Source organism: Girardinichthys multiradiatus, chromosome 23 (assembly GCF_021462225.1).
Source record: "Girardinichthys multiradiatus isolate DD_20200921_A chromosome 23, DD_fGirMul_XY1, whole genome shotgun sequence".
NCBI classification, from domain to species: Eukaryota; Metazoa; Chordata; class Actinopteri; order Cyprinodontiformes; family Goodeidae; genus Girardinichthys; species Girardinichthys multiradiatus.
The window spans coordinates 41,990,292-42,096,022 of record NC_061815.1 but is presented as its reverse complement, the minus strand read 5'-3'; the positions used below and the strand labels follow the sequence as shown (position 1 = coordinate 42,096,022).

At 40.1% G+C, this 105,731-nt stretch overlaps 2 protein-coding genes across 3 annotated transcripts; one reads left to right on the top strand and one right to left on the bottom strand.

Annotated features, from left to right (window-relative positions):
* Window positions 1–35,783: 35,783 nt before the first annotated feature.
* Window positions 35,784–96,590, bottom strand: slc36a1 (solute carrier family 36 member 1). The gene is made up of 12 exons (XM_047353907.1): window positions 96,367–96,590; window positions 93,243–93,380; window positions 84,944–85,058; window positions 84,758–84,848; window positions 83,610–83,698; window positions 78,165–78,254; window positions 76,691–76,775; window positions 74,487–74,714; window positions 71,989–72,087; window positions 66,893–67,059; window positions 64,697–64,866; window positions 35,784–37,925 (listed from the first exon to the last, which is right to left on the bottom strand). The coding sequence occupies exons 2-12, from the start codon at window positions 93,277–93,279 to the stop codon at window positions 37,651–37,653; spliced, it is 1,446 nt and encodes a 481-aa protein (XP_047209863.1). The 5' UTR covers window positions 93,280–93,380; window positions 96,367–96,590; the 3' UTR covers window positions 35,784–37,650.
* A 597-nt stretch (window positions 96,591–97,187) lies between these two features.
* On the top strand, window positions 97,188–103,832 carry atox1 (antioxidant 1 copper chaperone). Of its 2 annotated transcripts, none has more exons than XM_047352767.1 (4): window positions 97,188–97,349; window positions 99,458–99,533; window positions 102,682–102,840; window positions 103,063–103,832. In XM_047352767.1, exons 1-3 carry the CDS (start codon window positions 97,344–97,346, stop codon window positions 102,804–102,806), a joined length of 207 nt encoding a protein of 68 aa, XP_047208723.1. In that variant the 5' UTR covers window positions 97,188–97,343; the 3' UTR covers window positions 102,807–102,840; window positions 103,063–103,832. The 2 variants fall into 2 exon arrangements, with proteins under 2 accessions (XP_047208723.1, XP_047208722.1); XM_047352766.1 differs by having other exon boundaries at window positions 97,191–97,349; window positions 102,682–102,832.
* The last annotated feature ends 1,899 nt before the right edge of the window (window positions 103,833–105,731 follow it).

The window sequence follows — 105,731 nt, the reverse complement described above, 5'->3', positions numbered from 1 at the left end:
AGTAAACACACAGGTGCCTGTTTTAATATTGGGTTATAAACACAGAAACCCAGTCTTACTGTGATCATGCTAAAAGTAGACTTCAACCTAAAACCTAACTCAACAAATTGTCCTATCTTCTGCCTGTTATTTAGGTGCAGGTTGCAGGAGCTTTTAAGGGAAATCTCTGGGAGTTCTGGGTTTTACCCAGCACATAGGCTCGAAGGGACAAAAGAACCTCCAATCAAGGTGGGTTGGGTGTCAAACAACCTACCTGTATGACACCCAAACCAGTTGGCTCCTTTCAATGCAGAGCAGCAACTCTTCAAACACAACCAACTAGTTCTTGGGTAAAGAGTTTGTTTGGGGTCACATGTTAACAATGCAAAAACATTTATTGAACAAAATGACACTTACATTCAATGGACTATGCATCATATGGACTAAGCCTTTAACCTCTAAACAATTTGCCGGATTAACCTTACATAGACATAACTTCCCATCTCTCAGCAACAGCCAAACTGCATGCAAACATCCATGTTTTTCTAACTTACGTTTACAAGAAAAATTGGTTGTAGCTCTTGCCTCTCTTCTCATAAGTAGTTTAGGTGCAGTTCTTCAGAAATCTGCACAATTTTGATTGTGATTTTACTAGTTTTATGGTGACACAGCAAGAAAAATAATATTAACCTGCAGCTGACCAACCAATTTGCCTTTTGATTGACTTTGAATGTTAAATCTTACCAGTTTTCTTAAATATAAGCGAAAGATTAGAATAGTGTCTGACCTCTCTTGGCTTTGAAAATTAGACCTATTCAAAATGTTGAACATCTCATTCTGTTGTACAAAAATAGTTAGCAACAAGGCCACCTTTAAAGGACCAGAACAGAATGTTGTTGAACACTTTTAACAAACATTTGACACACAGTACTTCCCTAATAAGACTTTGGTTCACTTACCTTGCACGTATGCAATGCTATAGAGTGGTTACAGTTTAATCTAGATATTCTTATCATGTGAATGTTAGTCTTTGCTTTACCCAACTGTGTAGTAGTCAATGCAATGAGATAAAAAATAATTGATAAGGCAATGAAGATACAACTATTGGATGTGTCACTGCAGGATGTTCTAACAGTCTTAGAACTATGGAAATAACTGTTCTTGTTACCTTTTTTGGATGGTTTAGTTAGGTCCTTGGATCAGTCCCACCAGGGTTGGTCAGGGACCTGGTAAAGAGTAGAGAAGACCATTAAACTTGACATTAAGCTGGCCTGGAGCTGCAGCTGTGATTTTGTGCTGAAACCGTTAGGTCATAAACCTCTTTGGTCAAGGGATGTCTCCATTTCTGCCTGTTGCCTTCAATCCTCCTGTCATTGGCGGATTCTGACTTTGGTTTTTTGAGATAGCTGGGTCTCTCATCAGCTTACAACATACTGGTCCTTCTCAAAATATTAGCATATTGTGATAAAGTTCATTATTTTCCATAATGTAATGATGAAAATTTAACATTCATATATTTTAGATTCATTGCACACTAACTGAAATATTTCAGGTCTTTTATTGTCTTAATACGGATGATTGTGGCGTACAGCTCATGAAAACCCAAAATTCCTATCTCACAAAATTAGCATATTTCATCCGACCAATAAAATAAAAGTGTTTTTAATACAAAAAACGTCAACCTTCAAATAATCATGTACAGTTATGCACTCAATACTTGATCGGGAATCCTTTTGCAGAAATGACTGCTTCAATGCGGCGTGGCATGGAGGCAATCAGCCTGTGGCACTGCTGAGGTCTTATGGAGGCCCAGGATGCTTCGATAGTGGCCTTTAGCTCATCCAGAGTGTTGGGTCTTGAGTCTCTCAACGTTCTCTTCACAATATCCCACAGATTATCTATGGGGTTCAGGTCAGGAGAGTTGGCAGGCCAATTGAGCACAGTGATACCATGGTCAGTAAACCATTTACCAGTGGTTTTGGCACTGTGAGCAGGTGCCAGGTCGTGCTGAAAAATGAAATCTTCATCTCCATAAAGCTTTTCAGCAGATGGAAGCATGAAGTGCTCCAAAATCTCCTGATAGCTAGCTGCATTGACCCTGCCCTTGATAAAACACAGTGGACCAACACCAGCAGCTGACACGGCACCCCAGACCATCACTGACTGTGGGTACTTGACACTGGACTTCTGGCATTTTGGCATTTCCTTCTCCCCAGTCTTCCTCCAGACTCTGGCATCTTGATTTCCGAATGACATGCAGAATTTGCTTTCATCCGAAAAAAGTACTTTGGACCACTGAGCAACAGTCCAGTGCTGCTTCTCTGTAGCCCAGGTCAGGTGCTTCTGCTGCTGTTTCTGGTTCAAAAGTGGCTTGATCTGGGGAATGCGGCACCTGTAGCCCATTTCCTGCACACGCCTGTGCACGGTGGCTCTGGATGTTTCTACTCCAGACTCAGTCCACTGCTTCCGCAGGTCCTTCAAGGTCTGGAATCGGCCCTTCTCCACAATCTTCCTCAGGGTCCGGTCACCTCTTCTCGTTGTGCAGCGTTTTCTGCCACACTTTTTCCTTCCCACAGACTTGACCACTGAGGTGCCTTGATACAGCACTCTGGGAACAGCCTATTCGTTCAGAAATTTCTTTCTGTGTCTTACCCTCTTGCTTGAGGGTGTCAATAGTGGCCTTCTGGACAGCAGTCAGGTCGGCAGTCTTACCCATGATTGGGGTTTTGAGTGATGAACCAGGCTGGGAGTTTTAAAGGCCTCAGGAATCTTTTGCAGGTGTTTAGAGTTAACTCGTTGATTCAGATGATTAGGTTCATAGCTCGTTTAGAGACCCTTTTAATGATATGCTAATTTTGTGAGATAGGAATTTTGGGTTTTCATGGGCTGTATGCCAAAATCATCCGTATTAAGACAATATTTCAGTTAGTGTGCAATGAATCTAAAATATATTAATGTTACATTTTCATCATTACATTATGGAAAATAATGAACTTCATCACAATATGCTAATATTTTGAGAAGGACCTGTATTACCCTCAAAACATGGCTGATGCTGTCCAAGCAACAAATCAGTCAGTGCTGAGTAACCCTTCAAACATGCTTTGTGTGTTCCCCAATGCCTCCACCAAAAAGGGTGCTATCCCATATAGCCTAGCGATAGTGAAATTATACAGGTAAAAGCTTTTCTAGTTGACAGATTCCGTTTTGTCATAAATTGTTAGAAACCTGAATCAATGTTCAGAGCAGTAAAAGGCTAAGAGCTTGTCAGATGACACACCAATTTTGCAGGTTTAAGCAGCTTAAAATAGTTCAACCTGCAGGTTTCCATATCTATGTTATACAATGTTTAACTAGCAGATATTAACCATCTACACTTTTATAACACTTTTGGAAAGTCAGCAAAACAACTAAATTTAGGCTGCCAGCTGTGTCAATCCAACTGATGAGCTGAACGTGAGTCTGTCTGTGTAATTTCCAAAGAGCTATGAGATACTGAAAAGCACAGTAATTTACCATCAATAAGAGCCTGTTGCAAAATTCAAAGGTTTAATCCAGTCTTGATGGTCTTACAGTGAACTGACGAACTGACGTTTTCCATCATAGCAAAGCCTAGTATAACTATCCAGCTCTTGGTAGTGATTAGACCTTAACGTTTTACACTGATAAAATATTTCTTGCACAGCAAGGTATGCCCTTTATGCAGATTTACATTAGCAATCTACATGAGGAAAATGCAAAAATAGATTTGCCATTAAAATCAGCTCCAGTCCAGCTTAGAAATATTGTATTCACTTACATTCTCCTGCTATTGTTTGACTTTGGCACCACGACTTTATTTAAGTCTGAAAGTGGGATGAATGACAGTTACTATAGCTTGACCATCTCTTTTCTACTCATTTCATAAATAGATATAAAATTTCTACATATTTAATCATTCACTTAAAGTGTGCTGAACCTGGAGTTGACTTACTAAAACGTGGACTCTTTAACAAACTATGGTGCTTGCATGTCTGACTCCTTCTTCTACTTGGAGCAGTTATGGTGGAAAGGAGTCTCCACCGCTGCCACTTAAATAATCTAAGATATAAAAAATGGACCAGAAAGGTTTCTGTGTCTGCCATTCTGAAGCAATACTGTGTGAGAAATGTCAATGATTCCTCACTCATTTAAGTTCATGTTACATATAAACACTCCCGTAATCAGGCTCCACATCAAAAGAAACATGACAAATAAAATAAAAACAAAGATGAAAATGAGGAATTAAGGCGTGATTGTTCTGAATGGTATTCTGACCACATCACTGTGTTTCTCACACCACTAGAAAGTATGCATGTAATGTGCATGCAAGGTGCTGTGATAATCTGACTGCTTCATCCCCATTTTAATGAGCTCACTAGTTGTGTGTGGATCCGTCTGTTCTAGGACCGGTACATCCCTGATTTAAAGGTTCACTGAGGACACTTAAATTGGTAATGGGCACAGCAGTTGGTAGGAGAGTTTGTTTTATCTGTGCCAAAATGTTGCTGGCTCCCATCCTAGTGTAAGTTGTCACGTGAATTCTCAGAGTGAAAGCACTAACTCTGCAATTTAAATCTTTAATATAATCCAAATGAAAAAACATAGCACACAACAGCTACATAAATGGTGACTAACCTGACATCCAATTGGATGTATGACATTTGCAGTTTACAAGGTTTATAAAGGACAAAATCCTTCTAACTTTCATTTATTTCAGCAAACATGCCAAATTGTTCTTTGATTTCAATAAGTTACTATCATGGAAGGGGAACTGGGTCGGCGGGTTTGTCATTTATTAAGCCTAAACTATCACTTTAAAATTGACTTATTTCCACTGCTTTAAGATCTCTTTAGAGTAAAAGCTTAGATGCATTCAGCGTTTGGCAACATATCCAGACATTTTATCTTTTAACATGTCTTTAAATTGGCTTATGTCTTTATTTCTGTGTATTTAACTTTAACTATTTGTTATAAAGGGATAATACTCTAGGCGGGCAGCAACCTACCCACACTGGTAGCATTTTAGGCTGTCGTTTTATCAGGGTCTTGTTTGTTCCTAATGCATTATATGGTAGATTTACACCTGGAATTTGTGAAGCTGTGTAATTTAATCCCACTGTACAAGAATGTATTTTTTGGGTTTAAAGGATGACTAAAAGAGATCTTTTTAAAGATTGTTTCCTCCAAAATCTGGGTAAAAGTTGGTTTTCAGTTGAAGGTTTGCAGATGTAGACCTGGTCATAAGTTAAACATTTGCACTTTAGAGATTTTCCAGAGAAATGCACGATTTAATTTGATCTCTGAATTCAGGGCTCCATTTCTAAATTTCTAGTCAGCTAAAACAAGAACTTTACTGAATTTCTTCTAGACGAAAGCTTGACGTTTTGATGTTCTACAACTAATAATATGGGAAAACAATGGACTGGATGGAATTTTAAAATATATAAATGCAAACAATTAAACCAGATTAACCAACATTTCCCTGTTTCTACATTCAATAAATGAAAGTTTCTTAGCAATACCCATGTAATTGTGTTTTTCAGACCACTATAGACCAAAAATATTCTTTACACGGATTTTTATCAATATAGTCATGGGAAAGACTAGTACAACATAGGAAATAAAAGGTTGGAGGGCCACCTTTAGTATAAAAAATTATTTGTGTAAAGGTAAGGATTTACATGAAGTCCTGGAAATTCAGCCACAACTCAGGATCAAATGAGAGAGAATAGGTTTGTTGATATGAAATCAGGTTTAAAGTTCAGGACACCTTTTTCTTGAGTCTGTGAGATGTTACGCCAGAGTCATCACAGACACACAACTTTACGGACAAATCCTCAATCCAAAATCCTAAGATGTTGTCCATAAAAAGTCAATGGTTATTCACAAGGAGGCAGATGTAGGGTTCAGGTGGAAATGGTTGTCAGATTTAAGATGGGCAGTAGAGATCCGTCATGGGCAGGTCAAGGAGGGAGTAATCTAAGGGCATGAACAAGGTCGATCATGGGAACAGAGAAGAGCAGGAAAAGACAGTTTCTACGGGCACAGGGCGGTCCATAATCTGGCAAAGTAAGCAGAGACCTATGCCCTTTTTCCACTGGCTCCATTTAGTCCCCACGGCTCCATTCCACTCCGTCTCGCACCACTCAGTCTCTTTCGGCACAATATCTGTTGTGTTGCCATTGACCCACTGATGGCTAGAGATATGGCTTGAAGCTTCGTCTCCAGCCCTCAGTGAGGTGCGCTGTGCCATTATTAACATTACAATGTGACATTGTCACATTAATCTGCATGTAATGATAAGAAATAATACATAAGTAAATAGAAAATAAAAACACAAACGAAATACAAATAATGTTCGCATTATTGTATATGCAAGAATGTGTTATATATGTTTTTTTCATGTATAAAATCTCCTGATCTCCAGGGATAATTATCTGGAGCACAGCCCAAGGCTCAGGGGTTCTGATGAGAGGGGGGTGGCAGGAGAAGTGGAGAGGAGAAACGCTGCTGTTTGAACTGGTGAAGCTTTGGACTGGTGAAGTTTGCATGAAGAACTTACAAATTTGGGCTTTATGAGGAAGTTTTTGTCTCAGGCTTGGCAATAACAAGGATAAGGATTTTAAAACATAAAACTGTGGACTTGGAACTGTGGTGAAGTTAGTCTGGATATTGGATATTCGTGCTCTGCGGATTCAGCAGGGTCTTCCTCCCGTTTGACCCGATGTAGGCAGTCTGCATCGGGTCAAATGGCAGTCTTATGGGCAGCTGCTCTCTGCCTGCTCCCTCCTCCTGCAGACGGTGGTTCGCCTAAGGATCCTAAAGAAATATCTGAACCAAACCCGGTGTTTCATGCTGGTGTTGTTTTGTGTGATTTGGAGGAAATGTATGTGTGTCTGAACAGCTAATTGTATGTGTGATCAGCTGGTTTAGGATGCTATTTAATACAGCGCCCCACCTGCGTGTAATTCAGAAAGCTATGGTGTCCTATTTCTTTTCTTTCAATGTTTAGGTGTGGTTTATGATTTGTAAACAGTAAAATTATATCTCGGTTTGATCCGCTCCGGCCATTATGGTCCTTAATAACAATGTAGTCACTCTTGAGTTTTATTAACTTTTCTCTTCACGACCTCTTTAACAACCTTCTCCTTTCTCCTTGTCTCATGGCCAGTCTGTGAACAACAGTCTGTTCACGTCACATGTAGTCCGTACTCAGTCTAGTAGGTACTGGTCTATTATGGACCAGTAATGAAAAAGCGTGCCGAGTGGAGAGGTGCCGGGCTAAGTGGAGCCAGTCGTAACAAGGCATTAGGCAGAGTTTATATTGTGCTTCACACAGGTGAGTCAGGGAACCAATCAGGAAATGGCACAGGTGAGTTGAATAAGACTGATTGGAACAGAGAGGCATGGGAGGGAAAAACATGGAGACAGAAAACATAATTAACAAATGAAAGCCATCGCTTGACAGAAACATGAATCATTACAGTCTGTCCCTGTTCCTTGTTGTGGAGAACCTTTCTCTTTCCAAAATGCTTTAGTTCATTGAGGTTTGTACACATTTATTTATCTACGTTGAGATCTTGATTCTGACTGGGCAACAATGATACCTTAGTTCTTTTTCAGCCATTTTGTTGTAGATTTTCTGCTGTGTTTCAGACAATTGTCATGTTGATGTTGATGAGTCTGGGCCAAGCTTCAGCTGTCAGACAGATGGTCTCATATTTGACTCTAGAATACTTTGTTATACAGAGGAGTTTATGGTCGATCAATAATTGCAAGGAACCCAGGTTTTGTGGATGCAAAGGAAGTCCAAATTACCAAACTGTTTAATCTGTCAACCCAAACAAGCCATACAGTCTTTTTTCTAACTGACATCTGATAAACTTTAACATTCAATGTGCTAACTGAGGTCTGCAGCATCTGAAATGGAGCTCTTAATGGAGTGCTTTAATAAAGCAGTAAAGGGGTTCTCAGTTTTTCTTATGACTAAATGACAGTTTTAGATATCTCTACACTGAAATCACAGTAGAACCAGTAGAAACTAAACAGGTTGTTTTACCTAAACACTACCAAAAAATAATATAAAACAGTTTCTTAATTTTATTAGTGAGATAATACAAATTAGGCACTTTAATCGACTCTTTAACACTCCAAAATGACTTTATTAGGCATCAGGTATCACAAGGTCAGAGCATTACAACATCAAACTCTTTCCAAAATCTGCAAATCTGAGAGATACAATAGACTTTGACAAAACTATACCCTGGAAATTCCCTTATTCCAAGTTGATCCTTTAGCTTGATCATGTATCTTTGATTTTGGTTGATTTATTTTGCCTTTCCAAAGAAACAAGATAGTGTTGTTTGGGTGGATTGCTAATATCCTGCTATGCACCTTCATTCTGCTACAGTCTGTCATGACTACCACACTTTATTACTCAAATCATATTTCCCTATTCTGTCATGTGTTTGCTCACCATGATCACTCTTTCCACTGACTTTATCGGTTCCAAAAACTGTCTTTCCTTAGCCTGTTGTTGCCTTCACTTGCTCTGTGTTAGTCTAATTGTGTTACATTTCTGAGCTTGTATTGTAGGCTATTTATATCTGTTGGTCAATGACTTTAATGGTTTAACAAAATCTCAGACACAGTCAAAAAAATTCCCCCACACACAGAAAATCCAACATTGTGCCATACATGGAAGAGGATAAGATGTTATTTCTAGTATTCATACTTCATGCTTTAAATATTTTTTCACATTACAACCACAAAGTTAAATGCATTTTATTAGGATTCCATATTATACACCAACTAAAAGATGTTTGTGTGGTGGTCTATCACAATGTATTATGCTCCTTCAACTTACAATAATGTGCTACTTTGTGTTGGTCTTTTGCATAAAATCACAATAAAATACACTGGAGTTTGTGGCTATAATGTGACAAAATGTGAAGGTGTTTAGGTGAGATAGTTTTAATACGTTTGTAAGGCACATGGGTGACCAATGTCAGTCATCAAGGGCCAGTGTCCTGCATGTTTCATAAATGTACTTGGTTCAACACACATGAATGGAGAGGAGGTTGTATTGTCAGGTCTGTGCAGACTTTGATGGCATGTTGAGGTTTTAATCCAACCCTTTGAATCAGCTGTGTTAAAGCAAGAACATGTCTAAAACATGCAGGGCACTGGTCATCGAAAAGACCAAAATAGAAAAACCCACTGGTCTAGAAAAGCAACTTGTTCAGTCCATGATTAGCTATTTTGTCCCCTTTGGTGTACAATAAGATGATTTACAGTAACTCGCCAAAAGCTTCAACTTGAAATTTACCTCAAAAAATTGTATACTGTCAAGAAAGTAAAAAGTTTTTCGCAATTTTTTTGTTTTCTGCTGAAGATATGTTGCTTGGTAAGATTTGCTCTGACTCAACATAAACCAATAAACAGAATGAAATTAACTCAGCTACAATCTGAATTCTTACAGCTTTAAAGTACTATCAAAGTGAAAGTACTTTGATAACGACCTTAAGTTTATATTTCTAAGAACATCCCCAGATTCTGCAGAAAGTAAATGAAGCATCGGCATTTGCTTTTCAGAGCAGCCTGATAAAGGTAGTTGCAAACTTAATTGGCCCACTGGGGATGCAAAAATACAGAATCAGCCTTTTACCTGTAGTTATGTGCATTAACTGATTAGATATTTTTCTTGTTAGTGCTGAAGATCAATGCAATGAGCCAAGCGTTTTGATGTATGTGTGTTTGGAGCGGCAGCAAAAAAAGAGAAAATTTAATAGTTTGTCCGTATGTGTGGCCGAAGGCCAGCCAGCGGCAATGGGAGCTATCAGTATTCAGTCTAAGAATGTAACTGTTTTCCTTTCATATGCTGTTTTTGCACATCACCATGAAGAATGTTTTCTCTGAATGTTTGTAATGTTGATGAGACAAAGGAAACTCTCTGAGTCCTAAAAAAACATGTCTTAATAAATGAACGTTCACTGTGACATGGCTCCCTTGATGCATTTTTTTTTTTTTGCCAATTAGCACTTAGCACTTACTAAGAAAAATATCTGTATCTAACTTGACAAATACTGTCTGACTAAGTTCAGTTTCTGCAAAGAAAATATTTGTCTGAAACTATGCTTGTTTTCACAACACAACTGCATGGAGAGAGAAAGAAATATTGAGTCAGAGCCAATATTAGCCATTGGGTTTCCCTGCGACTCAAAATACTAACTGATAAGGACAAAAAAATCACTAATGTTATGTTTCTCTGTGATTTTTGTTGACAGGACCGTGACAGCTGTCTGTTTTCTCTGCGGTTACACACACATACCTGTACAAACTCTATCCTAACACCGTCCTCTGTAGTCTGAAGATGATGGTTGCGGTAACAGCAGGATCTGACAGGCAAGCTGTCGCCAAAAGCAACACTGCAAGTCAAGCCCCATCTCCACCAGTGGGTGAGGAGAGGGAATAAATTCAGAGGGCACATGAGGAGAAAGATAAATGGAGGAATGGAGAGAAAACAGATTGAGAAGTTATAGCACTGAGGAACGACACGACAATTGGACAGTAAAACAAAGATCATGGTAACTTTAGAAAAGAAAGTCAAATAATACTCTCTGTCAACCTGTGCAGGTGAATCATATTAGGTCAAAAACAGGAAGTGTCAATTATATTTCTTCCTTTAACATTTCGTTAAATGTTCAGCTGGATAGACCTGCATGAAGTGTTTGTGGCGAGAATCAGTGTTTGCTTTAATTTTTTATAATAAGAAAACATCCTACAGACTTGTTGACACAAAATTTGGAAAAAGATAATGAAATGTTGATTCTGACCTATTGTGGACACATTCTTGTCTTATTAGTACCTGGACAATGTTAGTTGGCCACCTGCTTTTTGAGAACTGACCACAGATCTGAAATGTCAATGTCATGAACAGAGATTGTGACATGGTAATGCATCATGCTGGAAAATTCACAAATCACCCTCATAATGTTCATAAATTCAGTGGTGCCACCAAAAGTGACTTGTGGACTTATGAGAGCAATGGATCTCAACTCTCCTCTATTCTGTTTTCCTTCAGTAACGGTTACTTTGTGCCAGCTCATTTTTCACTACCTGTATGGCCAGGGTTCCAAGCAAGCTGAGTTGAGTTGAAACTGTTTTCAGTTGAATTTTGTTAAAAGCTTGAAGTGCTGTAATACAATTACTGGACCATCAAGGACCACAACTACCGGGATGGCTAGGACTAAAAAAATTGAAAGTGGTTTAACCAAATGGAAGCCATTTAGGCACCGACCGGTGCAATGGGAGGAAGAGTTGATTTGACATGGCCACTGCCTTACTAGATTCCGTGATGGATTATAATGAGTGTTTTGTGACTTTAAGCAACTTTTATGTATCTCATCCCATTGGTGGTAAGCTTACTTTGAACAAACAAAGAATCTTGAAAGTAACACCATTTTCTCCTGCATGAAGACAATAAGATACCTAGTTAGCATCAATAACTAGGTATCCTATTGTGCTCTCTGAGCTCTGTTTGGATTTTTCACTCACTGTCTATTATGTATGTTGCAAATACATGTTGTGCGCATACTTATGTGTTTTTTTAATCCAGAATCTATCTGTACCTGCCAGGGGTATTCTTCCACCTCTCTTCATTTGGACCCTCCAAGCACCCCAGCTTCTGCCCCCTCACTATCCCCAGTTTCAACACCGGAACCAGCTCCGACACAGTCAATGTCCAGCACAATGCAGCAACATGCCCCCTTTTATGTATATACTTTGTATACCTTGTATATACCTTGAGCTGTGATAAATTTTCAACAGGACAGCCATCTAAACACACAAAGCATACATATTACAATAAGTAATATCTTTAATCATTAATTCGTTGTACGCTGGGCCTATTGTGTATATGACAACTATAGCAAGCTAGCATTTGGTATTATTTGCTCACACGTCATCTAGCTCATACTCTTCAGTTTAATACTGCTCTACAGCTTCCTACTCCCTCCTCTACTTTCTAAGGTGTTTCTTCTTGCCACTTGCAGCCTTCTATGGTTTTCTTCTTTTACTTTGAGTCTAACTAGAAACAATAGACTGAGCAGCAGATTTACCATTGCTTCCATGTCCTCCATTCTTGCATCGTATTTGTGTCGCATACAAATCATGTTGTAACTTTTCAGGCCGTCTTGCTATGGCGACCCACATTGAGGTGGTACTTAATTGTGGAGTCGAGCTGAGCAGGAACTAATGGAAAAGAGCCACATGTTTACCCTTTCACAAAAATGCTATTCAATGATGGCTGTGGTCTCTTTCAAGTGTTTTTCCTTGTCCTATATTTTGGGTCATCATTTTGCTCTTTCATTCATTTTGCATTTTGAGTTAGGATAATTTTGGTTTGGTTTATTACACTTGTTCAATAGATTTCTTTTGTAGTAGTCAGTCAGTCATTACGCCTCTCCTGTATTATACTACCTTGGTGTATTTATGCATCAGTTGTTCAACTGGACATGTCAGTATTTTTCCCTCCCTGTTTTGCTTTCAGCTTTATGTTCCCCTACTTTGGATCTTGTTGTCTGATTTCCTGCTTTTAAAAAGGTTTGATTTATTTTTATTTTAAAAAAGTCTTGATCACACCTAGCATACACAGGAGCCCTCCAACCATCCTAAATCCTTTGAAAAAAACATCTTCATATAAAGTTTTTACACTCCTATCTACAGGAGCCTAAAGCATCATGCTGCAGAGCAGGACAACTCCCTGCAGGCTTCCCAGAAACATTTGATGCAACACTGCACAGATCAGTGCTGCAGCCAGAGGAGTGAGATGAAACACATGGCAGTCATTAAAATAAAGAACAGGGAGAGTAAAGTGCAGAAACGTTTGGTCCAATGAAACCAATGCTAATATGGGCAATAAGGTTGCAGTAAGGATAAAATATGTGACTGTGTGGGCAAAATTAAAGATCAGACAAAGTACAAAGAATTGTAAAAACAAGGAAGCAAAGGGAAGAATTTTAAATGTCTTAAAATCAAACATGTAACTGAAAAGCTTCTACAAATCAAGTGGTAAACTCTTTCAGCAACTTTAATCAAACCATTCTTAATATGTTATGCATTTTATCTGGGTTGCTGATAAAGTTTAAACTAACAAAATATCTATGTTAATGATATATTATGGAACTATGTCATATCCATGGTGGTTGTGTGCAGGCTGGGTGCGGTCTGTGTGTTTGTGCAGTGTTTTTCCTCCTACTCAGGGTGTGACCAGCAGGTGCTGCTGCGCAGCTGTTGCTCATCAACGAGCAATCAACCTGGGCTCAAAAGGAGTGGAAAAGCGGAGGGAGGCGTCAGCTTGTTGTCTCACAAGGCGTGGTAAACAGCGTGACTGCTGTGTTCTACTATTTTTCTGATCATCTTGTTTTTCTCCTGTGCCTCAGGAAGTGATTCTGCTGGAGTTTCTGTGGACTTTATGTCTCCTGCTGTGTTCAGATGAACATGGGAATTCAAGCCTCAATGCCTTGGCTGTGAGTCTCCTACCTGCCTCTTTCCTGGACCCAGGTTTCTGGAAATAACTTTCTATCAGCTTCTGAGAACCATCCCTCCTGCCAATCGTGGTAAAGACTTATTCCTCCCTAACCTGGCTAAGAGCTCATTTTTCGTAAGTCTAACCCTGACAGACTTTAGTATTATTAATCCACCTTTACTCAAACGCTCTCTAAGCCTCTCTTCTCCAGTGAGATCCCAATCCTGCCCACTGACCCAGTCCAGATTCCATGAATCAAATAAACTGTTAAAACGCTGCCTTGGTTCCCTCGTGATTGTGATAGTCACAGTCTTAAAACAACCCATTATGACAATCTAGGAATATATCTATATTTTATTCATAAATGAGATTTAAGGTCATTTCTACCTAAGATAAATATATAAATTATTTATTTAGCACTTGCTCACAGCAAAGGAAGAAACCTTCCCTACCAACAAGGTGATTGCTAAAGAAATGGTCTTTATCCAGCCTTTATTTTGTTCATGTTTTGGTTCCAGCAGGCAGACTTTGTAACTTAATGTATCTTAGGAAATGTTCTTACTAATTTATTTATACATTTGTCATGAGTAGTTGTTGTGGTGAACCAAAATGTGGGTAGAAAGTAGGGAAAATCATGACATGAAGAATTTTTCTAAAAACAAAACAGTCCACTAAGAACGTCACATCGGCAGTACAACTGGGCCAGAAGAAACTCATACAGAGGAAAACAGTGAGTCTAAATACTGGAATGATGGTTACTAGAGTGGGAACAGATGAGACTGATTATCTGAATGTGAAATAGCTATGGGTTAACAGACACTGTGGTAGCTGAGTGGACAAATGGCTATACAAAAGTAAAATACAAACAATAAGGCCAAATCAGAGTAAATAAGGAACAGGTGCTACAGGAAAAAGTGAACATAGCTTAAATAAAACCAATTTACAAAAGCAACCACATTACTACAACTTAAAGTAGAACCCAAAAGCACAAAGTCCTTCAGCTCATAATGATCCTGATTGTGGTGATCTCTGGTACCCTTTTCAGTTCTCAAAAAGGCTATTCAGGGGCAACATTTTTAAAGCAATAGAATGTCCAGTTATTATTCTGCGAAAGTACTGCAGTGTTTTGAGCTGCTGACTAGTTTTTTGGGTTGTGTAAAAAATGTTTTATTTTGCTTAGTTTCTTTCAAGGCACAACTGGACGCCCGCAGACGGGACAGACTAAAGAAAAAGCTTCCTGCAGACCCCACAGCGTGGGAAGAGTTGGATTTCTACTTGCACAGGGCTAGCATTCATGCATTCTAGTCAACACCCCACTACACCAGCATATCTGTTATGCATTGTGACAGTTTGCAGTTTCCATAGTAACAGCAGCGACATTACGGGTAATTTATAAAATAATAAGATGGCGGCTAAGAACTAAAAGGGCCGTAGGCTATTCATAACATTGGTGTCAATAAAGGAATTTAAAGATGCAACGGTTCCATATATTGGAGGGGAGTTCCTGCCTCAAGTGGAGGTGTTCAAGTATCTTGGGGTCTTGTTTACAAGTGAGGGGAGAATGGAGCGGGAGATTGACAGATGGATCAGTGTGGCTACCACAGTAATGGGGACGCTGTGCCAGTCCGTTGTGTTGAAGAGAGAGCTGAACCAAAAAGCGAAGCTATCGATTTACCGTTCGTAGGAACGTAGACAGACCCGGTCATGACAGAAAAAATGAGATCCTGGATACAAGATGCTGAAATTAGCTTCCTCCCTGGAGTGGTTGGGCACTCCCTTGGAGATAGGGTGAGGAGCTCGGCCATCCGGGAGGAGCTCGGAGTAGAGCCGCTGCTCCTCCACATTGAGAGGAGCCAGTTGAGGTGGCTCGGGCATCTATACGGGATGCCTCATGGACAACTTCCTCGGGAGGTGTTCCAGGCACGTCCCACCGGGAGGAGGCCCAGGACACGCTGGAGGGACTATGTCTCGGCTGGCCTGGGAATGCCTTGGGCTCCCCCCGGAGGAGCTGGAGGAGGTGTCTGGGCTGAGGGAAGTCTGGGTCTCTCTACTGAGTCTGCTGCCCCCACAACCCGGTCCCGGATGAAGCGGAAGACGAGTTTGAGTACAAGTACGATAATATTGCACTGCAAGAATTGGAGAAAAAAAGTTTTGAAATTGCCTACACAAAAGAAAAAGGTTTCATAAATTTAAAGAAGCCAATAACCCCAAAACCAAAAATATTTGAGAACAATAAGTACTGTCAAAATCCACCGCCACCCAGCACAGTAAGGGCAGTCAATCCTTAAGGGTGAAGATATTTCATAAGAACTCTCTGCACTCTCTTACCCTTAGCCTCACTGTAGTCAGTGACAAAATTAAAAGACCGTGTAGGGGGGTTGTGAGTCCTTTTCAGCTTGCATGCTTTCCATAACTAAATATTCCTCCACAGCCTCCTTTACTGGCCTCACAGTAATTGTGAGGCCAGTAAAGTAATTGTGAGGCCTCTACTTACCTAATGTGGCCTCTTTTCTCATCTAGCAAGGGCAGCGCCTGTGAGTGGGCAGCAAAGCCTCGGTGACCCATCCCCCCATTGTCTTGTGTCATGATGTATGTCTGGATGGGTTGTACTGGAATTCTAATTTCCCCTCGGGGATCAATAAAGTATCTTTGAATTGAATTTGAATTGAATTGTTGAGGACAAAGCAGGAGTAAACAATATTATTGTGTCCATAGGCCTGAGAGCCAGCAATCTGGCTTTGAGGCAACAAAAAGCACATTCAGTAACCAGGCATGTTCTGCTCAAACAAAGTCCAAAGTACTGGTATTAAGGTGTGGAGCCACCTCAAGAACCAACTGTTCTCCTTCATGACGTAAGGTAGAAAAGGGTTGACAATATTGGCTCATCATCCACGATTAGCTTCTTCCCGGCCTCGAGCTCCATGAATGGCAGCCAGATTTACATCTGGCCAAGGTGAAGAGTGATGGCTCTAAATGTCTGCCTAACACTGTCTGTAGCAACCGCCCCCGAAAACATTTACCGTCTTCCTTCCCCGTCCTTTGTCACTTAAATAGTACAGTATTGTGGCGGTCTTCTTAAGCGGAGAAATTGCTGCCCCCACAAATTTCTTTACTCAGGCCTACGAGAGAGGACCTGGATATTTGGAAATCTGCCCTCCACTGGCTGTCCACAACAAAGCTGCTCACAGACTTGTCCCACCAACTGCAGGTCCGGCCGGGTCTTACCCAGTACCTTCTCCTGGTGGCCCTCCTGGTTGTTCCCCGCCAAGGAACTAAGCACCTGTAACGAACGTAGTTTTCCGCCAGCAGTTCATGCTCACGGTCACCATAGAGGAGCAAAAGATGTTGGTGTAAAATCCACAATAAAGTCAATAGCTTATGAAACACAACCGCAACTCTGAAGTTTGCCAGTGCTGTTGTTGGTGGGTTCGGGCATGCATGTAAAGTAAGATTTTCCACTCTGGGTCTCAGGTTTCAAATGTAGTCTGTTTCGCTACCAATTAGTGTGGATGGGACCCCCTATCCGATTAAGAAGCTTGGAAGATACTCCTAAACCCAGCTTCGTGTGGATAATTATTCCCTCCTCCCCGTTAACCTGTTAAGCCCTGAGGGGTTTTAGAGCAATTTCTGCATGAAATTACATACCTGAAATAAATCAAGTATAGCTCCACAGTTATTAAGTCCACATGCAAACATTTGGTACCTTGTTAAAGTAAGACATAAAATAATATTTTTCAAGTGGAACCACTATTTAACTGTTACTCTGATTAATTTAGGATTAAATAAAACAAAAACAAAAAATGGGCATCCTCCGCTCAACCCACCGGCAGGTTTGTGGGGCTTAAGCCAAAAAGTGTCATACCTGCATGTGTTTTGAGTTCTTGAGTTTGTGTTTTTGTAATATTACCTGTTCTGGTCCTTTGTTTTCTGTCTCCCTGCACCCCAAGCCTACACCTGTTCTGTGTTTTCCCCTGATTGTCTTGTCACGTTTGTCGTTGGTTCCCCCTGCTGTTCAGTTTTGTATTTAAGCCCATTTATTTCCGTTGTTCCCCGCTGGTTCCTTATGTTATGTGTATATGCGATCTCGTATGTTTGCTACCCTGTCAGTGTCCTGTCATGGAAAATAAAGACTCATCTTACCTGAAAACCTCGAGCGTCAGGAGTTCTTCCCTGCATTTTGGTCCAACAAAAACCCACATTATGACAAAAAGTAGATCTCTATTCCAAATGGTGTGAAACACAAATTGTTCTTTAGTTGTTGCTTCACCAAGCAGGAATTCCTTCTAAGCCTCTTTAATCCTGCGGTAGCTCCAATGAAACATTTTGTGGCTTTGACCCAGCAGAGAAATCTGGCACTATGAGGCAGGGACAGCATATTCTCCTTTAATACCAGGTACCACACAAACAAATGAGTTTATAATTACTGGTTGTTTGTACTTGGGGTGTTGAACTGAGGCAATTAGCACAGCTGCTAATGGGTGTGTTGTGTGATCTTTTCTGGGTTAATATGAATTTTCTCTCATTAAGACCCACAGAGGCAACTATTCCCATTTGCTGCTTGTGTAAAAAGGCTTGCTTCTTGTTAACAGCTTATGTAACAGTAAACAAACTAACAAACACCATTTTATATTTCACATGGCCAGATTCCTGAAATTTCCTCCTATTGGTGAAGCTTTTCAATTAAAGGAAACCCCCCTCTGCTCATGGTGAGCCACACACCATCTCTGCAGGAAATTATCATCCTCTTAAACAGAAAACACACATGCTCTGCTCATCCAGGCTCTTGGAGTTTTGAAATGGAAAACGGCTTTCAAAAGATGAGGGAAAAAGAGCTGAGCTGATCTTTTAAGCTAAACGTCCGCAGGGAAGATCTCCTTATCTCCCTGTTCTCAGTGAAAGCTGCATGCTCCAGACAGCACCAACAGAGCTGCCTATTCGCCCGACTTCAAAATTTTTCAGCTCCTTCCAAAACAACATCCTCAGAGAAGTCCAGGATAACAGCGGGAAACAGATTCATGCCTGGACATTTAACTAAAAGCTTGTGGAATACAGGACAAAAACCACTGTTGAATACTGTAGATGTTTTGGGGCCTATTAAGTTTATTCAAAGCAGGATATGGATAAGAATTTATGAACATAGTTTAAAAAAATCGCATTATAAAAAAGAATTCACACGTTTAAAGTTATTGCCAGTTGTCCTTATGATGCAAAAGATTCTTGAGTTTTTTATGTTCACTGTGTTGTGCTGTAGATAGAGCAAATGTTTATCAATGTTTTGCTGCCAAAATAAACAATTATAGGTATTTAGAGGTAATTATCAGTTTTTTTGGTGCAGAAAAAAACAGCTCTGGGTCAGATTCAATTGCAAGCCCGTCTTCACCCTTGAAATTATGCAAATACTCAATTCTGTCATTTATATTCATGGAAAAGCATGTTGCCAAGAGGTTTTATAATCTTGGCTTTACAGTAATGTTACAATAAATAAAATTGTGGAGACTGTCTATATTGTTTTTTTTCTTAGTAACTCCAGTTAGAATATATTTAGGTTGAAGTAGGGCCCACAGCATCTTTTTCAATCTGAACTGCAAAGTCCAAGGAAATAGAAAGTCCAAGGACTTTGCAGTTCAAGAAGTTCGGTTTGCAGTTCAAGAGAAATCAGGTACTCACTGTTGGAATTATGAATCTGAGAATATTATTTAATATTAATATTTTAATATTTTATCAAATAATATTTCAGTCTGTTAAGGGTTTTCCTGTGACTACCAGCCCAGCAGCGCGATGGTAATAGGACAAAATAGAAAGGTGTGAGACGAGCTCTGACATTATTGAACAGCATAAACTCTGCACATAGATGGAATAAATTCACACAATTTCTTAAAATACAATAATTTATTAACAAAAATAAGTCAACTCAAAGTCAAACATATTTCAATCAACAAACGTTTTACTATGCTAAAACAATCCAACTAAACTACCAAGCAGAATTAAAGAATAGGGAAGGTTAATGGGCTATGTACAATATAAACAAATTGATTAAAGATGATTGGAAATTATGACCAAAAGAGTGATGCAACATTACCATGCAATGTTTATGTTTGAGAACCAAGGATTATCTTGAAGAATCTGGAGATGAAGTTAAGTTAGTCTTGGAACCAATTTAGGCAATAATCAGCAAACGTTTAGACAACCCTTCACAATGCAAGATCAGATAAAATATCTTAATAAAATAATGTTTTAAATAATGATCTGCTGAATAAAACCAACCTTCTGGATGATCATTTCTCAACGGTGTCTAATTAGCTGCTTTTATTTATGGAAATAATATTTGAAGAAATATTATTAAGAGAGTATTTTGGAAAAGAGTCAAATCTTTCTGGAGAAATGGGGCTTAATGGTGTTTACTTAGTTATCAAATCTAGTAAATGTTTAGGGACTATTATTCACTAGCTTGAAAACTAACAACCTTTCTTTTAAATACTCTTTAGTAGCAAGCACGTGTTCTTACCGGTTAGCAGTTGAGCTAACAAAAGGAGCCAATAGCTTAGCACCAGAATCAAACACATACCTTTAAAATACCATTAATAAAAGGGTTAAAATGCAAGAGCGCGGACGGCGCGTTATGATCAATATTCTGTTTAAAATCACCCTTTAAATAAAGTTTGCCTTAACTTTAACCAACCAACCAACCAACCAACCAACTGCATGTACAACATGTCAGAGACATGTCCTTGGGGATCACAGCTTAAGCCGTGGAGCAGTTTTGGTTGTAGTAGGGCCTGCCAAGTCAAAATGGATTCATGGTTAGAAGCCAGACAAAGTACTCTTCAGTCACATTTTTAATGACTTTAAGATCATGGGATCAAGTTACTGGAGTTTTACCTTGTTGGTGAGTGTTGGGACCCATAGCCATTGGGTTGGTGGGTTGGTGGGTTGGTTGGTTAGTTGGTTGGTTGGTTCTCCTTTGGTGTATAATGTTAATTAAAGAGAACTACTATCAAACCACTGGAGTTGCTTTACAAACACACACATAGGATCCTGGATAATAAAAACCCAAACGTTTAACCAAAGACTTTTCAAATAATAGTCTATGTTAGACTTTGATGATAACATTAAATATGCTAATATACATTTAGTCTTCAAAACAAAAAAAATAATAGGCACAGCATGTAGCATAGAGGTAGAGCCTGTGCAGTGTATACAGAAGCTATGAGTCCTCGACGCAGCCATCTGGAGTTCGTCTTGTCTCTCTGCCCATTTCCTGTCTAAACACTGTGAAATAGAGGCCACTAGTACCTCGTCTCGTCTCTCGTCTCGTCGTCTTCCGCTTATCCGGGACCGGGTCGTGGGGGCAGCAGACTCAGCAGAGACGCCCAGACGTCCCTCTCCCCAGACATTTCTTCCAGTTCCTCCAGGGGGAGCCCAAGGCGTTCCCAGGCCAGCCGAGAGACATCGTCCCTCCAGCGTGTCCTGGGCCGTCCCCTGGGCCTCCTCCCGGTAGGACGTGCCTGGAACACCTGCCGAGGAAGGCGTCCAGGAGGCATCCGGTATAGATGCCCGAGCCACCTCAACTGGCTCCTCTCGATGTGGAGGAGCAGCGGCTCTACTCCGAGCCCCTCCCGGATGGCCGAGCTCCTCACCCTATCTCTAAGGGAGTGCCCAGCCACCCTACGGAGGAAGCTCATTTCAGCCGCTAGTATCCGGGATCTCGTTCTTTCGGTCATGACCCAAATTTCATGGCCATAGGTGAGGGTAGGAACATAGACCGACCTGTAAATTGAGAGCTTTGCTTTTCGGCTCAGCTCTCTCTTCACCACAACGGACCGGCACAGTGCCCCCATTACTGCGGCAGCCGCACCAGTCCGTCTGTCGATCTCCCGCTCCATTTTTCCCCGGAACAAGACCCCGAGATACTTAAACTCCTCCACTTGAGGCAGGAACTCCCCTCCAACCTGAACAGGAAAAGCCACTCTTTTCCGGTCGAGTGGCCTCGGACTTGGAGGAGCTGATCTTCATCCCAGCCGCTTCACACTCGGCTGTGAACCGCCACAGCGCATGCTGTAGGTCTTGGCTAGAGGGGGCCAGCAGGACCACGTCATCTGCAAAAAGAAGGGACGGAATCCACTGGTCCCCAAACCAGACCTCCTCCGGCCCTTGGCTGCATCTAGAAATCCTGTCCATAAAAGTTATTAACCGGACGGGTGACAAAGGGCAGCCCTGCTGGAGTCCAACATGCACCGGGAACAGGTCCGACTTAGTGCTGGCAATGCGGACCAAACTCCTGCTCCACTCGTACAGGGACCGGATGGCCCCTAATAAAGGGCCCCGTTTCCATACTTCTGGAGCACCCCCACAGGGCACCACGAGGGACACAGTTGAATGCCTTCTCCAGGTCCACAAAACACATGTGAACCGGTTGGGCAAACTCCCATGAACCCTCGAGCACCCTGTAGAGGGTATAGAGTTGGTCCAGTGTCCCACGGCCGGGACGAAAACCACACTGCTCCTCCTGAAGCCGAGGTTCGACTATCGGCCGGACTCTCCTCTCCAATACCCTGGCGTAGGCCTTACCAGGGAGGCTGAGGAGTGTGATCCCCCTGTAGTTGGAACACACCCTCCGGTGCCCCTTCTTATGAAGGGGGACCACCACCCCAGTCTGCCAGTCCAGAGGCACTGTCCCCGACCGCCACGCAATGTCAACCATGACAGCAATGTCAACCATGACAGCCCAACAACATCAAGAGATTTGAGGTACTCAGGGTGGATCTCATCCACCCCCGAAGCCTTGCCAACATGGAGCTTTTTAACCACCTCGGTGACTTCAGCCTGGGTGATGAAAGAAACCAACCCCGAGTCCCCAGCCTCTGTTTCCACCACGGAATGCGTGATGGCAGGATTGAGGAGATCCTCGAAGTACTCCTTCCACCGCCCGATAATGTCCTCAGTCGAGGTCAGCAGCCTCCCACCCCCACTATAAACAGTGTTGGCGAAGCACTGCTTCCCCCTCCTGAGACGGTTTGCCAGAATCACTTCAAGGCCAACCGGTAGTCCTTCTCCATGGCCTCACCGAACTCCTCCCAGGCCCGAGTTTTTGCCTCTGCCACAGCCCGGGCCGCAGCACGCTTGGCCTCACGGTACCCGTCAGCCGCCTCAGGAGTCCCACAAGCCAACCACAGCCGATAGGACTCCTTCTTCAGCTTGACAGCATCCCTTACTGCCGGTGTCCACCACCGGGTTCTGGAATTGCCGACGCGACAGGCGGCAATCCCAGCAGCGTTCCCAGCAGACCCTTACTATGCGCTTGGGCCTGCCAAATCTGTCCGGCTTTCCCCTCCTCCAGCGGATCCAACTCACCACCAGGTGGTGATCAGTGGACAGCTCAGCCCCTCTCTTCACCCGAGTGTCCAAAACATGCGGCCGAAGGTCTGATGATATGACAACAAAGTCGATCATCGACCTCCTGCCTAGGGTGTCCTGGTGCCAAGTGCACTGATGGACACCCTTATGTTTGAACATGGTGTTCATTATGGACAATCCGTGACTAGCACAGAAGTCCAATAACAAAACACCACTCGGATTCAGATCGGGGAGGCCATTCCTCCCGATCACGCCTCTCCAGGTGTCACTGTCATTTCCCACGTGGGCGTTGAAGTCCCCCAGCAGAATAATGGAGTCCCCGGGAGGGGCACTATCCAGCACCCCCGACAGGGACACCAAGAAGGCCGGGTACTCCGCACTACCGCTCGGCCCGTAGGCCGAGACGACAGTCAGAGACCTATCCCCAACCCGAAGGCGCAGGGATATGACCCTCTCATCCACTGGAGTAAACCCCAACACGAGACGGCTGAGCTGGGGGGCAACAAGCAATACCACACCAGCCCGCCGCCTCTCCCCGTGGGCCACTCCAGAGTAGAAGAGAGTCCAACCACTCTCAAGGAGATGGGTTACAGAGCCTACGCTGTGCGTGGAGGTGAACCCAACTATTTCTAGTCGATATCTCTCGACCTCCCGCACAAGCTCAGGCTCCTTCCCCCCCAGCAAGGTGACATTCCACGTCCCTAGAGCCAGCCTAAGCATCCGGGGATCGGGCCGCTGAGGTCTCCACCTTCGTCCGCCACCCAATCCTCTTTGCACCGGTCCCTCACGGTTCCCCCTGCAGGTGGTGGGCCCACTGGGGGATGGCCTCGCATCTCTCGTTCGGGCTTGGCCCGGCCGGGTCCCGCAAGGAGCAACCCGGCCACCAGGCGCTCTCCGGCGAGTCCCGACCCCAGGCCTGGCTCCAGGGTGGGACCCCAGCTCCACCGTACCGGGCGACGTCACCTGCCTCGATATTTTCGTCCTCATGTGGGATTCTTGAACCGCTCTTTGTCTGACCCATCACCTAGAGCCTGTTTGCCAAGGGAGACCCTACCAGGGGCATTTAGGCCCCAGACAACATAGCCTCTACGATCATTTGAGCACTCAAACCCCTCCACCACGTTAAGGTGGCAGTTCATTGAGGGGGCCACTAGTACCACAAAACATAAACAAAAAAATAATGTGGCACATCCACCATCAGTGTTGGGAATGTTACTTTAAAAAAGTAACTCGTTATAGTTACTAGTTACTTCTCCCAAAAAGTAACTGTGTAACTCAGTTACTGCACTGTCAAAGTAGTTGCAAGGCAAAGTACCTAATTTAAAAGTACCTAATTTAGGAATTTAGCTGGGGGGGATGTGGCTAATTTTGGAGGGGCCCAGTAAACAGTATTTTTATTTAATATAAATACGTAAATAAACATTTATATAGCCTTTCAAATAAAATAACCATGTTGTTTATTAACACAAAATAAAGAATAATGTCTTAAACAGTGACATGTAAGTGTGCATCAGTCAATAGAAAATCCTCAGTAATTATGCTCAGCTTATCATAAAACTTTAACCCATGCGAAATCTTAGAAATTAATCAGCACTGCATTGTAATCATTGTGTTTCAAACACATTAACTCCAGAAACCTGACGGCAACTGTACATGAACTTACCCTGAAGAGACGTGCAAAGGTTTTTTAACAAAACAGAACATTTTAAACGTTTCCACTCTTTTCTTTTTTTTTTTTGCAGCAACCGTAAAGACCATTCATTGGTGGAGTGTCTGAGTGCTGTGTCCAAATTCAGGGGCTGCATCCTTCAATGATCTGGTCTACGTAGGCAGGGTGGCTGCAGAATCCACCAAGACAGGAAGTGATAGGCTGTGAATCTGGAGGGTCTAGCCTTCACCAGCTGTTCCCGCCCTGACCTCAGCGTAACTTCTGTCGCCTAGCAACCGTGACAGCCTGAAGCACAGAGCTGTGAAGCTGTAAAAATGGAGCCCGAAGATTAACCTTGCTGTCTCCTCCTGATGGCAAATAAACTTGTTTTCTTTCAAATGTTCGTGTTTTATTATCTTAAATAGTCTCGCTCAATAATCAGCAAATGTTTAAAATGACTTTTATGTTCATAGATATAAACAATATTACTAAATAATGTATAATGATGACAAATACCACTTACTTCATTAGTAAAGCTTTTACCAACTTAAATACCAACAAAACTTTTTGAACCAAGTTTAAATAATTTTTTTTTTTACAGCATAATTAGGGTGCCCCAGAGGTGTCAGGTCAAATACAAAAGCCACAACACAAATACAAAAGCCACTGTACAATTATTTAATATAATTTTACTGTACATCTTTGGAGAAATAACGGGTCAAAGTATCTACTAATGCTCAACCAGTATATGCTTTTGTCCCACTTTCAGAATTTTATTTCTCCAAAACCATGAGAGTTGACAACACAATCTCTTCAGATTATAGTAAAGGGTCATTTATACTACAACCACAATCAAAAGCAACAAAAGCATATGCTGGTTGAGCATTAGTAGATATTTTGACCTGTTATTTCTCCAAAGATGTACAGTAAAATTATTAAATAAAAATTTTTTTTTTTACATAAAACATTTATCTGAAAGTTGTAAAAATGTCATTAATTTAAATGTTCTGAAGGTTACTTTCCTGTTTTCCTCTTATTTTCTCAACCGTCGCCAGGATCGGTATCCTTTCTGCTCCATCACCGTAATGTACCTTGTATGTGCAAAGCTAATTTTTAAGAGGGAGCTGGTGTCGGCTGGCGTGACTGCTTATTTCTGACTGTCGGCTCACTTGACGCAGTTGTAACTGCGTAAGTTAACTTACGCAACAAAGTCAACGCTCATTGTAGACTCATAGTTCCAATCAGTGTGACTGATTATTAAAAAAAAACGTTTAACTTATCAAACGGGCAAGATTTGTCTGCTGTTAGCAAGCAAAGCTTCTCTTTCCATTGTTTCATTCAACAGGCACTGTTACTTCTGTTGCAAGTTGCGTGACTTCCGTTGTGCTTTTGTATTTGTGTTGCAGCTTTTGTATTTGACCTGACACCTCTGGGATACCGTACATAATAACAAATAAACCAAACATTAACATCAGATATATTCTGACTGAATTATATCTGTGTTTAACTTCCACTCATTGGTGAAACCCAGCGGGAGTACGAAAACAATGGGCCAGGAGACAGTCGTCCTCCCTCAGGATGGCGAACCTTGACCGCCCGGTCAGCTGACAGCTGGCGAGGTGAGCCGGCTGTTAGCACAGTGGGAGCGGACATCTCATCTTGGTGAACCGATCAGATATTTCAGTTTTACACAGCTACATTCTGGCCTAAAAACATTGTAAAAGTTAATTTTGTTTCACAAAAAACGTAATATACCAAACTTTATTCACAGTGTTTCTCTCCCCTCTGCCATTACCACTTCCGTTTGAAATATGACCGGTACCACTACCACACGCAATGAACCATGGGATAGGGTGGGCAACGATGGATACACCAGACCCATCCTTCCAATCTGGGGAAAAAAGGAGGCATTTGTCGGCCACATTTAGAGGAGCCTTCGAGTTCGCACAGCCTTCATTGCCTTGTTATGACATAATCGGCCTAAAATGCAGCCTTCGAAGGATGCAGACCACTAACCCTAAGGCACTCGCACTTCCACCCTTGTGTCCCTGAATTGCATGTTCCCGTTGATGGGTTCGAGTGCGTAGTGTGTCCCAATTCTCCAGAGTGGTCCTTAGCCCCGCCCCCTTTGTGCCCCACATCCGCCCTTCGGCGAAGTCCGCTTCAATGCACTGATGCAGATGATGTTCTGAGCAAAAACCAATCACCATCGTCAACGTCACCAGCCATCAAATCAGAATAATAAGAACTGCGTAAACTTTAGACAGCAAGCCAACAAATATATTTTTTTACTGGTTTTCCAGGCTCAACATTGTAAGATACCACTGGGTGAGTCTGGGCAGTCAGTAGGCTATAACACTGAAGTTACCTTACAAACAAACACTGGCGCGGCGAAAGTCTGGTGTATAAACCTCCTTCACTTCCTGCACTTTCTTCTCCTCAAAACAATTGCTTGTTGCAGTTTTAAATAGTTTTTTTAGCAGCAAGACTGTGAAAACAGCGCTGGTTCCTGCCCTTTTTGATGTTGCAGTTACGGTGCAGAGGTGCAAGTCGATGACGTAACCCATACTGTCCCAATTCTCCAATTTTGCACGCTTGTAACTTGCGCACTTCAACCCTTACATGCGCTTGTACAAAGTAAACACTTCATAGAGGGGTGTAGTGTGGGAATTGGGACAGGGCCTATTTCGGCATTTGTCAAAGTGTCTTCTTTATCGCTTCCAAAGTCCCAGTATTAAATAGCCTACAGTACCCTCTACTGGTTGTCATGGGTAATACATTGCATAGTTGCAACTTAATTTACACGGGTGTTGTAATCGATCTTAGGCAGGCCCAGATACCTGGCGCCTGGTCAGGATTGGGGTGACCAGATACCAAAAAACCGAATGCGGGACAACAAGGATGCTTATGAGGGACATTATGGGACACATTACCAACACTACGATGACGTCATACATTTTAACTTAACGAAGATCTCACATTACATTCATCAATCTCTGCTTTGCCTGTTAGTGCACAACAACGAATTAGCACAAGTTTGGAAAATATAAAAAAAAAACATTACAAGCTTTTTAAGTTTAACACTGGTAATCTCGGCTGCTGTTACCTTGTCTGCCTGGCAGTCATCTCTGGGTTTGAATAAAAAGGAGTGCTTAGATCAGCAGGTGGATTTTCAGCTGTGCATTTCTGCGACTCACTTTTACAGTGTTGCTTCACATCGTGCTCCACTCCATGTTAAATTAATAATAACTTAGGCAAACTTCATAACAATCCCTTTCTTTTCTGTGACATAGGCCTATATTCTGTAAAGCGTACTGATGTAAGTTATACAAGAAAATCCTTTTCTTGTTTTATTTTACTAGCATCGTGGCGCGCAGATTGGTCATGACATGGGACGGTGCAGCGTATTTTGACTGACAGCTACGGTGGCCGGGGGGTGCAAAACACTTTTACAAGTACCGAAACAAATTTACATTTCAGAAAACACTTTTACATTTCAGAAAACAAATTTACATTTCAGAAAACAAATTTACATTTGAAAAACACTTTTACAATTCAGAAAATTAACCGGAAAGGGAATGTACCAATGCCGAGGCTGACCCGGAAGTCAGCCTCAGGGGCTGCATCCTTCGAAGGCCGTATTTGTAGACCGATTACAGCGCGGCGACGAAGGCTGTCCCAATTCATGAATCATTCCGAGACTCCCTCAAATGCGGCCGACAAATGTGTCCTTATTTTGCCCGATTTGAAGGATGGGTCGTGAGTATCCTTCGCGGCCCATCATTTCCCATCATTCATTGCGGGTTGAAGCGGATTGGTCAAGCAGGGGAAGCCATGGCGGACCATAGCAGCAAAAGCTGTGAGTAAATTGTGGAAAATTACACTTTCTGTGACACAAATTAACTTATACAATGTTTTTAGTGCGGGAATATAACTATGTAGACGTGAAATATCTGCTTGATTTATCTAGACATCGCTTAATTTCAAATGTGCTCCGACGTGTTCATCCCAGCCGCTTCACACTCGGCTGCGAACCGCCACAGCGCATGCTGTAGGTCTTGGCTAGAGGGGGCCAGCAGGACCACGTCATCTGCAAAAAGAAGAGACGAAATCCACTGGTCCCCAAACCCGACCCCCTCCGGCCCTTGGCTGCGTCTAGAAATCCTGTCCATAAAAGTTATGAACAGGACCGTTGACAAAGGGCAGCCCTGCCGGAGTCCAACATACACCGGGAACAGGTCCGACTTAGTGCCGGCAATGCGGACCAAACTCCTGCTCCGCTTGTACAGGGACCGGATGGCCCCTAGTAAAGGGCCCCCGATTCCATACTCCTGGAGCACCCCCCACAGGGCATCACGAGGGACACAGTCGAATGCAAATGTAAATTTGTTTTCTGAAATGTAAATTTGTTTTCTGAAATGTAAATTTGTTTCGGTACTTGTAAAAGTGTTTTGCACCCCCGGCCACCGTAGACAGCTGATGCGGCTCTGTCATGATAACTGCAGCTCTGCTTTCTTTACCTTTCAGAAGAGCTCCAGTCGAATCGGAGCAGCAGCAGACTGTGCTCTTATTAAACTCCGCTTATTGAGTTGTAATAACATTGTAAATATCATAAAGGCGTTACAGAAATGAGAACAGTAACTAACTTTGTTATTTTGTAACGCCGTTACTCCCAACACTGTCCACCATACAAAATGTTTGTAAAATGAACAGATGAGCAGAATGATACAGTCAACATCAAGGGAGGAATTCACAGTTCCCAAATAAAAAAAAAAAGCTCCAGGAAAATCAGCTTTCTCATTTAATAATACTAATTTAGACTTTATTTTTCTCACAACGGAGAAATTACCCTCTGCATTTAAACCCTCCCTTAGGGAGCAGGGGGCTGCCATTGTGCGGCACCCAGGGAGCTTTCAGGGGCTAAGGGTCTTGCTCAGGGACCCAGGCAGGGCAGGATGTGGGATTCAAACCAGGATACTTCTTCCTTTTCCAGGATGCAATTTCGCTGCTCTCTAACCACTAGGCTACCACTTCACTATTCACCGTAAAACAATAATAGAATTGAGCAAACTCCCACCTAACTGAATTAAAAATATGACAACATTTAAAAAAATTTGCAAAGAAACAAGAAATAAAACTAAAAAAGGACATGTCAGCATTAATCAGATCAATTGGCATAATTCCATCTAGCAGACATTCTGATTAAAGTAAACATATCCAGGAAGTAGGGTGGGTCCAGGACAAGCAGGGTATAATCACACTTACATTTATAATTGTCATAGTATTTGTATGTTATTTCATTTTTTACATTAGGTAGATGTCCTTTTACCTAATTACAGTTTACTGTTGTACCTGTATGTATCCTCTGTATTATTTTCTGTACTGTTGTGTAATATACACTACAGGTCAAAGGTTTTCGAACGTCTTTCTCACTTAATGGGTCTCTTTTTTAGGCTGAAAGAATATTGTCCAGGTAAACCATTCTGACTGAAACAAAGTGTTTGGGAGAAAAACCTCGTAATACAGAATTGAACAGAAATGTTTGAGTTCAGCTTCTTTCAAAAAGAAAACAACTGAAAATCCATTTGTGCTGGTAAATAAGACTTTGCATATTGTTACCCGATTCATTTTTTATAAACTTGTTTTCGTCTGCACATTTTATTATTTTTACAACAGACCTTCAGAAAAGATTGTGGAGTAGGAGTTGTATGATCAGGTGTCTTATCTTAAGTCTTCCATAGGTATTGATCTAATCTCCATCTTGATTTTGAATGAAAGTGTTTCAAAGTCACAAACACAGAATGAGAGAGAGAAATGGCTGATCAAATACTTAGGAGGAATTAACTAGCAGATGATCAACATCAGGGATAGGTCAGAGCTGTGTCATCCAGATGTGATTTTGATAGGACTTGTCCTATTCAATAGTTTTTTAATCTGTGGTGGGCGAGTAATTGAGGTTCAATGCAGAGATGCAATTATGGTACATAAAAACAGATCAGAAAAGCCAGTGTTATGTGTATGAAAAGCTATTTCACCTCATTGTTGTCATAAAAAAGGGGTGACTACAATTAATTAATTGTGTTGAATTTGTGTCTCCGATTTGTTCCATTTTTTGTTTCGGTGGGATGGTAACAAGCACAAATTAGGTCATTTCAGGGTAAAAAAAAAAGGTGAGTGGAGACACATGGGTGCAGCAGAAGAGGTAGGTGAATGTTAATACTTACAGATAAGTGATTTTAGAATAAACATAAAAACTCACATACATAAACCAGTAATGCAGCAACCATCTACACAGTCTGTATCAAGCAGCTCATTTACCATGCAGGGTGCTGTTATCTGAAGACATCGGCCTACATTAGTGACTGCTAACCCATGAGTTAATGATATGCTATTTAGGGCTGTCTGTAAGCACAATATGATGTTTTTCCACAGGAAAAATAACCCCAATGTGGCTTTTTTACTCCCCCTCAGTCCAACAAGCCTTACCTTAATTTGTCTCAATTAGGCCATGAGGATTATTTGGGTTGCTTGAGGGACAATGTAAGAGAAGCAACAAGGACAATAAAAAAAAGTAAATGAGACAAGCAAAAAACAGAATCAGAGCTCCACTGTCGTTTATTTAGGTTGGAGTTACAATCTGCAGCTGAGCGCTGACATAAAGTCAAGACGTTTGACCTTTTTCGTTTAAATTATCAGCACTTTCAAACACCTTTAGTTCAGGTTAAAAAACTGTAATGTATAAAGACATGATCATATTAAAAACAACATCTTGCTAGCCATTGGGAAGTAGGGATATGGAGGCCACTGCAGCGTCCCTTGATGAATGCAAGAGTGCATGCATCTAGCATTACTTTGCTTTGTGCTATTAGCTTTGTCATTGGTTTTCCAAAACTAGTGTGGACATTAAACCATGCATCCCCCTTAAAGGAATGAAAATGTCATTTTTATATCTTTTACTGTTCAGTTGTGTTCAGGTTTGTAGCTCACAAGTTATTTTTACCTCCATGGCCAAAATCAGGACATACACTACCAGTCAAAAGTTTTAGAACGCCTTTCTCATTTAATGGTTTTCTTTATGTATATGACTATTTATGTTGTACGTAGATTCTCAATGAATGCATCAAAACAGTGAATAAACACATGCTATTATGTAGCAAGCCAAAAATTTTAAAATACTTTAAAATATGTTATGTTTTAGAATCCTTAAAGTAGCCGCCCTTTGCTGTAATGACTGAAATATTAACCTCTATCTGTCTCTCAATGAACCTCTGGAAGTTCTTTCAAGACTCTTTGGAAAACCATTTCAGGTGACCACCTCATGAAGCTCATGGAGAGAATGAATAATATAAAATATAAAAATGTTTAGAGTTATTTCACACTTTTTGTTTACTACATAATTCTATGTGTGTTCATTTACAGGTTTGTTGTCTCTGGTGAGAATCTACAATTTAAATAGTCATGAAAATAAAGAGACCCATTAAGTGAGAAAGGCGTTCGAAAAACCTTTGACTTGTAGTGTATATTACACAACAGTACAGAAAATAATAAATTCCTCCCACACTAAAATGACAGGTGTTTCAGTTTCATTGTCCAACCCCTGTATGTACTGAACCTATTAGCAGTGTAATACTAGAAAATGTCATTACAGCATAACATCGTGAATCATATGGCCCTCAGTTGCAGCAACAGCAACAGCAGGTCCCTCATCATATCCAGATGATAGAACTGGGGAAGTGAGAGATGAGAGATGTCAAAAAGAAGAGTTTGGTCTGGTCATTTGAGTTTTATTAAGCTGACATTTTGGCCTTTTCTTAATAAAGAGGTTAAACTAAGATCACATTTGTTATCTTTGCCTTATTTCGTGGGAAAAATATAGATGAGATATATTGATCAATTGAGGAAGTGGCCAACCAAGTTGGTTTATACAGTCAAACTCAAAATTATTCATACTCCTGGCAGATTTAGGTTTAGGATGATCTTTCAATTTTACCAACATGTTTTTCTCTGAGAGAAAGTATAATATTATGTAAGTCCAAGCTAGATCTGTTAAAGAATCTGTGGAGGGAGTAAAATATTTGGCTGAAGGCAAGGAGACCTTCCAACCTCAAACATCACCAAAGATAAATCATCAAAAAAAAAACAATGGAAACATGCTAAAAGCTGGCCAGTAATTATAACAAGGGTTTGTTTGCTTTGTAAACAAAATTCTTTGTTCATTTTGAGTTCAACCTGCCAGAAGTATGAATAATTCTGGCCTCAACTGCACATGGGGCCCAGCAGGTTGTTTTATCCGTGTCCTCAAGGTTTCTTTATCGACACCCGTAGGTGGATTTGTTTTTGCAGTGGCTTAAAACATTGATACAAACATCTTAACACAACCAGAATCAGTCATATACATATAATAGTGCTCCATAAATGAAATCAGTGCAGGACCCAGAAGAGCAGAGCAAAACATGCCTAAATGCACTGATATGCTGCCATGTGATTGGTTAATTCACTATTTGTGGTAACAAGCAATTTAACAGGTGTACCTAATAGAGTAGTCAGTAAGTGTGTTTTGCTTCATTAGCCAATTATTCAAGTTAAAGTGCATGTTAAATTAACTTTGTTGGCTTTGCCATTGCTACCGGGAAATAAACCTCAGGTTAGATTAGTGGAAATTAAATTAGTCCATAAAGTTACTGTGAACAGAAACTAGAGGCGAACTAATAATTTTCTTAACAACTGAGCAGAAAAGAAAATTATATCCCAAAGATATTGTTAATAATTAAATCACTAGTTAAAGTAATGAAACATAATTACAGTTCTCAGTAATTATGCCATGACAATAAAGGAATTTCAAATGTTTTAAAATGAGAATGCCTTTGAGTGTTGTTGATATTGGAGTTAATAAAACTGTTTGCACCGTTACCTGTTTTATTAAATCTCATTTAAAAAACATTTGTGCTTTGGTACATGCTGTTGCAGAGATTTTCCCTTTATTCCCGTGCACTTTAAAATTACCCTCTGACTTTCAACACCTTAAAATCACAACCTTAGAACCTTTATAAATTATATCCAAATTATAAATACAATTTAAAGTGGATGCAATTAATTTTTTTCTTTTATCTCTATTAAAGCCTTTATTGGCTAAATAAGATGCAAACCAGACATTTTATTCAACTATATATAGTTTTTAGGACTCTGAGGAAGACCATGTGAGAAACTCTTTGGAGTTTTTAACTTTCTGAAAGACAGTTTCATTAGTGTTTGTGGAGAACTGCTGGAAATAAATGGGAAAAGTGAAAATGAACAATCTGACAAATTAAAGACGGAAACAAGCTTTCGGTGGGCTCCCTCCAGTCTATTAACCAGCGCATTAACCTCTCAGATGTAACAGAACTACGAGAGCAATGAAAGCATCTTCATGCATTTATTCAACTGCATTAGATCTCGTTACAACATGACCGCTCTGATTAGGAGGTGTCCTTTTCTTCCAGCATTACTCTGTCACACACACGTCTGAATTTTAACAACTCAGAAATAACTTCTTTGACGAGTTTCTGTTTTGACCTGGAGATGAGTAAATTACTAAAAAGACTACTGACGCTCTAATTGACAAGTGAATCATGACATGCTTTTAATTTGTAAACTGAACAGATGAATGTTACAGAGCATTTCATAGATGTGCTCGCATGGTGTTTTCTGTGGTAACTTGGCATCCTAATGATCATGAGGAACTCACTGATTCAAACATTTCCTCTTAGGTTCTAATGTTAACATACAATATTTTTAGATAAAAGCAGAAAAGATTAGGTGAGAGCAATGTGGTTGGTCTGATTCCAACGAATGTAGAGTCGCTTTTATCTGATCTCTGTATTGCCGAAGTCAAAGCCATAAAATGTATAAACATGAATAAATCAGTATCTGACTTTCATTTAGCCAGGGAACAAAGCAGTTCAAAACAAACTGGTCATATGTGAAAAAGTCACCAAGCTACGTGTTTATGAACCATAAATTAACTATGATTGATCAGATTTTTTGGGAAGCTGAGTTCAGTTTCCTTACATCCAGGCCTGAATGCTGCCTGACATGTAAATTTAAGAAATCAGTTAAATAGAACCTGTCTGACAACATGTCGGCTAAAGGTTTTAAAAAAGAAACGTCATGTAAATTTGCCAGCCCTAATTTAAAATGTGTTACAGGCAGAACATTTAGCAGAACTGTTCTGAATTGAAATAACAAATATGAAAAATAATAATTTGATGTGCATAAACTCTTTCATTTCTACCACATATAATCTAGACCTAAATCACATTAAATGAGATTTAAAGATGTCATGAGTAATGTGGTGTATTGGAAAATTTGCTGTCCAAACCCAACAAGGCTTTTCAATTAAACAAACCAGGCACAAATCTGACAGGCACAGAACAAAAAGGCCAAGGGGCACAAGTTGGCTCATTAAACGTTGTTTATTCTCAGAGAGGAATGAAGTATTTACAGATTGCTAAATTAAAAATGTATTTTCACCTTTTTAAAGTCATTCAGAAGAGAGACATCTGAAAACCCCTTCTGTTTAAGTCTGCAGCTCATCAGGATGTACATTTTAATTTTACGAACATTTATCTTCTGCCAAACTAAACAAGAGATTTAAATATGATTATTATTACTAAGCTCTACATGACGGAAGGAAAAACAGTCTTTCCTTGGAAAGTTCCCCTCGTCATCACGATTCTCCCAGTTTAGCACAAAAGTCCATCAAGATAGAAGGTTAATGGGTATTTTGTTTTAAACACTTTTCTTTGCAGATGTGCAAATGTTTACATGCGCAACAGATGAGTATATTTACCCATGACACACACATGAAAATGTTCTAGTTCTTTATACACATAAGGCAGGTGGACAAGATTGTTTTTTTTAAAGTGATTTCTGAAAACTTTCTATTAAAAGCTGAAAAATGTCTGTTTTTTACTACCACAAAACACTGAAGACGCACAACATGTTGCATTTCATCTGCAGATAACTCATGTTTAATTATCTGACGTACAGTCTGTCTGAAGTTAAACCAACCTATGAAAATTACAATGAATAAAAAAAATCTAACTTTAAAAAAAGATTGTTAGTAAAAACATTAAAACCCGATGAAATAAAAAAAAAAAAAAATTTTTAAAGACACAGAAGAGCTCATATATAATTTATAATCATGTCTGAAACAGTTTGGACTAATATCTAGTTGTATTCAAAAGTTTTATGTTGTGCTTTTTCTTTAGCTTCTTATCAAATCCTCGGTGAGGACTTTTAAACTTTTAAAGCTGTATGAACTAAAATATAATTAATCCTCATCTCTGGTCAGAAAGGATTCAAATGTTGGTTTGTTTTCAGAGACATTTACATTAATTTACTGCCTTTTCAAAACATTTTCGTCTGGGTTTTCTCATGAATCTCCCATAATATTTCAAAGCTGAAGAGAGTCACTAAATGTAAAAAGCTGATGAACTGGGGCAAAAGGGTGCAGAGAACAGCCTTTAGGAGGTGCAAAAATGTATTTGACCAGAAAAAGCAGACCAACATATGGAGCATGAGAAATCCATGAAAAATACTTCTCACCACTAATATTTATGCAAAAAAGTCTTAACCTAAAGGCTTATTTTCAGCATAAATGTAAAAAACTAAAACATTTCTAAATGAACTTTGAAAGGCAACACAGCTACTGCAGCACTGTTGCACGAGACAAACATATCAGTCCGTCAATAAACGAAAAGGACGTTACAGCTGTTAATGTGCATATAATTAGAGTTGGATGCTGAAAAGAGGGAAAGGAGGAGGAGAAAGGGGAGACAGCGCAGACACGCTCATGTCAGGGTGACGAGAATCAGATGTCTTTCACAGCAGAAGTCACACTGCATGATTATCTCAGACAATATCACTGCTTGATTTATGTCGCAGGTTGTTGGTCAGTTGGTACGTCTGTTGGTACGTCAGTCGCAGCAAAGGACCACAGAGCACCAAATCCAGCTCACGACAAAAGATTCTGGCTAAAGACGGAATGACAATCGCACAGTGTGAACCCAGAATAACAACAGGAGACACACTATGGGAAAGTCTCAAAAAATCTTATGACCAGTTTAAAGGGTTAAAACCTAGAGTGCACGACATCACCAGTAAAACTTCGCACAAAAATCAAAACTTTAAATGTGGCTGTGTAACAACTGTAAAAGGTACCAAAATGCTTATTCAGTTTGTAATTTATTTAAATGTTGCATGGTGTTTCTAATGTAAAGTAAGGCCACATAAGAAGTGTATGAAGAGGGCTGTTTTATAGATTTTACACACTCTTTTTCATCATAGTTCATTTAAACTCGCTTGATTTCATGTGTTTTGTGTTGATTTCTCCCAGTAATGCTACAAAGTGTGCTTCAGAAGTTTTGCACTGACCCTCTGTAATTATAATTAAGCATATTACATTTATCTTTAAAACAAGTGACCAGAGACACATCGATGGATTTGATAAGTGAAGATAAAAAAAGCACATCTATTACCAAGAATATGCAAGGGTTTGGTTTAAAACCCTCAATGAGTTTTCCATACAGTATTTTTGAATTTAAAGTCTGTTTAATGTTTTACCAAAAACTGCTAAAGTAGTGCAGTTTTATTCATTAAGGCATAAATCAAAGTGCATTTTTCTCTTATCATTGTTTCATTTCTGTCAAGATGTCGGATGGTAATTAAAACCACTCAAAGCTGCAATCTTGAAGCTGTTTGGGATGAGGTGAAAAACAAACCAACTGTAAGTCAGCATCAGCTCTGAATCTGGGAGTTAAAACCAATATTAATAATTATTGAGGTAGTTTGATCTGTTGACTGGAAAATTTACATGAATATCTTCAGCCTGTAAATAAAATAAATTACCTGTTAAAACTTCTCTAATCTCTTAAAATCTGGTGAAGTTATCTTCAGCATGAAGGTATTTACAATTATTTTTGGACTGCACTAATAGCTGTAATTAATTTAATGTGACGCTCTCATACATTAGTGACATGATTACATTAAAATATGTGTACAACAGCGGCAAATAAAAACATACAATAAAAAATATGCCCTAAAAGAGTTTAAACTGGCCTGAATGGCCTAGCAGTCTGTTTTACTGCACCATGTAGGTGTAGAACGTCTCTTTGTGTTTGACATTATTTCGAGCGATAATCTCCACGACGGCGACGTAAGTTCCTAAGAGGAAGCCGAGTAGCCCCACCAAGCTGATGACCAGGTTCTTGATGATCACCAGTGGCGACAGGCCCTCTGTGTGAAAGGCCAGGATCTCCAGGATGGGCGGAAAGATGAGTGCCAGGAAACTGCTGCTGACCGAGCCAACCAATGAGATGACCAGGTCCAGCTCTGGTATCAGGATGGCGAGAATACCTGAAAAACAGAAGGGGACGCAAATATGTTAGGACTAGAATTTGAGACAAACCTGAGGATTTATGAGGACTTAAACGGATCAAATGCCTCTCAGAAAAAACACAAAGGTTGCTCTTTAAACCCATAGCTTATGTTCTGTTAAACAATACCATTTCTATTCATCTGTAATTTTTCACCAGCTGCTATTTCCTGTGTAAGTACAATGTAGTAAACAGTCGAGTCAACATTACAGTGCATCCAGAAAGTGTTCACAGTGCTGCACTTTGGTATCAAATTCTACACACCATATCCTACTATGACAATGTGAAAAGCTTTTCTGAGATTGTTATAAATTTATTACAAATAGAGAACTAAGAAATCACATTTATGTAAGTATTCACAGCCTTTGTTGATCCACCTCTGGCAGTAATTACAGCCTCGAGTCTTTTTGATTATGATGCTACAAGCTCAGCACACCTATCTTTAGGCAGTTTGGTCCATTCTCCTTTGCAGTACATCTCAAGCTCCATCAGGCTGGATGGAAGACGTCTGTGCACAGCCATTTTCAGATCTCTCCAGAGATGTTCAATCAAATTCAAGTCTGGACCCCAGGACATTTTGAAGCCACTCCTTTGAGATTTTGGCTGTGTGCTTTGGGTCATGTCCTGCTGAAAATAGAACCGTTGCAACCAGTCTGAGGTCAACAGCGCTCTGGAGCAGGTTTTCATCCAGGATGTTTCTGTACATTGCTGCATTCATCTTTCCCTCTATCCTGACTTGTCTGCCAGTTCCTGCTGATGAAAAACATCTCCATAGCATGATGATCCCACCACCATGCATCACTGTAGGAATGGTATTGGCCTGGTGATGAGCAGTGCCTGGTTTCCTCCAAACATGAAGCCTGGAATTCACACCCAAGAGTTCAATCTTTGTCTCATCAGACCAGAGGATTTTGTGTCTCATGCTCTGATAGTCTTTCAGGTGCCTTTTGGTAAACTCCACACGGGCTGGCATGTGCGTTTTATTAAGGAGTGGGTTTCGTCTGGCCACTCTACCATACAGGCCTGATTGGTGCATTGCTGCAGAGATGCTTGTCCTTCTGGAAGGTTCTCCTCAGTCCACAGAGGAATGTTGGAGCTCTAGCAGAGTGACCATGGAGTTCTTGGTCGCCTCACTGACTAAGGCCCATCTCTCTCTTAGTTTAGACGGCCATCCAGCAACAGTCCTAGTGGTTCCAAACTTCTTCCATTATCAAAGATAAATGATAAAGGCCACTGTGCTCATTGGGACCTTCAAAGCAGAAGAATTAGCTCTGTATGGTTCCAATATTCGTGCCTGTCTCAGAGGTCTACAGACAATTCCTTCATGCTTGGTGTTTGTGCTCTGACCTGCACCATCAACTGTGGGACCTTATATAGACAGGTGTGTGCCTTTCCTAATCACACCCAATCAACAGAATTTACCACAGGTTGACTCAAGTTAAGCTGTAGAAACATCTCAAGGATGATCAGTCGAAACAGTGGGCAACTCAGCTCAATTTTGAGCTTCATGGTTAAGACTCAATCCTTACATAAATGAGATTTATTAGTTTTCTGTTTGTAAGAAATTGGCAACAAACAATCTTCTTTGATGTTGTCATTGTGGGTAATGCGTGTAGAATTTGATACCATTCGGAATATTATTTGGAGCTGTAACATAACTAAATGTGGTAAATGTGCAGCGCTGTGAAAGCTTTCCGGATGCACTGTACTTACTTGCCATTGACCCAGTTGACATCCATTTCACCCCTCCTGAAGTTTCATTAATGAAAGCTCTCATCTACGTGCGAGACCCGGCTTGATTAGCGATTCAAAAAGGAAAATAGTCACCTTAAAGAATCTTTGTGGTCATATGTAATGAGCTGTATGTGAAAGAGGTGATGATTCAAATAAAGAAGATCGAATAAATTATGTCTTTAGGACGGGCTGCTTTTAACAAAGCCTAAAGAACCAATTTCAAACTGGTTCTTTGCCTAATTATCTGTATGCTGATTCAGCACTGATTCATCCCCTTGAGCTTTGAAGTGTTTTTATGCCTAAATGAATCATAGGTCAGAGTTAAAACACAAGTCTGGAAATGAACTGAAAATAAGTGAAAAAGCTGTCAAAGTTCAACCTTCAGAAAGGATGAAAAATGTACAGATCAAGACCAATAAAAAAGTCTGGCAGTTTGAATAGCAAATAAAATGAGGTGATAAAACCAGACTTAAGCACATTACTGTTCTAATAAATGACATTAAATTAGCACATTTTCCTCCCACCGCTGACGAGCTCAATACAAGTCTTCCATCACCACTGTACAAACAATGTAGAGTTTATATAAGACCCAGGTTATGAAGTCGGGAATTAGCAGGCCTAGTCCTCTGCCCTAGCCTGCAACATCTTTCATTGCAGCTGGTGAATTCATGTAGTGGGGATTTTCTTATTGCCTTCAGGGTGAACCAGGAGCCAATGCTTGACCATTAGGAGCTTGGTGTTGAGCCTTAGCCCCAGGCCATACTTCAGGAGGATGCTCCTTCTCCCCTAATCTGGGTGCCGGAAGAAGGAACATCATCTTAGTCTGACTCCGTAGCCTTTGGAGACCCATCTAGGAGCTAAATTCCCAGGTGATAGAGTCTCCAGGACCACAGGGTCCTCCAACCTTTTCACAACATTACGGTGGCGATACATTGATGAAGTGGAAAAAGAAGCCAGTTCTGAGTTGAGGTCACTCAGGGTTATGATCGGAATGCCTCCTGGGCGCCTCCCTCAGCATGACCTGAAGTGTGTCGCTTGGGAGAAGAATGTCACCTGTTCTCCTTATTACCCTACCTTTGACGAGTGTGTGATTGTGTGGATCGATGGGAGTCTCAAATAGTTCTATTTTTGTGTTTACAACATTTATAATTAATGACAAATGCAGCATCTAATACAGAATGTCATGTTAGTTGTGGGCACCTTTTTGTTAGGGTTGTTTACAGAGGAAAATTTGTCTTGTTTTCTACATGTCAGATATGACGTCAGAATTTACATCCCACACTGACAACTGCCTCTCAGTATATAAGGCATCATTATTGATGGAATGCTTTTTGATGTCAGCTTCAAGCATTTCAGTAATGCATATATATATAAACTCTCAGCTTAGATAATGCAATTTCTCTCCGGCTCATGAAACACCTGAAAAACTGTTATCTTTTGATATTTAACGCTCAAAGAATGCAATCTTACCGCCCTACTTTTTTTCTCCAAATTCCTATTTCACCAAAAATGATCACGTGCAGCTGACAATCCAGATGATAAATTGTATTCCTGACTTCCAAGCCCTTACTCTGTGGCAGAAGCATAAAAATCAGACACTTGTGCATTGAATGCAATGTATAGAGTGGATGAGGAATGAGGCGAAATGCACTCAGATGAAAAAAAGGTGGATGGATAAGGCCAAACAAATGACAATACAAAGGGAGAAAGGGGAAAATGACAAGTTTAGAAGGGTAGAGGGACTCCCACTGGGTGAACATGAAACTGTGGTTGTGGGGATTGTTTTTCACGTGTGGGACGGAGAGGAGACCATGCTGCTAAAACCATCAGGAACTAGAGTCACCTTGTGTGGTTGCTACAGAGACAACAGCACAAACACCTCTTCTGACGTAGCGATTCATTCGTCACAGCAGAGGTGTGTATGTGTATCTGTTCCTCTCGGCACACGAGTAAACGATTCACACGTGGAAAAGAGAAGTCTTACTGTGGGCAGAGTCTGTTAGCATCTCCATTGTGGTGAGCAGGGAGGACACGCAAGAACAGGTGTTCTTGTTCTGTCTGTAAATCAGACACATAAAAGCCTCTTTGAACCATAATCAATCGCTCGCGACTGCATGTTAAGGTCTATCAAATTAACCTCAAAGGCAAAAGCAAGGTCGAGCTTTCATGTAACAAGTGTGCCGAAACTCCTCAGCATCACGTTTTTGTGTAGAGTAGACCTGTCACTACTGAGGATATGCAGTCCAACACTGCTCTTCAGCTTAGATTTGAGCTCTCAGGGGATCAAACAAGGCAGGCCTGGTTGTGAGGGAGGACTTAGGGGAGGGCCAACTTACTTAAAGAATATGCTGAGCCTTTCACAGCAAATAAACCACAGAGCTGCTTCTAAAAGGCTTGCTGCTGTCCCCTGAGAGAGGGGCAGCAAGCGGATCGTCAGGCAGCTTCAAAGTGCTGAAGACAAAATACTTCCAGCACGTTATATTGGCCGCACGAGCTCAGATCTTATAGAAACAAAGAAGAAACACAAAATGTTAAGATCTGCTCATCGTAGGTTTAGGATGTCAGAGTGTGCACGGCATGAATGATAAAAACATTTTAAAGAAGGGGAATGAGAAGATGAGGATAATTGTTTAAGGAGAGTGGGTCAATTTTCAGCTGTTACACATGGAAAAAAGTCTCTCATGGCCAAGGATCCTGAATCCGTGTGTCTATGTAAGGCTTGTTTCTGATGATAGAAGTGGTTTTTCCCTGGGAAAAGGTCGCATGTGAAACATGTGATCTGAGTTCATGAATGCAATTACAGCACTTAAGAAGCCTTTTTCCACTCAATTTCCAGGTACTGAATCATTTGTTCTCAAACGTAAGACACACATCCAGCACTTCTGAAGCCTGTACTGCCACACAAAATCTCAGATTATCAGGACAAAGATAAATTGATGTTAAAAAGCATCTGTATTTCCTTCTGTAGAAAATTCCAACAGATTTTGTTTCCTTCCTCCTTTTACTTGATTGTTTTGTTTCCAGGTAGCAAATACCAGCTCCAACAACACAGCACACTGCCTCGTTTATGCTCTTGAAACTATTGAAATCAACAACCTCTGCACTGAGAAAGCATTTGAGCGTTTTCATATTTTTCACATCTCCATGCGCTATTAAAGAAGATTAAATTCTGATTTCTTTTACATCCCACCCGTCAGCATCAACAGACCGATTGGCCAGGCCAGTTAAATTAAGCAGCCAAAAGAAGGAAATAAAGGGAGAAAAGCTGGCAGCTTTTAGACAGCAGGCAGTTCCTGAACCAGGCCCGCATGTTTTTAAATCCACAGAGAGAAAGAGACAGCTCTACAGCCAAACGGAGTCAATTACCTCCAAAGCTACGAAGCCACGACCCTAGTAGGGATGCTTTAAGGCTGGATTAGAGATGGGTAGGGAGGCTCTTAGCTTTCTTTTCCCCGCAGTCTACCAGAAAATACTGGAGGCTGTCTAATTTCTTCACCTTGCCACCAGCAGCCACCACCCAGAAACGAGCGGAGCTGCCTCTAACTCTTACAGGCCTGAGCAGACTTTCATCTGGCTCACCCAGAGTCGGCTGATCTGCTGCACAGCGGACTGAACGTCATTAAAAATGGACTTGGGCTCATTCTGCCCGAAAGGCTCACATCTTTTAACTGAGCAGTTGGTACCTGCATAAACTAATATTAATGAGCTCAGTGAGGGTGTGCTCTGCATGGACCCTTCAGCAGCAGGATAAATGCCACTCAAACCTTCACTGAAAAAGGCTAAAGCTTTTCAAAATACAACCAACTGACAGCATTTCAAGTTCTTAGAAATCAGGCCAAATGTCCTTTAAACTAGTCTCACCAAACTGGTTCAGTCATAGTGAGTTTAAGTGGACGATTATGTCTTGGTAGTGATGATGGATTACATAGTGATTTGTGGAATACTTAAAGCATGGGATATTATTTTATAACCTAACCCTGCTTTAACATGTGCCACACCTTTATTCCTGACATGTCTGCTGTCTTTCTTGGTGTTGAAGACAATGTTGTTCACTAAAGACACTAATAATGACAAACATTACTGTAAAGAATGGCACAGTGAATAAAAGAAGCCCTTTCTAAATAGATTCACTAAAACAATGCTGAAGTCTGAGTCTCTCAGGAAACCTAATGGAGTAGAAAGTATGCAGTATGTAAATTAGGACATTTACTTAGCCTTTATACAACCAAAGTACTTCAGGGCAATTTGGAGGTAATGGTGGTTAATGATGGGGGCAAAAGCTAATTTGGGACTTGAGAACCTTCTGAGTAATTGCATTAACACCTAAACATAAGACTTTTCTTGTTATTGTCAGGGACACTTAGCTGACTTTTAGACCTGAGTCGATTATGGCCATGTTGTAAAAAATACCAGAACTAAAAAACCTTAAGGGAGGGACTATATTCAGATGAATCGAATGTTGCAACATGTTGTCAGAAGAGGCTAAACCAGTCGTGATTTCAGGAGAGGAAATATATGTCCAAACAAAAAGACTAGAAACTGATGATGGACCCAAAGCAGTCACATTTCTATACACAAAATCAATCAATGGTCATATCTTTTTGTTTTCGTTTTTTTAAAGCCAACTGACCAACACATGTAGTTAAAACTTTAGACCATTTTAGTGGAAAGCTGTGGTGCCCCTAACCCAGACCTGGATTTTTTACAGTCCGCGGGAGACATCCAGCACTAGATGTTATCAACCAGCCTGCTTGAAAATCAAACCCGCAAGTTTTTAACTCAGCACGCAAATCTAAATGTGCCTTCATTTTTGAAACCTTGCTTTGATTTTAAAAGGCAACATCTCTTGTCTCCGGAGTTTTGTAGCTTCGTAAGCATCTTTGTACACTCCTCCAGCAAGGCTTCATTTTAACAGGAGGATCGATAATGATGTTGATAATGACTTTATAAGAAGACATTAACTTAAAACAGTCCTTGTTTGATGAGGCCACCAAAAAGTACAGAAAAGCTTGTAGGAGAGCATAAAGAGAACGGTAGAAGGACAGGTAACAAGTCTCATATGAAATATTAAAAACATCAAGATTCCAGGTCCCTATTTTCTAACCCAAAAAATTTTAAATATTGGGGTTCAAGTGGGGCTCAACTATTACAACTCCGGTGCTCACTGCCAACAAAGATCAATACTCCCCAGTCTCCCTCAATAACTTAAATAAAATTATCGGATCATAAACCTTCCTCTTACCTCCTTGACCCATTAGCTCCAAGGCTGTTAAAGGAGGTGTTCAAGAACACTTGGTCCTTAGGTTTTGTCCATTGTAAAAGACTCTTTCATTTCAGGGGGAAGTGAGAGAATTGTTAAGTCTGCAGTTTTACAACTGCTTATGACAACGTTCTGTACTGATCTCAACAATTACAGACTAGATCTGAAACATACATTTTTTCCACTAAGCCTCAACTTCAGTGTTTCTTACCAGGAAACAGTATATTTGATATATTCCAATCCGGTTTTAAACCAAACCCAAGCACTGAATCGCACCTGATAAAAGTAAACAGTGATTTACTGCTGTCAGTATAAAGAAAGGACTGGGTCGTTTTAATGTTATTGGATATCAATGCTGCATTTGGCCCTGTAGGGTGTTTAAATCAACGAGGCTCCAGTTCTTAACCAGTGCTGATGTTAAAGCCTGTTCTTAACTGGTTCTGTAAATGAACCGGTTTGATATCCAACAACCTGAGAACCAAGCTGGAGCCGCGTCATCATAAACATCTTTTTCAGTTATAGTTTTATCCTCCCACTGTTTTATTTTGTGTTTTTGTAAAGGGTTATACTGCAAGGAGAAAATTTGAACTCATGAATAATATTTATCCCAGTATCCCTGCTAACAGATGCCCTATTAACACCACCTTAGTTTATTAATGTTGTCTTAAACAACCAGAGGAGCTTGTGAACGCTTCACAATTCTTATCATTTGATCCTTCATGCGCAGCAGCAGCAGCTAGAAAACGAGAGTTAAACATAACCTGTAGAGAAAGGTTTATTAATGCCACCCGTAAAATCAAAAGGGCGACACTGGTAAAAACTTGGTGAGAAATGTATGAATGAGTGGATTTCAGATAAAATAATCAGCTGTGAGAGCAGCGGTGGTGCCAGGGTCACAATGAAGTAGCTAAACTCTGGACCTAAACACGGTGCACGCAACTTTTTGATTAGATACTGCTCCTAATGAACCCACAACTAGCTCCTGCAAAAGTGGTTCTATTCTGTGACCCAGCCACAAACTGGCACTGAGTTGGTACTGGTTTGTAAGAGCCAGAGTAAGAGTTAATCTCAGTGAAAACACAAAGGTGCTTAATAAGTAACTAGTATGAGTTAAGTACTGGAAGCGGTCTGGTGGAAAAGGCCTCCTTGATTATTTTTTTATATTTGGTCACAACAGAATGACTTTGCCAGAAGCAAACATTGAGCACTTTTGCATTTTTTCATCCAATATTAATTCTTTAACGCCATATTGAAGTCCTTGCCACTGGCTACCAAACGATGTGTTTCTGTAGTATGGTACACAACTGTTACTGTTGTGGTGTTCTGAATTATGCTATAGTAATTAGACAGCGGGTTAAGAGTTATAATATGCTGGGGTTCATGTTTTTTTCTCACATGTCGTTGACAATAATGAGCTCCAATCAGGATCCAGGAATGTTCCACTAACCAAGAAGTTAAATAAAGTTTACTTGTTTAATAAATGATGTATGAACAAGCACTTTGGTGAGAAAACTAAAATAAACATGCTGATACACCATTTCTCTACAGTCATTTAGTGCTTGTAAAACACATACTTCAGCGAAAGAGCATGATCTTTAATGATCATTTACTTGGCATCAGATTCTCCTCCTCTGAATGAATCGTCTCTTTTCATTCCTCAGTTTCACTAACAATATAACCCCTGGCTCACCTCCCTCATTCGCACCTCTTTCATCACCCTGTTGAGTCAGCAGTCAACATTTCTTTTCACCAAGATGAGCTGACAAAGGAAGCAAAATTCTTCTCCAAAGACGCTCTGGATTAAACACTTCATAGTGTTGCTTTAGGGGAAATTTCTTGCGTTGCACTGAACTTTTTCCAGCCATCAAGATGACAAGAGCATCATGACAATTGCTCAGAAAAGGTCTTTCTGAAACATGAGTCAACATCTGGCAGGAGAGTTGACAAGAGGACGGATTTCTTAGTAATTTACTTAAAATTAGAACATCTATCTGTTTTAATTAACGTTGTTGGATTTCGTTCAATGAAATGGGGGCTTATATTATTTTTAAAATACACTCATATTTTACTGAATAGATTTTAATAACTTAAAAAATAAGAACTTACATACTCCTAAAAGTAGTCTGTCTTTTGATAATACTTAATCCATTCCAAAAAATGAAGTGAAACATACAAGTTTGTAAAGTCTCATATACAGCATAGTATTAATATGTAAATAAGAAACCTAGATGAGATTAAAATGACCCAGCTTTTTAGGATGTAAAATGGTACCATCTACTGTTGGATGTTTCATAACAAATTTGTGTTAATTTACACCCATCAGATGTTTCATCTCCTCTGGGTCAGCTGTAGAGGGAAGACCCCATCAAGCCAGTATGAAGATAATCTTAGGGGTCTTGGCAAGGTCTTCTGGGATGTTAAGAATGCATTGAGCTCCATTTTATGCTCGATAGGTTGTGGAGAGTTTTGAGTATGCACAGCAAGGTCATAGTGGTTCATTAATGTGGTAGCCTCACATCTTAGATATGGGACCTGCGTGCAATGGTGTGGCGTGGACTTTAAAGTATTTCAGGCAGGAGTGAAGGTGTAAGATCCATGGCAGTGGCGTCAGTTTAATGTGGTGAGGTGTTTAAGAGTGAAGTTGCATCTGATTTAGTAGGATTGTGTCTGGCAGGTTTGCAGACTTATACTTGGCGGTGAGGACCCTGGGAAGTGTATTAGCAAGATGCAAATACAATTTAAAAATGGATTTGGTGATTACGAAGAGCACAGCAGTGTGATGATTGCTTTAACGTTGAAGGAGGTTTTACCAACTTGTGGTGATCCACTTACATTCTAATTAGCCATAGAGATGTCAGGCTGGTCTAAGCCTGTATAAAGGAACCCTCACAGTGGGTTGCAGTGAAGCTTTACTGGTTAAAATCCTGAGGCGACACTGAGATCTGTGTTTTCACAAATCATATGAAACTACTTCTCATATATTTGTGAAGTACACCATAAAGTTCAACTACATTTCTGAAAATAACTCCACAAAAGTGTGACTCAGGTAGATTTTAACCATATAACCTGACTAAATAATTTTAATAAACCTTAAACAACCTAGTGTTTATATCCTTGTTTTAATTTCCAGTTAACTGAGACAGGAAAATTTGTCTCACACAAACGTACATCGTTCTGTTACACTCAATGTAAACCTCACCCCCTAAATATCAACCGTCAGCTTAGGCACAAAATAAAAATAAATCTAACAGAAACAAAACTTGCATGTCCACCTAATAAAGAGGCTTTTCAAGCTAAAGCAAGTAGAAAGGGACAAACATATTCTTCCTGTGTAATTACAAACTTTTGTAGAAGGGAGAAGACGATTTCTAAACAACTTCTAAAATCTGTAGAAAATCAGAACGAATATTTTAGCCCGTGGGGTTGTTTCTAGGAGTAACTGAAATAGCGGGACAATGAAAACAGGACGCTCAATCCCAGTTTTCAATTCAAAGCCGCAAATCTAATTATCGTGGCGGGTGGATGTTTGAAATTACAGTAATATAAGGTAACAGAAGTAGTTCCCTCTAAGCCTGAGCAAGGATTTATTTAATCAGGAGATGGTAGTCAGCTGGAGGGACAATAATCTGTGCCTGCTGTGATGGGGATTTATTTTATTTTTGTTTAAAATGTATTTAACCAGTAATTTCTATGACAGATGCAAAATATCTTTCAGGTAAATACATGAAATATTTTTTATAACAGTACAAAACAAACACCATCACATTTTGGATAGTTCTAAAGTTAGTTGCCCAGCCATGAGAGGGAACAAGGACTGAACTACATACAGAGAACAAAGGAGCCTGGTAAAAACTCTGAATCCCAGAATGCACAGTATTAACCTATTTTCACAACAGCTCCCAGGAAGCAGGGGTCACAGCTGGAATCACTATGATGTCAGAGCTACAAATCTTGGCGCACAGCATTTCTTTCTCTTTGCCCGCAGCTCTCCACAGGCTGCATTGGGGAGGACATGCGTGTGAATGTTTTATTCTCATTGGCTGAGTAAAAGACAGAATCTTTGAAGGAAACTGCCCGTGTCTTTTAGTGTTTAACCCTTTCTCTCTCCTAGACATAGCTACTGACTGAGCTTCTACTGTGACTAACTCTATGTGCTCTCTTTCAAACTCTAACCTTGAAAACTGGCTCAGAGTTTATCTGTTCTTTCTTTCTAGGTGAAACGACTAAAGGAGCTACATCCATTAACATTTACTTTTCCTTCCCATAGAAAGTACTCCTGAATCAGTGCTTCTTTGTTCTCTTTGTGTCTCTGCTCTTTTCTCTCAAACCCCCAGTCGGTCATGGCAGATGGTCGCTCACACTGACACTGGTTCTGCTGGAGGTTTCTTCTTGTTAAAAGGGAGTTTTTCCTCTCCACTGTCGCTACATGCATGCTCAGTATGAGGGATTGCTGCAAGGTCAACGCCAGTGACTGTCCACTGTCTCTACATGCTCATCCAGGAGGAGTGAATGCTGCAAGTCACTGACTGGATGCAATCTGCTGGGTTTCCTTAGACAGAAAAACTTTTTAACCAATTTGAATAAATAACTGAATCTGACTGCACTGTTCAATGGTTAGGATTAATTGGAATGTATGTACTAGACTGTTGTGAAGTGCCTTGAGACAACATGTGTTGTGAATTGGCGCTATATAAATAAACTGAATTGAATTGAAACCAACTCATCCAATGTGATGTGCTGTCTATGTATCTGGGGACTGCACCCTGGCCGACAATAAGACTATCCACCTAAAACTGTCTGTCTGAGAAAACTTTATCTCACCATGTGGTTTGAGCCTTGATGGTTCGGTAATTTGTGCTTGTTCCATTTTATCCGTTTCCCTTCCTCTCCTCTTATTAACTGGCATAAAATATGTCTGCATTGTCCTTATAATCGTGCTTAATGCTGTCTCTGCTATCCCAGCTGCTAATGCTAAGATGATACCCACCATTAGTTCTGCTGTGTTTACTACACAACTCGCTCTATTTGCGCTACGTTCGGCCGTAGCACGCCGCCACCACTCAAACACACATTTGTGTTAGTGGTACTTACTTTAATTAGAGGGGTTGCTAAATAGCGCTGCAGCCGCTACTTTCTTTATGGTTAGCTGAGCCACTAATTCTGGATGCGACATTATCAGGCTTGCCGTCAAAAGGCCAAAATTTGATTATATCTACATCAGTTTTTGCCCCCACCTTGGTAATCCATCACTCCATTCAATAAGTCACTGATATGACAAGCTAACGCAACATCAGTTGTTCAAAATGTGATAGATTTGTAATTTAGCAAAAGATTTTTGAAACACTTTATTAAAATAGTGTTTTATTTTTCCTTCTGCTTTGCTTTGCGGACCGGCTGCTTGAACACAGAGCAATTGTTGTTCTGTGTTAGCTTTTAGGGCTAATTTGGCCTCACTGTGTTGTCATGAAGTCACCTTGCAACTAATATAGCAGTATGCTTAGAGTTATTGTCCATTTGGGATTACCAGTTGCACCCAACCTTCAACTTCTTAGCTGATGTCTTTAAAGCGGACACAGTAACACCAAATGGTCAGAGGTTATACTTCAACCGAAGAGGCAACATAAAAACACTAAAGAGGGATGATTTTCTGAAATTCTGTGCCGTTATTCTTTTTAAAATATTTTTACAGTCTCTGAATGGGTTTAATGATATTAAAATATACAATCATGTGAAGGAAAAGCAAGGACAAACTTCTGCACTAAGATGTTAAATACAGAGCTATTCAGCCTTGAACAGCAATCTGAATTTAAAAGTAAAACTGAGAAAATGATGCATGTTGTCTCAGCATGAAGAAGCCACTGCACAGCCTTCAGGATAGAATATCAAACAGGATAGAATATCAAACAAATGCAGGACATATGATTACCTTCTTCTGCAAACATGACAACTATGCAAAATGACTGCAGTAAATTGTATTTCAGCACAGGGTAGCATAATAAATGAAGATGTCTGCTGCTTCTTTGAAGGGCTGTTTCACAAGTCAATACATCCAATCTGTCCTGGAAACCATGATTTTTAAATAAATGACATACGGCTCGAGGAAAATTAAATGCAGCGCCACAGCGGTGGCAGTTGCGTTTCCTCAGTAGGACAGAAAAGGTCACATCAGATGTTGAGTACAAAACGGTCGGATTTATGAGAAAGTGGCGAGGGCACAGAGAAATGAAAAGGTTTTCCTCTTGGAAGTAAGTTGATAAAAGCATGGATTTCAGCGGCAAAACTTAATAAGTCACACACCACGTAAAGGTGTACTTCAACATGAAAACAAATTCTACCAGCTAAAAATAAAATCACTCACTGTTTAAGTAAAAGGCAATTTTGATACACAAAAACCACACAGTCTGGTACCACAGCACCATGACCTGCCTTTTTATGTGAGGTTCATTGTACAAGATGAAAATGTCATCAAACGACCTTTTTATGCTGCCATGTTGTCTGCTGGAAATAAAAAATCTCATTGTGTGATACCTGCAAGATGCCAAATACATGAAACAAACACAAAGGATGTGCTGGAGTCATTCAAATACCACTAACAAGTGCAGGGAATCGGCCTTCGAGGAGGCATTTTTAAGCACAAAACAAAAATAAATTTTCACGAGATAAAGAAACTCATATTGAATCATCAAAAGATGTTTTCAAGTGAAAACAGTTTAATTGCTGTATTCTGATTTCTTGTGATTATTTATCAGGAAATGTAAATTCATTTAGACAAAACTTGCAATTAGACAGGGGAAGGTATGATATTCAGAGAACATATAGCAAAAATATATTGGTTTGAATGTGTTATGATAATAAAAAATAAAGTTGTACAATACAAAGAATCACAGTCATCCTCACACTATTAGCATTTGTAATATCGCAACTACAAAGGACTGGCTTGAGAGAATATCTGGAAAAAAACAGAGTATTAGGTGTGATGCACTGAAACTCTACTTCCCAATAATATATCTGTAATAAGATGGACTTTCACTTTCCTTTATACCATTAACTAATACTTAGTAACCAAGATCAGAACTCTCAGGAAGAGGGGTGGGAACAATGTAATGATGGAAAAAGAATATGCAGAGGGAAATGTGGGTTAATCATAATAAACATTATTAATAATGATTTTTCTACACATTCTAATGTGTAGAAAAAACACATCAGAATGTGTTTTTCTAAAAATGCGCAGCTCTGGAAAAACAACATAAATAACATATTTAAAATATGTACAACATGCACCTTCTACTACCTCTGCTGCTTAAATAATATCACATACCGCCATGACATTTATCAATACATTTCAGTCATTTAAGCTCTTTAAAACCTGACACTAAGAAGTTGAAGTTAGCAAGATAAGGAGTTTGGTTATGTGTCCCATTAGTGAGTGTGTAGAAACGGTAACTCTTGTATAGCTTGTTATCAGCGTTTGTCTCAAAACAGTGTTACCATAACAACAAAGAGGGGTGGTGCTCATTGTTTTAAAGCCACCGCTGTCTGCCCTATTCTCAAGTTCATGACTAAAGATTTGCCTAAGATTTTTTTAACAACAAGAAACAAAGTCTTAGAAATCACATGGTGTGAACCTAGATTATATACAACTGACAGCAACAAGTGGGGGATGGTTGATCCGAGGTTCTGTTAGGAGAAACTATTTAATTGTCTGTGGCAGTGAATAATAGAAGGTCAAATTAAACTGCTTTTGAAAACGGTGGGGACAGGGAACAGGCTTGAAGCACAGGCTGTCAATCCAAAGCAGACTAAGTCATTTTGTTGGACTGAACTGCCGCTTTAAACCTTCAAAACCATTTGAAAAATCAAATTCTACAAAACAGGTAGGAGGTTCAACAAATAAGAAAAATGTGTAATCTATGAAACAGAATTAGTTATGAGCTCTGGCAGAGAAGATCAACCTTAAAGTATTTAAAAGTATTAAGACTAAACTATTTTAAAATAAATACAAATTTTAATAATTTTAAGTAAATGGTCCTTTATTTATTTATTTTCTACCTCTTCTCCAACTCCCTAACTTTAATCACCATGGAAAAATATTACCCTCTCTCCGATTACAGTTTTTAAAACATAAACATCTCTCTCTCTCAGTATAACAATCTTTTATGCCTGCAGTGTGTTTAGTTAACAGAAGACTGAGCCAAAAAATGGACCCTTCGTCAGAACTGTTCTTCAACAAAGTCCAACAAAAAGCTAAACTGATTTTTCTTTGAACAACAAACGTATTAGGCTGTAAGGACCTCAGAGAATACTACAAAGACAATGAAGACAAAAAGAGCTTCGTTCTGCAGGCAAAGACTCTCCCCAGCAGACTCAACTTTATCTCCTCAACAAACGAGGCTGAGAACAAACGAGCAAAAAGGATTAGAGATGGACGGTTGTCCTTTTCTTGGCTTGACATCACACTGACCCATCTGTCTTTAAGAGTCATTGGGGACCACTATGGGTTTCTGAGGGGCACAGAAAGGGTATGAGAGGCTTTAATTACCACAGCAAGCACTTTTCCAAACTTCCATTCTGTATGTCCTGCAGTGTGAAACAACAGAAGTCTTGTGTGGTTTCAAGAGGACTTGTGGGGTACAAAACCAATGTGGATGCCGGTGAAGTTCTTGATGTAAATCCTTGAAACACTCTTCCACTCTGATGTGACTAATATAAACTTTATCCTTTTGTGCCCAGCGGCTATTAACACTGACCTTGTTTATTTTAAACACAAACCCTAAAGCAGAACACCTGTTCCTGACATGAAGCTCCAGTTTTTAAGTTTTTTGCTTGAAGGTGGCCTGTGACTGCAAAACACAAAATGATGCAGAACTACAGTATATAGTGATGCTCTAAACAAAATGCCAACAGGATTTATGTACCTAATAAATGACCTAACTGAAAGGCATTATAAAGCTTTTATACTGCTATTAGCCTTATTAAATGCTTAAACAAACGGATTTGGACATTGGGTTAAAAGTGACCATTAGCTCATTGTTGCAGTCTATGTATAACTGAAAAGCAAGCTACGATACACTATGATTAATGTATACTGAAAAGTTTTTATACTTTACAAAGTGTATAGACAGTCAGGGAAAAACCTGGTGATCAAATATGAGGCAGAAAAGGACAAGAAGAGCAGGGAGAGAGGTAAAATTAGAGTTGGAGGGCGAGCTTGACCTTCCCTACCCTGCAGGAGATCCTTGGTAATGACAGATCCTCAGGCTGACTGGGTCATGTGACATAATAATTGAGCCAGAATGTTGGGTTATTTGGGGACAGAGGCCTTCATTCAGAGATGAGGCTAGTTTGAAACATTCAGATGCGATGTTCTGATTAATGTTTCAGATATAACCTTTAGTGCTTATTGTTGCTGCGGTCTTTTCAGAATGATGAGGACAGATTTGTGTGTCAACAAGAGAAAAGGCGCTTTTCAAACTGTGCTGTGTTCAATTAATCTGCCAACAACTGAATGAGATCGTGTCACGTCTGAAGATCGCTACTGGCACCTTCCTGGAGCAAGTGTGAACTACTGGCGTCACAATACAGACGTATGAACACAAAATAAACAGATTAACAACTTTGATAGACGGATGAAGCCACTACAGGCATATAGACAGCAGCTTTGTTTATCTTGACTTACTAATTTCCATTTATTCATTATTTGCAATTGTTGTTGCATGTACCTTTTTCTTCTCTTGGTGTTTCTTTCCATAGAAGGTAACCCTGGCACATCTCTTTAACTATGTCTCATTCCTAAAATGAACCACTGATGGAGCCATTGTTGCCATTACCATTATGTACTCTCAGTATTTTTTTCTGTAGAAAAGAACTCCTGAAAAGTAATAAATTAATCTTTCTAAAGCAGGTATTCAACTACATTTAATGCCCAATCACTGATTAGATCTTTTAAATCTTTAAAAAAAAGATCTTGGATTCTTTAATATCAGTCCATAAGTAAACTGTGATTTTGTTTCTGGAGACAGAAGGTAAGTCAGAAAGCTGAGATGGAGACATAAATCAAAGGCCAACATGCAGAGGGGAATCTGCTCCACAGCCTATAAAGGCACACATCACATTCCTGGAAGGGTAAAAATTAAAAATTAAAAAAATGACAGCACTACTCTCCAACAAGCAGTTCCCTTTCCAGTAGGAGCATAACTTTGTGCCACACTGTTCCAGGATGAAGTACAAGAAAAAGAGAAGAGGAAGAGGAGGCTCACGCCACATCCTCATGTGTCCTCTTCTGTTTGCATCAACAGCTTAACAACACGCGCAAGCTGCTCACCTCGAGCCTGTGGCAAAGTGACTCAGACGAAGAGATTACTTTCAGAGAGGACAGAACAACGACCAAAACCGGCACATATTGCTGATCCAGTTTCTCAGCTATTAGAAATGAATGATTATGTGTTGACATGTATTACGCTAGATCTCAAGGAGTTATTAAGTGGGTTGTTTGAGAAAAAAATTAATACTGGTGGTGAAACTGGTACAGTCTGTTACTTCAGGACCAATGGATGTGGAGGGGTTTTCTAAAGCAAATCGCCCCCAGCTGTACGGTCTATACTTACAGCATCAGCGTGAGAAGTAAAAGCAAAAGATGATTATTGAGGCTTTGCTAAAGAATCTCTGATGATGTTGCAACATCAACAGAGTCGTCACTTTGGGCAATTTTTGTTTAACCAGTCAAGAGACATATTTCTACAGTTGCAGCTACATTCTGCGGTTGTGTTTGATGCACAGCTTGCAGCAAATTTATGTTTCATTTCAAGTTTGATTTGACTTTACAAAACTCAGGTTATCTTTCTGAAATTAAAATCCTGACTCATGATCTGATACACGCAAGTGTGATACAAAAGCAAAGACAGAAAAAATCTTAAAGGGGAAAAATACATTTTCACAGCACTGTATGTTGCCTGGAGGAAATCTGACTGCCTAAAGCTGCCAAGTTTGTTCAAAATGCAATAAACACAAATGTACCTAGAGTGAGCTGTGCTTAGTTTAAGCTTATCAATGTAAAAACCCACCTCATTAAGTTCAAGGTTCACATAAAATATCTACGATACATTTAATATGTTGATTTCATTTCAGTGTTTATGGTGTTTTCGTAAACATCTTTTATTCGTATTCAAATGAAGTTTTGGTTTGCTAGAATCAAAGTCTTCATGAGAGTTGCCAAATTGGTTGAAATAGGTGGAAGAGAAAAGGTTTGCAGGGAGACTTAAGTGGATCTAAGTCTATTCCACATGCAAACATAAAACAAAACAAAAAGTCATTATGCAATAAAAAGGCATATGTGTCAATGTTTTAATGATTTCACAATGATGTGGATCTGCCATCTCTGCAGGCAACGCCTGATTAATGTTTAGATGTACGTTATCAACTCCAACTTCAAAGGCCAACATCAAAGTTTGCTTTTGTGAAGTTGTTTTAAGCAATCTTCTGTCACTAAGACAAAAATTCCCTAATGCAACTTCATGTTTTTGTCTTTGAGATTTCTAGCTAGCCTCATGTGACAATCCAAGAACCGCACCTTTTGATAATTTTGTCAAACCTTGAGTAGAGACTATAAGAGACGCACAGAACAAGGTAAAGCCGTATATCAATCCCATCGCTGCCACTCAGAGGCGCTTTGATTCAAAACAGCTGCAACAGTAAGCACCTCCGCTCCGCAGCCTATCTGTAGTATATTAGAAAAGAGTCCTCACTTCAAAAGAAATCTCAGAGCATTGAAACAAACTGACCTTTTCAGGGAAAATGCAAGTCAAATCAGAGCTCAGCAGAGAGAGATGGGGGAACGTTTGCTCAGGGCAGTCCTCTGTTTTACTTCTTATCTGCCTGTTTGAGCTCAAACTGAAACGCATAGCAGGGAAAGAAAGGGCTTTGTTGTTGCAGCAACGAGTGACATCTAGGTTTGTTTTACAGCTCTCCCAGTTAAAACAGATCTTAAAGGAAGTCATGGTGGATCTGGGAGGAGAGAAGACCTGGAGCATCAGTCAAACCCATGACATTTACCATCAAATGAAAGCCATTTTAAAATCGCACACTGGTACCAGGAATATCAGCTGGTTGACTAATTTCACAATATGTAAAAATTGGGATTTCTGTTTGCGGTTTAACATTTTCAGAGTTAACAAGAAAACATATCCTCTTCACCTGTCAGATTAAGACTTTTATTGAATTACTTTTAAATCTCATTTAATAAAGGCAGTTCCTCTAGAGATCTTTTGGTTGAATGTTTGCTTCAAACTGCTATTCTAAACAAATTCCTCCTCAGAGTTGTAGAAAATGATTGTAACTATTGGGGACTACAAGTCAGACCAGAACTGAAAAAAGCTTACCTTTAAAGGTATTAGCAGCTAAGCAATTAGGATGGAGAATCAGAATATTTTCCTAAGTGGTTTAAAGCAGTAAAAACACCTCAAATAAATTCAATCACTAAAATAATCATGGGCTTCCTTCCTTCACATTTTCTTAAAGAATGGTACTCAGTGGCAAACTCAGTTATTTGTTTCAGTTCCTTGTTTTTAAAGTGAAGCTACTTTGACACACTCATTTGGTTTTACTCCCTTAAAAAGCTAAAAGATGCAATGATTTCTAAATATAAATGAGCCTAACTGGTTTGTTCATTGATAAATTTGGTGCTAAAAATCTTTCTATTCAGGCTTTAATAAGAGCCAACAATCCCATTATGCCACAGATTTTTTATAGAACAAATTGTTTAAATAGAAGACCTGCCGTCTCTATCAATCTGAGTCATAGAGGATATTTACTCATCATTATTGCTCCCCTACCCCTTAATTATCTAAATGTTAAATAAACTCACCTCAGTGCCATCTTTAGAATCTGCCCTTGCAAGGAAACCTGTATTTTTATATGAAAAAGGGACATCCGAACCAAAGTTTCCTTGTGAAAGCATCATTCAAAGCTACATCTGGATGCGTTTCATTCTTATTTTTCTGTACAAGCCTCCACTGTCAGTGGTTTTCTGATTAACTGACCAGGCTTGACGTCTTAACAGTAGCAGCTGTAATGCCAATGTGACTTTAGCGCACCTGGAAAATGAACCTTTAAAAATCGGACAGCAGAGAAACGAAACAATGAAAGAGTATCAGCAGTCTTGACTCATTGTCAATAAATAGCAATCAAAGGTCCATTACGGGGAACCGTGTTCTGCTACCTGAAAGCAGGACAGGAGTGGGAACTGAAAGTTCTCAGAATGAGAGAGTGAGTGCAAGTAGAGAAGACATGTTGGTGTTAGGCTGCTGACTAATTGACTCTCCACCTCTCCCATCGAACAGATTCCCAGAACAAAACGCACACTTACATTTAAAGCTGCAAACAAACTAGCTCTGAAGGACATGCTGGCACCTTGAGATGCACAGGCAATCAACTGTTAGTCCACAAGAAGGGCAAAACAGATCTTCAGTTCTACTGATGACTGCCTGAATGCAGCTGGAACTTCAGCTTAAACAGTGATCTTTTCTTCTTCTCACTTTGTTTCCATGAGAACCTCAAACTTGATTTAAGCAATGCATTAACTCCATTAACTGCACCGACTGATACAGTGAGATGCTTACTGCTGCCAGAAACTGCTGATCTAAGTCTCCACCAACATGACATCTTTACCAGCAAAAAGAATGTGGGTGGCAGTGTACTCTCTCTTCACTTCAATTAGTTGTTTAATTAGTTGTTTTCTTACATAGAGTGAAAAGTATGAGTTCAGACAAAACCATCTAAAAACACCAAACAAATCAATGAATTTATTTATTTGAGACAAACAGAAACAGAAGCCAACGATCCTAAAGAAAGTCCTGTAATTAATAAGAGGGCAATAAATGAGTATCAAAACATCCAAATAGTTGCATGGGTGCTTTAGTTATGTTTCCATCAGGATTTCTGGTTAGTAACTTTTCCCATAGTGTTGGAAAAGCCTAAGCAAACTATGTTTCAAAGCAAGCAGCTTAATGAAGAATGGGCCCCTTTTCCATGGGCTCCACTTTCGCCGGCTCCACCCCTCTTAGTCCATTTTGTGGCCATCTCCATTGCTGTGTTTTCCGGCCCGGTACTGGCTTTTTTTGCACTGCAAAACTCAACAGCAGCTCGATAGGGGAGAAGAGAAATAAGAAGGTATTCGCTGAGGTAGCTGAGAGTATTAAAAATATTAAGGACCACAACCATGGGAGCGGGTCAAACTGAAAGCGGTGGCGGTGTTTCAAAATCATGGAACACCAGTTATGGTCATCGTCCCACGAGTTGTGGACGGGAGGGTGGTCTGGACTCTGCAACCTCTCTGTTGGAGGACATGATGTGCTATGTGTTTATTTTAATCTGCACAGCACAAGAAGCTGACAGCTGGAAGTGGAGCTTCAAGCTACACCTCCAGCCGTCAGTGGAAACACAACAGGTTTTGTGCCGAGTAGAGCAAGGTTTTGCGGAGTGGAGCCACACGGTGCTGGAACCATGAATGGAAAAGACGTAATGGTGTGGAATGGAGTTATACTTTCATGCTGCTCCTCGTATTGTTTTTTTTAATGCACAAATACTGTGGAAAAATTTCTTACAGAGAGAACAAGGAGTGAGAAACTACAGCCATCTTTAAAGCTTCATTGCTCTTGATTACTTTACAGTAGAAACACCATTAAGTTTAAACAGTTTGTACTGAATTGGTGTTGTCATTTCTTTTATGGTTTTAACACAATGATAATTTTACATTTTAACTTTTTGTCTGTTTTTGACTGATTAAAGCAGTGAGAAAAGGCAACAATAACTATTTCTGGTTGCTCCATTTTTCACCATCATTTTCTTTGTTATATTGATTTATATAGTAGATTTTCAGTACTCGATAAAGCCAAAAGAGAGAATTTGATCTGTGCCATCTGTTCTTTTTAGGAGTCAAATTTTAAAAAGGACACACTGAACATGGTAAACCAAGATTAACTAAAAATAACAAAGAATGAGCAAAAATAAGAGCAGAAAGCAGCCAATGTTTAATGTAAGTCTGTGAAAGGTCTGCAGAAACCTGGAAAAAATATTGATAAAAAAAATCAATTAAAAGAGGTGAAAAAGAAAAGATCACAAGAAACCTTGGCTGTTTGGAAGTAAAATATGTAGGAATATAGAGTACTTTGAATCAGTTGTGTAGTTATTTAAGTGTTCTGAGCAACACATTTAGCATTAAGAAATCTAACAGAGAGTTTAAGAATTAGGTTGCTTTATAAACAAGCATTGATGATGAAACTCTGCAGATGTTGACAGACCTTTGGTGAAGCTGGGGACTCTGAGTAAAGAAGATCCTTTAAAAGGTCAACACAAATCAAAACCTTTTTATCTTTGCCTATAATGACTAGTTAATATTGATGCTGTACACTTTTACTTAGTTTATTTTAATTTAGATTAGTTAAACCTTGTGTTAGCAGACTGACTAGCTCTACTTAAACTACCAATGGGATGCGAGATGCTGCAGACTTAAATCAAAGCCATTTTCTTTAAATCTTTAAAAGTATATACTCTGGTGCTGGAGATGAATGTATTAAAAATATTGTTCCTGTAGTGTAAACATGTCTTTCTGCAGTAAGAGGAAAAAAAAGTGTCTTCACGTTAGCCGCCATTTATAAAACATGTATAAGATAGTGTCCACCAGGAAATAAACTCTCCTATGGTTCACCCAACAAGGCAGAAAGTCTGGGTGGAAATAAACAATCAGAGTGGCTTACTACACTATGGATGCCTTAACAGAATATGTTGCTCCAAAACACCCATTTTATTCAGAAATAATGTGTCTTCACAGATGTGTAAAATATTCATGCAATTTGTACTAATGCACCTCTGTAGTATTATGGATGATGGCATGTGAGCTGTGTGCCTCTAAAAAGATGAATGATGCTGGTCCACATTAGCCTGGGGGAAGCAGAGACCATCATTTCTGAAAAGAATTCCTCCTTTCCACTTCAGTTCTGACGTAAAAGAGCTCAGGCTTAGACAAGAAGAAGACATTTCTGCATTCAAACTGAGAAACACACTTGTACGTTTGTCAGGTTCTCTGGGATGTGCACTGACCAATTTTTAAGGGGGGTTGTGGGGTGTTGTGCAACTATCGAAGCCTGTCATTACCCTCATCCCTGAATCAGGATTTATTTGAGCAGGAATTTGAGCATTTTTCAAGTCTAAACCCCATCAGAAAATCGCAGTACTAATATAGACCATACAATACAGCTGAAATGTGTTCTATATATGGATATTTTTTGCATACACTGTACCTGGCATTGAATTGAACAATGTATCGTACTGTGACTCTGCATCGTCATAGTGGACAGAAAAACTAAGCAGGAGGTATGTCTCTGCTCTGTTCTCTCAAACCCCCAGTCGGTCGTGGCAGATGGCCGCTCACACTGAGCCTGGTTCTGCTGGAGGTTTCTTCCTGTGAAAAGGGAGTTTTTCCTCTCCACTGTCGCTACATGCATGCTCAGTATGAGGGATTGCTGCAAAGTCAACACCAGTGATTGTCCACTGTCTCTACAAGCTCATCCAGGAGGAGTGAATGCTGCAAGTCACTGACTGGATGCAATCTGCTGGGTTTCCTTAGACAGAAAACTTTTTATCCAATTTGAATAAATAACTGAATCTGACTGAACTGTTCAATGGTTAGGATTAATTGGAATGTACAGGTCCTTCTCAAAATATTAGCATATTGTGATAAAGTTCATTATTTTCAACAATGTAATGATGAAAATTTAACATTCATATATTTTAGATTCATTGCACACTAACTGAAATATTTCAGATCTTTTATTGTCTTAATACGGATGATTTTGGCATACAGCTCATGAAAACCCAAAATTCCTATCTCACAAAATTAGCATATTTCATCCGACCAATAAAATAAAAGTTTTTTTAATACAAAAAACGTCAACCTTCAAATAATCATGTACAGTTATGCACTCGATACTTGTTCGGGAATCCTTTTGCAGAAATGACTGCTTCAATGCGGCGTGGCATGGAGGCAATCAGCCTGTGGCACTGCTGAGGTCTTATGGAGGCCCAGGATGCTTCGATAGCGGCCTTTAGCTCATCCAGAGTGTTGGGTCTTGAGTCTCTCAACGTTCTCTTCACAATATCCCACAGATTCTCTATGGGGTTCAGGTCAGGAGAGTTGGCAGGCCAATTGAGCACAGTGATACCATGGTCAGTAAACCATTTACCAGTGGTTTTGGCACTGTGAGCAGGTGCCAAGTCGTGCTGAAAAATGAAATCTTCATCTCCATAAAGCTTTTCAGCAGATGGAAGCATGAAGTGCTCCAAAATCTCCTGATAGCTAGCTGCATTGACCCTGCCTTTGATAAAACACAGTGGACCAACACCAGCAGCTGACACGGCACCCCAGACCATCACTGACTGTGGGTACTTGACACTGGACTTCTGGCATTTCCTTCTCCCCAGTCTTCCTCCAGACTCTGGCACCTTGATTTCTGAATGACATGCAGAATTTGCTTTCATCCGAAAAAAGTACTTTGGACCACTGAGCAATAGTCCAGTGCTGCTTCTCTGTAGCCCAGGTCTGGGGAATGCGGCACCTGTAGCCCATTTCCTGCACACGCCTGTGCACGGTGGCTCTGGATGTTTCTACTCCAGACTCAGTCCACTGCTTCCGCAGTTCCCCCAAGGTCTGGAATCGGCCCTTCTCCACAATCTTCCTCAGGGTCCGGTCACATCTTCTCGTTGTGCAGCGTTTTCTGCCACACTTTTTCCTTCCCACAGACTTCCCACTGAGGTGCCTTGATACAGCACTCTGGGAACAGCCCATTCGTTCAGAAATGTCTTTCTGTGTCTTACCCTCTTGCTTGAGGGTGTCAATAGTGGCCTTCTGGACAGCAGTCAGGTCGGCAGTCTTACCCATGATTGGGGTTTTGAGTGATGAACCAGGCTGGGAGTTTTAAAGGCCTCAGGAATCTTTTGCAGGTGTTTAGAGTTAACTCGTTGATTCAGATGATTAGGTTCATAGCTCGTTTAGAGACCCTTTTAATGATATGCTAATTTTGTGAGATAGGAATTTTGGGTTTTCATGAGCTGTATGCCACAATCATCCGTATTAAGACAATAAAAGACCTAAAATATTTCAGTTAGTGTGCAATGAATCTAAAATATATGAATGTTAAATTTTCATCATGACATTATGGAAAATAATGAACTTTATCACAATATGCTAATATTTTGAGAAGGACCTGTATGTACCTGACTGTTGTGAAGTTCCTGGAGACAACATGTGTTGTGAATTGGCGCTATATAAATAAACTGAATTGAATTGAGATTTCTGCTTTACAATAAAATCAATTGGCCAAAAGTAGTGTAAGATGAGAAAGGACTTTGTATAAAACCAGGATTGATGCATTTCTGATTAAAATAAGTGCTTCCTGCTGAAACTTTCAAGCTTTGCATTGAGATCAACAAGGTGACAGAGGGCCCTGACTTAAAAATGAGCTACAAACCGGTGTACGGTCTTGTAAAGTCAGCGTGGGGCAAAATAAATAATCACAGAGGAGATATAATAGTCTGGTGACCATTAGTGTGCATCTGCACCTTGTTCTAATCAGGGGCTGCCATCTCCACCATGGACAAACCTTTGCAAGATCAACTCAAAATATAAAACTTACATTTCAGCTGCCTTAGATACAGGGTTACAGCAAAACGCTGTGTAGGGAATGCTGCGTGCTGCAGGTTAATGATTAGGAATCATTGTGGTTTCTCAATCTGCTTATAAAGAAGGATTTAAACAAGCCAGGGAGAGTGGTTTGAAAATAAAAAAGTCAAAAAGAAATTAAGATATTTACTATACACAGACCACAATCTGGTTCTCTTTTAATCATCCCCTTTCAAAATACATCTCGGTTTTTAACTCCATTCTCTAATCAATCTGCTTGATCTCTAGTGCCCAGGCGTAAATACAAGCAGGACTCTTCCAAGTGCTCTGGACTTGTGGGATCATCTGGAAGTTATTAGTCACAAAGGTTTCGCTGAAGTCGCTCGATACTTCTAAAGGGCTTCTGCCTCGTCCACTTGGCTGAACCAGTTAATCAGCTTAAATACTGTCCTCAATGAGAGATGAAGGGGAGCTTTTATAATACAATCAAACTACCAACCTTCTGAGAACACATCTGTTTCTATTCTTTGAGAGGGTTTTGGCTAAAGTGAAGAGGGGGTGGTTAAAAGCAGGAACAAATCTTAAAAGCTTCAAGAAGTGCTCATCACAGACAATCAACTCTGTTTGCTGGGTCGGTTTCCCTTAAGGAGTCAACCAGCAGACTGACCGTCATTGCTCCAATTTGGCTCAAATAAACCTAATGAAGAAAATTACAACAACCGATATAAAGAGGACTGCATCAAAAAGACGCAAAAGCAAAATAAGAGCGATATAATGTTCCTGACTGAAATGCAGAAGGTTCCACAGAAGTCATTGAAAAGGCTAAAGGGTGTGAATACTTTCGCAAGGCCCTGTATTTCAAGGAGAACCAAGTGAAAAGTGACACTATTGGACAAATGAATCATTGTGGTAGTAAAAAAAAGTCTGTAAGTGACTTGTTATGTCTTGTATGAGGCTCAGTGTTGCTGTTAGTTTATTGATTTTCGAACATTTAAAACAGTAAATCACTTATTTTAAGAAGCAAAAGGAAACGTTTCAGTTAAACGCTGGGAAGCACTAGTTAAAACAAAGAATGTATTCTCCTTACATGTGATGATGACCAGAACGGTGCGAAGCATGAGATCAACAAGCTTCTCCCATCTCTCTCCCACACGGGCCAAAGCCGGCGGGATGAGGATTTCTGCAGGAACGTAGAACTGCAGGGCGAAAGTGATGAATATGCCAAAACAGTACAGGAGTTTTACAGCCTGGTACGTCCTGCGAGCAGGGAGAAAAGAAGCACAACTATTAGCACAAATCCTCCATTTTTCTTAAAAATAACACCATGCAAAGTTAAAGGATTGAAAGACTCTATGATGTGTAGTTTTCATTAACAAACACAAACATCACTTGGTCTGTTCTCACTGTTTCAGACAGATGGTGCTGATTACAGTCTTTGAGTTTTCAACCTCATTGAACAGCCAATCTATTTTACTAAAACGCAACTCAGTCCAGTCACTTCACTCTCCTGCAGCTGTGATGATAGCAACAAGTAATGAGGAAACAAATCCAGTCTGAGACTTCGGTTCCACTGCCATTACTGTGGGCGCTCTTCTATCAGAGGGAATCAGACTGATGGCCACTATGAAAACCATAGAAAATTGACACATTTGTTTGTGAAATGCTGATTATACTGCTAACTTTATTCATAATTACCAAGGGTTTCTCATTAGTGTTGGGTTTAACGCTGTGGAAAAGAAAAATTTAAAGTAAAAGTTGATTTTATAACACAGAAAAGGCTTCATTGTTGCCAGGAATGGCACCAAAAGCAAAAAAAGTTCTGAGAGCCAAATACAGAACTTTCTCACAGTCCATCATCACTGGCGGAAGTTGTGGCTTAACCCTCTCACTTTTGATTACCGTTGCAGGTCAAGGAAACCTGAAGCCTGCAAAAGCAGATAAAACTACAAAAAAAAAAAACTCTCCACCAATCAAGTCTCTGCAGGTTGGCAAGTAATGACATTGGACTTTTTTTCTTTTCTACACATGTCCAAATTCCATACTTTTCCACATTCAAATTAATAACTTTGGGAGTACATTTTGAAGTATAAAAATTTAACTGTATAATTAATTTACAGCAAATAGTTTTAAAAGTAGCCAGGCTTTAAACATGAAACCTGGAAAGACCAGAGACAGAAAATGGATGGATGGATGGATGGTGTAAACCGATGAATGGAGGGCAGACATAATGGTTAAACTAGGGGTGCACCGTTTGCAGTTTTAGGTTGATCACCAATCTTTAAAAAACCTGACCTGCCAATTCCGATTTTGACCAATACCAATTTTCTTTATAACTGACCCTGTCGGGTGTCATAAGGTCACAACACACCTTCAATGTGTCAATCTTATGTTGTTAACAGTTGTGATCCGCACATGTGCAGACGTGACCTCGTGGGAGGGTCTGTCGGTCAGCGCTCTCTCACGGCAGAGCAAAAGGGGACGGTGGGTGATTTTCAGACCTTGGCGGAGGTAGATAAGATCAGTGGATAAGATCGGTCTCACATGTAAGCATCCGTCAATCACGCTCACCTAAAATTAAGGAAATTATGGCCGATCAATTAACCGGTGCACCCCTAGGTAAAACCAGTGTAAAAAGCATGCTGGTTGGCTAAAACAAGTTTTTAAAGAAATTCAGTTTCCCATTAATATCTGTTAATTAGTAAATTCTGGAAACAAAAACATTTTTCCACCCAAATCTGGAAAATACTTCAGTCTAATTAGACAATTACAGACGGTGTAGAAAACCTTTGTTTGCAAAAATTTGTTTACTGTTTAGTAATGGCTATGAAACACCAAGAATGCATTTATTAAAATAATCTAATGGCGTTTTTATAGGAGTTTTTTTTCTTATGTATGTATCTCATGGCTAATCCTAGTTAACATCAGATCTGTACAATTTCTACTGGCTGAAGCATCTGTAGGCATCTCAGTCTGGATTGAGATAGGTCTTGTAGGACCACCTTGAGCTTTTACAAGAAAAAGAACCCATTATGAATAAGTAGCCTGTAATTCTACATTTTAAGCATTACGCTGCTCTTACTGTGCTGTTTCTCTGCAGAGAAAGGTTTCAGATTTGTATCATGTCAGTGCAAAATGTTTCATTTTTTAAAACAAAGCAAAGATATATCATATCAGATTCATCTACCTGCAAATTCAGTTACAATTATGGATCTGATCTTTTATTGTGGACAAAATACAAAGAGCAGTATATCCTTCAAGTTCTCTAAATTTCCTGTCATCTTACCAGCAGTTTGGGAGATTTAAAGTGATGCTCCCACCTATATGCTCTCCAAAACACATGTATCCTATGGTGCCGAGGCTGATGTAGAGGAACGTGACGATGCCCATACCCAGATACAGAACTTGGGTGAATCTCTGCGGCCTCTGCATTTTATTTTCCAGAGGAAGGACCTTCCAACGCACAAAGACACAAACAAGATGGGAACAATTAAAAAGCAGCTGAAAGCTCAATGAACATTTCAGGAATTTCTGTGGAGTCTACATTAAAGCTTACTCCTTTAAAACGTCTCTTGTTCTCAGGCTGTGATCTCTTCATGTGTGCCATCTGGACATTACATCAAAGCCCAATTTGCACTGATATTTCAGTAAAACCTCATAGATCCCCTGCTCTGTGCCCAACATGATCGGAAGAGTTATATTCATTTCAGCACACTGTGCTGGTGTCGGGTAAGAACAAATGAAGGTTTTCTTTTTTCCCCACAGCTCCCACAGAGAGCAATATAATAATATAAAGACAGCATTCGGACCTGAGATCTTGACCTATAGAGGCTTTAGGCAGGATACCATCCAATTAAACCTCAAAACAAGACTTTGGTGGAAGAATCTGTTACATGTACACACACCACATGCCTCTGTACCTAATGTCCCACCACAGACTTTCAACCTGACTGAGGTCTGGACTTCAACTAGCAGATAATTATTTTCTTTTGCAGCCATTCAGTTGTAGATTTGCTGCTATGTTTGGGATCTTTCTCCTGTTGATGATGTTGCGCCAAGTTTCACTCGTCAGACAGATTGTCTTGGATTTGAGGCTGGTATACAGGTGAGTTCAAGGTTCATTTGATAGCTGCAAAGTGTTCAGGTCCTGTTGAGGCAAAACAACGGCAAATCCTCACCCCTCCACCACCATGCTTGATAAGGTGTTTTTCCTAATATGTTTTATTATTCTCTCTTTTGGTCCTACTGTACAATGGACAGCGTTTCTTCAAAACCCTGCCCATATGATCAGCAACATTTACTCCAAAGACACTGCTGATATCCTTCCTCAATGATACTGTGTAAAAGCCCTGCTTTTATCAAGGGGGCTGAACTGATGATCAGCTGATTGATTCCTTAAATGAGCAGCACCTGGCTGCAACATTCCATCTTAAATCCAACTGGAGAAATGGTGTGTTTCTGTATGCTTGAGGTCAGATTAAATGATGTCAGAACCTGATAGAATCAGACCGTTTTTGTGCTCATCTGCAAAATATGTGCATAGTGGTGCATCAGTCAAGTTCAAAAAGGCCTCAACAAGGCTCGCTGCACCCATTGTTCTGACAAGTAAATACAAACTGTGCAGAATGTCTCCCAACATCTAACTGAGGCATTATGCATGCATCCAGAGTAAAAGCTTATCACATCCTATCCAGGAGTGACCCTGAAAAACTAGTCCATGCATTTGTTACGTCAAGGCTGGACTATTGTAATTCTTTACTATCAGGATGTCCACAAAATGCAGTTAAAAGCCTTCAGCTGATTCAAAATGCTGCAGCAAGAGTTCTGATGAAAATTAAAAAGAGAGATCATATTTCTCCTATTTTAGCTTCCCTTCATTGGCTCCCTGTTAAATCCAGAATACAATTTAAAATTCTCCTCCTCACATATAAAGCTCTTAATGATCTAGCTCCATCATACATCAGAGATCTGATTGTTCCATATGTTCCTAACAGAGCACTTCGTTCTCAGACTGCAGGTTTACTGGTGGTTCCTAGAGTCTCTAGAAGTAGAATGGGAGGCAGATCCTTTAGTTATCAGGCTCCTCTCCTGTGGAACCAGCTCCCAGTTTTAGTCCGTGAGGCAGACACCCTGTCTACTTTTAAGGCTAGGATTAAAACTTTCCTTTTTGATAAAGTTTATAGTTAGAGTGGCTTAGTTTATCCTGAGCTGTCTTCCTTATTTTTTACCTCCGTCTTCTTCCCTTCCTGTTGGTGGAGTAATGGGGAGTCAGGTTTAGCCTAAACCGGCTCAGTTATGGTTGAGGCGCAAACACACCCTCCATTTCTGCTACCTGTGTGACCCCTTCTCTTTTCCAATGGTTATAATCAGTCCGACAGAGAGAGGTATCCCAATCCTTGCGGTTTTTAGTATAACAATGACCATCAGTGGGACCCTTTGTGGGGTTCCTTGAGACGACATTGTTGTAAATAAGCGCCGTTTAACTAAATAATCTGAACTGAAACTATCTCTGTAGTTATGCTGCTATAGGCTTAGGCTGCTGAAGGACATAACAACCACTTTCACCCTCTTCGCTACATTCTCACACTACTCTCCAATTTTGTATTATTTGCTGTTATTTCAGCTTTTAACTTTGTTCTTTCTCTTTTCTCTTCCTAGAAGCTACACCTGGCCTGACTCTGTGTCTGCCTGTGACACCTTTCTGGAGAGGGGAATCGTCCGAGCTTCTGCTGGCAACAACTTAATGCTCACCCTCTACCGATGATCCACATAGCCCTGTCTTTTAGTGTTTAACCCTTTCTCTCTCCTAGACATGGCGATTGACTGAGCTTAACTGTAACAAACTCTATGTGCTCTCTTTCAGACTCTCACCTTGAAAACTGGCTCAGAGTTTATATGTTCTTTCTTTCTAGATGAAATGACTAAAGGAGCTACATCCATTAACATTTACTTTTCCTTCCCATAGAAAGTACTCCTGGATCAGTGCTTCTTTGTTCTCTTTGTGTCTCTGCTCTGTTCTCTCAAACCCCCAGTCGGTCGTGGCAGATGGCCGCTCACACTGAGCCTGGTTCTGCTGGAGGTTTCTTCCTGTTAAAAGGGAGTTTTTCCTCTCCACTGTCGCTACATGCATGCTCAGTATGAGGGATTGCTGCAAAGTCAACGCCAGTGACTGTCCACTGTCTCTACATGCTCATCCGGGAGGAGTGAATGCTGCAAGTCACTGACTGGATGCAATCTGCTGGGTTTCATTAGATAGAAAAACTTTTTAACCAATTTGAATAAAAAGCTAACTCCGACTGCACTGTTCAATAGTTAGGAATAATTGGAATGTATGTACCTGACTGTTGTGAAGTGCCTTGAGACAACATGTGTTGTGAATTGGCGCTATATAAATAAAACTGAATTGAATTGAATTTCTGTGAATGTGTTTAAACTAGTCAGGTTAAAAAGCTGTGTGCAACATGCAGTTTGCATGAAATATTTATTGTCCCAAGAAGGCTGGTCATAAATGTGATGGAGGAGATGAAGCAGAAAAAAAAACATGCAGCTGCTGAACTCCTGACTTTAGAAATGAAAACAATAATCTGGCACCAAAATGCCACAAATAAGTAAGAAGTGCTATCATTTAATCCAGGTGTCAGCCAAAAACCCCAGCTACAGTTTTCTGGACTTCTTTCACTGCCTCACTTTAGATGGCGCGGCTCCCCTTCTCTCGTTTTCGCTATACTCGGTACGGTAACTGCTGTGTTTCCACTGACCCACTGATGGCTGAAGCCCTGCTTCCAGCCGTCAGTGTGCTGCTATTAATGTTAGTGTGTGAGATTGTCACGTTAAAATTATCTGTGTGAAATGCTAAAAATAATTAGACAATAAAACACAAATAAACTAAACACCATTAACGTTTGTTTTATTGTATATGCAAGAATGTCTTATATATGTTTTTCATGTATAAAATGATCCACTGGGATAATTATCTGGACCACAGCCTATCCGGAACGTCTGATGTGATGGGGTTGTGGCAGGAGAAGCAGAGAGGAGAGACGCTGCTGTCTGGAAGGTGAAGCTCCAAAGTTTGCCTGAAGAAGTTACAATCTGGGCTTTATGAGGAAGTTTGGCAATAACAAGGACAAGAACGTTGAAGCGCAAAACCGCCGAGACGTTAAAGTTAGTTGTAGGTTGGATATTGGATATTTGTGCTCCGTGGATTCAGCGGATTCCCGTTTGATCCGATGAAAGTAGTCTGATAACATGCAGCTGCTCTCTGCCTGCTCCCTCCTCCTGCAGACGCTGGTTCCGAACCAAAACACGTCGTTTCATGGTGGTATTGGTTCCTGTGATTTGGGGGAACAGCTGATTTTATGTGTGGTTTAGGATGTTATTAAATACAGCGCCCCGCCTGCTGACCTGCTGTCCATTTTCTTTTCTTTCAGCCTTCAGGCATGGTTTATGGTTTGTAAACAGTAAAATCATCGGTATGACCTGCCCCGACCATTGTGGCCCTTTATATTGTTGTAGTCACTTTTGAGTTTTATTAACTTTTTCCTGCACTACCTCAGCGTAAAACGTTTCATTTCTCCTTCTCCCATGGCCAATTAGTGAACGTCAGTCTGTTCATGTCACATGTAGTCTCAACTCCACCCTGCTCAGACCTGCTAAGGAGCAGGGACCAAAAAACTAGGTAATGGTACAGAAAAAACTGTAATGGAGACGCCAAATCGAGCCAATGGAAAAGGGGCAAAATAGGCATTTGTAATGTTTTCATGCACCGATCAGGCATAACATTAGGACCAGCATGGGTACCCCATGCGCATTAAACTGTATATTCTGACACATTTCTGTCAGAACCAGCATGAACTTCTTTAACAATTTGAGCTATAGTAGCTTGTCTGTTGGATCCACGAGAGCTGCGGTTTTGGAGATACTCCGACCCAGTATCCATATGATTAGAATTTGGACCTTATCAAACTCAATCATATCCTTACATTTGGTTATTTTTTCCTGATTTTAATACATCAACTATTAGCACACAATGCCTATTAGCTGAACAAAGAGATAATCAGTCTAATTCACAGGTCAGTAGTCATAATGTTAGCCTGGTTGGTATACTTCTCATCATTTCTCATAACCTGTAAAACAGCAACTTTTTAGCATGATGTGTTCCTGATAATTGCTTTCATTTCAAACAAACACTCCTGTTCCTGCTTTCCTAATAGACAATGATGGACACATAACTGGTGTGATACATTGGGTTACATTAAATAATATAGATACACATTTTACTTTCACTGCCAGTTCACAAATGTTAAAAATTGCTTTGATTCTGAGTGTGTCGAACTGGTTCTCATCACTCTTTTGCTCAGTTATCTCTAGTTGGTCACTTACCACTCCGATCCCTTCAAAGGCAAAGATGGCCGTCCCAAAAAACAGAGGGTAGTCCTTAAATCTGCCGACCTTTGGTAGATCAATGGGGTACGTGATGTTCTGTTAGGGTTCAAGAAAAAAAGAAAGAAAGATTACCCGTTTGCTTTAAGCGTTTCCGGACATTTGATATAATCTTTCAAAGGTTTTCTGAATGCTAATCAGTGATTGGTTCTGGCGAAATACCAGACAACTGTTTCACATCAACCCAAATTAAATCTGCAGTCAAGGGGTCCTATCCGCAGATTACCGGTAGTCACATTAAAATGAGACCTGGTGAAGAGGGCGCCCCACTTTGTGCCTGCAGAGATCATGGTCTGGCTGATGCCTGCAAATTACCTTTGCTTGTAGCAATTATCTAACACAATCACTGTGCTCTTTTAGCAGCAAAAAATACGCAGGACACTATATGTGGAACTGCTATTACTTGCTAAAAAACAACAACTGGGAGAATGAAAGATAATGCTAGCTATTAACTGTCAGTGAACAACAATTTGTGTTCAAAGAACGTTCCTGTTAAACAGCAATTCGGATCTAAATTTAGTCTCCTCAAAAGAACTAAAGATGATATTTAGTCATTAAGTGTGAAAATGAGGCAGGTTTTTCAGTGAAACATTAATGTTTCTTTAAATTTTAACTACAAAAGACAGAGCTAAACTACAACCGGAGAGGCAAAGTGAGCAACTGAGAAAGTAAATGTAAAACTGCTTGTAGTCTGTATCCTTCAGTTTTTCTAAACTTTGTTGCTGTGGACCCAGCCAATGGGTCATGTATCGCAGTCCCAAATCTTAGTGAGGTTTCTGATGCAAGACATTGCTTCGTTTCAAGGCAAGGCCATTCCTCAGCGCACAAAGTGCTGCATGTCTGCAAAGCACAGAAGCAGGATGATGAAATTCTCTAAGGCCAGACAGCATGTAATCTGGACACTCTTGTTCCTGTTATTCACAAAAAAACTCAAAATCCAATCAGCTGAGCAGCCGCAAAGATGGCGCACAGGGAATAATGGAAAAGGGGGGATATATGGAGTTTGGATGCAAACTTTTATGAAGAAATGTTCACACTGAAGTATTGATTCGAATGTAATTACAAAAACATTGACCTTTTTTCCTATAAGCTAAAAGATGAGCCATATTTTTGTACAGAGAATACTTTTACAACATCACCAATAAACAGAGTGAAAAAGATCCACGTTCCTCTGCACCGACAAACATAATGACATTCTCACTGATCTGGATATATCTCACCATTTAGAAACCAGATATTAATACTCAGTAATAGTTATTTGGTGTTGCTATTTCCCAAACTAAGTGAGTTTGATTAGGTGGATTATCATTTGACATCTCTGGTATTCAGAGGGTACCGAAAGCTGTCACAGAGGGACATTTTGAGGTTGGTTTGGATGGTAGATGCAGATCCTATGGGAGCTCTAATGACCAGGAATTTTCTCAGCACACATTTAGTTCCAGGAATCAGGACCTGACTCCTCTATGAAGTGCATGAATTTGCACATATTGAATGAGAGAATAACATTGCATCTCTGTGTTTTGTCAGTCTGAACACATCATTTGCCCCTTGATGGTCCAAAACGTCTTATTCATCCTGTGGAAATATTTTCTGCTACTGAAGACTCACAGAGCTGCTGACTTTTTGGTTTTTTTTATCTGGCTTGCATTTCTCAGTTTGATTTCTAATGACTCTGTGCTTCAGTTTGCAAATACAGCTCAACACAAGACACTGTTGATCTTATTATAAAAAGTGAATAAACTGTATTTCTGCAAGGAATGACTTTTCATTTAGAAATGTACACTTTCAGGGTTTTACGATTTCATACTGGCAATGAAGCTGATTCTGAAAATTATTATTAGTTATTATTAATTTTTGCATGATATTAGGCGCAAAAATAATTTTATATTAAATAAACTCCAAATTGTCCTTTTTACATGACAAGCTAAAAAGTATATGTGATTAAAAAACACTTATTTATTTATATATATATATATATATATATATATATAAAAATCCCAATTTATGGCTCATTGGTATCAAATTCCATAAGGTAAGTAATTAGTTTAATCTACAGCTGTTGTTTAAAGACTAGCTGTTTACATTTAAGCAGACCCAATCAAGTCCATTCTGAACCAGATGGATGGAGGACGTCTGGGTCGTCTGAGATTCCTGATTTGTCTTTCAGCAGAGCCTCTGCTGATCTTCATGACTGAAAGGAATACAGATCACAGAGACCCAAAATTAGGCCAAGATATGCAAATCCTGGCATCTCCTGACAATCTGTGCTAATAGAGGCGACGCAACTGCACCACCTGCACAGATGAGTCGGTGTGGGCATGTCCAAACTAAGATTGATTTGTTTGTTTTCTGTATAAATAAACATAACCCAGAGAGTGATGTTGTCAAGAAGATTACATAAATCAGAATGAGAGATAAAAGATAAATGAGGAGGCTACCATGATGGAATAGATGTAGATCAGAATCAGACTGAGAGTCATGACCAGGTTTGCGATGAGAGAGAGGGGAGCCAAGTACTTCAGGTTGGGGATGAAAACCAGGAGGATGAAGAAGGGCAGGACGATGAGCATGTAGATACGGGAGTCGAAACTGGGAACCAGGACCTCCGTCTGGTTGGTGTGGTTCACCTGGCAGCTAAAGCTGGTGGTGTTTGCTGCTTCCACAACCTGGGAAAAAAAGACGCGATTCAACAGATAAGGGAATGCATTTTATAAAAAGGGTAAATCAGGAACTGTGTCAAATAACAGGAAGTGCTTTAGAGCACAACAAACTCATTTAGAGTGGATGAAAGCGGACCATGTTAAACCAGAAACCAACACTTTTGACTGGAGCGGGTCTGCGCTAAGCTGGCATCGATTGGTCATGGCTTTATGAAAACTGGAAATTGGTGTATGTCTTGAGCCCTGAGTCCAAAACAGATTAAATTTAACATTTTGGGTCACTAGGAAATATGAAATGAAGAGACCACATTAAACACTGCAAACATCTGAAGATTTTCAATTTAGTTTTTTTTTTGTCAGCGAGGTCCAAAACTTGATTTGCAATAATTTATACTGATGATGTCAATTACTGCCAAATAAAAATCTGCAAACTGGGGTCTGCAGTGTGCATTTCTGTGCAAAAGTCTTGAATCATCCCTCATGTTGAATCCAACCCTTCTTATAATCTTTTAAAGTCTTGATCAACAGACCTTCTGACTCTCTCAAGATTTTCTTTGTAGTCATGCTGCTTTTTACCTTTGGTCCTTAGGTTGTTCATTTCAGATGAATGTTTCTGTCATCGTTAACTCATTAGACACTGACCAATTTCTCAACCAGACATTAAATGGCTCCTGAACACTAAAGATAAACCAGTGTGGTGCCAATTAATAATAGTCACCTTTGAAAAGAAAACATTTTATTTTAATTAGATTGTTACGCTTGTGTTTTTCAAACCAGGATCCTGTCACAAATCAAACCCTGCAGATAATGCAGTATGACAGACATAAAACATACTTTTAACTCTAAAGATTGAAGAAGAATTATTAACTGAAACCTTGCTATGCAGTAGAAAAACTCAAAACATCCTCCAAAGAGCCTGAAGAAGTATTAATCAGAACATTTGGCGTTTTATAAAAAGTAACTTTCACAAGAGATGGCGCCTTAGAAAACATTAACAGATAAATGCTACCATCTAGTGGTTAGAAGATGTACTACAAGGATTCAACTTCAGGCCTCTTTATTAGGAATGTCCATGATTATCAGACTGAAGCATTTTCCACCAGTTCCTAAAGATTTATCTTATGCGAAGCAAACAAAATGAGCAAGAATTGATTTTTAAAGGCTGTTAAAAAATTCCAGACAAACTCAAACAAGGAATCTATCAGTAGTGAAGAGTTCAGAAGTCAGAGGTGAACTGTCGCCATTCCTGTGACCTCATTGGTGAGCACATTTTTTTAAGAGAAAGAGAGAAAAATGTACAGATTTTTAACATATTTAAATATTTACAAAATTTCCTTAAATGAGTGTCAACCCCTTGCAACCAAAGATGTAATCTAAACATCTGAGATGGACCATTTCACAAGTACCATGGCGCATATTAAGATGGTTTCTACAGATAAAGCCGATCTAATGTTTTGCCTTCAAACTAAATGGATTAATATTGGAGAGGATAAATGAGGAAGACTGTGAGGATGTTAGTAATCCATATTATTTTAGTATGAAAGATGAAAACATTCTTTATGACCTTAAGTGGAGTTCAACCAAATCCCACCAGGTTTCTCCACTTCATCTACTGGTATTGACCTTCTAATTGATATCTGTATAATCTTTGAATGAGGGCTCTGTAGAAATATACATTAAAAATTGTGAAAACCTCCATTGTAACTAAAGGTGTTAGTGTGACCTGAGAGAATCTGAAGTGGAGAATCTGAGTTAAGATATCCAGCTCTGTTTGCTAACATTTCTGCTGTTTATAATCGAAATATTTACCCAGATTTAGTCATATTGTGGCGGTAAAATATAAGAGGACGGGGTGACCTGAAATGTTACACTGACTGGGCAAATATCTTCCTCCTGTATTCTCAACTGGGACCAGCAGCAGACAGAGTTCGGCCTGTAAAAGGATGTGTTTAAAGGTGTGTATATGTGGGAGTGATCAGGACCTGCTTGAAGTTGTCACTGAGGAAGACAAAATAGACACAGCAGAAGCCCATCTGGGTGATGATAAGGAACAAGTTCACCATCCGACTGAGAAACAGAGACAGAGGAGGAGCACACAGAGCCGGAAGGAAAGAAAACAGTTGTTATCCTCCAGTAGTTCACACACATTAATGTATAGCAACTATAACAGACTACAGATAGATGAATAATACTATTTTTCAGTTTTTATCTAAGATTTTCTAACTGATTTTAACTAATAGCTAAATATAATTATAAATGATAATTCCTCTGTTGCATCCTGCTTTCACAACTTTAGACTTTTTTTTTTTTTTTGCTTTTTCCTCCGACTGCACAGGTGCATAAAGTTCATTATTATATAATAAATAATAACGTTTATTATTATAACATTGCCCCCTTCCTACAGAAATTGTTCTGCACTGCCAGGCAGCTGGCTGGAAGAAGGCTGCTGCACTGTATTCTCACTTCAAAGAAAAATAAATGCAGCTTTTTAGTAATGTTTATGGTGTAGAAACTGCAGCCTATAAGTGGCATGTCTGTAAAGCAGCCAACTAAAGGCCCACTGCTAAAGCAGATAACCCAACTAAATAACCAGTCAGTACTGGCTTGTTATTCTTGTGTTACTCTATAAAAAGCCAAAAAGCAAAAAGTACATTATTCTTCATATAAAATACTGTAAAACTACTAGGTTTTTGCTAAAATCTGGGTAAAAGGTCTGAATAACAAATAAATGGTGCAGATATTGTGATAATTAATGTTATAATAGTGTTATAATAAATAGTAGCAAGAACAGTTTTCTGTTTTCAATAAAAGCAATTATACATTATTCAACATTTTGTTATAAATTTTATACATAAACAACATGAAAAGATATTTCTACTGAGGTTTATCATACTATGAGAATCTCAACCCAGCCGATGTCTAAAGCAGATAAATTTCATTATGTAAAGATATAAAACCTTAGATTTTAAGAGTACATAGAGGCCACACTTTCTTTTCGACATACCTCAGTATTTTTATTTGTGCCACATGCAAAAATAAAGTTTTTGGCATGTGTCCTTTGTTTCGCTGATATAAATGGAAATGAGGAGAGAAGCTTGACAATGAAAAATGTTTTCACCAAAAGCAGCAAGAATTTACATAAATGTTAAATGTTATCTTTATGAAATGTTATCATTCATCCTATTTTCCAATTTGTTTTTTTAAGGTAAATTCAGACATTCAGACAAATTCAGACAACCTATATTTTATTATAAAATTAATTTCTTTAAATCTTGTTCACAATATAGTAATTTCACATGATATTTTAACAAATTTTAACTGTTATTCTAATCATAAATTGTTTTGTGGAGACTTTACTATCTTTAATGCCAAAGTCTGCTGAGGAAATCTCTTCCAGGAATATTTTGAGACATGAGTGAATATATAAACATATTAACTGCTTGACTTTTCTCCCACCTTCCCCATCGTGAATGCCTCCTCAGCCACGACATGTTTTCCATCCCGTACTGCATCACCTCTCCGTAGGTCATAGATGGCTGGTTCATCCTAGAAAAACAACAAATGGACAAAAAGTGAAAACCAAATGTTGAACTTGCAGCAAAGACCTGCTCTGTATCGGGAAAGAATGACAAAATTAACCGCAAATACACCCAACGGTCCGGCATATCTTGAAAAATCACCAGCTGAAGGCTAGGAGGGAAACAGTCACTAAAGTAAGAGATGGAAACCACTCAAAGTACTTCTTCTGTCCATATGCAAGTTGATATGTATGAATACATATCAACTTGCATATGTATTCATACAAAGACACGGTTTTGCAACCGATATGTGACTGTTCCATGTCCATGAGAGGAAGTGATGACTCTGCATTTAAGAAAACAGAAAAGTCTATTTTTCATGAACACGGTGTTGTGCAATTCTCAGACTGATACAGGAGCGTTTCCTGACTGTGGCCTTTGGAAGACGGTCTTCATTCATGCTTCTGATCCGTAATCCACTTTAAGTGGTTAACGTTGAGTTCATGTCAGCAGTGAAGATACAACAACAGATGTGAAGCTGAAGGAAAATCTCATAAAAATAAACACAACTCAGACTAAAAATAAAAATAAAACAATTAAATGTGGCTTACTGAACATAAGATCTCTCTCTTCAAAGACTTTGCTAGTTAGTGACCTGATTTATGACAATCAGATTGATTTATTTTGTCTCGCAGAAACCTGGCAGAAACTATAAATGAGTCAACTCCTACTAATTATTTGAATTTTCACATTCCTCGAAATGCTGGGCGAGGAGTAGCAACCATCTTTCAGTCCGATTTATTGATTAGTCCCAGACCAATCAATAGCTACAACTCTTTTGAATATTTAATCTTTAGTTTGCCTCATCCAAATTGCAAAGCACTAAAACTTCTTCTGTTTGTTGTTTTGTACCGTGCACCAGGCCCTTACTCTCAATTTTTAGATCAGTTTTCAGACCTTTTATCTAATTTAGTGTTAAATACAGATAAAGTTATTATAGTGGGGGATTTTAACATTCATGTTGACACTGAAAGTGATAGCCTAAATATAGCGTTTAATGCTATCTTAAACTCAATTGGCTTTGCTCAAAACATTAACAAACCTACCCACCTTTGTCTTCATTCTCTGGACCTTGTGCTGACATATGGCATTGAGTGTAAAGATATAACAATATTTTCTCATAACCCTGTCCTGTCTGACCATTTCTTAATAACCTTTGAGTTTAATTTAACCGAGTATTCCACACCTGAAAGAAAATTTCATTACAGTAGATCATTATCAGACGATGCTGTAACAACCTTTAAAGAATCTGTTCCACTTTTAATTTCCTCATTATCACAGAAAAACACAGTGGAGGGCAATAATTTTGTTTCTTCCCCTTCACAAATTGATTCTCTTGTTCATAGTGTTACTTCATCATTGTGTGATGCATTAGACAATGCAGCCCCCTTGAAAAAGAAGATGATCATTAATAGGAGGCCAACTCCTTGGTTTAATTTAGATCTGCGTACTTTAAATCACAATGTTAGAAAATTGGAGAGAAAATGGCGCTCTACTCACCTAGAGGATTCCTACTTAATCTGAAAAAATAGCTTACTGTTGTATAAAAAGATACTTCGCCAAGCCAGAACAGCTTATTTCTCATCATTAATAGAAGAGAACAAGAATAATCCTAGGTTTCTCTTTAGTACAGTTGCTAAACTTACACGGAGTCATAGCTCTGTTGAACCATTCATTCCCTTAGCTCTCAGCAGTCATGACTTTATGGGATTCTTCTTAAATAAAATTGATTTTATTAAAAAGAAAATCTTTGACATACTCCCGAAGATGATTACTTCATCCTCAGCAAGTGAGACAACATTGGAAATAACTGCAGAACCTGATTTGTGTTTGGACTGTTTTGATTCTGTAGAGCTTCCTGAGTTATCAGAAATATTAGCTTCATCTAAACCTTCAACTTGTATGTTAGACCCAATCCCAAACAAATTATTTAAGGAAGTGTTCTGATTACCAGCCCCATTTTAGATATGATTAATCTATCTTTATTAAATGGATATGTACCACAGGCTTTTAAGGTAGCTGTAATTAAACCTTTACTTAAGAAACCTTCGCTTGATCGAGATGACTTGAAAAATTACAGACCTATATCAAATCTTCCATTCTTATCTAAAATTCTTGAGAAAATAGTTGCTAATCAAATGTGTGAGCATTTACACAGCAATAACCTGTTTGAAGAGTTTCAGTCAGGCTTCAGAGCTCATCATAGCACTGAAACAGCTCTGCTGAAAGTCACTAATGATATTCTTATGGTCTCAGATAATGGACTTGTGTCTGTACTGGTTCTGTTAGATCTCAGTGCTGCATTTGATACAGTCGACCATAATATTCTCTTAGAAAGGCTGGAATATGCTGCAGGCATCAGGGGAACAGCGCAAGGCTGGTTTAAATCTTATCTGTCTGACAGATTCCAGTTTGTTCATGTAAATGATAAATCATCTTTAAACTCCAGGGTTAATTGTGGAGTACCACAGGGTTCAGTACTTGGGCCAATTCTCTTTACTATATATATGCTTCCAATAGGTCAAATTATCAGGCAGCATAGGATAAATTTTCATTGTTACGCTGATGATACTCAGCTTTTCTTATCCATGAATCCTGATGAGCCCAACCAGTTAGATAGACTACAAGCATGTCTTGAAGATATAAAAACTTGGATTACTTTAAATTTTCTGCTTCTAAATTCAGACAAGACAGAAGTTGTCGTCTTTGGACCGGAGTCTTTAAAAAAGAAACTGCTTAGTCAATCACTTAACCTGGATGGCATTAAATTGAACTCCAGTAATAACACCAAGGTTTTTTACGTTATTTTGGACCAGGACATATCATTTAAATCCTATATTAAACAGGTTTCTAGGATTTCCTTCTTTCATCTCCGGAACATTGCCAAAATTAGAAATATCCTGTCCAGGAGTGACCCTGAAAAACTAGTCCATGCATTTGTTACTTCAAGGCTGGACTATTGTAATTCTTTACTATCAGGATGTCCACAAAATGCAGTTAAAAGCCTTCAGCTGATTCAAAATGCTGCAGCAAGAGTTCTGATGAAAATTAAAAAGAGAGATCATATTTCCCCTACTTTAGCTTCCCTTCATTGGCTCCCTGTTAAATCCAGAATAGAATTTAAAATTCTCCTCCTCACATATAAAGCCCTTAATGATCTAGCTCCATCATACATCAGAGATCTTATTGTTCCATATGTTCCTAACAGAGCACTTCGTTCTCAGACTGCAGGTTTACTGGTGGTTCCTAGAGTCTCTAGAAGTAGAATGGGAGGCAGATCCTTTAGTTATCAGGCTCCTCTCCTGTGGAACCAGCTCCCAGTTTTAGTCCGTGAGGCAGACACCCTGTCTACTTTTAAGGCTAGGCTTAAAACTTTCCTTTTTGATAAAGTTTATAGTTAGAGTGGCTTAGATTATCCTGAGCTGTCTTCTTTATTTTTTTTTTACCTCCGCCTTCCTCCCTCCCTGTTGGTTGGAGTAAGGGGGAGTCAGGTTTAGCCTAAACCGGCTCAGTTATGGTTGAGGTGCAAACACACCCTCCATTTCTGCTACCTGTATGACCCCTTCTCTTTTCCAATGGTTATAATCAATGTGACAGAGAGAGGTATCCCAATCCTTGTGGTTTTTAGTATAACAATGGCCATCAGTGGGCTCTAGATGGACAAACTTCATCAGTTTATTATTTTACTTAGTGCCCTTACATGTGGCCCGTTCTGGGGTGGCCGGGCTCTGGCACTCGGTGGTTTGGTCTGGCCTCCCCGGCGGCGCCGCGCCGTTCCGGACCCTTTGTGGGGTGCCTTGAGACGACATTGTTGTAAATAAGCTCTATATAAATAGATAAACTGAAACTATCTGTGTAGTTATGCTGCTATAGGCTTAGGCTGCTGGAGGACATAATGACCACTTTCACCATCTTCGCTACATTCTCACACTACTCTCCAATTTTGCATTATTTGCTGTTATTTCAGCTTTTAACCTTCTTCTCTCTTTTCTCTTCCTTGAAGCTACACCTGGCCTGGCTCTGTGTCTACCTGTGACACCTTTCTGGAGAGGGGAATCGTCTGAGCTTCTGCTGGCAACAACTTAATGCTCACCCTGGCTCAAAGTTTATCTGTTCTTTCTTTCTAGATGAAACGACTAAATGAGCTACATCCACTAACATTTACTTTTCCTTCCCATAGAAAGGACTCCTGGATCAATGCTTCTTTGTTCTCTTTGTGTCTCTGCTCTGTTCTCTCAAACCCCCAGTCGGTTGTGGCAGATGGCCGCTCACACTGACCCTGGTTCTGCTGGAGGTTTCTTCCTGTTAAAAGGGAGTTTTTCCTCTCCACTGTCGCTACATGCATGCTCAGTATGAGGGATTGCTGCAAAGTCAACGCCAGCGACTGTCCACTGTCTCTACATGCTCATCCAGGAGGAGTGAATGCTGCAAGTCACTGACTGGGTGCAATCTGCTGGGTTTCCTTAGACAGAACAACTTTTTATCCAATTTGAATAAATAACTGAATCTGACTGCACTGTTCAATGATTAGGATTAATTGGAATGTATGTACTAGACTGTTGTGAAGTGCCTTGAGACAACATGTGTTGTGAATTGGCGCTATATAAATAAACTGAATTGAATTGAAGCAGCCAGTTAACATACAGGAGCCTCGTGGACTTGATGGTTCAGCTGCAGTCAATGTTAAAAACACCCACTGCACAGTCCCAGCTTCTGATTGGTGGAGCTGATTACATTCAGTGTAAACATGATGTCTGGGATTTGCCTGGCTGCGTTGACGAAAGTGCGAGTGCACACACGCCAAGCTGCCAAAGGGCCTCTGATTACTGAGCAGAAAATAGAGACTTAGTGGAGTGTAATCTGTCAGCCTGCAACAACTAATCAGCTGGAGCTGGCACGGCACACAACGAGCCAAACGTCAAGAAAACAGACAGAGGAAAATAAATTCCAGGTGGGTTTTTTGATTTTTTTGCTGAAAATAAGTGAATGACTTTAAAAGGCAGGTAATATAACTTTAGGTTTCAGCTTCACCCAACAGAGAGGATTAAACGAGCCTGAACAAACACAATCTAAACAGGGAAAGAAGCTGCCCACAGTTGAGGAAGTAACTTTAAACATCATGACAACTATTTTATGGTGTGCACATATTTAATTTACTAAAATCTTTTGTGCTGTTAAAAGGTTGCATTAAGTTGTTTCTGACCTCCACCCTCCTGTGCAAAACCTGAAACAAGCAAACACTTAATGTAGGCCAAATAAAACCTCACTTCCCTTGCTTGTATTTGCCTTTTAACCACAAACTGAAATGTATTTTTTTACTTACTTGACGCTGAGGTGGTGGGAACATTTCACAAGAAGCTTCATGCAGTGGACTGCGATGATTCCCATAACCAGGAGACTGACAGGTCCAAGCTAGAGACAAGAAGACAGCGAGATGCATTCAAGGACCAGACAAGTAAAATAATAACAATATTATTTTTCTTATTATGATTATTATTATTAAGTATTTTTATTAGACAAACGATCATGAATAACCACATTCATTCCGAAGGGCAATTTAGACAAACCAATTAACCTAACCCTCATGGCTTTGGACTGTGGGAGGAAGCTGGAGTACCTAGAGAGAATCAGTGCATGCATGGGGAGAACATGTAAACCAGGCCCTGGATGTTTCTTCAACAGCCCCAGATCAAAATGTGTTAAATATGCATCCCAATTGTAAGTATTATCAATCCCTGTTGATTTATTTTTATACTTATTCTGCTGTGCTGGGTGTGCACAAATCTGCACTCTATCAGAGCAGCGTACTCCCCCAGCAATCTGAACAGAGAAGCGGTCCTGGGCACGGGGACTGGACCCTTCATCCTGACCTGATCTCTCATCTAAGACCTGGAGAAGATTCGGCAGAGCAGCAGTGGATCTGTTCGCTACATGGAAGACTGTGCAGTGCCAGCTGTGGGTCTGACTGCGCCCCACCGTTAGGAGTGGGCACCTTCACTCTTTCCTTTACGCTTTTCTTCCAGTTCCGCTGATATCATAGCCTCAGAGCGCACAGGAGCACCGGGGTTCCAGAACCTGCCACAGCTGGTATCAGTTTTAAAACAGAGCTGTTTGCATCTTTACAGTTTTTGAAAAGTTTATTGATGAAACTATCAATCGATTGGTTGTCAAAAATAAACTTAGCAGTTCAATCTGGAAAGCAGAACAGAACAGAAGACTGGTTCCTTGAGTAACTTTCTGTAGATGTTTGACGTAGCTTTCTTCCTTTTTTTTTATTTCCTGTTCCTTTGATCACAATCTGTGTGTGAAAATGTGTTATTATGATAACAGGCACCTCTGAAAGAGTCTGCCACTGCTCTGTCTCTGTCTTTTATCCACTTGTGACAGGGATGTAAGCAGAATCTAATTTTCAAAGGCCAGACGACCGGTTTCACCTGGAATGACTGAATAATAACCTCTCCGTGCACTTACCACCAGCCCGGCGTTCTTCACAGCCAGAGGCAGCCCCAACAGACCGGTCCCAATGTTCCCTTTCAGAAGGTGGATCAGAGTCTGACAGAAACTGCAAAATGGAGAAAAAAAACAACGTTTACTTACAGCAGAAGTTAAAAAATTACAATTTTTAGAGAGCATCACGTTTGATGCTATTTCACTCACGAGGCTCCCGTCCTTCCTCCGATCCGCTCATAGTTCCGCTGGGTTCTTGATGGTCCAGGAGGAGAAGGACACAGGGCATCTAATTCAGAGGGATTTTGGTCGGTGAAGATAGCACCTGCCACACGGAAGAAATGAAGTGAATAGAGAGGCCTTTTCACAGGATATCCACCTAGCAATACTCGTCCTGTCAGGTTGAGGCAATTAGAGCTCTCGAAAATAAATAGATACTTAAATGTTTGTCAACTGTTTACTCATTTACTTATAGTCAACAGCACACATACAGGTCCTTCTCAAAATATTAGCATATTGTGATAAAGTTCATTATTTTCCATAATGTCATGATGAAAATTTAACATTCATATATTTTAGATTCATTGCACACTAACTGAAATATTTCAGGTCTTTTATTGTCTTAATACGGATGATTTTGGCATACAGCTCATGAAAACCCAAAATTCCTATCTCACAAAATTAGCATATCATTAAAAGGGTCTCTAAACGAGCTATGAACCTAATCATCTGAATCAACGAGTTAACTCTAAACACCTGCAAAAGATTCCTGCGGCCTTTAAAACTCCCAGCCTGGTTCATCACTCAAAACCCCAATCATGGGTAAGACTGCCGACCTGACTGCTGTCCAGAAGGCCACTATTGACACCCTCAAGCAAGAGGGTAAGACACAGAAAGACATTTCTGAACGAATAGGCTGTTCCCAGAGTGCTGTATCAAGGCACCTCAGTGGGAAGTCTGTGGGAAGGAAAAAGTGTGGCAGAAAACGCTGCACAACGAGAAGAGGTGACCGGACCCTGAGGAAGATTGTGGAGAAGGGCCGATTCCAGACCTTGGGGGACCTGCGGAAGCAGTGGACTGAGTCTGGAGTAGAAACATCCAGGAAATGGGCTACAGGTGCCGCATTCCCCAGGTCAAGCCACTTTTGAACCAGAAACAGCGGCAGAAGTGCCTGACCTGGGCTACAGAGAAGCCTCAGTGGTCCAAAGTACTTTTTTTGGATGAAAGCAAATTCTGCATGTCATTCAGAAATCAAGGTGCCAGAGTCTGGAGGAAGACTGGGGAGAAGGAAATGCCAAAATGCCAGAAGTCCAGTGTCAAGTACCCACAGTCAGTGATGGTCTGGGGTGCCGTGTCAGCTGCTGGTGTTGGTCCACTGTGTTTTATCAAGGGCAGGGTCAATTCAGCTAGCTATCAGGAGATTTTGGAGCACTTCATGCTTCCATCTGCTGAAAAGCTTTATGGAGATGAAGATTTCATTTTTCAGCACGACCTGGCACCTGCTCACAGTGCCAAAACCACTGGTAAATGGTTTACTGACCATGGTATCACTGTGCTCAATTGGCCTGCCAACTCTCCTGACCTGAACCCCATAGAGAATCTGTGGGATATTGTGAAGAGGACGTTGAGAGACTCAAGACCCAACACTCTGGATGAGCTAAAGGCCGCTATCGAAGCATCCTGGGCCTCTATAAGACCTCAGCAGTGCCACAGGCTGATTGCCTCCATGCCACGCCGCATTGAAGCAGTCATTTCTGCAAAAGGATTCCCAACCAAGTATTGAGTGCATAACTGTACATGATTATTTGAAGGTTGACGTTTTTTGTATTAAACACACTTTTATTTTATTGGTCGGATGAAATATGCTAATTTTGTGAGATAGGAATTTTGGGTTTTCATGAGCTGTATGCCACAATCATCCGTATTAAGACAATAAAAGACCTGAAATATTTCAGTTAGTGTGCAATGAATCTAAAATATATGAATGTTAAATTTTCATTATGACATTATGGAAAATAATGAACTTTATCACAATATGCTAATTTTTTGAGAAGAACCTGTAATTACAGTTATAGTGTGACAGCAGAAACATGAGAAATCAGGCATCAAGAGGTGATAAATAAGTCGTGCAGTTAATTACACAGACACTAGCCCTGTTATGTTGCAGTTATCTAATGCAAAACAACCAACTTTGGAACAAAAATACACCCTTTATGATAACCAAACCACCCAATGCAAACATGTTTAATACAAGGCATGCATTACATGATCAAACTGCTTTTACTTAAAGAGGAAAAGCAACAATTATTACTCATCCACAGGCTTAAGCAGAAATATTGAATAGACACCCACTAAACATAGTAGTAGGTTTCAAGCATGCTTTACTTTTCTGCAGAATACTGTAACTCTTTTTATCTAATCTGGATGCTTAGGTAGCTAGCCTGCAGTCGACTACTTAACACATGCGAACTCATAACTCGGCCAACTGCAGTTTTAAAACAAGCACTACCTCCTTTAGTTTCTACAACATGACAGTCGGGTTGTTTTGCAAATGAAAATACTTTGAAACAGCTGAATTTGTCTGAGGGCGAGGAAAAACTTTAGTAGTCTTCATTCAGCCAGCTGACTGGACATGTGCAGCAACAAGTGCGGTAGGAGCAGCACTATGTTACTCTACTCTTTGAAATTTTTAAAACCTTGGTGAATCTTGGTACTGGTAAGCCCGTATTTCCGGTTGGTCTTAAAAGCAGAATCCGGCCAGGATTTTCAAGACTGTAACAAGACCTCAACTAGAAATTATGTTTGTAACCAGAATGTTTGTAAAAAACTGTTTCCTGTTGACATCTTGTGGAAGTATGAACATTTTCCAGCCTGGAGATAAATGTTGAATATAAATATGAAAATGCATGTTTCTTCCTGTGAAGATTTTAACCACAGAATGTAAATGTTAATTTTATCATAAGGTGTATGAATCAAGTTGGACAAAATACTTTATAACAATATTTGACAATAAATAAGAATTCATAAATGGTTTATTTAAGTCCAAACCTCACCAAATATCGATATTAATGATTTTTAGTAAAGTTTTACATTATTTTTTTATGATTTAATTATAAACCTACCAATCAATTTTAGTCACTGCTAAACACAAAAACTGTGCGCACAAATGTAATAATTTTTTTTTTTTTTTCTCCTATCAACGCAGTGACAGAATTATACATACAGATTCAAATGTATACACATACACCCCACATATGGTTGGTGAAATGCTGCTTAGCAAGTTGCACCTTGACCACAGGTCATCCTTCTAGCTGGATATTTGACCAGCCTTCCCAACATTCATGTAATCATACTTTCATGTCACAGATGAGGAGTATTTAAAATGAACAGAAATACTCTCCAGTTGTTTTCACATCTTAAAATGCAACTGCGTCCAGTTCCTGTTTCCTGCAAGAGCAGGTTCACCATCACCACAAATGACACTTTTGTATTGGAAGCGTCATGTGACAAACCCATTTATAGGAAATAATCCGTTCTATTCAGTTTTGACAACATAGTGTCAAAATAAGTTGAGATCTTTCCATGTAATCCATGCAACATTCATTAACTGCTACAGTTAAATCCATACAAATTACGATAAATATAATTTTGTGTAATCCATGCAGTCAGTCAGTCAATTTCTACCGCTTATTCCATAGTGGGTCGCGGGGTAGCTGGTGCCTATCTCCAGTAGTCTATGGGCGAGAGGCCGGGTACACCCTGGACAGGTCGCCAGTCCATCGCAGGGCAACACACAAACAACCACGCACACTCATTCATACACCTAAGGGCAATTTAGAGTGACCAATTAACCTAACAGGCATGTCTTTGGACTAATCCAAAGTAATCCATGCAATAATTATTAAAATACACAGTTGAAGCAGTGGAGAGTGAAACAAGCATGTTCTCATATTCTGGGACTGAGAGACTGGAAAGGCCTGTGTGAAGCCACATATTATTTGTCTTATCTTTTGCAAAAATATAAACAAGAAATGATGTATGATGATTTTACATTCTTTCACATGTATTACATGAAATTAGCCATGCTCATTTCTATTCAAAACTGCTGTTAGAAGATACTTTATGGTGCTGAACATGCAGAGAGAAGGAAGTACCACATAGCTGTCCATTCTGCTGCTAGGTAATCGCCTCATTTGTTTGATATCAAGGGTGTGCTAACCTCAATGCCCATAAAAAAAATAGATAAACTGAAACCTCATGACTTTAAAAGTCATCAGAAACCAGTTTAATGCAGAGATTCCAGTCTTTCTGGAGGGCAGCTGACTCTAATAAACAAGAAATAGAACACTTTATTCTTGATCATGCTGAAAAGGAACAAAGATGAGAAGCCCTGCAGATTTGGACTGCTGCATGCCTCCGGATATTTATTAATAGCACCAAACGGGTCCCTGTTGCAGCATCTGGACTTCAGGATATCAGCAGGCTTCATTAGAGTTACATCAGCGCAAAGAATGTGTGCTCAGTGTGAAAACAGCCATTAAAATGACACCAAGGTTCATCTTTAAAACATACAACCTGCCAGAAACCTGTTTATTAGGACGGTGACACTGATACTCGTGACTCTAACACAAATATAGTGAGTGGTTTGAAATTAGCAAATTAAGTTAACTACCTTCCAAAAGGAAAAGCACATTAAAAATAAAAGCACTGTGTGAAATCTGTGTGAAGATCAAAAGCTGCATTTTAAAAGAATATTATTATTATTATATTTATTGAATATTATCAGAGTTCATTAAATACAATAAAAAAAACAAGAGCCTTTGTGAATGTGCCTTAATTAAAAACATTCACAGGACTAACTTCACTATCAATCTGTTAACCAAGGCAGAACAACAAAGTAAGATAAGCTTCACTCAGCGATTTAGTCTACAACACCAACAAGATGTTGGCTCTTGACCCATTAACAAGCATGTAAGCCTAGAATGCTCTATTTATTTCTGTCATTTTTGATGATTATGGCTTGTAGCCAATAAAAACCCAAAATCAGGCTCTTCAAAAATGTTATTTATTGCATTCCATGAAAAATAGGATTTTTAATACAGAATCAGAATCAGAATCAGAATCAGAATCAGAATCAGAAAAGCTTTATTGCCAAGTACGTTTTTGGACATACAAGGAATTTGTTTTGGCATAGTCGGTGCAATACAGTACAAATTAAACAGTACAAACATATCTACAATATAATATAAATATAAGTGCACAGTTTTAAGTGAGTGAGAGTAAATATAGAGCAGTATAAGATGCAAGAGCAATACAACAGTGCAGGTGATCATTGTGCAAGTAAAGCAGTGCAAGTAAGCAGGAGTCCAAGCTGAGCGTTAATGTAACGCATAGAGTTACAAGTTACAGGTGTCCTGTCAGCAAAAAAAGGGGGTGTGTGGGGGAAAGGGAGAGTGTCAGGGTGGTTTCCGGGCTTTGTTAACCAGGCTGGTGGCAGATGGGAAAAAACTGTTCTTGTGGCGTGAGGTTTTGGTCCGGATGGACCGCAGCCTCCTGCCAGAGGGGAGAGTCTCAAAGAGTCTGTGACCGGGGTGGGAGGGATCAGCCAGAATCTTCCCTGCCCGCTTCAGGGTCCTGGAGGTGTACAGTTCCTGGAGCGACAGTAGACTGCAGCCAATCACCTTCTCAGCAGACCGAATGACACGCTGCAGCCTGCCCTTATCCTTGGCTGTAGCAGCGGCGTACCAGATGGTGATGGAGGAGGTGAGGATGGACTCAATGATGGCTGTGTAGAAGTGCACCATCATAGTCTTTGGCAGGTTGAATTTCTTCAGCTGCCGCAGGAAGAACATGCTCTGCTGGGCTTTCTTGATGAGGGAGCTGATGTTTGGCTCCCACTTGAGATCCTGGGAGATGATGGTTCCCAGGAAGCGGAAAGATTCCACAGTGTCAATTGTGGAGTCACAGAGGGTGATGGGGGCAGGTGGGGCTGGGTTCTGCCTGAAGTTCACAACCATCTCCACTGTCTTTAGAGCGTTGAGCTCAAGGCTGTTCTGGCTGCACCAGTCCAACAGATGGTCCACTTCCCATCTGTACGCGGACTCGTCACCATCAGAGATGAGTCCGATCAGGGTGGTGTCGTCCGCAAACTTCAGAAGCTTGACAGACTGGTGACTGGAGGTGCAGCTGTTGGTGTACAGGGAGAAGAGCAGAGGAGAGAGAACACAGCCTTGGGGGGAACCGGTGCTGATGGTCAGGGAGTCAGAGACGTGCTTCCCCAGCCTCACGCGCTGCTTCCTGTCAGACAGGAAGTCAGTGATCCACCTGCAGGTGGAGTCGGGCACACTCAGCTGGGAGAGCTTCTCCTGGAGCAGAGCTGGGACGATGGTGTTGAAGGCAGAGCTGAAATCCACAAACAGGATCCTGGCGTAGGTTCCTGTGGAGTCCAGGTGCCGGAGGATGAAGTGAAGGGCTAGGTTGACTGCATCATCTACAGACCTGTTGGCTCTGTAGGCAAACTGCAGGGGGTCCAGGAGGGGGTCGGTGATGTCTTTTAGGTGTGAGAGCACAACGCGCTCAAAGGACTTCATCACCACAGAGGTCAGGGCGACGGGTCTGAAGTCATTAAGCCCTGTGGTCCTTGGCTTCTTGGGAACAGGGACGATGGTGGAGGACTTGAAGCAGGCTGGCACATGACATGTCTCCAGTGAGGTGTTAAAAATGTCTGTGAAGACTGGAGACAGCTGATCAGCGCAGTGCTTCAGGCTGGCTGGTGAGACAGAATCCGGACCAGCAGCTTTCCGGGGGTTCTGTCTCCTGAAGAGTTTGTTGACGTCCCTCTCCTGGATGGAAAGAGCCGTCCTCGGCGTGGGTAGGGGGCTGGTGGGGGTTGGAGGTGCCAAGGCCCCTCTTGAGGTTGGGGAGGTGGGGGTGGTGGATTGTGGCTGCAGCTGTTGGGGGGCGTCGTGGGAGATGGTTGCAGGACTGTCCCTTTGTCTTTCAAAGCGGCAGTAGAACTCGTTCAGGTCGTTGGCGAGGCGTCGGTCGTTGATGGAGTGGGGGGCTTTCGGCTTGTAGTTGGTGATTTGCTTGAGCCCTTTCCAGACAGACGCAGAGTCGTTGGCTGAGAACTGGATTTGGAGCTTCTCAGAGTACAGTCGTTTGGCCTCTTTCACTGCCTTGCCAAACTTGTACTTCATCTCTCTGTATATGTCTTTGTCCCCACTCCTGAAGGCCTTTTCCTTATCCAGTCTTAACCTTCTGAGTTTAGCTGTGAACCAGGGTTTGTCGTTGTTGTAACTCACCCTGGTGCATGATGGTACACAGCTGTCCTCACAGAAGCTGATGTAGGAAGTCACAGCCTCTGTGTACTCGTCCAGACTGTTGGTAGTAGTCCTGAACACATCCCAGTCTGTACAGCCTAAACACGCCTGGAGATTCTCCACAGCCTCACTGCTCCACTTCCTTGTCGTCCTCACAACAGGTTTGCAGAGCTTTAGTTTCTGCCTGTATGCAGGAATCAGGTGGACCATGATGTGGTCGGATTGGCCCAGTGCAGCACGTGGGACGGCGTGATAAGCGTCTCTGATGGTGGTGTAACAGTGATCCAGAATGTTGTCCTCTCTGGTCGGACATTTTATAAACTGTCTGTATTTGGGAAGTTCGTGGGTCAGATTACCTTTGTTAAAGTCACCAGCGACGATAACTAAGGAGTCCGGGTTGGTCCGCTCCACACTCAGTATCTGGTCGGCGAGCATGCGCTGTGCGACCTGCACGTTAGCTTGCGGTGGGATGTAAACACCGACCAGGATGAACGAAGCGAACTCACGGGGGGAATAGAAAGGCTATACATAGATGTTATGGCCATATTATGACCTACTCAATCATGGGGAAGGCTACTAACTAGACCATCATTCAGCAGAGACACCTTCCTCAAGGACAGCAAGCCACAAAAGGTGATTGCTAAAGAAGTTGCCTGTTCACAAAGCGCTGCATCCAAGCATGTTCATTGAAGGTTGAGTGGAAGGAAAAAGTATGGTAGAAGAAATGGTGCAGAATTTGCCAAGCAAAGTCTGTTTAAGAGTTTGGATGAGATTCTTAAAGCGGGGACTGCAGCTGGAGTCAGTGTTTCAAGAGCCACCAGACATAAAGGTTTCATATGCTGGTGTTGGTCCAGTGCGTTTTATCCAGTACAAAGTCCCAACACCTTCTTGAAAGTAATGCTGTGCCAGATTGGCCAGCAAAGGTGTCAGACCTAAACCCTGTAGAGAATCTAAATACCTAACAGGTGTACCTGTTATAATGTAATAAATATATTATCGTGACCTCCTGCCATCAGACCGATTTCATAAATGAAATGAAAGCCGCTTGGATGATTCACTGGGATTAGACGTAATCCGTCTGCGACCATGTACCAAGTTCATTCTGTCTCATTTCACAACAACAAAGGGAATCCCTTACCTTTCACTTATAATGATAGCGATTAAATATCAGAAAAGCAGTTTCCTACCATCAGCTCTGCCATCCACGTCACTGGATGCCATCATGATGGGTCGGGTGGAGCTCGCGGGTGGCTAGGTGTTGTTTCTCCCAGCCTCACGGATCCTGGCGTAGCAGAGACAGACAGCTCAGCATTGACGGCTTCCAACTGTGAAAACATGACAATAATTGTCTAGTTAGATGCAGCAGCTGAAGGAAAACATGAAGCAGTTCTAGCACAGAGGCAGATTGTGTAAAACATTGCATTAATGACTGCAACTCGATGCAAAAACTGGGGTATTTACAAGTTTTTACAAATCTAAAATATTTTAAATAACAGCTTGGTAATAAGAACAAACTCTCTTAAAACTTGCCGACTTGAACTCTCTGCAGTGTGGAGTTTAGTTGGCTGATCTGAGGCATAACTCCACATGTAAGCAGAATGCAAGCGCAGACCTCACGTGCTTCTTCACTTTGTAACAATTACTGTCAGGATGCTGAGATCAGCTCTTACCCAATCACGAACATCCATGTTGTTTATTTAAAAGACTTGATAACCGATTTTTCCTGAACACGTTCATTTGGGAATAGAACGTGTCAAACATTAAGGAAGAGGACACACTCAAAATCCAACTTTGATGCAAACTATGAATCATCACACCAGCTGTTTGTTTGGCATTTAAATTTGCACGATACACAATAACCTATATTAAGAAAATAATTTTGAGCTTGCAAACATGAAAAAAGAAATGAATGAAATGAAAGAAAATATTCTGTTCCTATTTTATGTTTTTCATTTTTTGGCATGAAAACAAAGCATGCACCTGTAAATATAGGTCTAATATTTCTTATATTATCATCCAAATGCCAAAGAACGTATTGCATTGACCTTTGTCTGATCTGTTGAAATACAGAGCAAATCCTCAGGTGCCCCTCTCATTGTTAACCATCCTGCAGCCAGTGTCTGACAGTCATTAGGGAGCTTCCAGGCCCATAAACCCAGATGTTACGTAAGGGCAGCACAACGGCTGGAAAGGCAAACGGATCACATTTGCCATCAGCAGTGCCATCATACAGGATCTTGTTTATAGATTTTGCTGCACACCTGATCTGTGTAAAACTATAAAGATAGGACGACAGCCAAAAGGCTTAGAAAAAACCTGTTTGTACCTTTAGTGAGCGTACAAATAGTAATACTTGCATCACAACTTCCTATAAAACAAAGTTGCCTTACACATCCAACTTCCAGGTCTTTATTCTGAGCTGACTCAACATTAAGGGACTGAGAGGCTGACAGTTCATAACTGTCAGGTCTCCTAAAGGAAAATGATACACATACTGAGGTGGCAAAATGAACTGATACTTGCTCTCTCCTGGCAGCTTTACTGTTCAGCAGCGCTTCGGTGAGCATGCAGCAACGAAGAGCGCCTCTCACCTAGATACAGCGTAACGCAGGAATGCCAGAGTCTCATCCTCAAGAGCTACTATCCTGCAACATTTAGATGTACTCCTTCCTTAGCATACATTGGTCAATTAATTGGCTCATCCCCAGGCCTCTGTAGAGCTGACTGACGCGGTAATGTGGGAATTCAGCCATTTGATTCAGTTGTACAGGAGAGGCGACGTATGTAAAATCTGCAGGATAGAAGCTCTTGAGGACTGGACCTGGGCACCCCTAGAGTAACACGTCTGAGCGTTCACTGCAACGCATATAAGCGCAGTCCAGCGCAACAGAGAAAATAAAGCTGAAAATTTCCATGAGACAGAACATAGTGTTAAAACCAGTTTGATTTTAATGATTTTAAAAGATTCCACAAGCCAGGGTACTGGGAAAAAGCATCTTATCATTAGTGAATGAAAAAACAAATCGATTTCTTATCTTCTCTCTATGTAGGTTTTTCTAATTTGTGTAGCAAATAGGAATGCCACAGTTTTAAAAAGTAGCTTATTTGATGATTTTATGATTCAAATTCCTTTTACTAAGATGCCAATGAAAGTGCCACAGTAACCACAGATTTCTCCAGCTACTGGAAGCACACCGGCCCCTCCCCCACCCGCTGCTGTACAGTACTGGTCTGCTGCCTAAAAGAAGGCTCTGCATGTTTCCATTGCTTGCAAAATATAAAAGTATAAAAAGCTGTACATTTTTCTGGTTATGATATGGAAATTAAAGAAAAAAACAAAGTGGTGGCAGCATCATATTTAGGTAACAACGTTTTACAAACTACAGACTGGAAGCTAAAGGCAGCAAACTGCTTATTCTATATTTATGCTTAGTATGAAAATAACTAAATATTAGTTATATAATAGATAGATAACATTATTAGAACTCTAATCATCTGTAAGTCTTCCATTAAACAGTGGTATTTGTATTTGATATCCTACCTAAGGAAACTTGTACCAGCCCATGACTCTCTGCAACTAAAGTTAGTCATTTATGAACATGTTCAGCCCATTATCAAAACTGACAGTCCGAGTCTACAGGTTCTGGAAAGTGTGTTGTTGACTCATCAAGTTAATGGAAAAGTACAAGCAAGTGCCTTGCTCAACAACACTAACCGTTCCTGTCAAACCTCTGAGAGTTAGAAGACAGACTGCTTCCAAACTAGGATGTTTCAAGGTGATAAACTGACACAGAAACATTCCTGTTAAACCAGGGTGCGGCCAAACCAAAGCAACTTTAGTCAACTTCATTTATAGTTAGAAACATTTTCCAGTGAGAAGCGTCCTCCCTTCATGACAACAAGCAGCCATACACGCTGCAGACAGAGCAGATTAACATGGTAATCCTACCAATATTTACCGGTAATCTTTGGCCCGGAAGACATGTCAAAGGAAACATACAGCTGGGACAACCGGGACAACTATCAGATGCATCAGGTCTTGGGTCAACGAACCGCTCCGGGATAAATGTATCGAGATAACACAAAGCTGAGAAGTCTCCAGGGTGGAATGCACTTGTAAATCTAAAGTAAACTGAATTACCAGCTTTAGTTTATCTTCACAAAAGGTTAAGAAGGTTAAGAAGGCAGAGTAAACAGGAGTTTAACTGGGGTGCCACCTAAGGAGCGGGTTAGCCAACCTTAGCTGAAGGTTCCGATGACACCTTTGTGTTCGTAAACAGCAGCTCGGCCCATCATAAAACACCAGCCTACCTCAGCGAAATATCTCGGCCTCCGTCCCTCTGTTTCAGTCGGCCTTTATCTGGATGGCCTGACCACAGAAGATCCTACGTTGGTGCTGCTGTCATATCAGGTCGAAAGGGAGCGCTGGCCGAGGTGCTGCAGCACAGATTGGAAGCTACAATCGAGTCGGTTCTGCTCCTTCGCCCCCCATAGCCAGCCAGCCAGCGGTGAGGTCACATGACATGAGGTCTGGCCGACGCAACCACGTTCGACGTTCTGTTTCTATAGAGACGGAACTAAACTAAAGTCCCTGTTAAAACGAAGACAGTTCCTACATTGTCGTAACGCCTGTGAGGGACACTGGAACTCGTTCTGTCGTTTTGGCATAAATAATAATAATTATTAATCATAATAATTTTGTCATTTGATAAAGCTTTTGTTTTGAAAACCAAAAAACATCCATTCACTTTATTTGTTCACTAGGATAGTCAGTGAGACTTTCTGTTATATATTTTTCGGCGATCAATTATTCAAATGATAGGAACCTAAAACCCTAAAGGAGATATGTGTTTTAGATCCTGATACGAGTTTAGTCAGAAAATTTAGACAAATATGTGAAAGTACATAAGTTAAAGAGGAATAGTTTCCGTCAGGTTTTTCAAAATAAAACCAAGACGTGGCAAATCAAAAGTGTCTGGCTTTGCGTCACATTCTTTTATTTAATTTTAAGCGTTTTGCTTTAAATTCATATATCATCATGTAGTATGTTAACATACATTTAAACTTTTTATAAACAAACCAACATTTTGAACCGCGGATTTTCTTTTAACATTTTAGACCCTTTGCATACCGGATATCCTGTTTTGTTGCTATGCTTGACAGTGGGTAGCTAAGCAGGTAGTAAACGGTTTTTTCGGTTTTCGTAGTCTTTTGCGAGATTACCAAGTTGATTAAAAGCAAAAATCAAGAGCTGGTCCGATCGTTAAGCGCGACAGATCACTGACAACATGACTGTGAGTTTATTTTGAGTCCTTTTTGCTTGCTTACTCAACATGTCTGCGCTTTAGTACGTGGAAGACGCAAATGCTTTTCGTTTAGCCTGCAACAAACAAGACTCCAAATTTCCCTCAGCTGGATCGTTTATTATTAGTCAGAGGATGTATAACAACCGCTTTAGGAAAAATAAGTTAGTTAGTGCAGCACACATGATGTTTAGGAACTACCTTAGGAACAGATGACATTCTGGGTTGTAGGTAGGATCATGTAAGGAAAACAGGGTTCTGGGAAATCCCGGATATTGATCCAGACAAGTATTTTTGAGTCTGCATCATATTTGCATTTCCAAGCTTTGTTCCCGCTTTCCTTATCATATGAGACATATTTGAATTCTTCCCAAATCGAAGGGATTTTATGCTTCTTTTTGTATAAAGGATTAGCTCCATGTACCACATCACCTTCAGTTTATCGTTTGTCCTGTTGTAGCCTACAGAACTATGGGGAAGACTGCTGAACTGACAGTTTTCCAGCGGCCATTGTTCCCTCCATGATCAGGTTTAAGCCACAAAATGTCTTTGCTTTGAAAACGTCTGGTAGAAAAGGTGCACAAGCATCACGAATTACCACAGGCTTGATAAGGCTGTGAATCAAAACTCATTCAAGAGTTTTGGGGACCTTCACAAGGTGTGGAATGTAACTGGACTTTGTAGATCAAGAGCCACAGAGTGTCTGTCGCAATCTGTCGCTTTTCTGGTGTGTGAGCCACTCCTGATCTAGAGGCATTGCGCTGCTAACCTGAGCTAAGGAGAAAAACAACGGGACTGTTGGCTGGTTGTGTTGCATAGTATTGTAAATCAAGGTCCCAGAGTCTGGAGGAAGAGTGGAGAGGCTTCACATTCTTGTCCACCGTGTTGTCAAGTCCAAAGTCTGTGCAGCCATCCACCAGGACATTTTGGAGCACTTTATGCTTCCATCTGATGACGTGCTTTATGGAGATATTGACTTCATTTTGTAGCAGGACTCCGTAGTGTTCACTCTAGCCAATGCAGTGTACTTCATTGGCTAACAAAATGGAAGATGAGAGACACCAGCTCAACAATGCAGATGAGCCCAAGCTGCTATTAAAGCAACCAGGGCAGAGGGACAGGCTAATCGCCTCAATTCTATGCCACACTGATGCAGTAATTCATGCAAAATCAGCCCAACCAATTATGAATAAATATACTGTGCAGTACATGGCCTTATGTCGTAGTAGGCATATACATTTATGTGTTAAATATCCTTTTGTATTGGTTGTATGTAATATTCAAAATTTTTGAGAAATGTATTATTGGGTTTTCATTAGCTGTCATAGCTATAATGATCAGAGTAAATGGTTGAAACACATCATTCCGGGATCTATATGATATACGACTTTCACTTTTCAAATTAAATTACTCAAATATGTCGTTACTGTATCAAAATGTTTAGCAATTTTTCGTCCTTCACATCCGTCTGGGGTTTTGCTGACACATTTCCTGTGAAATAATCAAAAAGAGCATCTGCTGTAAGCGACCAAATATTATGCATTTACATAATTTACATTTAGAAGCAAGATGTATTTCTCATGTCATGAGCAGTTCCAGATACAAGGTTTCTGTCCTACAGCAGCAATATGATTTTTTTCATGACATTTTAACTTCTGTAGATGTGCCTCAAACTCAGCTAAAGCTTTTCTAGATGGACAATACTCTGGTGATTGAATGACAGGTGATAACAAGAACAAATTTTAAATGATAACAGGTAGTATCTTAGAGGTAAGGCTGCACAATATCAGGAAAACCAGAATACGTTCTGTCTAAAAAAACAAAAAAAAAACAAAGGCACATTTGATTCCATGATTTATTTCCAGAAACTACAATCCTAGCAACAGTAGGCCTATAACAGAGCATTCTCACCTCAGTTTATTGTTGTGTTTTTTTGCTTGAGACAAGCAATCAGATTCAAAAGAAATATCATCATTTTGTTCTGTAAATTGCTACATTTCAGCCACCTTGTTAGGTTCTCCTCAGGGTGTATTATAGCAATTTTCTGTTTGTCTTCCTTAAAATGCTAGATTTACAGTAAATTAAATCCTCTGTCACAGAAGCACGAATTTGAGGTGGCGATGACCTGTGAAGGATGCTCCGGAGCCGTTACGAGAATCCTCAACAAGCTTGGAGGTAAAACCGACATCTCCTCTGGCTTCTTTTCCTCTTTTTTCACCTTCAGTTCTGGTTTCACTGGAAGCACTGGGGTAAATTCATGTCTCATACCATCCAATTGGTTTTTGGCACTCACCAACTGCACTTTGTTCCCAGAGCAGAATATTTTTTAAGGCACACCTTCGCAAATGATTGTCAATGTTAGATATGTTGATGAAAAGCATTATGTCTGAGCTGGCACTTAAGAGGGGATTGTTGGGGTATATGCCGTCGCGTCTAAAAGTATTTACCCCCTTATAGATTTCTTCTAATTTTGCTTTTTTGGAACACTTAAGTGTTTCAGATCAATAAATAAATCTTAAAGTGATACAAACATAACCTGAGTAAATTCAAAAACAGGTTTCAAATGCTGATTTTATTTACTCAGGGAAAAAGCTATCCAAAACAACTTGACCCTGTGTGAAAATATAATTGCATTTTCCAAAGGTTTTACCAGAGCAGAGCATGAAGGTGTAGAAGGTTCTCTTCTGCTCTCGGTGGGGTCAGACGCTTTTCCACTCTCTCCTTGATTCTCCCCCATTTTTTGCCCTGCTTCAGCTTTTGTCTATGTTTTTCTTAGAGCCTCTGTTCGCATATCCTCCTAATTTGTTCATTATGGATTTGGTCAGCTGGTCTCTCAACGCAGTCGATAAAATTTTCTCGACGGGAAGACAGGGTAAAGGGGACCCTCTTGTTCAGATGAGACGTTCTTCTCTGGATACGCAATGGATTCCTGGCAGCAGTGGAAGCAGTGTGTGCCTGACAACAATGTCTGTCGAGGACGTGGAAGATTTGTACATTATTGGATTTCTGATAACAGGATTTCTGCTTTTTGGAGTTGGCGGTTACCTGGCTTATCGAAAGATTTGTAAAACATCAGCAGCTGTTCAAAGCACTCCAAAGTTGCCTGGATGTTTGAAGGGATCTTCAGAGCTCTCAGCAGTCAGACTGATATGTTAAGAGAGCAGAATCGCAAGCTGGACGCGATCCTTAAACAGAATCACAGGCTGGCTGCGTTTCCTGGACTCAAAGGTGATATGATTTAATCTTGGAGAAAGTTGTTTGCTCAGGATCTACTGAAAGTACCAGAAATTTGGCTATTTGGATTTGAAATTGAGAAATACCAGTAAGTCTTTGAAGGCAGGCGGAAAATCACAGCCAGCCTGAACCAAAACATTTATTGTTTGTCTAATTCAGGCGCCCCGATATGGCCTTCACAGGCTTCTTATCAAAACATTTCTCCTGGATGTTCTGTAAACACGACGCTCTGCCCCAGCAACCCCCCTCATCTGTGAACTGAACTGTATGGCCGTTTGATAAAACTTCCATCTCTTTTTCAAGGACAATGGCACCTTCATCAGTGTTGACAGTGTAATTCTTTGCACACATGATCATACTTAAATATTGGCATCCTCACAAGTCCACCATGGCCCTGCAAAATCTTTGCTTATGTGTGTTGCTTTCCCATGCTCCTTATTTTTTACCTAAATGTGGATTTCATTTCTTCATTTCTTCTCCTTTTCATAGATTTTTAGATTTACCAGTGAAAGGAAAATAATACTAGTTTATTAAAAATTTGAACAAAAGCTGTTTTTACACCAGTGACTCAGCTTCCTTAGTAAGAACTCAATGATTGCTTAGTTAAATTTCAATGGATGCAAATGACTACAACTGCATTATACCAGCGAACCCAAGGATCATTCACTCTTAGCACAAGATGCTTTCCCCTACATAGAGGACTTAATGATATAATTACCTCTTTAGAAAGATTGGTTTAGAACCAGCTCTTACCAGTAAAACCCAAAGGATTATTAATGTTATCTGTATCATTGTAATGTTGAGCAGAGATTTTTAGATTTCTCAGAAGGATTGTAGTATCATTTGATTAGTTTTTCTGTGTTTATTTTCTTTGTGATTGTATTGTAATTGTATGTACAGCGCTTTGAGTGTCTCGTTACTGAAAGGCGCTATATAAATAAACTTACCTTATTTATGCCAAAACAGATTTATATCATTCCCAAAGTTTTGGCCAGTTTTAAAAGCAACTAAAGTTAGTCAAAGTCATATCGCTGTAGCATTCTATTGCTTTTTCAAAATATAAACAAGATTGTACTTGTTTTATATAAATATATATTAAAGGGGCTGCACGGTGGTACAGTTGGTAGCATGGTTGCCTTGCAGCAAGAAGGTCCTGGGTTCGATTCCCGGCCTGGGGTCTTTCTGCATGGAGTTTGCATGTTCTCCCCGTGCATGCGTGGGTTCTCACCGGGTACTCTGGCTTCCTCCCACAGTCCAAAGACATGCCTGTTAGGTTAATTGGTAACTATAAATTGACCTTAGGTGTATGAATGAGTGTGCATGGTTGTTTGTGTGTTGCCCTGCGATGGACTGGCAACCTGTCCAGGGTGTACCCGGCCTCTCGCCCATAGACTGCTGGAGATAGGCATCAGCTCCCCCGCGACCCACTATGGAATAAGCGGTAGAAAATGACTGACTGACAACATTAAAGGCAAATAGTTCATAAAACAGCTTAGCTTCAGAGGTAAAGAACTCAAAACTGGTGTACGTTTGTGAAAAGCAGATTTCTCTGTTGGACCCAAATCCCAAAATATGTCAAGATCCTGATTTATATTTAGGCTTTATGACAACTTGCAGTTCTTTGCAAACACGCCCTAATTTGAGTTTTATATAAGGAGGTAATTCATATCTATGCAAAATTCAACATTGCATCTGGTGCAGGAGACGGTTCAGGAAATGTTTAAAGGCAGCTTGGATCACAGCCATCCCGTTACTTCGTTGCTCCGATTGTTGACTCACACGGCTGGTCACCTGATGCTGAACAGCTTTTTTGTTTCACTTTTATTTGACTTAGTCATTAAATTGTTTAGTAGCCAAATTTCAGTTCTGTTTTTGTATCTTGTTCCAGTCCCACAGTCTGAGCTGTGACTTTTCAACAACATAAAGAAAATATTCTTCAGATCTTTCTTCACAGTCAGGTCAAAGAGGGCCGAAAAATCTTTCTTTTATTTCAGAAAAAGAAGCAGAAATAAAGAAGCGATTCTGTCTGTTTCCAGTCCATTGATTCCATTGAAAGAACAATGTTCCTGTTTGCATTTTCCCGTCTCAGACGTGAAGTTTGAGATTGACCTGCCAAGGAAGCTGGTTTGGATCGAGTCCGACAAGGATGTGGATGTTCTCATGGAGACGCTGAAGAAATGCGGAAAGGAAGTCAAGTACAACGGCACTAAATGAGGGCTTCTGTTTCATCGGTTCAACAGGTGACACGGTGCTGATAACAGTGTTAAAGTTCATGTTTTGCCTGCTGCTTGAACTCATATGTTCATGTTAATGGTTGATGTAAAGACCTTTAGCTTTTATTGGTCTATTTATGCATTAAGAAACAGTCTGCAAGTATTTGATGTTTCTGTAACTATTTAAATTGTATACATTAATTAAAAGTTATGATGTTTGCTCACATTGTAAAGCACTGAATTATGTTTTCTTTTAGAAAATCATACTGCTGTAAAGTGAAAACTTAAGCTCGACTTGAAGCCAATTACCAGGAGGTGCCACGCCCCATCGTCCCATATGCTTAAAAAAGATCTCGGATGCATACGCTCTCAGATTGAGCCCCACATTTCAAGCAGAAAGTTTACAAATAACTCTAGGGGATGTTATCGTGTTTTTACATTTGGAAAAAGGAAAAATGTCTCATTTGTTGGTATGACATTCTTTTTAAAGAGATGCTGTTTCTGAAATCCTGTTCTTTGTACCCTTTGCTGTGATTTCTGCTTCATGCTTTGCACCTAAATTGAAAGCCCCGGGACATGCGCCCCCTGCAGTTTGGAGCAGCAATTTCAGGTGGAGCTTAAACAATGTTACTGTCTGTGGTAAATAGACCCTTAAAACCTGCCAAATAATCATGCTAATGTTCCTTTAGAGCAGTTCAACTACATTCCCTGTATCCGTTTTAAATATAATGAACTGCTTTTACATTGAGTCAGTATTATTGACAGCAAGTCCCATATGTTTAAAGCTTCATGGATAATGTGATGTGGCATAAAAACCACACCATCTTTTCTCCTTTAAAGGACCACCAGCTGCTTCTTTGTTATTTACAGTAAAAACACTACTCATCACATAGATCAGGATGATCTTGATTCTCTGACAGGCATCTGTGTTTTTCTTGTAGTTTGCTCTGGGTTTTGTTACCACCTTCTGGGATTCACAGTATGTTTTATCTATGCACAATGAAAATAAAATCACCTATGTCTGAAACCTGTCCCCATTTTTTCAGTTAGCTTTATGCTAACCATTACTGTTGGGAGTGAAATCCCAGTTTTCCTAAACTTTTTCTAGACAGAGATATTGCCATTTATATACAGTTTAAAATGTCTCATTTTAATTTTACACTTCATTGGTATGTTTCTTATGTAATATTGTAAATGAGCTATATAATGAGCAACATAACCATAAAACTATAAATTAGACCCACGTTTTTCAGTTTTACCGAAGTGAGGGAAGATTTCAGTACATTTAATCTAACCGAAACCACACTGCAGTATGTGTTAAAGACTGCCTAGAAATGATGCTTATGTTGTCAGCTGCAATGGGAGAATAAAAAAGAGGAAATAGTTTATTGTACAAGGTCTGGGGCAACTAAGCTCTTAGCAGAAGGCTCTAATTTAATCATTAATCTCAATTTGCATTTGTTGACCTGCTAGAACTGGGCACCAACCCCCTCGACCCTGCAAGGATAAACTGGGATGGAAGGTCATGCTTCCACATGAGCTGAGCTTGATAAACCTCTTAAGTGTGAAATTTATCAGCTTTCTTTAATATTTCAACCACCAGGAGGCACTGTAGGACAAAGATGCTTCCAGTGTGGGAAAGGTTTTAATTAAAAGAATGTTGTCTCCTATTTCAGATGTTTATTTGTGTTTCTCTGAACTGAACAGAAGCAGAGAAGAGAGTTTTTCCAAGTCAATTTTCTCTATCATGCAATCCAGTGCTTCAACACTTGATTTATAAAACATGCCTGATGTAGAATCATGTTAAAAAATGTCATCAGCTCCTGGGTTCTTCCAAGATGAGCTGCAATATTTCACTCCTACCTTTAAGCTAAGACCGATATCTACCACATGAAAATGCAAACCTCTGTGAAAGGAGGTGTTTGAAGGAAATAGAGCGTGATGAAGATCACACCAGAAATATAGTAACTGACGGATCACAGAATAACCTTGACGTTCCTTTTTCTGTGGGAGTTGCTCACTATAAATTCATAAAATGAAAGATATAACCATGAGGATTAAATGTTCCATAAATAGGATAACTGGGACAAATAAACCCAGATTTAGACCCTCTGTTACATCTAAGTGAACTGTCACCATAAAATACACATCGATACTGATCAAGGATTCAGCAGCAGAATGATAATTCAAAGAAAATGCAGCATTGCTGTTTAAATGGGTGGTCATAATGTCTGCACAGAGAGCCACTGAAGAGAATGAATTAAAGGGTGTAACTTTAAACAGCCAGAAAATAAGCTGCTTTTCTTATAAATGTTTAGGGGAAAGGTTTAAAGACAGACAGGGAAAACTCCCCTTTCTCTATTCTTTGTCTCTATTTTTAATCATTTCCTTACTGAAGGCCTGTTTTTACCTTATTATTGCTTATTCAGAATTATATCCGACGTAGCTGTAATAGATTTTCATCTTTTACATCTAAGATAAAGTCACAATAAAATACACTGAGGTTTCTGGCTGTAATGTGACAAAGTGTGAAAAATTCAAAAGTTGTGTTTTTTTTTACATTTAGTCTATTAGATATTTTAATAGCTTTATACTAAGTACATCCTATATGTATTTCACACAGAATTAATACAGAAATTACTAAATACATTTCTGCAGCATTTCAGTTATATATTGTTGTTGGGTTCTTGGCATCTGTTAAGTCTGCCACTTGCATCTGGTAGCTCTCCTGAGCCCAATGTCGCATCACTGCACCAACACATAAAGACAAGCCTTTAAACACGTCCTTAAACAATTATCATCAGGTGATTTTAATTTACTTAACTGGTTCGGTTTGAAAGTTTACTTGGAGGTCATTCGTTTTTATTTTGCACAAGGGCCAGATGACGTACTACAGCCATTGTAAAATCATATGAAAAATGAACCA

Excerpts from the sequence above, each read along its gene's own strand:
- atox1 (XM_047352767.1), top strand. Across the intron at positions 99,534-102,681 it reads AATCCTCAACAAGCTTGGAG|ACGTGAAGTTTGAGATTGAC; the intron begins GTAAAACCGACA and ends TTCCCGTCTCAG.
- slc36a1 (XM_047353907.1), bottom strand. The coding sequence starts at position 93,279 with ATGATGGCATCCAGTGACGTGGATGGCAGAGCTGATG. Across the intron at positions 84,849-84,943 it reads GGAGGAAGGACGGGAGCCTC|TTTCTGTCAGACTCTGATCC; the intron begins GTGAGTGAAATA and ends TCCATTTTGCAG. Across the intron at positions 37,926-64,696 it reads CGTTCTGGTCATCATCACAT|GTATTCTCGCCATCCTGATA; the intron begins GTAAGGAGAATA and ends TCTGTTTTTCAG.